This window comes from Giraffa tippelskirchi, chromosome 6, assembly GCF_054371585.1.
Source record: "Giraffa tippelskirchi isolate mGirTip1 chromosome 6, T2T-mGirTip1v1.2.pri, whole genome shotgun sequence".
NCBI lineage: Eukaryota > Metazoa > Chordata > Mammalia > Artiodactyla > Giraffidae > Giraffa > Giraffa tippelskirchi.
In genome coordinates this window covers 18,640,105-18,784,283 of record NC_137280.1, presented here as the reverse complement: position 1 = coordinate 18,784,283, position 144,179 = coordinate 18,640,105, and the positions used below count along the sequence as shown (strand labels likewise).

The 144,179-nt window shown below is 43.6% G+C and overlaps 1 protein-coding gene, 2 long non-coding RNA genes and 1 pseudogene across 35 annotated transcripts in view; 3 read left to right on the top strand and 1 right to left on the bottom strand.

Annotated features, from left to right (window-relative positions):
• The first annotated feature begins 48,609 nt into the window (after positions 1-48,609).
• Positions 48,610-51,059, top strand: LOC145511061 (uncharacterized). The gene is made up of 3 exons (XR_014057474.1): positions 48,610-48,632; positions 49,641-50,224; positions 50,882-51,059. It is a non-coding gene; the product is annotated as an uncharacterized LOC145511061 (long non-coding RNA).
• A 26,476-nt stretch (positions 51,060-77,535) lies between these two features.
• On the bottom strand, positions 77,536-78,232 carry LOC145509440 (large ribosomal subunit protein eL8-like; annotated as a pseudogene).
• Positions 78,233-88,838: 10,606 nt separating this feature from the next.
• AZIN1 (antizyme inhibitor 1) lies at positions 88,839-125,341 on the top strand. 33 transcript variants are annotated; one of them, XM_081503534.1, is made up of 14 exons: positions 93,798-93,968; positions 96,313-96,364; positions 98,167-98,304; positions 105,556-105,703; positions 112,859-113,056; positions 114,464-114,637; positions 115,822-115,994; positions 117,581-117,715; positions 119,285-119,366; positions 119,733-119,807; positions 120,396-120,558; positions 121,919-122,031; positions 122,589-122,803; positions 123,024-125,341. In XM_081503534.1, exons 5-14 carry the CDS (start codon positions 112,955-112,957, stop codon positions 123,133-123,135), a joined length of 1,344 nt encoding a protein of 447 aa, XP_081359660.1. In that variant the 5' UTR covers positions 93,798-93,968; positions 96,313-96,364; positions 98,167-98,304; positions 105,556-105,703; positions 112,859-112,954; the 3' UTR covers positions 123,136-125,341. The 33 variants fall into 33 exon arrangements, 32 of the variants coding, with proteins under 32 accessions (XP_081359662.1, XP_081359655.1, XP_081359638.1 ...); XM_081503520.1 differs by having other exon boundaries at positions 121,916-122,031; XM_081503530.1 differs by having other exon boundaries at positions 93,798-94,014; positions 105,556-105,701.
• Positions 125,342-142,173: 16,832 nt separating this feature from the next.
• The window catches only part of LOC145511056 (uncharacterized), a 16,479-nt gene continuing 14,473 nt past the window's right edge, over positions 142,174-144,179 (top strand). The window contains exon 1 of the long non-coding RNA XR_014057470.1: positions 142,174-142,215. This is a non-coding gene — a long non-coding RNA (uncharacterized LOC145511056). The remainder of the gene's footprint in view (positions 142,216-144,179) is intronic.

Sequence of the window (144,179 nt, the reverse complement as noted above, 5' to 3'; positions counted from 1 at the left end):
GTCAGTTCCAGAGATTTTTATCCTGTGACCTTGATATAGGGCTCCACACCTGTGACCTTGGTATAGGGCTACACAGAAACCAAGAGAACTACGAGCTTCGAAACACAGCTTCCCGTCAGTTGAATTTTTTTTTTTTTTTGCTTTGTTTAGCCCTGTTCATCACTGCTGAATTCTATGATGATGAGGCAGAAGAAGAGGATGAGGATGGAGGACGTGGTGGTAGCTACCATTTAAGTCCATATTTCAGGCCAGGTATTGTTACCGAAAGAGTGGGGAGGAGAGGGGCGGCTGCTTGCCACTCAAAAGCCAATTAAAACAGCCAGGTTGGAGGAAAGGAACGTTTGCTTTATTTCAGATGCTAGCAACTGTGGGTCGGTGGGGGGGGGGGGTGCGTCCAAAGGCCTACTCCCCCTGCCCACCGCCAACAAGCAAGGGGGTGAGAGCTTTTATAGACAGAGTTGGGGGGACAGGGTTACTTGCAGAAACAGCACAATCATCTCTAACAGTCATCTTCAAACTGGTCATCAGTGGTCTAACCAGCATCATCTTGGCTATTTTCGGTGCAGTTAATCTTCAGTTCCAGGATCCATTTGTTCCCATTTATTTGCAGCCAGTTCTTCAAATTGTGGCAGCTCATGTCCAGGGTACAGTCTGGTTGTCAAGTAGTTAACTTCTCCACCTGGTGTTTTGGTATCTGTAAGACAGCTCACAGGATATGGCTCAGAATATTATCTATAGCTCTTGAGAAAGAGCTAATAGTCCTTGACTATGCTTAATGACTACATTATTATTATTTAGTCTCCTCTGACTGTTTTCCTTTGTTTCAGCATTTCACAGTTCTCTGATTAAACTTATTCTTTGAACAGAGTTTTCTACAGCAAAAGGCAGACAGAGGACATGGGAGGTGGGGGTGGGCAAGGACCATAGGGTCCCGCTCTGTTTCTGTACTAAGTTAAGCACCTCCACTGCCCTCACAGGTTTAACAAGACTGGTTTATCCAAAAATGCCTTCCCCACCTGCCTCCCATAGACCTAAAATTTCTACCTTGAAATATCAATTCCTGGCACTTCTCAGGTGGCTCAGAGGTAAAGAATCTACTTGCCAATGCAGGAGATGAGGGTTCAAACCCTGGGTCAGGAAGATCCCCTGGAGAAGGAAATAGCTACCCACTCCAGTATTCTTGCCTGGGAAATTTCATGGTCAGAGGAACCTGGTGGACTACAGTCCATGGGGTGGCAAAGAGTCAGACCATGACTGAGCTACTGATATCATTTCCTACAGCACCACCTACATCAGCAAACAGGCCACAAGTATTACACTGATGATAAGCTTTGCATAAATTGGTTTGTTGTAGATTTTTTTTAAATCACTCAATGGGAAATCTTGGTAAAATACTTAGTTTTGCTTGTAGTGTAAGGGGATCCTCTCTAGGAGAACAGAGACGGATAAAGCAAAGCTATACAGTTCTTCCTCCTAGTTCTTACTTAATTAAATACTTGACATTCACTAAAAATCCATCACTCATAAAAGATACTTTTAAAGTCCCCAGGGTTTGAAACATCAATATAGACTGCAATGTTTGCCCTCAGCACTTATCAGAGAGGCAATCACAAACAAATAATTATAATGGGACACAATTGTTTTAATAGAGGCATGAGAATTATGTATGTAAAGCACTCAGCCCAGATGCTTGGCACAGAGGAGTTCCTTTCTTCTCCCCATTCCTCTGTAGGAGTCAAAGAAAGCTTCACAAAGAAACACACTGTCTCGAAGGATAAATGAGAATTTTCCAGGGAAAAAGTAGGAGACAACAATGACGTGGTGGTTAATGTGTAACAGTTGGCCCTCCAGGAAGGGGGAGAAAGCCCTGATGTGCAGCATTTGCTAATCTCCATGGTGTAAATCCTCCTGCTACAGCAGATTTCAAGGTACCAACATGATGTCACTAAACAGAGTTGGGACTAGGTTGCATGAGCTAGTGAGAGCCAGCTCGGGCCTGAACATCACTGAAGGGGCCAGAAAAAAAGGAACAACGTTTGTAAAGGCATGGAGGGCTGGTGATTAGCTGGCTATTGTCGTGCAGAGGGTGAGACAGTGAAACACAGCAGGATCCCGTGGGGTCTTCCTGGGGACAGACCCCTCCCCCCTTCACCGCCACTCCATTCCTCCCCCATCTCCTTCACTCCTCACCATCTCCTCCACTGCCCCCCATCTCCTCCACTCCCCCCCAACCTCTTGCTTGTAGAAAAGCTTTAGACCCCCAGGCCTTCCCTGAATTCCAAAAAGAAAAATTTAATCAGAGAAGTAAAAAAAAAAAAAAATACAGAAACAAAACCGTCAAGCAAGACAAAATAATAACGGTTTAGCTGTAAAATAGTCAAGGACCTTTAGCTCCTCTTCAAGGGCTGTAGATAATACTCTGAGCTATATCCTTGAGTTGTTCTGCAAATTCTAAAACCCCCACCAGGTGGAAGAAGTTACCCACATGCTGGTCAAGAGTTCAAGACCCCAGACTAGTTGGAACCAGAAGACTGATGACTGAGATTGCTGAAACATCACCCTGTTACTTCACTGTCAACCAGTCGCAGAACTGTGCTCCCGAGCTGATCATACTTCCTGTGACCCCATCCCTCACACTGTCTTCAAAAATCCTCCCAAAAGAGTTCAGGTCTTTTGAGCATGAGCTGCCAGTTTTCCTTGCTTGGCCCTGCAGTAAACCACATACTTTCCTCTCCACGACCCTGATGTCATTAGATTGGTTCTGCTGAGTATCAGTGAGAAGACCCAAGTTTGGTTCAATGAAAATAAGGGCCAGACCTAAAGAAACAGTGGATATATGTATACATATAACTGACTCACTTTGCTGTACACCCGAAACTAACACAATATTGTAAATCAAGTATACTCAAATGAATGTTTTTTAAATATTAGAGATTAAAAAAAAATAAGGACTAGAATATTGATGGAAATGGAGATGCTTGCACAGTTTAAACAGGTAATTTACAAAGAGAAAACGGGTTTAGCCTGTGATGGGAAAGACAGATCATGAAAGAAGAATTTGGAACACAGTTTGAGAGGAGATTGCAATAGCATTGAAATCTTTTGCAATTTTCTCTTTTATATAATTGATCGTGATCTAAACCATCCAGACTCCAGAAGAATGACTCTAGTGCCGCCGGTATGGAGAAATTACTGGAGGACGGGGAGACTGGGAGTAAGGCAACTGGTTAACAAATTTTCAAAATCATCTTGAAACGATATCTAAACTGCCAGTGCTCGGCATCTTTGGGCCACAATGCAGCCATTTCAGTACTGCTTGTGTATATGCTAACTTGAAGGGGCTCTTTAACTCAGATCTCTGGAAAACAACAAAAGGAAATAAAATAATTTAAAAACACTACTAAATGTAAACTATACAATATAGTGCCTAGCTTTATCAAACACAACTGTGTGTAGAGGTTTTTACATATGACTAATTCTTTTATGAATCCCTGTTCTTCCACAGTAGGGAATAGTTGATCTGCTTCTGCTTATATCTTCTTATGGCTAATTCTTTTTTTTTTTAATTTAATGTAATTTTTTTTTTTATGGCTAATTCTTATTGCCTTTTCCTGAGTATCACACTGGTCCTATTAAACTCTCAGATTTGTTCAATATTTGCTTGATGTTCAATTAGACAAGCGCTCACCCCCTTGGACCACAGCAAAGTTTGCTTTCTGCAGCTGCAGCAGCCCTGTTGCTTATTATGCTGAGCCAGGTTTCCTTGGCACTAAGTGCTGGGGCTGAACTCAATACTTACCCTGGAGATGTCACATGTCCTCAGGCTTCCTGGCCCAAGCAACACTCCTGGTCACGTGGCTAGGGAGCTGACTCCTGGAAGGCTCCCTGGTGAGTTCTATTCCCTGGTCAACCGTGGTCCACGAGACGGTCATGTAACTGCAGCCTCTGTGCTTTTGCCACCAGTTATTATGATTGTTTTCAGGGTACAAGTATTTACTCCCATGGGTGGTCCCGTGATGTATAGAGAGGTGTGGGAGCTCTCAGGTGGTCTGTGCTCCCAGTTCAGGGAACCCAGTTTTGATCCTTAGTTGGAGGACTAGATCCCACATGCTGCAAGGCAGATGGAAGATCCCAAGAGCCGCAACTCAGACCCAGCGCAGCCACATAAATAAGAATTATTTTAAGAAGGAAGGTGTGGGTGTGACAGTGTCTGCAGAATCTCATACCAACTCTGTCTCTTGTTTTTCACAAGTTCTTATTTTTTCCTGTTCCTTCTGTATTTGGCGTCAGAACCAAGCATCTGTTACTAGGGCAGGGATGGCATCACCCAGCTCCTTTCAGTCTTATGCCACCAGCAGGTGGGGACAGTAGCAGCGGCAGGATGAGAGGGTGGGTGGAAAAGTCCACTGCTGCTTCTCATTCCTGCTTGACCAAGTCCTCGGAGGCAAGAAGGCAACCTGCTCACTTCCTCCCAAACACGCTGGTATTCATGGAGACCCACGTCTCCAGCCACACTGGTTAAGTGTGTGGGCCCTAGAGTCATACCACCTGATTCAAACCTTGCTTTATCACCTGCCAGCAGGGTGACCTCAGTAGAATTGCCAGATTTAGCACAAACAAACAAATGTGGACTTTCCTGGTAGTCCAGTGGTTAGGAATCCCACCTGCCAATGCAGAGGGCACAGGTTTGATCCCTGGTCTGGGAAGATTCCACGTGCCATGGAGCAACTAAGCCCCTGTCCCACAACTACTGAGCCCACATGCTGCAACTACTGAAGCCCAGGCTCCCTACAGCCTGTGCTCCACAGCCAGGGAAGCCACCGCAATGAGAAACCCAAGTACCCCAACTAAAGAGAGCCCATGTGTGGCAATGAAGACCCGGCGCAGCCAAAAACAAATAAGTAAGGAAATAAAAAATTTTAAAAAAGAACAAATGCAAACAGTACACTTATTTCAATTGGTCAGATAAACAATGAATAACTTTCACTACGAGTGCATGCATGTGTGTGCTCAGTCGTGTCCGACTCTGTGACCCCAAGGATCGTAGCCTACCAGGCTCCTCTGTTCATGGAATTTTCCCGGCAAGTATACTGGAATGGGTTGCCATTTCCTACTCCATTCAGTATATATGTTAACCTATTATTTATTATTTATCAAATTTAACTGTATTTTAGCTGGCAACCCTAGACCTCAGGCATGTAACTTAACTCCTCTGTGCTCAAATTCTCTTACTCAGAACTTGAGAATAATGGAATTGTCCACCAGAAAGTATTGTCTTGAGAATTAAATGAGATAATGTATGTAAAATGTTAGGAATCTTCTTGTTGGCACACACTAATAAATGCTATATGGCTATCATTCAATATATTACAATAGAGTACATGGACTTGGGAGCTGTATATACCAAGTTCAAGGTAATCTTGGGCATGTTATTGAACTTTTCTGTGTCTCAGTCTCATCCTCTATACAGTGTAGATTGTTATGATTTTTACCTTACGCAGTTGAGTAAATAAGGCAATAGATAGCAATCATTTAGCACAATACCCGGCTCATAGCAAATGTAAACAATAGTATTCTCTGTAATAAATAGTCATAAGAACACGCTCCCCCCACCAATCCATGCTGTGCACTATTTCCATACTATTCCAGTGGGCACCGATTTCTCTTCTTCTGAATTTCTTCAGTCCTTGCTGGTTTTACCACCAACAGAACCCTCAACTATATCCTGCCTTGCACTGTTTGTGAACTATTCCATTGTGGATGCCTTATTTCATCATCCAGATCCTGGAGACCTCTTCCATCAGTCACTGTTTGGTTGTTGTCCAGTCTCTCAATCGTGTCCAACTCGTTGCGAACCCATGAGCTGCAGGACATCAGGCTCCTCTGTCCTCCACTACTTCCTGGAGGTTGCTCAAATGCATGTCCATTGAGTCGGTGATGCTAACCATCTCATCCTCTGCCACCCCCTTCTCCTCTTGCCTTAAATTTTTTCCAGTATCAATGTCTTTTCCAATGAGTCAGCTGTTCGAGTCAGGTGGCCAAAGTATTGGAACTTCTCAATACATATTTGTTTGGGGGTTTTGTTTTGTTTTGTTTTTGGCTGCACCATGCAGCATGTGGGATCTTAGTTCACCAAGCAGGGATGGAACCTGTGCTTCCTGCAGCAGAAGCTTGGAGTCTTAACCACTGAAGTGAAGGCCAGGGAAGTCCTCAGGACATATCTGTTGGCTGGTTAAATTCTTAATGCCATCGTCATGGACGTGAGGCCCAAGAGGAAGAGTCAGATCTGCGTAACCAATGACCTACCTCCTTAAATCAACAGGCAGAGATGGGGAGTCCTGTTTAAAATGTCAGTGCACTTTCCCCTGCCTGTGGAACCCTGGAGAAGGATACAGGGCAGAGGGCTGCCATTGTCCTGAACACGCTCAAGCAAGGGGCTGAGGTGCTTGCCTTCTCTGAGTGTCTGTCTAGGTGCCTGGCTCCATCTCTCAAGTCCTGCTAGTGGGGCTTGAGACACGAAGAGGTTCAGCACCTGCTTACGGAATAGATCGCCGCTAGGCATTGGAAACAGCCCTAGACCTTAGCAAAGTACAAAACTAGGAGTGTTTGGTACATCCCAAACAACATAACAACCTCTACATCAGTGATTCTCAACTTTGAATATTGTCATCACCTTGGGGAACTTGAAAAACTACCAAGGTTCTGACTTAGCTGGTCTGGATGGGGCAGGACTGGATGTCTGTAGTTTTAAAAGCTCCCCAAGTGATTCTAACGTGCAGCTGTGGCCAAGAAACTCTGCTTACACTGCTTTACATGGAAACTAATGACCTGACCTGCCAGATAACACGATCTTTGCAAAGTACATAGTACTTCTAAATTGCCTACAGGTTAACACCTAAATTTTTTCCTTTCTGGACAGCAGATAAAACAACTCTAAAATGACTTGATGTTCTTCCAAATTACTGTGTAATTAGTTATCACTGAGCAAACTTCTTGTAAAACCTTGCCAATATCCTATTCCTATATCCCGTTCAGTGAGCAAACTGGGAGCCAGTTTTCCAGTGTGGAGTAAACTCTGGTTTGTGAGAACTGATTACTAAAATCACCTGGTGGCCCACGAAGGCAGGAACAGGGATCACAGAACTACAGGCTGTTAGAGCTGGAGGGAGGATGAGAGATCAGAGCTTCCCAAACTTCAATGTGCACACAAACTACCTGGGGTCTTATTAAAGCCCAGATGCTGACTCAGTGGGTCTGGGAGAGACCTTGGGGTCTGCACTGCCAACAAGCCACCAGCTGGTTCCAGAACCACATTTGATAACAAGACTTGGAGTAAATCTCCCTTACAGGAGATTAAAAAAATCTCCAGTGCCTAAGCCCCACCCCAGAGCTAGTGAACTAGAGTCCTAGGGTTGGGGGGTGAGGCTGAATGTCAGCACTTTTTCAAAGTTCCCCAACTGATCTTTTTATTTCCCTCATTATTTTTTTAGTTTTTAAAAAAATTGATTTATTTATTATAATTGGAGGCTAATTACTTTACAATAATGTGGTGGTTTTTGCCATACATTGACATGAATCAGCCATGGGTGTACATATGTCCCCCATCCCAAACCCCCCTCCTACCTCCCTTATTTCTCTGAATTTTTTTTTTTTTCAATTCTCTGAATTTTTTTAAGTATTTTTAAAAATTGAAGTATAGTTGATTTATAGTGTTATGTTAGTTTCAGGTGTACAGCAAAGTGACGCATTTGTATATGAATATATGCATATATATATCTATATATATATATATACACACATATATAGTTTTTCCAGATTCTTTTACCTTATAGATTATTACAAAATAATGAGTATTATTCCCTCCCCAACTGATCCTGCAGTTAAGGGGAGCAGAATGACAGACTCCAAAATATGCCACTTTGGCATGTGGGTTATTTTGAGCTGACAGCATTCAAGACTCTGCTGGCTCAGGAAAATCTTTTGTCTCTCCATTAACTACCTAAAAGATTCAGACAGGGGTACTGGCTCAGAGAGAGCTATTCCCAGAGATAACTTTTATCTGGAATACCAACCTTGCTGCATGGCAGGCAAACATCTGATTACCAAATATCTGCTCTTATCATTCTGTGAATCTATCCTCCTCCCCTTGAAGTCACAGGCCCCTTTCCCATTCCTTAGCTCAGGATGGCATACAAGACTCAACTGTCCAGCATGTCCTTGGCTGTCATATTGGTGGTTTTTTTTAGCTGTCAGGTCTTAGTTGAGGCTTGCAGGATCTTTCACTGTAGCACTGAGGGTTTCTCAATAATTGTGGTGCTTGGCTCAGTAGTTACACTGGGCAGGCTTAATTGCCCTTCAGCATGTGGGATCTTAGTTCCCCAACCAGGAATCAAACTGGTTCCCCTGCATTGGAAGGTGGTTTCTTAACCACTAGACCACCAGGGAAGTCCCTAGATCTAATATACTTACAAGGGCTCCCCTACATATGCAGTTAAATTTGTTTTTCTCCTATTAATCAATTGTATGCAATTTAATTAATAGACCAGCAAAGAGAACCTAGAGGGGCAGAGGAAAACTTTTCCTCCTGTAAGGCAGCCAAGACTGAGAGCCATCCCTCTGGCAGCTGAGGAAACTAAGGCCCAGAGAGACAAAGGAGTGAAAGAGGCAGCTGAGGGGCCCACCTTTTAAAACCAGCACCCAGGATTCTGACTACAAAAGCCTTCTTCCTCAATTCTATAGAGACAGGAAGTAGATTAGTGGTTTCTAGGGAGCAGAGAGGAGAGAGATGAGGGGTAGCTGCTAAGAGACACAGAGTTTCTTTCCAGAATGATAAAAGTGTTCTAAAGTTATCTAAGTCTATGAGTCTTTTTCTGTGTTGTAATTTCATTTGTATCATTTCTTTTTAGATTCCACATACAAGGGATGCCGTTCAATATTTCTCCTTCTCTGACTTACTTCACTCAGTATGACACTCTAGGTCCATCCATGTTGCTCACAAATGGCACTGTTTCATTCTTTTTAATGGCTGAATAATATTCCATTGTATACATGTACCACATGTTCTTTATCCAGGTAGTAGTGATGGTTGCACAACTCTGTAAATATACTAAATTCCACAGGGTGGTACACTCTAAACAGGTGAATTTTATGGTATGTAAATTATATCTCAATAAAACTATATGAATTTCTTTAACTTGTGCTTCTCAACACTCTATCTTTTTCTTCATCTGATTAAAGATATTCCAAGAAGAGCAGTAGTTGGGGGTGGAGAAGGGGAGGGTGCATGGGTGTGTATACACTTGAATCAACTCCTGATTGGATGCTGGGTAGTGCAGGGATGTTTCCAGATGAGCTTCATTGTCCCTTAAAACCACCTTTCTTCCCACATTCCATTAACCGCCATAGTCTCACGGCTTCCTGGGGTCTCCTTTCTGTATGGGCTTTAGCAGTTGCAGGGTGAAATTTAGGGCTGAGTCATTGCCAACATCCGCTGGATCATCAAAAATGCAAGAGAGTTGCAGAAAAACATCTATTTCTGCTTTATTGACTATGCCAAAGCCTTTGACTGTGTGGATCACAATAAACTGTGGAAAATTCTGAAAGAGATGGGAATACCAGACCATCTGACCTGTCTCTTGAGAAACCTGTATGCAGGTCAGGAAGCAACAGTTAGAACTGGACATGGAACAACAGACTGGTTCCAAACAGGAAAAAGGAGTACGTCAAGGCTGTATATTGTCACCCTGCTTATTTAACTTATATCCAGAGTACATCATGAGAAACGCTGGGCTGGAAGAAATACAAGCTGGAATCAAGATTGCCGGGAGAAATATCAATAACCTCAGATATGCAGATGACACCACCCTTATGGCAGAAAGTGAAGAAGAACTAGAGAGCCTCTTGATGAAAGTGAAAGAGGAGAGTGAAAAAGTTGGCTTAAAGCTCAACGTTCAGAAAACTAAGATCATGGTATCTGGTCCCATCACTTCATGGGAAATAGATGGGGAAACAGTGGAAACAGTGTCAGACTTTATTTTTTTGGGCTCCAGAATCACTGCTGATGGTGATTGCAGCCATGAAATTAAAAGATACTTACTCCTTGGAAGGAAGGTTGTGACCAACCTAGATAGCATATTTAAAAGCAGAGACATTACTTTGCCAACAAAGGTCCATCTAGTCAAGGCTATGGTTTTTCCAGTGGTCATGTATGGATGTGAGAGTTGGACGGTGAAGAAAGCTGAGCACCGAAGAATTGATGCTTTTGAACTGTGGTGTTGGAGAAGACTCTTGAGAGTCCCTTGGACTGCAAGGAGATCCAACCTGTCCATCCTTAAGGAGATCAGTCCTAGGTGTTCATTGGAAGGACTGATGTTGAAGCTGAAACTCCAATACTTTGGCCACCTCGTGCGAAGGGCTGACTCATTGGAAAAGACCCTAATGCTGGGAAGGATTGGGGGCAGGAGGAGAAGGGGACGACAGAGGATGAGATGGTTGAATGGCATCACTGACTTGATGAACATGGGTTTGGGTAAACTCCGGGAGTTGGTGATGGACAGGGAGGCCTGGCGTGCTGCGATTCATGGGGTCACAAAGAGTCGGACACGACTGAGCGACTGAACTAACTGACTGACATTGTTTCAATCACTGCTGTGTGTGTGTGCTTAGTTGCTCAGTCATGTCCAACTCTTCTCGACCCTACAGACTATAACCTGCCAGGCGTCTCTGTCCACAGAATTTTCCAGACAAGAATACTGGAGCCGTTTGCCATTTCCTACTCCAGGGACTCTTTCCGATGGAGGAATTAAACCCATGTCTCCTGCATCCCCTGCATTAGCAGACAGATTCTTTACTACTGAGCCACCAGGGGCCCTTTCAATCACTGTTAGGTCATCTGGATCTCAAAGGCAGATCTACACTTAGAAAAGATTTTTCTCCTATGCATATTAGAGCTGTAACAAAATAATTTCCTTGAAATGACTTTTCATTTCAAAGACAAGGAAAGCGGAATTGACACTTTTTTCCGTAGAAAACATCATTATCATTTTAATACATTTAAGGTTTGTGCATACTTATATTTCAGAAGATTAAGTAGATCTCAATAGTAAATAGATTTAAGGTGATAACTGCTCAGCAATCCTTAGGTAATTAGGCAGACGAAAGTATTTAAAAAGATAAATCCACCAATTTAACAATAAAATAAGGGAAAGAAATTCGGAAATTCCACATTCCTAATCCTCTTCATAGCAAAGGGTGGAGAAGTTAGAAAAGTCTTCATGAAATCTGATAGTGTCTTGTTTCTTAGTATTACCCCCAAAGGGCTTTCAAATGACTCAGGCTATCTGAGATTCCAGAGCATTTCATGCCCTGAAGGACATTCTATTCCTCCTAGTTAATTCCTAATGTTTCACCCTAGCCCATCAGGGAAGCCCTTTTCCCAGTCACAGACTTGGTTCGATTGTTAATCCATGCACAATTTCAAGGCCATGAAGCAACAGAGGACTTCATTATATATACTTCTCAAAAACTTTCTCCAGGGAATGGGAGGGTGAAAGAGGAAAGCTGTAATTATTCTTTCATTGCTTCAGCGAAAATGAGAAGTCTTAATGGATCGATGTGAAGGCAGGTATTCAAAACCATTTGTTTCCTGGGAAAGGGTCAACATTCCTTTCTGCGTTCAGGGTGGATTTTCAGTCTTCGGAGTTTGCTGAAATCTGTGATATAAGCGACATTTGTTCTGTGACATCTTTTTGACCTACCTTTAAGAGAAGGTAGTTTAGGGGCTTCCCTGTCCATTGGTTAGGGCTCTGCACTTCGAATGGAAGGCCTGTGGTTTCGATCCCTGGTCGGGGAACTAAGACCCACATGCTGTGTGGTGCAGCCAGGAAAAAATTTTTATGGTTGCTGGGGTGAAAGGACAGTTAGGGAGTTTGGAATGGTCATATATACACTGCTAATTTAAAATGGATAACCAACAAGAACCTATTGTATAGCACATGAGCTCTGTTCAATGTTATGCAGCATCCTGGATGGGTGCAGGGTTTGGGGGAGAATGGATACATGTGTATATATGGCTGAGTCCCTTTGCTGTTCACCTGAAACTTTCACAACATTGTTAACTGGCTATATTCCAATACAAAATAAAAAGTTCAAAAAAAAAAAAAGGTAGATTAAAAGATACCTAAAAGACACACTGGGCTTCCCAGGTGGCTCAGTGGTAAAGAATCCGTTTGCCTATGCAAGAGACGCGGGTTGGATTTCTGGGTCAGGAAGATCCCTTGGAGAAGGAAATGGCAATCCACTCTAGTATTATTTTTGCCTGGGAAATTCCATGGACAGAGGAACCTTGTGGGTGTCAGTCATATGGAGTCACAAAGAGTCAGGCATGATTTAGCAACTAAACAACAAAAAGACACACTAAAAAGGGTTCCCCACCCCACCCCCCATTTTAAATTTTTTTATTTTGTATGGGGATGTAACTGATGTTGGGCTTCCCAGGTGGCCGCTAGTGGTAAAGAGCCTGCTTGCCAATGCAGGACAATTTAGAGATGCAGGTTTGATCCCTGGTTTGGAAAGATCCCTTGGAGGAGGGTATGGCAACCCACTACAGTATTCTAGCCAGGAGAATCTCATGAACAGAGGAGTCTGGTGGGCTATGGTCCATAGGATCACAAACAGACATGACTAAGGGACTTAGCACAGCACATCACAGCATGGCTGATTAACAAACGATATTGTGATAGTTTTAGGTGAACAGTGAAGGGACTCAGCCATACATATACATGTATCCGTTCTCCCCAAAACTCCCCTCCCATCCAGGCTGCCACATAACACTGAGCAGAGTTCCATGTGCTATGCAGTAGGGCCTCATTGTTATCCATTTTAAACATAGCAGTGTGTACACAGGGAGCTTGGGGTTTTTTCCTTTTCTTCCTGGGAGTTTATCAAAAACACAAAATCTCAGGCCACTCCATAGAACTATTAAATCAGAATTTGCATTTTAAGAAGTTCTCAAGGAAATTTATGTCACATCACAGTTTGATAAGCACCAGTTTTGGTCTACTGTCGTTGAACTTGGCTGCACATTTTAAGCACATAGAAAGTTTTTAAATATCCCAGTCTTTAGAATATTTAATCAGAATCTATCAGACAAGGCATTAGTAATTTCAGTAATTTTTGTCTCCCAAATGATTCCAGTGTGCAGCCAAAGTAGAAACTAATGATCTAGATAAGGTGTCAGCAAACATTTTCTGTGAAGAACCAGATAAACAAATACTTAGGCTTCATGGGCCATACTGTCTCAATCACACCTGTTCTGCCATTGTGACAGGAGAGCATCCAAAGACAATAAAGGAATGAATGAGTGTGGCTGTATGCCAATAAAATTGACACTGGATGCTGAAATTTGAATTTCACCTAATTTCATGTGTCATGAAAAAAAATCTTTTTTAATTATTTCAGCACAGAAAAACCATCCTAAGCTTGAAGGCCCTCTCAAACATGGTGACCGGGTAGGCGTTGATCCTCCTGCCTTGACTTACCTGTCCCTTAACTGGTCACTTTCTTATCAAAGAGGGTGGGAAAAGCCCTGAAGATTTCCACTTTAATTTAGGCTGATGCATATGATTTAGTCAAGTGCCAGCCACCAAATATTGATTAGCTTTTCTCATGCAGGAGCTTGATTAGAGTGCTCCCAACATGACTCTGGGCAAATAAAGAGAACCTAAAGAGAGTCCTCCCACTCAATCCCTCCTCCCACTCAAACCCACTTCCCCTGTAGCTTTGAAGATTTTGGTCAACACATCTCAGTATCAATCTAGACTCCTTGCCTGCAGCACACGACATTGGTTGCTTCAAGGAATTTCAAAGGAGATAGAGAAAGCGAACCCCCTGCCCTGGAAGATTTCGAAAGATAATGGGTGACAAGATGAAGGAAACTGCAGGAAGCTGGACTTATAATCACTTACGCCTGTTAACCTTTTCTTGGTGGCATTTTCATTGTGAATAGGGAACCAGTTACGTGAGCACCTGGTTCTTGACGCTCCACCCAATTAGCAATGCACTTTAATTGGATATTTTCATGCCTGTTTTCTAAAGAAGTGACTCAGAGTTGCATGGCAGTCAAGGGGGAAAAGGGTCATTTAATTTTTCTCCTTTCCTCCAGCCTAAGTGCTGTAGTTTTGTGTGTATGTGTGTGTGCTGTACTATACGAATGATTTAAAGCCGATGTCTATGGATTCCCTTTCCTTTAAGATTTAGGTGTGGCAGGCCCTTGTTCTAGTCCCAGCAAACGCCATCCATCCACTGCCCCCACCACTGAGGGGCGCTACAATCACTTGGCTCCATTCTGTGGGCTGTCTTAGCGGTCTTTCAAAATTTCCTTTTAACTCTTTTCTGATGACTTTAAGAAGGAACTCTCAGTTAGGTCCTAGTTGCCTTTAAGACTTTTCTAATGCTTATTACTCTTCTTTTTAACATAAAACAGCCTTGGGGCTCAGGGTCTCCACCAGTATCCAGCTGAAATTTAATGACATTCTTTTGTGTTTGTTGTGCTAATCTTTACTGTTAGCTGTAACTCTATTCTCCATTTAAAGCAGTGACATATAGTTTTCAAAGTAAATGTATTTTATATGCATAAAATACAGGCAAAGTGGATTAATGGCAACCCACTACATTATTCTTGCCTGGAGAATCCCGTGGACAGAGGAACCTGGTGGTCTACAGTCCACGGGGTCATAAGCAGTCAGACACGACTTAAGTGACTTAGCACACAAAGTGGATTAATGGCACAGATATATTTAAGTTTATAAAATAAGCTAAATTAACTGTTTACGATAGCCAAGACATGGAAGCAATCTAAATGTCCATCAACAGAAGAATGAATAAAGAAGATGTAGTACATATATATGGTAGAATATTACTCAGCCATTAAAAAGAATGAAATAACATTGTTTGCAGCAGCATGGATGGACCTAGAGAGTGTTATACTGAGTGAAGTCGGTCAGACAGGAGAAATACTGTATGACATCCCTTTCATGTGGAATCTAAAAAGAAATGATACAAATGAATGTACTTACAAAATAGAAACAGGCTCAAGACTTCTAGAACCAGCTTATGGTTGCCAGGGGGAAGGATGGGTGGGGGAAGGATAGTTAGAGAGTTTGTGATGGACGTGTACACACTGCTATATTTAACATGGATAACCAGCAAGGACCTACTGTATAGCACATAGAACTCTGCTCAACGTTTCATGGCAGCCTGGATGAGAGGCGAGTTTGAGGGAAAATGGATACATGTGTATGTATGTCTGAGTCCCTTCCCTGTTCACTTGAAACTATCACAACATTGTTAATCAGTTATACCCCAATACAAAATTAATAGTTAAAAAAATAAATAGAATTAAAAACACTATGTCCCACTTAAGAAATGATAATTACATGAGGAGATAGAGGGGTGTGTGTGTGTGTGTGTGTGTGTGAGTTAACTCAAAAGTGGTAATCATATTGCAATATGTAAATATATCAAATCACCATGTACACCCTAAACTTACAAAATGTAAGTTTATATCTCAGTTATATCTAAATTAAAAAAATTAAAATGTTATGTAAATATCCTGTATCCATGCACAGAAGGTACATATCACAAATTGTGACCTGGTATGAGAATAACTGAAATGTGGGGGAATGATCCTTGAGAGGAAGGAGCAGCCAGCTACTACAGCCCAAGGTCAAATAACTGAATGAACCTGGGGGCACAGACAGCCTTTCTAGGAGGTGATGGAAAGAGAGGGCTTCCCAGATGGCCCTAGTGGTAAAGAACCCACCAGAAGAAGACGTAAGAGATGCAAGTTCAATCCCTAGGTCAGGGAGATCCCCTGGAGGAGGGCAAGGCAATCCACTCCAATATTCCTGCCTGGAGAACCCCCATGGACAGAGGAGCCTGGCAGGCTACAGTCCATAGGGTCACAGAGAGCTGGGCATGACTGAATCCACTTAGCATGCATGCACACAATGGGGAGAAGAAGATGCAGAAGGCAGATGTGAGGGGTGACTGGGCAGCCCTCTGAAGGTCAAATCCAATCAGAAGGCCACTGAAATTTAACTCTTTAATCATCCACAAAAAGTGTGAAGTTTTGGGAAATTCCTGGCAGTCCAGTTGTTAGGACTCCGAGCTCTCACTGTTGAGGGCCTGGGTTTGATCCCTGGTTGGGGAACTAAGATCCCACAAGCCACGTAGTGTGGCCAAAAAAAAGTATTAAACTTTTAGGAGCCTCTTCTGGTAATTGCTATTTTTAAAGTGAGAAAAAAATAAAGTAGCAAAGAAAAATATTTTTCAGTTTCTTTTCTAGTCGACAAGAGGAGGACAATATACGTTGGAGGAGTACAGTATTTGTTTGAATGTGGAATTAGAAACAAAACTTGTGAAGTATTTTAATAATGAGTAGTTAACGCATATTAAGGGCTTCCTAGATGGCACTAGTGGTAAAGAACCTGCCTGTCAATGCAGGAGACCTAAGAGACATGGGTTCAATCCCTAGGTCAGGAAGATCCCCTGGTGGAGGGTATGGCAAGCCACTCTAGTATTCTTGCCTGGAGAATCCCATGGACAGAGGAGCCCAGCGGGCTATAGTCCATAGGATTGCAGAGTCAGACATGACTGAAGCAACTTAGCATGAAAGCACATATTAAGAGATTAATAGATGTTGTATTAATTAATAGTTAAATAACATTTGTCAGTTTACAAATAGCTTTTTACATACATTCTCTAAATTTATAATATGTAGGTAGGAATAATTGTTAATCTTCTTTTTTCTCTTTATGACATGTTAAACCATATGTGACCCAGAGAGATCATGTTTGTTTCCCAATATAACACAGGTAAAGCTTGAGTTCAAGTCTTCTGGTTCCAAATGCCACCTTTTATTTTTTTTTTTGCCTGGCTCTGCATGAAAGAAAACATCCACTTTCAAACCCCAGAAAAGTTTAAAAGTGTTTATAGAAGAAGAAGGTACATGTTTTTATCATTTTAACAATCAGTCAGCAAATGTTTCTTGAGGGCTTAATATGCTCCGATTGCTAGGAAGAATATACACGAAGGAGTATGACACACTTTCATAAATACAAGAAAAGTTAAGTGACAGAGAGAGCACTTCTGGGCTGCTGTGAATGGTCTTTGGATTCTGTATCCCAGGTCAGACAGGTGCAGTTTGGCACCATCTGTGGCAGCCGCAGGGCTTGGAGGGAAAAGGACTTTCTTAAATGGGAATTGTGAAGGCTTTTAGAAAGCAACAATGATTCTATCAGAATTTAAAATACATGGATTCTTTCATCTTGAAGGGAGCATTTAAGGTATTGGTAATGTCCTATTTCTTGATTGAGGTATTGGCGACATAGGGGATTCAGACTGCAAAACTTCATCAAGCTATGCAACTTATGTATATAATATTTTAATGTATATTTTTTCTGTATGTAAGTTTTAATAAAACAATAAAAACAGACTGCCTGATACAGTAATCCTTTTCCAAGGAAGTTATTCCAAAGAAATAGGATGTTCGCTGAATCATTTGTTGGGGAAAAATATTGGAAACAATATGAATGTCCATTGATACACAAATTGTAGTACATCTCATGTGAGGAATGGTATTCATTTATTGAAAAGAATGAATTATATTGACTTGGAAAGATTTTCATGTTGGTTGTTGTTGAGTGAGATCTAGAGAGGTGAATATAATTTCATTTAAAAAATACCACAGGACTTCCTTGGTGGTCCAGTAGTTAAGAATCTGCCTGCCATGGGGAGGGAGGTGGGAGGGGGTTCAGGATGGGGAACACATGTAAACCCATGGCTGATTCATGTCAATGTATGGCAAATACCACTACAATATTGTAAAGTAATTAGCCCCCAACTAAAATAAATAAATTAATAATAAAAAAAAAAGAATCTGCCTGCCAATGCAGGGGATACAGGTTCGATCCCTGGTCTGGGAAGATCCCACACGCCTTGGGGAGACTAAACCTGTGTACCACAACTACTGAGTCCACACTCCCTAGAGCCCGTGCTCCACAACAAGAGAGGCCACCACAAAAGAAGCCCACTCACTGCAACTAGAGAAAACCTTCCAGTAACAACAAAGCCCCAGCGCAGAGAAAAAAAAACCCCACACACAAAGGGACTTCCCTGGGGATCCAATGGATAAGACTCTGAGTTCCCAATGCAGGGGGCCAGAGTTTGATCCCTGATCCGGGAACTAGAATCCCACGTGCAGCAGCTATAAATCCCCAATACCCCACGTGGCAACAAGGATTCCACATGCCACAACTAATACCTGCACAGCCAAAATAAATAAGTAAAAATAAATATATAATTTTTAAAAAGTAAACATTTGCCAGTACAAATATATAACTATGTTATATATACATATATATCATATTTTATGAGCACCAAGAAATAAGTGATAACACAAAGACGTTAACATTGATTTGTGGGGAAAGATGAAGGGGATAAACTTGTTTCTTATGTCCAAAATGAAGCATGAAAAGAAATTTTTTCAAAAATGAATCAAGAGTCATAATGGAATTTTTTGAAAATAAATGTTATTTTTTAATGGTTTTAGATTTCAGAAGATTTTCCATATACCTCAGTTCTATTAGTAACATGTTGTACTATTATGCTACATGTGTTACAACTAATCAACCAATATTAAAATATTATTAATTCAAGTCTGTAGCTTACTCAGATTTTCTTAGATTTTACTAAATGACCTGTTTCCTGCTCCAGGTTCCCAACCAGGATAACTGCCATGTCTCCTTAGGCTCCTCTGTGACATGCTCAATAAACATTTGTTGAATGAATGTTGGATGGATGCACAAATGATGGAGGGATGACTGGATGCATGGATGAAGATAGACAAAAATAGATCCAGAATCTGCAGAACTGACTTGTAAAGCCTGGTAACCCTACCAAGTCGCATCCACCCATTAAGATCTGTCCTGAAAAAGCTCCTATACACCTTTGCTATGATGCGCTTCCAAACTCAGTTATTTGTAAAATGTCCCTTATATTAAAAACTTATATTTCTTGTTTCTCCACTGCAAAGTCACATTTGTGTTTTGGTAAAGTATTTACATAATTAGATTCATTGCTGCTTCTGGAGGTTTTAGAGTTACCCCTGCTATTTGCATTTATATTTGAGAAAATTGGGCTTTCCTGGTGGCTCAGATGGTAAATAATCTGCCTGCAATTCAGAAGAACCAGGTTTGATCCCTGGGTCGGGAAGACACTCCCCAGAGAAGGGAATGGCTACCCACTCCAGTATTCTTGTCTGGAGAATCCCATGGACAGAGGAGCATGACGGGCTATAGCCCACATGGTTGCAAAGAATCAGACATGACTGAGCAACTAACACTTACTTGAAAAAACCAGATCCTATGTAATTATACATGGTTTTCTCTATGTCTTGTGATCACATTCCTTGGGGCCAATGGAAGAGGATTAATCCAAACCAAGAGGCGCTCTTAGAGACATTGCCATCTCCTAATGTCGTCCCTAGCACCAGGCCCTGATATAATCTTTTTATTTTTTTTAGGAGAATCCTCATTTGTGAAATACTGGATGAGAAGTAAGACACTTCCTGCCCCTACAGAAGCTGGAAGGTGGACCACGTGACTCAAATCAGATATGCATAGCAGGACTTGTCATCTCCAAGGACTGACATTATTCAATATGGCAGCAGCAGGGTCCAGGGTCCACTGAATGGTGAAAATAGGTTTTGCAGCAGCAACTGAGTATCTCAGATTGTTCCTGTGGCATGTGTTTTCCGCTGCTCGGCTCTCACGGCTGTTCCCTGAAACTGATTCTCTAGCCCTCCGGTTGATTTTGTGAACACAATATTCTTCCAGTAAATAAGTTATCAAGAGCCTGTTTCTTTCTTTCTTTTTTTTTTAAGAGCCTGTTTCTGTAATCAATACTGTGACAGTCTCTCCAAATTCCCTTTCAAGTCTGAAGGATTTCTTTTCCCAGCTGTTGAGCAGGTTGCAGGCGCAGCAATCGGCTGTCAGCCCACCTCAAAATTGCCACAGCTGAAGAGCCTCGTTACCCAAAGTCATATCCTTTTCACTGGGGCATTTGAATCCAGAGATGAGTCAACACAGGGCAGAAAGACCTGGCCCCTCACCCAACTCAAGTCGGATTGCCAGATAAAATAGACAAAGCTCAGATAGCTTCAGATAAACAATGAACATTTTTTTTTCAGTATAAGTATGTTGCAAGTATCGTACGAGCCACACTTATATTAAAAAGTATTCATTGTTTATCTGAAATTCCAGTTTACCTAGCCATCCTCTATTAATTTTTTAAAATATTCATTTATTTATTTGACTGGTCTCAGTGGCGGCACACAGGATCTTCTTTGCATCATGAGGGATCTTTTGTTGTGGCGCACGGGCTCTCCAGTTGTGGCTCCCAGGCTGAGCAGTTGCAGCGCTCAGGGTTAGCTGCTCCGTGACATGTGGGATCTTAGTTCTGGGACCAGGGATTCAACCCATATCCCCTGCATTGCAAGGTAGATTCTTAACCCCTGGACCACCAGGGAAGTCTCCATCCTCTGTTATTGTTATGCGCTAACCATTTGGAATTCCCAGGTAACTCAGTAGTACAGAATCCTCCTGCCAAAGCAGGAGTTGCAGGAGATGTGGGTTCCATCCCTGGGTTGGGACGATCCCCTGGAGGAGGAAATGGCCATTCTCCAGTATTCTTGCCTGGAGAATCCCGTGGACAGAAGAGCCTGCTGGGTTACAGTCCATGGGGTAGTAAAAAGTTGGACATGACTGAGCACACACACATGGCAACACTAAACTCAGGGCAACTCTGAAGGACCATCCCAGTCTCAGGGCACTCTGTGGGACTGGCTGAGGATGACACTGAGTCTGCATTTCAGGCCATCTCCTTCCTCTGGCCCCTCCTGCTTCCATCTTTTCTCTTCCTTAGGTGGGGATCCCAACACCACTCCCCAGTATAGCCGCTGCAAGCTGATCTCTGTCTCAGAGTTCTGCTCCCCAGACAATCCAAGCTGTCAGAGTTTCTCTTCCTTGCAACAGGATGACCAGCTGTCCTGGTCTGCCAAGACTGGGGAAGGACCTGAGATGCAATGATCACCCAACCTGTGGAATTCTAGCAGATAGAACCCTTAATAGCTCAGGTAACCAGGAAGTGTCACTGGTCCTTCCCTTTTGAGGGGCCTAATAGTCTATGGGCCTATGCTTTTACCTTATTGTCTTTGCAAGTGCTCCCATGCCCTGCCAGGACCAAACCTTTGTTCTGAATCCAAGCCTTTCCACCACGGCCCTGAGGTCCTGCCTTCTCCCGAGTGAGATCAGATCCTGTGCTGTTAAACCCCTGAAGCTGTTACTTCCTGACTTAGGCGGTTGTCTGGAAGCCAGACTTTCCTTGTTTTAACTGTAAGATTGGTCTATCCATCTCCCTGTACCGTGCTTAGTCACTCAGTTGTGTCTGACTCTTTGGGACCCCATGGACTGCAGCCCGCCAGGCTCCTCTGTCCATGGGGATTCTCCAGGCAAGAATACTGGATTGGGTTGCCATCCTCTCCTCCAGGGGATTTTCCTGACCCAGGGATCAAACCCAGGTCTCCTGCGTTGCAGGCAGATTCTTTACTGACTGAGCCACCAGGGAAGCCCAACCACCCCTCATCCCACCACTATTACTTGCCTCCAACTACACTTGAGATTCTATTTATTAATAGCTCAGATGTTTTCTCCAGGGCCAGTCTCTTTCTTCCCAGAGCTGATTTTTTCCTCTTTTGGTAACTCATGTTTCTGAAGCTACATGCCTAAACATCCCTCTCTATTGATTGGAAACCTAAGAGCAGGCTGAAAAAGCATACAGACTCATGTTATAATAATATTAATTTTTTCCAATAATAATAATATTAATTTTTTCCAATAATATTAATTGAACATTCTCTATATGCCACATACTGTACCAGAAACTTCATTCATTTACTCATTCAAAAAATGTATCCATTACCGGCTATGTGGCAGGTACTATGCAAATGGCATTAGAGAAATAACAGTGAACAGGAAGATGGGGTTTCCTTCTGCCCTGGTTCCTGTGTGAATTTGCTATGATGGTCACGCCTGCAATTCTCCAGCAGCCTCCTCTTGGGCATCTGGAAGGGGTTAAAAGTGGCTGGGCATTGACCCCACCCCCAATTGTCCTTAGCCAGTGACTGATTGGAGTGAGAATATGAACATACTGCTCATTTGCTTAAGTTGGGGTAAGCTTAGAGGCAAGACCGGCAGTGGAGGGCTCTCCTGTGGGACTAGGTTGAGGCTGGGACTTTTCCTTATTTGAAATTTTGGGGACTTTACCTTATGGAAATCCCATCTTTATTTCCCTTCTTCCTCATCCCTGTTCTGCTTCCCCCACGCCCTTACTTTTTTCCCCTGGGAGCATTTCTTTAATAAATCATTGCACTTGAATCCTCTTCTCAGGATCTATTCCAAGGGAGCGTGATCTAAGATAGCAAGTAAGTAAATCAGTAGTGATAAACTGTGATTAACCTGTGAGGAAAGGAGTCCTGTGATGGAGAAAAATGGAGGGACCTATTCTAGAAAAGGGGACAAGATAGATCACCCAAAGAAGGGACATTTCAGCCAGAAGGAACCGGATACATGAAAACCCAGGGGAAATGTATTTCAGGCAGAGGGAATGGGAAGAACCAAGTTCTCAAGGCTTGAAAGAAATTGGCACTGGGCATGGTCTAGGAATGATCCAAAGGCTAGTGGGGGTAGATACTAAGTCATGCTGAGAATGGGGCACAGGAAGACAAAGGCCAACTCACACAGGGCCTTGAGGCCGAGATAAGGACTTTGGAGTTTACTAAAAAATGAGATGGAGACTGCTGGAGAGTCTTCAGCTTCAGTGTGATACATCTGCTTAACTTTTTTTCCTGCAACTTGTGGGATCTTATTTCCCCAACCAGGGATCAAACCTGTGCTCCCTGTAGTGGAAGGACGGAGTCCTACCCACTGGACTGCCAGGGAACTCCCCTGATAAACATTTTAAAACAATTGCCCTAGCTATCCGGTATAGGTTATAAATGGAAGGATGAGGCAGGAGGCAAACGCCCCCACCCACCCCAGGGTAAAGCAATTGGAGATTCATCCTTTATTGACTGAAACTCCAAGACAAGAATAGCAGGGCAATTAATGCAAGGAGGCTGGCCCCTGCCCAGATCACATATTTCTAGTTCTTGAAGTTGAGAGACCTCCCCAGCCACACATGTGCAGAAAGGTTCCTTGGAGGCCAAAGGGGAGTTATGGCAAGTGATGTTCTACCCAGATGCCTTTTCAGTAAAACCCATCTTGGCTAAGAGATGCCTGCGTACACATGGGAGGATCCTGAGATAGACCAAATAGGGACTGTGAACCAGGCAAACCAAAATGATTGGCCAAAGGAAATCTGGAAAAAACAACCCATAAAAGTAATTCAAACTGCCACGAGGGCGTGACTCAGAGACCCTCCTTCCGAGTCTGCCCATGTGTCTGTTCCCATGTACTGTACTCTCTTCCTCCTAACAAATGCATTACTCACTTCACTACTTTCCGTCTTTGTGGGAAGTCTTTTCCACAAAGTTGAAGGGCCAGGGCCCTTGTCACTAACCAAGTGACAAGGTCTAGTGGCCAGAATCTGGTGGTTTCACCACCTTGACCCACCCTCAATTTCTGGCTGGGAACTCAAACCCTGCTGCACGCCGTTGCAAGCCCAGGCCACCTGAGATCAGCAAAAGCAGACCACAGCAAAAGTCTAATAGTCAAATGAGAGGTGATACCTACTGGAACTAAGGAGGTAGAGGTGGAGGCAAAACTGACAGGGCCTGTTGGTGGTTATTAGCAAGAGGGAAGAAGGAAGAACCACCCCTGATTTCTGGTCTTAGTCACTGAGTGAATGGTGATGTCTTTCATTAAGATAAGATCACTGAGAAAGACAGAGAAGTCCACACATGATCTATTTCTCACAAAAGCCCTTTAACCAATGTGAAAACTGAGGCAGGGAGAAATAGCTGGCTCCTTTCCAGCCAGTACATAGTTGTAGAAGACCAAAACCCTGATCTGAATACTGTCCTTGGCAACTCTGGGCTGTCACAGCAAGTCACAAGAGTCTCATCTGCACAAGAGGCCCTCTGTCCCCAGAGAGATAGACTACAGGAGGGCTCACACTAGATGCCAAGGTTAAAAGAGATGGAGGAGATGAAGCTACTATAACGCTTCAAAAGACTGATCAGGAAACTTACCTCAAAAGGTTTTTTTAACTCCTATTAAAGGTTGTCTGAAAGAGCATAAGACAAAATCAGCTATTCTTTAGGACGGAAGAGTGATGCCTCTTCCCAGCTTCAGGGGAAGCTATGGGGGTGGAGGGGTTGCAGGTGGGCCCAGCTGGGATTCCAGTGGACCATTCCTCAGCCATCAGCTTACCACTACCAGGCTGCTCCTTACCCGCCCAAGCAACCCTTAATCCAGCCATGATCAGCTACCCGCTGCTTTCTGAAGGGAGCAAGCTCCTTCATGCCTTTTTCAAAGGCACTGCTGTTCCCTCTATGCGGGGGCTGGAAACAGGGTTCCTTCCCAATATTATACCTGGGGGCCACACCTCCTTCGCCTCTAGGATTTAGCTCTAAACTTAGCTCCCCTGTGAAGCTGTCTCCACTTCTCCAGGCAGTGTGAGTCACCTCTCTGCGTTCCCACAGTGTGCCGTCGAGGCCTGTGCTATGGATTTAACTATCCCCACTTTGCAGGCAGGGAAAATCTGAGCCTATACAGCAACTGAACAGAGGGGAAATGTGTGGGGCTGGAGGCGAGCACTAGAAAATTCTGTCTCACTTGAGCCACACAGGGAATGAGAGTTTCCAGATGACCCCACCAGGCCTGGCTGGGCGAGGACAGGAGTCCAGGAATGACGACAGTCAAGGTGGGATCAGGGAAGTCCCACTGAAAAGGGTATAACCTGGGTTATTCTACGCTCCTTCTAAACCCTCTTCTTATAGCTGTTCACAAGCTGAAATGATTCCTCGATGTGTCTTTTCTCCGGAACTTCCAAGAGGACTGGGGACGCAAGCACCTGACTTCGTCTGTCTCCCTCAGGAAGACCCTCAGTGTGGCTCTTCACCACAGCACTGTGCAAAGTAAATGAAAGAGAACCAATCCCTGCTTTGTATCTGTGATGGATTCTTACCAACGTTTGCATTAATAGAATCTCCTATTTATGTAGCACCTTACAATTCACAAGCTGCCAAACTCTTTCAGTTGTCACACAAAGTCAAGGTAATTCTGCTGTAAACTCATGTTACACACGAGGAAGTTGAGGCTCCTAGAGGTTGGCTACCCCAACAGGAGGTCACAGAGCCAGGACTAGACCCCAGGTGCCACCAACTCTAAGTCCAGGACTCACCTAAAGAATGACTGACTGATACTCTTCGAGGAAAAGGCTTGCTTCCACTCTTCTAAAAGCCTGAGAAAATCCTAATTGCTGACCTTCAGAACTCAGGAAGACCATTTTGACTGGGGTTTGTGTCCTGGCCAAAAAAACTATTTATTACAGGGCCTTGTGATGACAGCAGCAGTTTGCAACATGCCCTAACCAAACCAGGAAGAGCTCCATCATAGGTCGATAAGTAATCCTGCTTCTATAAAAGAGAGGTGATTCCAAAGAAAATAAACATACAGCAAATTGCTCCTTGTAGTAGAAATGTTCCAGTGTGTGGGTATAATAAGAAGCATTTTATAAGGACAGAGGAGAATGCTGTTGGCAGATAGGAATAAAAGATATTATTAAAAACAACAACAACAACAAAAAAAAACTGAGAAAAAAAATACCAAAGAGCAAAAATCAGCATTGTTAAGTTCAGTTCAGTTCAGTCGCTCAGTCGTGTCCAACTCTTTGCGACCCCATGAACGAACTGCAGCACGCCAGGTGAAACAGGCAAATTTGGCCTTGGAGTACAGAATGAAGCAGGGCAAAGGGTAATAGAGTTTCGCCAAGAGAACGCACTGGTAATAGCAAACACCCTCTTCCAACAACACAAGAGAAGACTCTACACGTGGACATCACCAGATGGTCAACACGGAAATTAGATTGATTATACTCTTTGCAGCCAAAGATGGAGAAGCTCCATACAGTCAGCAAAAACAAGACCGGGAGCAGGCTGTGGCTCAGATCATGAACTGCTTATTGCCAAATTCAGACTTAAATTGAAGAAAGAAGGGAAAATCACTAGTCCATTCAGGTATCACCTAGATCAAATCCCTTATGAGTATACAGTAGAAGTGACAAATAGATTTAAGGGACTAGATCTGATAGACAGAGTGCCTGATGAACTATGGACAGAGGTTCGTGACATTGTACAGGAGACAGGGATCAAGACAATCCCCATGGAAAAGAAATGCACAAAAGCAAAATGGCTGTCTGAGGAGGCCTTACAGATAGCTGGGAAGAGAAGAGAAGCGAAAAGCAAAGGAGAAAAGGAAAGATATTCCCATCTCAATGCAGAGTTCCAAAGAATAGCAAGGAGAGATAAGAAAGCCTTCCTCAGCGATCAATGCAAACAAATAGAGGAAAACAACAGATTGGGAAAGACTAGAGACCTCTTCAAGAAAATTAGAGATACCAAAGGAACATTTCATGCAAAGATAGGCTCGATAAAGGACAGAAATGGTATGGACCTAACAGAAGCAGAAGATATTAAGAAGAGGTGGCAAGAATACACAGAAGAACTGTACAAAAAAGATCTTCATGACCCAGATAATCACTATGGTGTGATCACTCACCTAGAGCCAGACATCCTGGAATGTGAAGTCAAGTGGGCCTTAGAAAGCATCACTACGAATAAAGCTAGTGGAGGTGATGGAATTCCAGTTGAGCTATTTCAAATCCTGAAAGATGATGCTGTGAAAGTGCTGCACTCAATATGCCAGCAAATCTGGAAAACTCAGCAGTGGCCACGGGACTGGAAAAGGTCAGTTTTCGTTCCAATCCCAAAGAAAGGCAATGCCAAAGAATGCTCAAACTACCGCACAATTGCACTCATCTCACACGCATGCTAGTAAAGTAATGCTCAAAATTCTCCAAGCCAGGCTTCAGCAATACGTGAACCATGAACTTCCAGATGTTCAAGCTGGTTTTAGAAAAGGCAGAGGAACCAGAGATCAAATTGCCAACATCTGCTGGATCATCGAAAAAGCAAGAGAGTTCCAGAAAAGCGTCTACTTCTGCTTTATTGACTATGCCAAAGCCTTTGACTGTGTGGATCACAATAAACTGTGGAAAATTCTGAAAGAGATGGTGCCGGAGTCCTGCTCCAGCTGGTCCAGGGGTTCCCTCAGGATGGACAGCATCGGCGATGTGAATGAGAAGACACAGCGAGTCTCGGTGTTTCCAAGTGTCTCCTTCCTTTATTGTTTTTTAAGACAGCTTTTATATCTTTAGTGGTACATAGAAACAAATGTATAGAGTCATATCAAATCAGCTTAATGGGTCAACAATGTTGACCTTTACCGACATCATTTGCATATCTTAGTTCATTTTGTTTACATCATCTTTTGGCCTGGGGGCCTGCCAACATCTTGTGACTCTCCTATGGATAAGGGTTGATCAGTCAGAACACTTTTGTATCAGGCATAGCAGGAAAGAATCCATCAATAGAAAGTTTCAAGGCAAAACCTGTTTTCGGTAATTTACTCTTCGCCTTGAGCTTAACAGAAAAGAATGTGGTCCCATAAAGTCATAGAAGAGCAAGCTGAAGGTCAGCTCTAAGTAAGAATCTTCAGCCAAATCAACAATTGTCTCACTATTTGTATTACAGCTAAACTTCTATTTATATAAATCTTCAACTATTATGCTTTTATTATATAGGCTAAATAGGTTAAGAGTAAAAACATAGCGAGTAAATATAGACTAAGCAACAGTTTCACAAAGCAACATTTCCTATATTTCCCAACAAGCCTTTTTTCCTGCAAAGGGTTTTGTGCCCATAGGGGCTTTTTGTGTGGAGACTCTCAATGCTGTTTTATTATTAAGGAGCAGTCATGCACATTAGCTCCAAAGGCACAGGTACATTTATTAAACAAACCAATATGTTAGCAAAAGGAATTTAGATCAGCATACTCTATATCCCAGATAATTTTATTTAGGGTGCTACCGTTCAGGGGCCTTGTTGACTGAGGTTTCAGACTGATCTATTTCAGAAGAGAATCAGGAAAAGCCTTTTGTCCAAGTCACAGAAGACAAGAAGAGGTCTATTATAGCAAGCGTCAGAAAGAGAGATCTAATTTTTAAGGTGAGTGCTGAGGCAGCCTCTCGAGAATCCCCGAGGCCTGAGAAGCCGTGCTCAAATCAGTCCTCTTTCTCATGACTCTGTCATGGGTGGGATCTCGTGAGCTGGCTCCCAGCAAGATGGGAATACCAGACCATCTGACCTGTCTCTTGAGAAACCTGTATGCAGGTAAGGAAGCAACAGTTAGAACTGGACATGGAACAACAGACTGCTTCCAAATAGGAAAAAGGAGTACATCAAGGCTGTATATTGTCACCCTGCTTATTTAACTTATATGCAGAGTACATCATGAGAAACACTGGGCTGGAAGAAACACAAGCTGGAATCAAGATTGCCAGGAGAAATATCAATAACCTCAGATATGCAGATGACATCACCCTTATGGCAGAAAGTTAAGAAGAACTAAAGAGCCTCTTGATGAAAGTGAAAGAGGAGAGTGAAAAAGTTGGCTTAAAGCTCAACGTTCAGAAAACTAATATCATGGCATCTGGTCCCATCACTCCATGGGAAATAGATGGGGAAACAGTGTCAGACTTTATTTTTGGGGGCGCCAAAATCACTGCTAATGGTGATTGCAGCCATGAAATTAAAAGACGCTTACTCCTTGGAAGGAAGGTTATGGCCAACCTAGATAGCATATTTAAAAGCAGAGACATTACTTTGCCAACAAAAGTCCATCTAGTCAAGGCTATGGGTTTTCCAGTGGTCATGTATGGATGTGAGAGTTGGACGGTGAAGAAAGCTGAGCACCGCAGAATTGATGCTTTTGAACTGTGTTGTTGGAAAATACTCTCGAGAGTCCCTTGGACTGCAAGGAGATCCAATCAATCCATCCTAAAGCAGATCAATCCTGGGTGTTCATTGGAAGGACTGATGTTGAAGCTGAAACTCCAATACTTTGGCCACCTCATGCGAAGAGTTGACTCATTGGAAAAGACCCTAATGCTAGGTAGGATTGGGGGCAGGAGGAGAAGAGGACGACAGAGGATGAGATGGTTGGATGGCATCACTGTCTCGATGGACATGGGTTTGTGTAGACTCCGGGAGTTCATTGGCAAAAAGAAAAAGATGTAGCATTTGGTGCAACAGAAAGGCTTTGCAATGTCAATGATAAACATTTTTTTTTAACAATCTGAAAGTAAAAATGAAAGAAATATGAAGTTCTGAATTGAATCAGTGTATACTGAATCCCACAGAGTGATTGTGCTATGGGAGACATTAATGACAAGAGAGAGAAAAAAGGCCATAATAGCTATATTTATTCAGTTCTTGTTATTAATATACTCCAGGCTGTCCTAGGGCTTTCAAGATATAATCCTATTTAAAAAGAGATAATCCCATTTAAGGTGCACAATGACACTTTAATTGTTTTGCTGATTGTACAGATGAGAAGCTAAGGCACAGACAATTTAGATGCCTTACCCAATGTCACTTAGCTGGTTGATGATGAAGGTAGGATATGAACCTGAGGCTCTTGGGTTGATGCTCTTATCTCTACCACCTATCATCTGGTATAGGTGACCTTTCTTGACAACTCAAGGTTTACAAGGTTAGTATTCAGATTAGCCTATAAAAACAATGAATCTGTCTGCAATGCGGGAGACCTGGGTTCGATTCCTGGGTTGGGAAGATCCCCTGGAGGAGGACATGGCAACCCACTCCAGTATTCTTGCCTAGAGAATCCTCATGGACAGAGGAGCCTGGTGGGCTACAGTCCGTGGGGTCGCAAACAGTTGGACATGACTGAGTGACTAAGCACAGCACATAAAAACAATGAATTCTACAAAGTGATCCTAGCAAATGTGTGTGAGAGAGGAGGTGTAGAGGGTGGAGAGAACTCTCTGGAGTCGGAAGTGATAAAATACAACTTAAACTAGCTGAAGCTAAAAGGGAGATTTTTGGCAGCTGGCTGAGATGTCTCTCAGAATGAAGGATGAGCTAAGCTGTGGAGCTTAGGAAACAGAGTCTCTGAAATTTCAGTTCCTGGAACCAAGGATTTGAAAGGTCTCAGGACTCTCCACCTTTCACCCTGTTTATTTCCTTGGGTTGACATCATTTCTCCTGTTGAAGGAGGGTTCCTTCATGGGGTTTGCATTGGCCTCTGGTAGCCCTGTGATCCCAGTTTATCAACCAACTTCACAAGCAAAGAGGGAAAAACTCTCTTCTTTCCCAGATTCTTTCCCTTTCCCCACCCCCACAGTAAAATATATTCCCAGGGAAGAACTATGATTGGTTCAGCTTGTGCTCAACCCTGGGCCAATTACTGTTGCATAAGGGGCAGGGTTCTATTACTGTCAGCTCCCATTCACTAGGGTCAGATGGGTATTTGGTGGAGCTTATCCCAGAAGCAAGGAGCTCCTATTCTGGAGAGTTAAAACAACAAATGTCCACAAGAAACTGGACTACTGGCAAGAAAATTACAAACATTAGAAGAGATGCAAAAACAGCCAAGATCAAAAAATTTGATAGCAAGGATAAAATACTCAATAAACTTTGAAAACTCTATATAATGAAAACAGGTTTTAGGCATGATGAGTGGATATTTACCTTACAAACTAGAAGGTTTAAAAAGTAATTTAAGAAATTAATTAAGATGTTAGCTCTGAAACCTTTAAATAGTTCTATTATTAACACAGATGCATTCTAGGAAGGTTGACTAATGCAGGGTCATGCTCCTAGTTTGTGCCCACTAAATTATTAATTCATTTTGATGAGAGATTTTGTTAAAAATTATTGTTTGCAGCACTTACATATTTATAACATATATTTTTATCAGAATAATTTGCATATGCAAAGTTATACATAAATGCAACCAATAATTTATTACAGAGTCATTGGGCTTATATTTACTCTTTCATGTATGCATTTATTGATTTATCTGATGGTTACCAATGGAGTGGATTCGTTATTTCACAGACTCTTGGGCATGTCTGGTTTCTGCCCCCAAGATGCTTAGAGTACAGGGGAGAAGACAGAGTGATACATTGTGCCCAGACAGGTGTAGAGAGGACACTAGTGCACTGCCAGGTCTCCCCTTTAAGACTGAGACACTTGCCCCCATGTATAGTGTGTTCATTTTAAAGGCTCACAGATGAGTCCACCCTCAGGAATTGCCCTTGGCTGATGGGAGCTACTTCTTCCAAGGTTATGTCCACCAGAGTTGGGTAGTCTACATGCCATGACTGGTTAATGACTGAGCATTGAGAGGGTACAATGGTCAGCCTCCTTGCCTCCACTGGAGAAGGGCACTGAAGGGTCAGCCCAGCCCTCAGGTCCTGGTGGGATCAGCTGAGGCCTCTGGTGCAATTGCATCACAATTCAACTCCTTCTTTTGCCCAGTCTTTTTTTGCTCACTCCCCTATAGACCTTATTCCTGAGAACTCTCTCCAAAAAACTCTACCTGCAAATCTCCATTTCTGAGTCTATTCCCAGGGAATCTACCTAAAACAAGGTGCAACTTAGAAAACTCCACTCAGAAAAACCAATCATGGTCACAAAGTTTCCAGAGCCTGCTTTCCAGTTAGAAGAACCCAGTCACCTTGGAGCAAGTCTTTATTTGGAGAAGAATCAGCTGGATGGTTTCTCCACACTGTGTAAATGTAAGAAAGAAGGTACCCTTTGCTCTGCAGAAAGAAATTTATATAATATTCTTCTTTAAAAAATATTTTTTTAATTTTGTATTTATTTTGACTGTGCTGGATCTTCGTTGCTAAGCTTGGGCTTTCTCTAGTTGTGGCCAGCGGGTTCCACTCTTTGCTGTGGTGTGTGGGCTTCTCAGTGTGGTTTCTCTTGTTGAGGAGCACAGGCTCTCGGTTGGGCACACAGGCTCAGTAGTTGTGACACATGGGCTCTAAAGCATAGGTTCAGTAGTTGTGACATACGAGCTTAGTCACTCCGCTGCATGTGGAATCATCCCAGACCAGGGATTGAACCCATGTCTCCTGCATTGGCAGGCAGATTCTTATCCACTGTACCATTAGGGAAGTCCTGTGTAGAATATTCTTTGTAGCGTGAGGAAGCCTGACCCTCTCAAGTGTCACAGTGTATAGAGCTGGTCTGCTGTGGAGAAAGAGGATATTTTTGCATAGGAGACAAGGAGCCTCCTGGGAGAAGAAGCACAGAGACTAGGACCCTCTCCTTTGTGAAGTTCAATGCTATTATAACCTCTCTGATAAATGGGATGATCTTTATTGAGGTCTGCTGATGAGAGAGGAGGAAAAGGTCTCAGAGAGGAACTTACCAGGAGCAAAGGGGATTTCCTGGGCAGACTCTCATGTCCCTGCCAGCCTGGTGGGGAGGGTGGGCTTTGAGAGAAGGAGTGAGCACAAGATTGTAAGTTAAAGAGCTATACTTCTATCTGAGGACAACGCTGAAGGAAGGAAGTCATCTTGTCCCAGAGGACTGTGTGGCCAGTGAGGAATATTAACTTGCAAGACTATCATCTCAGTAGTAGACAAACACACACTATTTTACAAAATCAACTTTCACTATCCACCCTGTAGAGTAACAGAATCAGTCGAAGTGGAAAACAGGGATGTACTGGGGCACTGATGAGGTTTTCCAGTTGTATTTCTTGAATGTGGGCGACTGGAGTTCCCAGCAATTGGGGAAGGGAGGCTGTGAGCTATTTACTTAACGCTCAGGAGAGATGTGATTATATTGGTCCTTAATATGGTGAAAGGGGTTGTACAGGTTACAAATAATTCCAAAATGAAGCGAGTTGTACTTTAAGGAGGAATGACTACTGTCAGGGAGAAAGCCTTCCCAGAGGAGGTGAGCCAAGTGGGGTCCTGTAGGCTGAATAAGAGTCCAAAGGTGGATAAGGAGGTGTGGACACTGGTCAGAAGGGCCTTTGAGATTTCCCAGGACAAAGTCACAGAGAAAAGAAGGCACATCGTCTCCTGTAAACAGCCTGCGTGAATCTGGAGCCCAGGAGGCACTGAAGGAGGACCTGTAGGCAGGGTGAGACCATTGGAAGGCCCTAGAATTCAGCATAAGACATTGAAACTTACCCTGGTTGCCAAATCTTGTTGGGAAGAGCTAGAATTCCTGATTTTTATCAGATTTTATCAGATTTTTTAAGTTGGCAGTTATGTAAAAAAAAAAAACATTGCGGGGGCTAAAACAAAACATCCTTAGACAAGGTCACAGGCTTCTAGTTCGTAACTGTAACTTCTGGTAAACCAAAGGGAGCTTTTAGACAGAAAAGTGGAAAGATCAGATTTGCATATTAAAAGTTCACTCTTGGCAGTATGATTAGAGAGAGTAAGATATTTGACAGGAAGACTGGTTAACCCAACAGCAAATATTTTGAGATTTCTATGTGTGGCGAGAGCTGGAATCACAACAGCGGGTTGTGGACCTGAACTCAGTGTAGGAGACAAATCTCATCAACAATCACACAGTGTGTAATTAGGCAGAATTACAAATGCAAAATTACTCCAAGGAAGAAAAGGGGAGGGCGTAAATTGTGGGGAAATATGGAAAAGAGTAGATTAAAGAGATATTTGGAAAGTTTGGCCACAATTTTAGACATGGAAATGAGAGTAAGGGAGTTTCAAGGTTTTACTTGGGTGAGTGAGTAGATGCTGTCTTAGAAAGAAGTATATGAACTTTGTCTCTATTGAGAGTTTGATAAACACAGTAAGCACGGTTTAAATAGGCAGAGCAAAAGAAGGAGAGCTAAGCCCTACTTGTTGGCAAAAAAATTCATTTGAGTTTTTCCAGAACATATTACAGAAAAACCCAAATGAACTTTTAGGCCAACCCAATATATTTTAATTTGTGTCCTGAGGCTTCCAAAAGGTTGTATTTGCTTTTTTCTAAAGATAATACTTGCCCTGTTTACATCAAAAGGCACTTGAATTAGCCTGGATTCTCCAGAGAAACAAAATCAGTAAGAGTATAAAGAGAGAGAGAGATTTAGTTATTACAGAGAATTGGCTCATAAAATCATGGAGGCTGACCAGTGTCCAGGTCTATAGTCAGTAAGCTGAGGACCCAGAAACAGCCGATGGTATATGTCTAGTCCAAAAGCCAGCAGGTTCAAGGCTCAAGAAGAGCTAATATCTCAATTCAAGTCCAAATGCAGGGAAAAAACTCATGTTCATGTCCAAGGCAGTCAGGTTCCCTCTGATTTGAGGGAGAGTCAGTCATTTTTGATCCGTTCAGGCCTTCCTCAGATTAAATGAGGCCCACCCACTTTAGGGAGGGCAGTCTGCTTTACTCACTTTATGGATTCAAATGTTCATTTCATTCAGAAACACCCTCACAGCAGCACCCAAAGTTTGACCAAATATCTGGGCACCCTGTGAGGTAGTCAAGTTGTTATTTAAAAGTAATCACCACAGCATTTTTGAGTATAAAAAGAAATAATTGGTATGAAACTACCTTAGTAGTTCAAGGGTATACAAATATAATGAGGTAAGTAGAGAAAAAAATTCATTGTCTACAATGTGTGTGTTGCATATTCTCTGTTTGCCCCTCTTGCCCTGTGCCTGGCAGGCTGATCTCCACCTACTGCAGTATCTGGACTCCCTTACGCTCTGGTTTCTGGTTGGGAGGTATGGCAGGAGACTGAGAGTAAGTGGAAAGACTGGGCAGGGCGTTTATCCCCCTCTACCTGTTTCTTCCTTGTGGCTTAGCTCCCGCTTGCATCCCCTCATCCTTGACTGCAGCTCTCTCCCTACCCCATCAGGTCTAGGCATTCTAACAGCCTCTCTGGGCTTGAATCTCTGGATGCTTCTCCATCCCTTATTGAGCTCTTACTGCTGCCAAAGATCAGGCATCTAGGAGCCGCACCGATAATGTTAATATTAAATTCATATTTAAGCTCTCAGAGGAAATTCTTGTCCATTCTCTCTCTAATCTCAAATCAACTTCTTGCCATTTGTTTTCTCATTTAACTTCATAATGACAACTTTAATATGAACACGTGTTTGACGCTCCGGAAACTGTCCTAATGTAGAGAGAAGACCTGTAGAAGGAAATGGCAACCCGCTCCAGTATTCTTGCCTGGAGAATTCCCTGGACAGGGAAGCCTGGAGGGCTGTAGTCCACAGGGTTGCATGGAGTCGGACACGACTGAGTGTCTAACACACAGAGAGAGAAGACCGAATCGCCCACTGAAAGGAGGGTATGCTGCTTAGAGATGGAGGGCGTGCTGTTTCTGGATCCGGCTGATATTCACATGTATCAAAGCAACTGAGAACCGTACTCATTTGAGTAATAAAACTTCCTCAAATACTGGGTCACTTCTTACTCGGGGTTAGGGTGAGGGCCCGAGTACAGTGCAGATGGTCATATTCTTGGGCTGCTCCAGCCAGGGCATGTGGTCAGGGTCTCTGCCAGCTTCTTTAGGGCGGTCTCCTCTGGGGCCACGAGGACCACCTTGCACATGCGCTCCTGCACGCCGGAGTGGGAGCTGAGTGCGGACAGCGGCGCGAGGTGTGACACGCCCACGCTGCCAAGGCGTCCACTGGCCAGGGGAACTGAGCCTGCGATAGATCCGTCTGTGACACCAAGTATCACACCGGGAGCTGCCGCTCTGCTCCAGGGGGTGCCGTCTTTTTGCCCTGTTTCTTCCATCTTCACTGTGGGTGCGCTAGTCCATGCCACCATCCTCTCTCTCCTGGGTGACTGCAGTGACCTTTAAACTGGACTTGATGCTCCTTTGCTGGATATTTCTCCTGGTTTCCGGGATTCTCTGGTGGCTCAGACAGTAAAGAATCTGCCTGCAATGCAAGAGACTAGGGTTCGATCCCTGGGTTGGGAAGATCCCCTGGAGAAGAGAAGGGCAACCCACTCCAGCATTCTTGCTTGGAGAATCCCATGGACCGAGCAGCCTGGGGGACTGCAGTCCATGGGGGTCACAAAGAGTTGGGACTGGACGACTAACACTTCTTTCACGTTTTCCAGAATAAGCTCTTCTCTGTAATATGGGTTTGGAATGGTACAAAGGAAATCTCCCCACCTCCCAGCTAAACTGGCTTCCTGCTAGGTTCAGTGTGAGGCATTAAAAGGAGAAAGAAAAGTGGAGGGAAAAGAGAAGAGACTCTTTTCTTGTTTTTCACTTCCTGCTTTTCAAGGTTGCTCCACAGCAGCATATAATTGGCTTCTGCTTCCACAGACTTCAACTGCGCCCAGCACCCCAGCTGCGCCCAGAACCCCCAGCTGCCAGTAGTAGTCATGGCACACTCCCTCACCTGCAGAGCTGTGTCCCTCGGGGAAGTCTCTTCCGTGGAAGCCCCCAGTCAGACAGCACCCCCTCAGAGATCTGAGCAGGACAGTGTTTCCTTCAGGGATGCAAGCGCCAGTCCCCTAGAGCCCTTCTGCCAAGCAACTCTGTACAGGTAACACACCTGTTCTCCAGTCTTAGGAGGTCGGAGCTGCTTCTTGCAATTATTAATCCCTGGATTACTACAGTCTTCTTTTTTTTTTTTCCTTTTTCTTTTCCTTTTCCTCTTTCAACTTTCTAATGCCTGTAAAAGCAATTCTTTATATTAAAGCTCCCATATTTGAAATATCAAGTGTGATTTCTGTTTCTGATTGGTCCCTGACTGACACCCCTTCTAATCCATTTGCCACTTAGCGGTTAGTTATCTTTTGAAAATGGACTTCAGATTGCTTCACACCCGTGCTGTACTAGCTAAGATGCTCGCTTTCAAACCACAGAAACCAGCACTGGCTGACTTTTAACAGAAGGACTCACTGAGAGTGACTGTGGAACTCAGAGCATCCAGAGGAAGACTGAAAAGCAACATATGGAGGAAGTTCCTGAAATGGTTTGTTGAGGATGTGGCCCCTGGTTCCTTTTCATAGGACACTTATGGGCATCCAGGTGCCAGTGGACATTGGTTACCATATGCTGGTCTCTGCTGTCCCTACACACTCATCCCCATGCACTCCTGACTGCAGCACTGTCACCTAAATAATTTCTAACTGACCTTGCATCTTTGAAACATGACCTCATGATTTGGAGCCCCAAGGAGGAGCATGGTTTGGCCTTGTTCTGTGTGCCCCAGGAGAGCAGAGAAAACATGTTCTCTTATCTTTGGCTTCTATAAGCCTTGGAGCTAGGATTCTGCCTCACATTAGTTTTGTGATTCCCCAAAATGAGAAGGGCTTTTGAATGCTGGCTAGCCAGTGACAAATGTCTGCCATACTGCCTAAAACCCTCTTTCCTGGATGGAACTTAGGAATTTAAGAACCCTAAATTCCTCCATCACTTAGAATAAAATCCCCAAACCTAGCTTTCCTGCCTGGCATGACCTGGCCCATCAAACTTTCTGACCTCACCTCATGGCCTCTCTCCCTGGCTTCATGTCCCAGTCCCAGGGAGTTTCTGTCTATCCCTTTCACAGGCCACACTGGTTCCAACCCCCGAGGAATTGCTATTCCCTCAGCCTTCAAGACCTCTTCCTGCTCCTCTCAAGGAACTTCCTTCTCACTTTCAAGTCTCAGCTCAGGTATCTCTTCCTCAATGAAACCTTCCTCTACCGCACACTTCTTTCCTTTGCAGTGCCTGTTTGTACCTGGTATTTTCTTGTGGGTTTATCTGCCTCCCCTCTCCTTGCAGTCAGTTCTGCAATGTCCCAGCACCTGGGAGAGTGGCTGGCTCAGAGCAGGTGCTCGAATGTTGAATGGATAGATGGATGGATCCGTCCATTCAACAGTTGGATTTTTCTAAAAAGCGAAACAGTTTTGTGATGGAAGCAATGGCAAACAGGATTACATGAATGCTTTTTTAAAATAGTTAGCTTTTTGACACTTCTTATGGAAGTTTTACTCAGAATTTAGGGCTCTGAGGTGGGTTCTCAGGGGGCTGTTTTGATCATCTGGAGAAACTGAGGGCCTCCTTTTACTGGCTGTCCGCTAGGAGTCCTCTATTTGTGAATAACAGCAGAAGGTAAGTTTAGGTTAGGAAAACTGCAAAGCTTGCCACATCATACTGAGCATGAAAGAAGCCACATAGTATAACTGTTATACTCTTGGGTGTTAGATAGACCTGAGTTTTACTCCGAAGTCTGATTCCGATTAGCTGTATGTTCGCTGGCTCTTTTTCAGCTGTGTGACCTTGGGCAAGTCATTGACCTTCTCTTTGTTTCAACCCTACATCATAAGGTTGTTGTGAGGATTGAAATGAGTTGATATGTACAAACCACTTAGAAAAGTGTCTGGCATTTTGTTAGCTTTAATAAAGCATAGTATAAGCATAAACTATTATTGAAAAGGCAAAAGGATAGGACACTGAAAGATGAACTCCCCAGGTCAGTAGGTGCCCAATATGCTAATGGAGATCAGTGAAGAAATAACTCCAGAAAGAATGATGGGATGGAGCCAAAGCAAAAACGATACCCAACTGTGGATGTGACTGGTGATAGACGCAAAGTCCGAAGCTGTAAAGAGCAATATTGTGTAGGAACCTGGAACGTTAGGTCCATGAATCAAGGCAAACTGGAAGTGGTCAAACACGAGATGGCAAGAGTGAACGTTGACATTCTAGGAATCAGCGAACTAAGATGGACTGGAATGGGTGAATTTAACTCAGATGACCATTATATCTACTACTGTGGGCAAGAATCCCTTAGAAGAAATGGAGTAGCCATCATGGTCAACAAAAGAGTCCAAAATGCAGTACTTGGATGCAATCTCAAAAACGACAGAATGATCTCTGTTCGTTCCCAAGGCAAACCATTCAATATCACGGTAATCCAAGTCTATGCCCCGACCAGTAACGCCGAAGAAGCTGAAGTTGAACGGTTCTATGAAGACCTACAAGACCTTCTAGAACTAACACCCAAAAAAGATGTCCTTTTCATTATAGGGGACTGGAATGCAAAAGTAGGAAGTCAAGAAACACCTGGCGTAACAGGCAAGTTTGGCCTTGGAGTACAGAATGAAGCAGGGCAAAGGCTAATAGAGTTTTGCCACGAGAACGCACTGGTAATAGCAAACACCCTATTCCAACAACACAAGAGAAGACTACATGTGGACGTCACCAGATGGTCAACACCGAAATCAGATTGATTATATTCTTTGCAGCCAAAGATGGAGAAGTTCTATACAGTCAGCAAAAACAAGACCAGGAGCAGACTGTGGCTCAGATCATGAACTGCTTATTGCCAAATTCAGACTTAAATTGAAGAAAGTAGGGAAAACCACTAGACCATTCAGGTATCACCTAGATCAAATCCCTTATGAGTATACAGTGGAAGTGACAAATAGATTTAAGGGACTAGACCTGATAGAGTGCCTGATGAACTATGGACAGAGGTTCGTGACATTGTACAGCAGACAGGGATCAAGAAAATCCCCATGGAAAAGAAATGCAAAAAAGCAAAATGGCTGTCTGAGGAGGCCTTACAGATAGCTGGGAAGAGAAGAGAAGCGAAAAGCAAAGGAGAAAAGGAAAGATATTCCCATCTCAATGCAGAGTTCCAAAGAATAGCAAGGAGAGATAAGAAAGCCTTCCTCAGTGATCAGTGCAAACAAATAGAGGAAAACAACAGATTGGGAAAGACTAGAGACCTCTTCAAGAAAATTAGAGATACCAAAGGAACATTTCATGCAAAGATAGGCTCGATAAAGGACAGAAATGGTATGGACCTAACAGAAGCAGAAGATATTAAGAAGGGGTGACAAGAATACACAGAAGAACTGTACAAAAAAGATCTTCATGACCCAGATAATCACGATGGTGTGATCACTCACCTAGAGCCAGACATCCTGGAATGTGAAGTCAAGTGGGCCTTAGAAAGCATCACTACGAACAAAGCTAGTGGAGGTGATGGAATTCCAGTTGAGCTATTTCAAATCCTGAAAGATGATACTGTGAAAGTGCTGCACTCGATATGCCAGCAAATCTGGAAAACTCAGCAGTGGCCACAAGACTGGAAAAGGTCAGTTTTTGTTCCAATCCCAAAGAAAGGCAATGCCAAAGAATGCTCAAACTACCGCACAATTGCACTCATCTCACATGCTAGTAAAGTAATGCTCAAAATTCTCCAAGCCAGGCTTCAGCAATACGTGAACCATGAACTTCCAGATGTTCAAGCTGGTTTTAGAAAAGGCAGAGGAACCAGAGATCAGATTGCCAACATCTGCTGGATCATCGAAAAAGCAAGAGAGTTCCAGAAAAGCATCTATTTCTGCTTTATTGACTATGCCAAAGCCTTTGACTGTGTGGATCACAATAAACTGTGGAAAATTCTGAAAGAGATGGGAATACCAGACCATCTGACCTGTCTCTTGAGAAACCTGTATGCAGGTCAGGAAGTAACAGTTAGAACTGGACATGGAACAACAGACTGGTTCCAAATAGGAAAAGGAGTACGTCAAGGCTGTATATTGTCACCCTGCTTATTTAACTTATATGCAGAGTACATCATGAGAAACGCTGGGCTGGAAGAAACACAAGCTGGAATCAAGATTGCCGGGAGAAATATCAATAACCTCAGATATGCAGATGACACCACCCTTATGGCAGAAAGTGAAGAAGAACTAAAGAGCCTCTTGATGAAGGTGAAGGAGGAGAGTGAAAAAATTGGCTTAAAGCTCAACGTTCAGAAAACTAATATCATGGCATCTGGTCTCATCACTCCATGGGAAATAGATGGGGAAACAGTGGAAACAGTGTCAAACTTTATTTTTTTGGGCTCCAGAATCACTGCTGATGGTGACTGCAGCCATGAAATTAAAAGACGCTTACTCCTTGGAAGGAAGGTTATGGCCAACCTAGATAGCATGTTTAAAAGCAGAGACATTACTTTGCCAACAAAAGTCCATCTAGTCAAGGCTATGGTTTTTCCAGTGGTCATGTATGGATGTGAGAGTTGGACGGTGAAGAAAGCTGAGTGCTGCAGAATTGATGCTTTTGAACTGTGGTGTTGGAGAAGACTCTTGAGAGTCCCTTGGACTGCAAGGAGATCCAATCAATCCATCCTAAAAGAGATCAATCCTGGGTGTTCATTGAAAGGTCTGATGTTGAAGCTGAAGCTCCAATACTTTGGCCACCTCATGCAAAGGGTTGACTCATTGGAAAAGACCCTAATGCTGGGTAGGATTGGGGGCGGGAGGAGAAGGGGACAACAGAGGATGAGATGGTTGGATGGCATCACCGACTCGATGGACATGGATTTGGGTAGGCTCCGGGAGTTGGTGATGGACAGAGAGGCCTGGCGTGCTGCGATTCATGGGGTCGCAGAGAGTCGGACATGACTGAGCGACTGAACTGAACTGAACTGATTATTATAGTTAGCATCATGTTTGTCTGTTAAGAGGGATTTGAACAAGACAGGAGTTTATTTATTTTTTATATAAGTCAAAGGCAGGCAGCCCAGCGTGGGTACAGCAGTTCTACAGTCATCAGAGACCGAAGTCCCTTCTTTTTCCATCACCACCTAATACATGCTTTATATCTTCAAATTGCAAAATAGCTACTGAAGCTCCTGTCAACACATCTGCATTTCAGGCTTCAGGAAGGAATGGAGAAGGATCTTATGGCAGAGTCAATACTCTTTAAAGAATCTTCCCAGAAGGGCCACATAGTATTTCCTTTTGCATCTCATGGGCTAGAATGTAGGCACTTGATCACCTAGCTACAAGGGACACTGGAAATGCAGTTTTTCCACCACCCCAAATAAAATTAGTACTGTGTTATTAACGAAAGGGGAAATGGATATTGGACCATGTGCAAACTATTTAACTTCTCCAAATTTTAGTTTTTTCATTTGTGAAATAGGAACAATACTTCATACAACTTCCTGGCCTGGAAGTCTACATGAAATAAAGCATAAAAACTACACATAAAAACTGCACAGTGCCCAACACATACTAAATAAACAAAAATATATCCCTGAATACAAACCAAATGGCACAAAAAGAAGAAAAAAATATCCCTACCCAAAAAAGTACTGATTAACTTCAGAAAGAAACCTATTCTACTTGCAGGTTCCTTCCACCTTTTCGTGGCTTTGGTCATTTTTATCTCAACTGATTCTCAGCTGACAACGATCCAGTTTGAAATATCATTTCACCCTGCGTTACTACAAATAAAGGACTACTGTGTCTGGGTGGTGGGGGGCGGTATCTCAAACTCTTCTAAATCTAACCTCACCCACCATCCAACTTCTGTTCATCCGGGTCCATTGTTCTAGGTCAGTGGATTATGAACCCTGCTGATCCTAAAACTCACTCACTTGTGAAGTTCTGTAAAAATACAGACTCTCATTTCCCACCTCCGGCATCAACCCGAAACACTTCTATATCTTCCTCTCCTGTGTCAAACTGACTCTGGGTATTTTGGACGAAATGACTCAGCCACTTGAATATTTACATAATACAAGCGAATGTATTTTGAAACACAAACATGGATTGAATGTCACTAGGAGCCAGGCACTGTTCTAAGCACTTTGATTGAACTAACTCATTTAGGTACTATCATTCTCCTATATACAGATCAGGAAACAGGCACAGAGAGAATAAATAACTTGCTCAAGGTCACACGGCTAATAAATGGGGAACTGGGGGCTGGGATTCAAGCCCAGGCAGTCTGGCTTCTGAGAACCTGTGCACTTAACCACTTCTCCTCTACCACCCTCCATCTCCCATCGTCAGACAGGTTCACATTATACAGTCATGGCACCCTAATACAAGTTATTTAGAAATCTGAACAGATTTCCTCCCAGCATCTATTAAGAAAATTGCAAGATATTCTTATTCATGATCATTTATCTTCCCAAGCACATTGTGGCACAGATAAGCCTTTATAAAGTATTTCAAGGCAGCCATCAAAAATGGTGTTGAAACTATATTTCTATATGTTTATATGTTCACTATGATGGATACTCTTCACGTGAAGAAATATATCTACACACACATATATACACATACACACTGCATATGTCTATAGAAAGTCTGGGAGAAAACAGAGTTATGGTGTGACAGTTAATTCTGTGTGGTAAAATCACCTTTTCAAAAATTATATACACATACATTTGGCTACCTGGGTCTTAGTTGCAACATGCCAGATCTAGTTGCCTGACCAGGGATTGAATCCAGGCGCCTTGCACTGGGAGTGTGGAGTTTTAGCCACTGGACCACCAGGGAAGTCCCAACATCACCCTTTCTAAATTTATCTGAAATAAGCATTTGAATTTTATTTAGTAGAAAAATTCCTAAAATTTTAAAGTAAAAAATTTTATGTATTTTGAAGAAAAAAACCAATGAAGACATCAACTATATCCCTTTTGTTTTCTGAGCATCTTACAAGCTCTTCATCTCATCGTTCCTGTAAGACCCTTTAGAACGAAATCTGATGGAAGGATAGGGGTATAGGTGTGTTTGCATGGTGGCTGAGCTCTTAATTTCAGTGTCTAGCAGATATGGATTTAAATCCCAGCTGTGAAACTTCCTGGCTGAGACACAGATGTTAAGACAGGTCACCCACGGGCCCAGCCTCACTCGGGCATCTGTGTGAAGGTCCAGGGGCCAAGGCATTTCAGCGAGCTGAGCACATGTATACAGTAGGTGATACAAGGTGGCGAATGCAGCAAGCAAGCAGCTGTCCTCATCAGAACGTAACTCAGAATTGTTAAATGCCAATCGCAAATCCAACATCTTTTCAGCTCATAATAAAGATTGTAAATAAGTTACTAATTTGAGGCTAAGCATCCACTCCTGGGAAGATCTGAGGAAAGGAAAAGGTCAGGCTGCTATCGGGAATTCAGCTGAAGTTGGTTTAAGGTATTGTTTCTAGTTCAACGCATGCATGTTACGTGAACAGCCAGTCCTCTAAGTCTTTGGTCTACCAGCTTCTGAACTTTGTTTTCCAAAACACAGATTTGCATCTGGTCCTACCCTATATCCCTTTCTGATGTCTCTGCGATCAGCTGGTTCCATCTACCCCTGGCTGTGCCCACCTCTCTTGCATCACTCACTGGAGGCTCTTAAGCCCTTGCCTCCTCTACTTCCATCTGGCTGCCTCCCCCGCCTCCAGCACTGCTGACATACTGCCAAATCCAGAGTTCGGCCTTATCTTCCTGGACCTTGCTCCATTAATCATCACTCTCACCATGTCTCCAGGCACTTTCCTTTCAGTCTATAAACATGTCTCAATCTCCGGTAGCCTTAAAAAATAATTTAGAAATGAATAACCGTGGCTTCACGTCACGTCTCTATAAGCAACTGCCCCATTTCTGGAATCCCAGCGTCTGAGTGGCCAGGAGTTTGGATTCTCGAAGACTTCAGCTCCCAGTTCTGCCACTTCTAACTGTATGACCTTTTGCTTAAACTTTCTGTGCCTCAGTTTCCTCCTCTGTAAAGTAAGGCTCTGGATATTATCTCCCTCCAGGTCACTGTGAGAATTAAATGCATTAACACAGAAATTTGTCCTACAGAAGGTGGCCAGTAAACATTAAGGACGATCTGAGTCCTACTTTCTCACCTCCCCTTTGTCCTTCAAGGTACCGGAACCTGGCTCAGGCCCAACCACCCCGAGATCCCGCTCTGTAAATGTCACCAATGACCTGCTACTTGTCAGTGTGTGGCCCTGCTTTGCATGTGATGTTGTTGGTTACTTCATCCTTCCTGCAACTCTCCAAACGTCATCTGCTGCCACTTCCTGCTGCAGATGTTGTCATGCCCTGGTTACAGTGAATGAATAAACACACACGGAGCTAGGGTTTGTTTCTTACCTTCAAGTCTTTGCTCTTGCTGAAACTGGATCGCCGCCACTACCATAGAAGTCACCCCCGCCAGACCTTTAGTGCCCAACTCCGACTTGACCCCTCACCCTCCAGATGCCCCTGTCCCTGCTGCCTTCTCCTGGTTAACTTCCGCTTATCCTTTAAGACTCTGCTAGGACCTCACTTCCCCAGGAATCTCTCCTGAACACCCTTCTTCCACTAAAGCTGAGTTAGGTTCACCTTCCTGGAGCTTACATGACCTTCATGTAGTTCTTACACTGCATTACAATTCTGTCTTCTGTCTACCCCCAAAATGACTATGAGCAATCTGGTACAACTTTCAGAATCATTTCTTATTCTCTGAGTTTCTAACACTTGACACAGTGCCAGACACATAGTAGGAAGTCAGTAAATGTATTATATATGGAATGAAATAATCAATTGATTAATATCAATACTCATCTATATCCTTGAGTTTTAGGTAGTAGGATACAAAACAGCTAGACTGACAGGGAGTTAACGGGGAATGCATAAGGTTTGACAAGGTGTGGTAAGGAAATTGGGGGAAGCAGACAGAGTTTGGCAGGAGTAAGAGGGGTTGTCATGTAGAGAAACATTCAAAATGAAGAGGCCATGCCCTTGGGAAGGCTGACTTCACTAAGCTCTTAAGTACTCTCACAAAATCGCTAGCTAAATGGAAAGCAAAAGAAATTTGAAAACAACACTAAAGTATATACACTTTCCTTCTTGCTTTTTTCCAAAAGAGCACAATTAAAACTCTATTATTAAAAACAAAAAAAAAAACCTTCCAGATATATGCTATTTGTTTTTATACTAGAAAAACAAGAGAGAAAAATTTTGTTTCCAAAACCTTAGAAGAAATTCAGACCATTTTCCACAGGCTGATACATTCCCACAGGCACTGTTTATTATCCACTTGCAGTTTACTCTTTCACCTTCAAGCACTGAACCCAAAGAACATCTGCACTCTTGCTATCATTGCTTTTGCCTCAGACATGAGCAATTATTGAGATTCACCATTCCTGGAACCAGTTATCGCCTCAGAAGAAAGAGGCACTGAGCAGTAGTACCAACAACTAAGTTTTAAAGAATCAGAATCTTCATCTTTCCTTTTAAACAGATAATGCATTCATGCAATTCAAAAAATTGAAGAGTGTACAATAAAAATTTTTGCTTCTGGTTTGTCCTTTAAGACATCTTCTGGTTATACCAAAGAACACATACACATATACACTTTTCTTCCTACTGCCTGCTTTTTGCTCGATGTTACTATACACCCTATCTTGCACCTGGCTTTTTTCACCTAACAGTCAGTACATAAGGAAAATTTCTCACTTTATTTGTACATTATATAGATACTGGAGGAGGAAATGGCAACCCACTCCAGTCTTGCCTGGGAAATTCCATGCACAGAGGAGCCTGGTGGGCTAGAGTCTATGAGGTCACAAAGAGTCAGACGCGACTGAGCAACTAAGCATCTAGATAGATATAGCACAAAATTTATATAACCACTCCCCTACTCATGGATATACAGGCTGCTTCTGATATTTTGAAACTCAAACAGCGCTGTAAGGAATAACCTTTACAGGCATCATTTTGCACATGTGACAAAGTATCTGTAGCAGAAGTTTCTGCAAGTAGTTTAGCTGAGCCAAAGGGTACATTCATTAGTGATTCTGTTAGCTCCTGCCAGTGTTCTTTCCAGGGAGGTGGTTGTACCAGTTCACCCTCCCACCAGCTTCCTTCCATCTCCACCAATGGCCTCAGCTGAATTTTGAGGCTTTGCCAGTTTGGAAGGTGATGAATAGCATCTCAGTGTATTCAAGCTTGCAATTTTCTTATCATGAGTATGGCTGCACTTTTTTTCCCCCAAGTCCTCAGTGCTATTTATACTTTCTTCTCTCTATATAAAATCATGATAACCACAACAGTAATGGTGAACACTGACAGGGGCACTTACACCTCCCAGGGACATTACAGACATCTCATTTATGCCTTTCAACAGTTCTGCATTGGAGGGACTATTATGATCCCAGTTTACAAATGGGGAAACTGAGGCTTAGAGAATGGAAGGGATTTGCCCAGGGTCTCACAGCAGCAAATGGCAAGGCCAGCTTGAATCCAGGCTTCTCTGGCCACAAAGTCCACATTTTTAAACACAAGGCACCTTCACCTGTGACTCAACAAACACAACAGAAGTAGAGGCCCACAAAAAAAAAAAAAAAAAAAAAAAAAAAAAAAAAAAAGAAGTAGAGGCCCTGGGGCACTGACTCTCGGATTATCCCCCAGAGATTCTAAGGACATCGTCCACTGAGGTCCTCTCATTCTCTTGCCTCCTTTTGAGGTTAACGTCTCCTCGGGTTCTTGCTTCCTTTTAAGATGCATTCTCAGGGGCCCACAGAGATTAGACCCTGACTGGAGCCTCCCAGAAGTGCAGCCCTGTGAGAGGAGTGAGTGGGCGACTCAACAGACACTAGCTCACAAATAGCAACCCCAGGCCTATGAGTGAGGAGGAAGTAAAGTTCATTCATTCAGCAAATATTTATTGAACATCTACTAAGCATCCGGAAGTGTTCCACAAACTCGGACACACGACAGTGAACAAGACAAACCAGGTCTGTGTTCTCATGAAACTTACATCAGACAAAAAATAAAGAAGAAACAAAATGATAGTGTTGGGTAGTTAGAATAGGAAAAAGGAGTCCAGAATGGTGGTGGCTAAAAGACAAGGAAGGGAAAAGCCCACAAAAATAGAACAAAGGAAGGGCCAAGGGTCCGAGGAACAGAGTGAGGACCTCAGGTAAATCAAACAGCACTCCTGGCTAGCCTAATTTACATAGGGCAGGCCCAGGAGGAGGAGAAAAAAAAACATATTAAAAAAGGAGCCAAAATTGGGCTGGGGGCCTCTCTTCTCTTCACGTCTTTTGGGTTGGCATGCTTTCACTCCTTGAGAATGTATTTTCCTTTACTTTCTAAATAAAACTGAGCTGTAACATGGAGCTGTAACACTGGTCCATCTGAGGGCTGTAACGCTGGTCCATCCATTGCTTCAAATTTTTGTTGCGATGAGACAGAACCGAGAAAATTACACACTCCGCTGACAATAGTAATAAGGACTATTCTATTAGAGGGTTAAAACTGCGTGCTTTGGTAAAGAGAGGCTGCTTTGGATTGGTGAGTAGGTGAAGGCTTCTCCAAAGGAAGTTACACTGAGAAAATAAGTGATCTGAGGTTCAGGGGAGAGCATCGCAGACACAGGAACAGCCAGTGCAAATGTCCCGTGATGGGAACAAGCTGGTACATCTGCAGACGGGAGAGCCTACAGGCAGGGGGAGGTGGGGCTTGGGCAGAGAGGCTGGACTGGCAGGTGTGATCAGATCTCACTCCAGGGCTCTCTGGATCTGGAAAGAAACCTGGCTTACTGTGTCCAGTGGGAAGCTAAGCTGAGAGAGGTTTAAACTGGTGTGGGGGTAGGGGTGGGGTGTGTGTATGTGTGTGACATAATATGATTTAATTGTTTTTGAAAACAATCACTCTGGCTGCTAGGAGGAGAGAGTAAGTATGGAGAACAGTATGGGAGACCAGTAAGTATGGGAGGCTATGGAGGTGGCTTAGACCAGAGATCACAAAGGCTTAGACCAGAGTAGTACTACTCAAACTTTATTTTTTTAAAAAATGGTTAAGATGGTACATTTATTTTTATTCACTTATTTATTTATTTGGCTACATTATGCAGCTTGCAGGATCTTAGTTTCCAGACCAAGGATTGAACTGCCTGCATTGGAAGGCAAATTCTTAACCACTGGACCACCAGAGAAGTCCCTACTCAAACTTTAGAGGGCATCAGGAATCCTCTGGAGGGCCCAATCCTCAGAGTTTCTGATTCTGGAGAAGACTCCAAGATTTTTTAATTTCTAACAAGCTCCCAGTTGACACTGCTGCTGGTGGTCTGCCAATCACAGTTTGAGTAGCATGAGACTAGACCAGAGATGGAAAAGGTGGACAGATTTCAATACATTTTGGAAACCCAAGTCAACAGGATTTACTGATGGATTGCATCTAGGGGACAAGTGAAAGAGAAGAATCAAGAATGACTTTGGGGTTTTGGTTTAGCGACCAAGGAAATAATTGCAGGCACATACTGAGTAGAAAGTGGAAGGAGGGGCAGATAAGAGGGGGAAACCCCAGAGTTCTGTTTTGGGCGTGTAAAGCATGAGAGGTATTCAAGTGGAAATGCCAGTCACTAGGTGGTGAGTTATGGTGTTGGGGCAAGAGGTCAGGAGTGCGGAGACCTCAGCTTAAAGATGGACTTTAAAGAGATGGGACTGTAAGGGGTGGCCCAGGGAGAGATCAGACTTGGGGAGGAGAAGGAGCATGGGACTTATCCCTGGGCATCCAGCACCTGGCAGTCAGGCAAAGCAGAAGCACCAGTGGGTAAGAAGACAACCCAGACTTAATGTCATTCATGCCATGGGCAGAAAGCCTTTTAGGAAAGATGGAATGGCCAATAATGTGGCTGGGAGCAACATGTGATATGAGAGATCCAAAATCCCAAAGTCATCCTTGATTTTTCTCTTTTACTTGTTCCCCAGATGCAATCCATCAGTAAATCCTCTTGACTCTGCTTCGAAAATATATTGAAATCTGTCCACTTCTTCCGTCTCCAGTCTAGTCCAATGCTACTCCAAGTGTGATTGGCATACCAGCAGAGGGGAGCACCCTCTGGGCAAAGAAAAGAAGAACCCGCAAAAGTGACTAAGGAACTTGATGGACTTCCCTGGTGGTCCGGTGGCTAAGACTCCACACTCCCAATGCAGGGGGCATGGGTTCGATCCCCAGCCAGTGAACTAGATCCCACATACTGCAACTAAGAGTTTGCAATGCTGCCCCAAAGATTGAGGGTCCCATGGGTTGTAACCAAGATCCAGTGCAACCGAATAAATGAATAAACATTTAGGAGGAAAAAAAAGGAACCTGGGAATCTGTAGCTCCTTGTAACCTCAGATGGCCCCATGTAGAGAAGTGAAGAAACCTCAGATCTATTACAGCTCATTCTGCAGCCAGCCTCTTGTCCTGGAGGGCTAGCAGCATTTGAAGAGGGAGAGAAGAGACAGATCAAGTCTCAGGTATTGGGCCTGGAAAGGAGAAGACAGGTAGCAGAGGTCTTGGGATTCAGGTATGATAATAGACGGCATCTCAGATAGTAAGTCTGTGCCATTCTGGAAACTTTCTTCCCTTTCACCTCCCAGAAACGAGCATCCCTTCTCCCATCCAAGAGCAATTCTTCACCTAGTGTTTGTGAGACCTGGGCGGCCTGCTGAAGCTGAGCCCTGGCTCCACTGGCCGTCTCCTCCCTCGTCTGTATTTTGAGGGCTTCCTCTAGCCTGGCTCCTTCCCCTCAGACTACAATAATGCTATTCCAGCCTAAAAGAAAGCTCTGTTCCTCCACCCTTCCTCCCTGCAGCTACTGCTTTCATTGCTTTTACCCCAAACTTCCTACACCAAGGCTCATGCTTCCTCACTTTCTTTCGTGACGGCACCCGGTGGAATTTGGCTTGGGTCCCTGCCACTGTCTCCAAAGCCATGGCCACCTCGTAGTCATCCAACCCAGGGTCTGCTCCTCCAGGTTCTGACCTCAGGCCATCTTCCTGCTGTGTTCACACAATGGCCACACATTCCTTCTGGAAACTCCTGCCTCCTCCTATCAAAGTTATCACCATCCCTACCCATTGCCCCTTCCCGGCTCCCCCAGTGTGGCCTGGTTGGGGTGGGGGGACAAGACTCTCTGGGTTCCATAACTGGTGGTCTTGTCTCCTTCTTTGCCCGCTCCCAGGTGGTCACATCCTTCCCAATCCAGACCCTTCCATGATCGTCTGTGATCTGATGACTGATGACAACTTACGCGGCTATTTCCAGCTGCCCACGTGAGATTTCCATGTACTGCAGGCATGTCAAAGATGTCTAAAACAAAACCTCAACCCACAGTGTGCACTTAATAAATGGATATTCAGTACATGTTTATTGAATGAACTGCTTTCTCCTTGCCCACTCCTGCCTCCTACATGTTAAAGAAAAAGCAATAGGGCTTCCCTCATGGCTCAGTGGTAAAGAATCACCTGTCAATGCAGGAGATACGGGTTTGATCCCTTATCTGGGAAGATCCCACAAAGTGCAGAGCAGCCAGGTCTGTGCACTTCAGCTATTGAACCCCTGTTCTAGAGCCTGAGATCCACAATTACTGAGCCCGCGTGATCTAGCTACTGAAGCCTGAGTGCCCTAGAGCCCGTGCTCCACCACAAGAGAAGCCACCGCAATGAGAGGCCCATGCACCACAACAAAGAGTGGCCCCCACTCACCGCAACTAGAGAAAAGCCCTGGCAGTAACGAAGACCCAACGGAACCAAAAATAAAATAAATAAAATTATTTTTAAAAGTCTCACACATCCTTAAAAAGAAAAGAAAAAGCAATAAACAATAAACAAAGCATAAACATGTCTTTCCCTCCTGTCTGGACTAGAGGAATCACCTCACACCCACCTCTCTCATACATCTAATTGCTCACACAATCTTGTTGATTCTATCTCCCAAATGTTTCTGGAACTGTTCCTCTTTTCTCCTTTCCATTTCTGTGTGTGTGCTTAGTTTCTCAGTCATGTCTAACTCTTTGCAACCCCATTGACTGTAGCCCACCAGGCTCCTCTGTCCATGGGGATTCTCCAGGCAAGAGTACTGAAGTGAGTTCCCATGCCCTCCTCCAGGGGATCTTCCCAGCCCAGGGATCAAACCCAGGTCTCTCCCATTGCAGGTGGATTCTTTTATTGTCTGAGCCAGCAGGGAAGCCCTACTCTGGTGCAATTATCCTTGTCCTAGCTGACTAACAGTAGCCTTACTCAGTGGCTCTCAAAGCTGGTTACACTTTAGAATCACCGGGGAGATTTTTAAAATTCTGACACCCAGCCCCACTCCAGATTAATTTCATCAAAATGTACAGAGGTGAAGCTGGAGCACTGGTATTCCTAAAAAACTCTACAGATGAGGGACTTCCCTGGTGATCCAGTGGCTAGACTCCGAACTCCCAAAGCAGGGGCCTGGCTTTGACCCCTGGTGGGGGAACTAGATCCTATATGTCATAACGAAAATTGAAGATCCCGAGTGTCACAGCTAAGACCCAGTGCAGCCAAATAAACAAAATAAATAAATATTAAGGGAAGAAACAACTCTGCAGATGATTATGACGTGAAGTCAGATTTGAGAACCACAGACCATTTCCTTCTCCAGTATCCAGTATTTCCCTCATGACCCTCCCCCAACAAATCTGGTCTTAACATTCTTCTGCTTTAAAACTTCAGATGACTTCCTATATCTTACAGCATGATTCTTAACTTGGAATCTAGTTTCAAATAATCTGCGAACCCCATTAAATTATACACCAAATATTGTGCCCATGGAGAAGATTGCTCCTGTTCTCAAAGGAGTCTGATTCAAAAAAAGGTAAAGGATTATTAGCCAAGTAGGAGTCAATAGTTATTCAACATTTACTGTGTGCCAGGCAGTGTGCTCAGCACCTTAGATACACTAGCTCATTAACATTCAAAACTAACCCATAAGTATGAGTATTACCCCCATTTTACAGATGATGGTTAAGTCAACAAACCCTTGGAGTCTAGACTTAGATGCAACCAGAGCTACTCTTTACCACCTCCCTGGTTTGCAGGACTAAACCACACCCTTCACTGGAGCAGACAAAGCTTTCTCCACCTGATTGGAGGCAATCCTCCTACCCCCTCCAGGCTCCAACCACCCACACTCTGGCCCATGCCTCTGTTCCCCTTCCAGACTGCGACCACTCCCTGGAATGTCTTCCCTGCACTCCTATGCCAGGCAGAATCCTAGTTACACTTTAGGGCTCAGCACAAATGTCGCCTGTGACTCTCTGAAACCATCTCTCTCTGACACTTTTCCAAAAGGCACTCATTATGGCGCTTTCAGCATCTGATGATGGATAGGGGTGTTCACCTCTCTCCCTGCCAGACAGAGCTCCTTGAGGGAAAGGACTGTCTTGTTGACCTGCGGCTCCCCAGCATCTCACAGTGCCCTGGCCCACGGAAGGGGCTCAATGAACATTTGTTGAAAATAACATAATTTAAGTGTGCTTTCTACTTACTAGGGAGTACCCAGGTTCTAAATACAGAGAGTAGGCCTTTGTCTTGGAAGAATGATGTTTGACAGGTTCTTACCAGGATGTCCCCACTGATCTCATCGGATTATTGTTAAGATTAGATGAAATAATTCTTTAAAAGCACTTTGCATTATTAAACAATGCAAAAAGAAGGCCTGATTATTAGCTAACTCTCTGCTCACGTCCAGTGGCTAATGGACCATTATGAATGTCAGGAAATGCAGATTTAACAGCCACCAGTTACATGCCTTAAAAAAAATGTCTGTCATCGCATTGGCATCTCCTGCTCCGAAACAAACAATGTCCTCATTGCTGTGGCATTCTGCACAGCTGAAATAGCCACACCAGGAATGCTCAATTGAATTTATACTTACTATAAATTAGTTTTATAAAACATGTCTCAAGTGTCTTAAGAGGTTCAAGCAAAATTGCTTTTTACAGGGGTGAGAGAAAAGAGGCATCAGAAATGCAGTTGTACATAGTGGGCTACTATGAAGCTTCCTGCTTTTGGTGGTATCCTACTGAGCCAACCCTAAAATAGAGCATTTGGGAATGAATGAGATAAAAATTAATCTTTTAATGAAAATTATCAAATTATGGCAAATCCTGAAGTGTGAACCTAGGTTTGAAGGTTCTCATACTTTCTAAGCACTCTAAAGGGTTACCCTCGCTTGCCCCACTTGCTAATGTAAAGACTGGGATATTTTATATGTGGGGAGTGATTTCCAAGCTCAGTCCTACAGACTGGTGGCAGAGAAAATTGTTAAACCGATAATCAAATAATATACCAAGCATCACAAACATGTTAGTCATTTGGCAACTCATCAAAGAAAGAAAGACAGAAAGGAGAGAGGAAAAAAAACAACAAAATTTAAAAATTGAAAGTCTACAAGTAAAGGATGAGAGGAAATCTTGCCCGAGTCTGAGAGCCGTAACTGCTGAGCTCACATGCTGCAACTACTGAAGCCCATGCACCTAGACCCTGTGCTCTGCAGCAAGAGAAGCCATCCTAATGAGACCTGAGCACTGCAGAAAAGAGTAGCCCCTCCCTGTTCACCACAACCAGAGAAAGCCCATGCATAGCTACCAAGACCCAGTGCAGCCAAAAAAAATTTTTTTAATGTGAAAAATACAATGACAACAATAATAAAATTACCTCCCTCATAGGGATATAGCAAGTCAATGGATTAGTTGAGTTTCTGACCCGTGATGTGTTACTCAGGCTATGCTGTGTTTAGTCACTCAGTCGTATCCGAATCTTTGCAACCCAATGGACTGTAGCCTATCAGGCTCCTCTGTCCGTGTGGATACTCCAGGCAGGAATACTGGAGAGGGTTGCCATGCCCTCCTCCAGGGGATCTTCCCAACCCAGGGATCGAACCCAGGTCTCCTGCATTGCAGGCAGATTCTTTACCAGCTGAGCTACCATGAAAGCCCGATAAGTACTCATAAGTGTTAGCTATTACGACTAAAGTAAACTTACTGAATGCCGATTATATGCATAGCATAATAGTACCCTCTGGTAGTTTTAAGTTCATTCTCTATATAGCCTTCCTCTTCTCACTGGCATTTGAATATCTTTGTTCAACCACTAAACACTATTATAATTATATTTGGTGTGTATCAGTTGTATCCCTTGAGTTTTGCATGGTGCATTGTTTTAAATAGCTGTCCTGTATAGACTTCAGAATAAGACTTTCATTAGTTAAGATTCAGAAGAAGCTTAAAGATAATCATGAAGAGTGGTGTGTATAGACTCAAGGGAGGGAATTCAGTGATAGGTAGCTTTGAGATTCCATTAAAATTAGGATTTACATTTATAATAGGAAGCTGAGAGGTCACATGGATAAGCTCTATATATTCCGAACTGATTTCATCTCCCAGGCCCTCCCCAAAGTCAATCTTCTTCCTTTATTGTTACAATCCACTTTACGCACCAAAAAGAACTCAGCCCCAAGCACTAAAATCAAAAACCTCTATGTGTCCGCAAGCCCTCGGGGCTGAGCTGCTGCTGGTATGTGGAGTGAAGAGGTGCTCTTCCCAAAGGCTCTTGTGTTTGCAACCTGCAAAGAGCCTTCTGGAAGGAAATAGTGAGACCTAGCGCCTCTCTTCACAAAATAAAAGTTAATGTACTACCCCTGCCGGACTTGGGCTGAGGCTGCCTGGCAGGAAAGAGCAGCTGTGTCACCCGAGGGGCTCAAGGTCAGATGGAGTTCGCTTCTGGAGAGCTGACTCTGGGAGCTGCCCCAGAGCTGGTGCCCTGTGGTCCAGGCACTCGACCCCACAGGCGGGCCCAGGGAAAATGGCTAAGTGCGAATGGAAGAGTTAGTCGCTGAGAGGGTGGGTCCTCTTGCCTGTGGTCACAGGCAAGCATCGCACAGGGCCTCTCCCTCCTCAGCCTGAGGCTGAGCCCCTCCGTGGTGCCTCATTTGCTATTGTGTTCAGGGTCTGGCCTAGACTGTTGTGTCAGCTGCCGTTCATGCCTCAGTTTCTGCAGCAGGTCCAGGGATGGATGGAACCTCCAGAGAAGATGAGGCCTCCCCTGATGGAACCTTCTGCTTGGGGTCCTTATACCTTTAGTCACTGCCTTTAGTCCTTATACCTTTAGTCTTTAGAGAAGGGCTTATCAGTAGACATAATGATAACCAGGACTGATTGCCTAAGACTCAGTGAGCTCCTCTGGGGTTTGGTAAGCATATTCTAAGAAGGACACCCAAGAAGGAAAGGAAAGGAGGAAGGGAAGAATGTATCGTCGTATTTGCTTGAATATGTATTTTTAAATATCTCTAGAAGGATACATAAGAAATCAGAAAGAGTGATCGCTGGGACTTCCCTGGCAGTCCAGTTGTTAAGACTCTGTGCTTCCACTGCAAGGGACTCGGGTTCCATTCCTGGTTGGGGAACTAAGATCCTGTATACTGAGGGGTGTGGCCAAAAAATTAAAATGAAAAAATAGAAACAGTTACCCTTTGCAGGTGGAGATGGAAATTGAGGACTTCTCAGGTGGCACTAGCAGTAAAGAACCTGCCTGCCAATGCAGGAGACGTTAAAAGACACAGGTTTGATCCCTGGGCCAGGAAGATCCCCTGAAGAATGAAATGGCTACCCACTCCAGTATTCATGCCTGGAGAATCCCCATGGACAGAGGAGTTTGGCTGGCCACAGTCCATGAGGTCTCCTGATATGAAGAGCCAACTCACGGAAAAGACCCTGATGATGGGAAAGATTGAAGGCAGGAGGAGAAAGGGACAACAGAGGATGAGATGGTTGGATGGCATCACCAACTCAATGGATATGAGTTTGAGTAAACTGCAGGAGTTGGTGATGGACAAGGAGGCCTGGTGTGCTGCAGTCCATGGGGTCGCAAAGAGTCAGACACGACTGAGTGACTGAACTGAACACAGGAAGGCTGATCAAGGATGCCTAGAGAAGAGGAAGGAGTCATGGTGAAGACACAGACCCCATTCCCAGTGCGAGTCTGGGGTTCCCACAGCATCGTCAGTGGAAGGGGGCATGGGAGGACCAGCTGCCTGCCAGCTCTGCAGAACCGAAAAGAAATCTGATCTCCTTTTGGACCTCAAGCTTGTAAGGGAGTTCAGTTGTTATCTTGTGCCTGCTGCCTCTGAAATGGCCATTGGATCTGGGCTTTCTTCATCTCTCACCTTGGGTACTCTGACCACCTTCCAAGTGGCTTCTCCGTGCCAAGGTTCTAATCCCTCCATCGGTCCACCAGTCTTTAAATTTCTTTGTGGAAATGAAAACCTGATTGTGCCCATCCAGGAGGGTCCCCAAGGATATAGTGTCCTTCCTCGATTTCCCCTGGAGCCCGTGGTAACACCTCAATTCTTTCTAAGTCCTTGGGGGATCTTGTCACTCTGCCACTCACCCTGCTCCACCCACACCTGGCTGCTTGTGGATTTCTGGATGGCCCATCCTGCCATGTTCTGTGGCTTTCCATATGCTGCCCTTTCCCCCCGAAGTCCCACTTCCTGTTTAGTTACCCTGGAAAACTGCATTCTTTCATCAGGATCTGATGGAAATGTCATCTTGTCTCTGTGACCCATGACCGCTCCTCTTTTTGGCCCTAATCCTGACCTCACTCACTCCACGACACTTTGAACACATGCTTATTCACATTTACTTTATTAGTATTGTTTTTACATTTTTATAAGATTCTTAGCCTCAGGAGAGCAAGAGGTATGCCTTATTCATCTTTGTATTTTCAGTGTACAGAAGATACTTGGGTTATATATGGATGAGGGTTTTGTTCCGAATTAAACCCTCAGGATTGGCCACAGAGAAGAACTGCTAAGGTACCCTGAGGTTAAGCTTGCCTTCCAGAATTCTGTAAACTTGGCTCTGTCCCTGTCTAAATAATGATGAAGTTTAAACACTGCAGTTGGCTCTGTCCCTGACTAAACAATGATTGGAGCTTAAACTCTAGCTAAATAAATCCTTAGCTCACTTTTTTTTTTTTTTAATGCTTAAGTACTTGAAGGAGATGTGGCCTTATACCAAGGAAAGAAGGGACAGAGTGGTTTTGTGTGCTGTGTGAATGCACTGGAAGTCAGGACACGTCTCATTCCTTAGTAACAGCGCAGTGATACTGTAGCAATAGGTAAGGTCCAATGGCAACCGTGTGTGGATAGATTCATTTTGGGGGAACTCCAAGGAGTAACCAGTAGTGTTTCCAGTTCCAGCTTGGAAAGCCAAGTGCGATTTTCACATGGTACTCCTCTCTGAAGGGTAGTTATGGTGACTGTCAATGGAATTATGAACTGCTGAGATGAAACCCCACAGAGCTCTTTATAGCATAGTTTTTGTGATTTTTTAAAATAGTAATAAAACACACATAACAAAATTGATCATTTTAACCATTTAAAAGATATAGTTCAATGGTATTAAGTTCATTTACAATGTTGTTTAACCACTATTTTCAGAACTTATTCATCATCCCATACAGAAACTTTGTCTTCATTAAACTTTTCATTCACCTCCCCCTCCAGCTTCTGATAACCTACTTTCTAACTCTATGAACTGGCCAATGCTATGCACCTCATGGGTTTCCCAGGTGGCACAGTGGTAAAGAATCTGCCTGCTAATTCAGGAGATGTGGGTTAGATCCCTGGGCTGGAAATATCCCCTGGAGAAGGAAATGGCAATGTGCTCCAGTATTCTTGCCTGGGAAATCCCAAGGACAGAGGGACGTGGCAGGCTACAGTCCACGTGGTTGCAGAGAGTCAGATATGACTTAGTGACTAAACAACAACAACAACATACATAATACAGGTATAATCATATAGTATTTGTTCTTTTGTGTTTGGCTTATTTCACTTACCATAATGTTTTCAATATTCATACATTTTGCAGCATGTATCAGAACTTCATTCCTTTTTATGAATAATATTCCACTGTATGGATATACTACAATTTGTTCAACTGCTCATGCATTGATAGACATTTGGGTTGTTTCTACCTTTTAGCTGTTGTGACAAATGCTGCTATAAACAATGGCATACAAGTATTTTGAGTCTTTGTTGTTAATTCTTTAGGGTATATACCTAGAAGTGCAATTGACGTACCGTATGATAATTCTACGTTTACCTTTTGAGGATCTGCCAAACTATTTTCCAAAGCAGCTACACCAGTTTACATTCCCAGAAACAACACTCATGGTTTCTTTATACCCTTGCCAACATCTGCTATTTTCCCTTTTTTTTGGTAATACCCATCCTGATGAGTTTGGTAGTTTTGATTTGCATTTCCCTCAAGACTAATGACGTTGGGCATCTTTTCATGTGTTCATTGGCCCTTTGCATATCTTCTCTGAAGATATACTTACTTACATCCTTTGCTCATTTTTTAAACAGGTGTTTATTTTTCTCTTGTTGACCTATAGGAGTTCTTATACATTCTGGGTATTAATCTGTTTCAGATATATGATTTGCAAATACCTCTGGAAAACGTTAAGATTTTATCTAAAAGAAAGTAGTAATGTTATACTTACCAGCCAAAGTGGTGATGCCCAGGCTTTCCAATGCTAAAATGAAAGCTATGTCACCAGCTGGGAGAGGCGCTTCCCTCCTGGCAGCACCTCGGAAGTGGGGGCAAGCGACCAATAGTAACAGGTGGCAAGAACGAGAGCCCAGCAAGGTCAGGCTGGGAGGGTAAGGATGACCAGAGTGGGAGTCTTGTTTCAGAAACTCAGAGGTTCAAGGGAAAGACCTGGTTTCCCCCTTCCTGTGCCCCCTGCCACCATGGATGTTGACTAGAAAAGTCTCTTCTGAACCCTCCTCCCAGAGCCTACTCAGAAACATCACTTACAGAACTTGCCACCTGGAGGGAGAACTCTCCCACCCCAACTTCTCACCTCCTGATCCTGTTCCCCAGTCAGGAGTCATGCAGTTATTTTAGGCCAAGCTTTCTTTTCACTTTGTTTCTGGGGCCTCATTCATCCGAGGCTGACAATGGAGCTGGTGACAAGATAGCTGAAAGTCCCCATCTCCCCTAAAAAAGAGCTGCAGTTAAGAACAAGGGCTCAGGTGTTCATTGTAGTGCCATGATTGGAGCTCAGTTTTTGAAGACAATGATGGTGTTTGAATCCTGAATCCTCTGTTTATCAGGCCTGTGATCTTAAGAAATCACATCTCCGTGCCTTGTTTTTTTCATATACCAAAGTGGGATAATAATAGGATCCACATCAGAAGGCCAAGGTGAGGATTAAATGACAAAGTTCCTGGAATGTGCTTAGACCAGGGATGGCACGTTGTGAGGGCTTAATAAGCATTAGCTATTATTATCCTCACTCGCTCCAAGGTTCCTGTTAAGCTTTGGAATTGGTATGTTCCTGGGAGTGACCCTAGATGTTGTTCCGCCTGTGAATTTCTGCTCTGCACGTTTCCCAGATGACTGACTGCATTTCCTACTAATAGGAGGTGATGCTACTGAGGGTGTACAGCCCTGGATGACATCAGAAACTGAGTCAATGTTCCCAGGCACACATCGAAAGAAGAGGGTGTCCCAGGGAAGGTGAATCACTCAGCCCTACCCTCTTCAGAGCATTGACAGTGTCATGTGGTCTTTTCCTTGACCACCTACGATAGCATCATGTTCACCTGGGAACCTGGTATCATTTCAGTGTTCTAGCCCAAAGTCAGTTATGGTAGCAGCAACCCAACCACGGATAGGTCTGGCACGCCCAGGAAGAGATGCTTGAAAGCATACCCTGATTCAGTCCAGAATCACCATGGCAGCACAGCTAAGAGTGTGGGTACTAAGCTTAGGCAGCCTAGAGTTCTATTCAGGCTCTGCTATTCATCAGTTGTATAACATAGACAAATAGCTTAACCTCTCTGGACCCCAGATGTTATCATCTATAAAATGGAGATCAGGGTATTACCCAACTCACATTCTTTTATGAGGATAAAGAGAGTCAATATGTGTATAGGACCTAGAACTGATGTATAGTAAGTGATCTCTTAAAAATGTATGAAATGGGCTTCCCTGGTGGCCCAGTGGTTAAGAATCTGCCTGCTAATGCAGGGGACACAGGTTCGATCCCTACTCTGGGAAGATTCCACATGCCGTGGAGCAACTAAGCCTGTGTACCACAACTACTGAAGCCCGCACACCCTAGAGCCCATGCTCTGCAACAAGAGAAGACACTGCGCTAAGACCATGAGAAGACCATGCACTGCATCTAGGAAAGTCCACACACAGCGACAAAGGCCCAGCTCAGCCAAAAATAAATAAATAAAATTCTAAAAAGTACACTTAATGCTCTGAATTCATCAACCATTAACCACACAGTAATGGGAAAGAAATGCAACTATCAAAGAGAGACAGATGGAGAGGGTCACCCCCTATCCACCAGGCAGCATGTCTGGCTGTGTGGCGAGAGAGAAGATAGCGAGGTGCCACGCCTCGGGGAAGGCACTCAGCAGAGTGGGTGCCCACACTATTACGGGGAGACACCTGAACAGTGGGGTGCGGGGAGCTAGCTGAGGTTCGGAAGGAAATAGAAGCCCCACTGAGGCTCTATAGGGGTTAGGTATTAGAAGGTACATAGGACAGGGGCATTCATTCCATTCAAAACATCTTGGAAGAAGATCAGCTTATATTTGTACATGACTGAAGCAACATCAACTTCATTGTTTGTTTCCACCAGCCTTTAGCTGGGAGATTGTTGTTGTTTAGTCATTAAGTCAGAGCATGTTGGCATTTCCTTCTCCAGGGGATCTTCCCCACCCAGGGATCAAATCTGTATCTCCTGCGTTGACATGTGAGTTCTCTACCACTGAGCCACCAGGCAAGCTCAGAGGTGGGAGATTACATTAACACAAATTCCCTGGCTCTCTACACCTCTGCAGCTTCTGCACTGGATTAGCAGAAGGCAGTGGCCGAGGCTGCTGCCTTCTACCCTCCTTATCAGGCACGTGTGGTCTTTGCACCTCCCCTCAGTGTTCCAGCAACACTTATACTCGGCCCTGTGGTTTTCAGGTACAGAACTGCCACTTCTCAGGTCTCAGACCCCTTCTGGCTTTGACACGTTGGCAATGATTGCCTTCCTGGATCAGCTGCCATTTCCTGGCACCCACTCTCGTTAAATTTATCGGCCTTCAGCAGCAGTGCAACCTGATGCTGAAAAGCGCGGGGCTTGCAAATCAGATGAGAGTTCAAATTTGCTTTCAGTTCCCAGGGGCCGTGTGAGTTTAGGCAAATGACTCCATCTCTCAGAGTCTTGTTGTTCAGTTGCTTAATCGTGTTCAACAGTTTGCAACCCCATGGACTGCAGCACGTCAGGCTTCCCTGTCCTTCACCATCTCCTGGAGCTTGCTCAAACTCATGTCCATTGAGTCAGTGATGCCATCCAACCATCATCCTCTGTCGTCCCCTTCTCCTCCTGCCCCCAATCTTTCCCAGCATCAGGGTCTTTTCCAATGAGTCAGCTCTTTGCATCAGGTGGCCAAGATATTGGAGCTTCAGCTTCTGCATCAGTCCTTCCATGAACACCCAGGACTGATCTCCTTTAAGATGGACTGGTTGGATCTCCTTGCAGTCCAAGGGACTCTCAAGAGTGTTCTCCAACACCACAGTTCAAGAATCAATTCTTTTGCACTCAGCTTTCTTTATAGTCCAACTCTCACATCCATACATGACTACTGGAAAAACCATAGCTTTGACTAGACAGAGGACTTCAGAGCCTTTAACAAAAGGCTCTGTTTCCCTGTCAACAAAATGGGAATCGCCTGCACCTTCCAGCACTGAGGTGAGGATTGCAAGAAATAAAGGAGAAGTGTTCAGTGCATACTTGGCAGAGTGAGGGCTAGATAAAATTCGAGCTATTATTAGCTGGCCCTGCCCGGCACATCTAGGCCCTGCAGCTGCTCTTTTGAGTCCCCACCCCTGTTCCCTCATTTCTCCCAGGCACCAGGTTTCAGGATTAGCGTTAATTACTAACGTGTTGACATCTGGGTGGGGCACAGGTATGTTTAAAATTGCAGACCGGTTTGTGACAAACTATTTCAGCAGTGCAGATTGTGGGGCACCACTGCCCCAAGGAACCAATTGCTGCTGTTTGGGGAGGTAATTTGAGTTGGGGCCAGTGTGGAGACATGGTGGCGAGGTCCCAAATGCTGGGCTCTGTGGTTGGCATGGGGGAGTGCACTGACCTGGGCAAGAACTCTAAGGGAACCCACCCACAGGAAGGGGGGATTCTGCTCCCTCTCTATTCTCTATGTTCCAGTTGGGTAACTTTCGAGGGTTGGGGACAGCTGACCCAGAAGCAGGAGGTACTAGGATTTGCGTTTTTGTGGTGGTTTTTTTTTTTTTTGCACCAGGGAAACCAGACTTTAAACGACTGTTGTACCTACTCTTGCAAAACAAAACAAAAACCACCACCACTGTGACTGAGACAAACCCAGGTGTCTTGGACCCACCCTGAGCACAGTGTCGACCTCTGAAGGTGTCACGGGCCACCCTGACATGGGGTGCTGATGTTGGGTGACCTCTGACAGGACTGGAATGAGCTCTACTTGTCTTCCAGGCAGAAACAAAAGAAAAGAGAGTTTGAGTCCTCTAGCTCAAAGGAAAACAGTCTTTTATCTCGTTGAGGTCAGCCTCCTCCCTTCTTGCCTAGCACAAAAGAGTCAAAGGTGCCCAGGGTTATCTCTCAGCCAAAGACAGCTTTTCTTTGCCAAAAGCGAGCTTTCAGAACTGGGCACTCTTGGCTAGTTACAAGTGAACCAGATCATTCTTCCCGGAATCCCCTGGGGGCCAGTACCCTTGGGGCCTAAGAGCCCCCAGAACTCCTTCCCACCAGGAAGCATGGAGCTCCAGCCCCCAGTTTCACGAAAGTTGGTGTAACGTGGCTGCCGTGTGCATTACATCGCACTTCCTGTGTGGGATCCAAACTGGAGCCTTCTGTTGAAAGGAAGGGGGGCAGAGGAAAAGGAAAGTGGGAAACTAAGAAAAAGCAAAGTTCCCTGTGGCATTTCTAAGTGGGGCTGTAATTATACACACAGATGTATTATCTCCTCTAAAAACAAAGCCTGTAACTTTATTATTATTATTATTATTATTATTATTATTATTATTATTTTGGCTTGAGATTGACCTTCCTCCCAAAAATCTCCTAAGACAATCCTTAGTTTTGGTTTCCTCTCTTTCCCTCATCTGTCCTTAGTGTCTTCTGTTTTGCTCCCATCCACGGACGCTTTTGGAGGCCGGCAAATCAGCCCTACTAGGCAATAGCAGGGCTCGGGTGGGGAAGTGAACACGGCTGAACAGACAAGCCTTGTCCCAGTTTCAAATCTCACACAGTATTCCCTGGTGGCTCAGTGGTAAAGAATCAATCCTTGGGTCGGGAAGATCCCCTGGAGAAGGAAATGGCAACCCACTCCAGTATTCTTACCTGGAGAATTTCCTGCACAGAGAAACCCCCTACAGCCCATAGGGTCATGGAGTAGGACACGACTGAGCAACTAAACAATAATTCTAACAGTTGATGCCTCTGTCTGGGAATAGCAAGAGAAGTAGTGAGCCACTGGCTTGTGAGTCTTTTCACGGCTTTAGTGCTCAAGCCTGCCAGCTCCCTGCAGGTCTCTTGGGGTGATTTCAGTAGCAGCCCACTTGACCTAGGCCTCTCTGCTCTGTCCCTGCTACAGGGGTCCAGCCATGCCTTGACTGACTAGAGTGCTGACATCAGGACACAAGCAGTTATAACACTATGGATAAGCCTGAGTACAGTATACAAAGGCCCTGGGCTGGCAGCTGCCTAATGACCAGGCAACACGCAGCTGAGCCCAAGAGACCTGGAAAAGGGACAGTAAAAAGAATCCAGAGTCTCCCCACCCACAAGTGTGAAATGAAATTCATATTTCATGGCAAGACAAGAAAAATCTAAACCTACAAATTCTACTCTGGGGGAATTCCTTAGCAGTCCCATGGTGAGAACTCCATGCTTCCACTGGAGGGAACACAGGTTCAATCTCTGGTAGGAGAATTAAGGTCCTACAAGTCATGTGGCGTGGCAAAAAATAAAAATAAAAAACCTTCTCTGCACATAGTGTATCTGCATTAGGCATCAACCAGACACCCCTCCAGCCCCAACCCCACCCTGAATCACAGCCAATTAGCAGCAATACCTGCTTAGCCATAAAGAGCAACATTCTCTGAGCATCAATAACTCCTTAGAGATAACATTCTTTCCTGAGCTTGTAAAGGGTCACATGACCCACCACGATGATGCTTGGATATGGATTAAAGTAAACCGTCAATAATACATCATTTGATGTACAGCCCTCTGTCTCAGAAAACTTATGTGTCTTGGCTTTACAACAGTTCTTGGAGATTTCTGAGATACTCTTCTCAACTTGTAATCCTCAAATTTGGCTCAAATAGAATTTTCCATTCCTTTCTTAGATTGACTGATTAATTTTTCATCAACATGTACCTTCTTTAGGAGGTGGACTACAAAGTAGAAATTTCTTCTCATAGAGGGCCTGGGCTGTATCTGAGAGCTTCCTACCCCAAGGGGAGACTCCAGAATCCCCTTGGCCTGCAGGGAAGCAAGATCTAGAATTTCCCTGGGGCTTCTCCTGGGTCACTCAGTGTGTCTCAGCTTCAGCTTTGGAGGAGAGAATGGTGTGAAACCCCTCCCCTGCTTCCATGTATCTGCTCCCACCCAAGAAGGAGAAAGCTTTCCTTCTCTAACCTATGGGACCCCTGGACACAGGTGGCTTTAATTTATCTCTTCTTTTTCTGTGAGTATTAGGAGCCATGACATAACCAAACCAGGAAGTTTGTTGCTATTGCTCTGGAGACTTTTTTTTACAGTTAAACAAAGGCAAACAAAGACGACTCATTGGAAAAGACCCTGATGCTGGGAAAGATTGAGGGCAGGAGGAGAAGCAGGTGACAGAGGATGAGATGACTGGATGGCATCACCAACTCAATGGACAGGAGCTTGAGCAAACTCAGGGAGACAGTGAAGGGCAGGGAAGCCTGGCGAGCTGCAGTCCATGGGGTCGCAAAGAGTCAGACACGACTTAGCGACCGAACAGCAACAATAAGGGCATAGAAGAACTTCTCCAAACTTCTTGTTCAGAGGACCAAACTTGAACTTCAATTCTTGAAGGAGTCTTGGAATATTGTTCAGGTGGGCACAGAATCCCCACTTATCCTACAGGGTTTTTGAACTTTGCTGCCTGGCCCCTCCACACATGCCAAATAGACAATGTGTCCCAATCCAAGAAACTGAAAGGCTCATGAAGCTCAATCAAAAAATTATTTGAAAAAAAAATTATCTGAGGGGCTTCCCTGGTGGTCCAGTGGTTAAGAATCCACCTTGCAATGCAGGAGACACCAGTCCGATCCCTGGCTTGGGAAGACCCCATATGCTGAGAAGCAACTCAGCTTGTGGGCCACAACTACTGAAGCCCACACGCTCTAGAGACCCTGCTCCACAACAAGAGAAGCCACCGTAATGAGAAGCCTGTGCACTGCAACTAGAGAATAGCCCCCTCTCGCCACAATTAGAGAGAGCCGCTGCACAGCAATGAAGACCCAGCACAGCCATAAATAAATAACCATTATCAGAGAAGAAACAGAAAGAGTAACAAGACTTCAGAGGGCCATGATGAATCACATCAACAGCAGTTCACATTGTTTTCCCTGCAGGCACTGTGCCCACGCTACTAACGGATTATCCCAAATTGACTATCACCACACCCTGTTTAGTCCATTTTACAATTCATGAATCAGAGACAGGGTAAGATAATGGCCCAAGGTGAAGTTCTACAGTCACTCTGCTGCTGCTGCTGCTGCTAAGTCACTCCAGTCGTGTCCGACTCTGTGAGACCCCATAGACGGCAGCCCACTAGTCTCGCCGTCCCTGGGATTCTCCAGGTAAGAACTCTGGAGTGGGTTGCCATTTCCTTCTCCAATGCATGAAAGTGAAAAGGGAAAGTGAAGTCGCTCAGTCATGTCCGACTCTTAGCGATCCCATGGACTGCAGCCTACCAGGCTCCTCTGTCCATGAGAGTTTCCAGGCAAGAAAACTGAGTGGGTTGCCATTGCCTTCTCCGCTATAGTCACTCAGCCAGGTTCAAATCCTGACTCCATCAGTACCTGGCAGTGTGGACCTTAGGCAAACTACCTAACTATCCCCTGCCTCTGTCTACTCATCTGTTGTTGTTCAGTTGCTCAGTCGTGTCCAACTCTTTGTGACCCCATCAACTGCAGCATGCCAAGCTTTCCTGTCCATCACCAGCTCCCGGAGCTTGTTCAAACTCATGTCCATTGAGTTGGTGATGCCATCCAACCATCTCATCCTCTGTCTTCCCCTTCTCCTCCTGCCTTCAATCTTTCCCAGCATCAGGGCCTTTTCCAATGAGTCAATTCTTCGCATCAAGTGGCCAAAGTATTAGAGCTTCAGCTTCAGTGTCAGTCCTTCCAGTGAATACTCAGGATTGATTTCCTTTAGGATTGACTGGTTTGATCTCCTCATGTAGATGGGGGTTTAATAATATTAGTGCCCGGAGTTGCTTTGAAGAGAGAGAGACACAAAATGGTTAGGGCAGTGGTTGCACACAGTTAATAATGCTTTTATCATTGCCACCTTATTGGCCCAGCTGGCAAGCCAGAATTAGGCCCAAGTTATCCAGCCACCAAGGCCTCTGGCTCCAGACTGTGCGGGTAAATTTGAGAAAGCAAGAAGCCAGGGCCTCCCAACAAAGCCCTGACATAGCCTGACTTCTCCAGCTGCGGGTGGCTCAAGCTGGTCCAGGTCTCCCCTCTCACATGGAGGTGGAGCCAAAGTTCAGACACCCTCTGGCTCGTCCAGCTGGACTGAACCTCAAACTTGCAGACAAAACCTGCAAGTGTCCATCTTTTCCTGCAGCCGCCAGCCAGCTTGTGACGTAAAACCCTGCTCCAAGAACGGATTCTGGGAGGCCATTGCTGTACCTTTCAGCCTGGTGTCCTGCCAAGCCCTGTGCTTGAGGCGGCCTCATTCTCCGGCTCTGGCCTCTCGGGCACCACTCTTTTCCATGAACAATTCAATGAGTTCTTTCTTCAGCCCAGCCATGCATCAGTGAGGCCTGACATGGGCTTGGCTCACCACCTCCAGTCAGTGGGATTGCTGGACTCCAGACACCAGTAGGGGTGGCCCCCTCCCTCCTGGGGACTGCTCTTTCCTGGGTATTCCCTGGGCTGGTACCCTCACCCTGGTAACTCCCCAGGGACTTCTGTGATTGTTGTTAAAGCAACCACTCCTCCCCCTCCTCCACCCCCATATCTCATTGTCAGGCTGGGCTTCCTTGATCTCAGAGGAAATAGACCTAGAGTTCAAGCTCATGTTGCTGCTTCATGGAGAGGCTCAAAGGACACCTAGGAAAACCTAGCCTTTCGAGGTGGTTGTGAAGCTTGGCAATATTTATGTAGCCTGGTTAGCACATGGCCAGCAAATTATAGACACGCATTAAATAACCTAGATCAGGGTCCCCAGCTCAAGGCCATGGACAAGTCTGGTCCATGGCCTGTTAGGAGTCAGGCTGCACAGCAGGAGGTGAGTGGTAGACAAGCTTCTTACATATCACAATGTGATAATAATAAAATTAAAGTGCACAATGAATGTAATGTGCTTGAATCATCTTGAAACCACCCCCCCTACTCCATCCATGAAAATATTACCTTCCACCAAAATGATCCTTGGTGCCAAAAAGGCTGGGGACCACTGAACTAGGATGCTATTGTTATTATCTGCCGTGCAATCAAGCTAAAAGCAGTTCCACTAAAGCAGAACAGGAAGACTACAACTGCACCTCCCAGAATGTTGCCCTCTGACTGTGATGAACTTTTCCTTCTCTAGGCTGCTTATGAAGTTCATTGCCAACTGGGTTCCCCGACAGGGACTTCTTGGCATGGGAGAGGAAACACATAAGTGATTTGTTCCATAACTTGCTTAGGGTCATCCTTTCTTAGAGAATAAGGCAAATAAATTGAATGGGTGGGTGGAGTTGGGGGGAAGCGCTAGGTGTTTGGGAAGGGCATGTAACATTGTTGGTTGCAGAAAGTAAGGGTGAGAAGGGGAGAGGGCAGAGGAAATGTGAAAAATGGGAAGGGCACGTTCATCTACTTTGCAGTATGGTACAGGACCAAACTGACAGCCCCATTCCCTCTTCCATCCTCAGGAAGTCCTATGAGATGGGATATTATTATCCCATTTTCACTTGAGAACAATGAGGGGAGTGGTTGGATAACTTCCCTAAGGTTCAAGAGCTGTCAAGAAGCACTGAGCACTGAGCTTCACTCCAGGTCAGCCTCAGCCAGAGCTTTCACGCATTTTTCCCAGATTGCTGCCTTTGCCATAGTGGTCCTGGGGTAGGGAAAGCAAGAAAGATCTGGAAATGAGGTAGCCTGATTTCCATTTTGACTTCCCTGGTGGCTCAGATGGTAAAGCGTCTGCCTCCAATGCAGGAGACCTGGGTTCAATCCCTGAGTGGGGAAGATCTCCTGGAGAAGGAAATGGCAACCCACTCCAGTATTCTTGCCTGGAAAATCCCACGGACGGAGGAGCCTGGTAGGCTACAGTCCAAGGGGTTGCAAACAGTCAGATTTCCATTTCCTGACCCAAGCTACAAGAGGTGGGAAAGCACTTTCCTCATCCCAGCACAGGGCCTGGCTATCATCGGCTCCCAGCAAACACTGAACAGGGCCAATGAGAACTGAGTTCAGGTAAGCTCCAGCCAGGCCCTGGCAGTACAGCAGACAAACACCCATACCAGAAGTACTATTTCATCTTTTCTAAACGCTCTTCATTTGCTTCTTCCATAGGGATTTTGAATCAGGAGCCTAGAGGATATTGTAATTATATAGTTTGTTTGGGAACCATTACTTTTCATTTATTTATTTAAAGAGACAAAATAAGAGTTCCTATGAGATGCCTATAAAAATAAATTGGACATAAATAATGTACAGTCACTAAGTCGTATATAATTTACAACTCATGCTTAATGATTTTTCTTTCATTCTAATATTCTTAGAATTTATACTTACATTTGGGGGCTAGAAAAGATCTTGACATTTTTATGATCAAAAGCCCCATTTTTCAGATGGGAAAGTTAAGACCCAATGTCATGTATCTTGTCTAAGGCCAGGCTCCATGGTGCAACAGAGCTGGTTAGAAGGCCAGGGCACTTCCTATAGGTTACAATTTTTCAAATTGTGGAAAATAAGCCACTAGCAGGTAGTAAAATTAATTTTATGTTACAACCAACTTTTTTTATTTTTAAGATATTTTTAATAGAAATTTAAAATTTCATCTTTTAGAGCAGTTTTAGGTTAACAAAAATTTCACAGAAATGACATTTGTTAATTGACAAACTGATACTGATACACAATTATTAACTAAAATCCATTGCTTACCTTAGGGTTCACTGTGTTATCCTATGGGTTTGGACAAATGCACAAATGTCATGTGTCCATCATTACCATATCATACAGCATAGTCTCACTGCCCTAAAACTGTCCTGTGCTCCACCTGTTCATCCCTTCCCCATTCCTCCTGGACCTCTATTTCAATTTTTTACGCACAAGATAGAAGAGAATAAAAAAGAAATCATAGTGCATACCTCATAGTATGGATATTGGTTCATGAAATTTTAGCTATTTGTAAATACATATGTATTTGGGTTAAAATATAAAATATATTTCATATTATGGATTGAAGAGAGAACACAAAGCTTGATGAACATGGCTCTAAACTATCTTTTACTTACTATTCTAGGGAATAAATCCAGAAAATGAATATACAGATGAAACATTTCATATATGAAACCAAAACAAGAAAAACATATAACCAAGAGACATTAAGAAAATAAACAAGCATACAAAAATGCTCTGAAGAATGAGTACCAAGAGGTCAGAAAGTTGCTGTTTTTCTCCAAATCAGTTCTGATTTTAGTTTTTTCATTGGGACTGCAAATCATTCAGATTTGAAGACTTTAAGGCTTCCCTGGTGGCTCAGACCATTAAGAATCTGCCTGCAATGCAGGAGACCTGGGTTCAATCCCTGGGTCAGGAAGATCCCCTGGAGAAGAGAATGTCCACCCACTCCAGTATTCTTGCCTGAAGAATCCCATGGACAGAGGAGCCTGGCAGGCTACAGTCCATGAGGTTGCAAAGAGTCAGACACAACTGAGTGACTATTACTATCACTTTTTAAGGACCTCAGAGGATAAGATATGGTCAAGCGTGGAGGGGTGGGAGAGGGGGTAGAAGCAAGTGCTGCATCCTTGCAAATTGGTTCTGTTCAAAGTTTCCAAAAATGTTAGCTCTGGATGGTGATCAACAGGGAAAATTTTCTTTTCTGGAGGGTTTTTGAGGTTTGTTTGGCTCTGCAGCTTCACAGTTCTTACGTTTTCATCAGAAACATCACGGAACAGGGACTCTGTTGTATTTAACTTCATGTCATGCCAGGTGTCTGAAGAGTTCTAAAAAATTTGAATTTATGTGTGAGCTAAGAGTCCTCTATTTTTAAAAATCTCCTTCCCATGTATATCAGTGCTTCATCTGTCCGGGAGAAGTGTGGAATCTAGAGATACCAGGGTGCCTAAGAGAAAATCCTGATTTCAAACTTGGAATTGCATGGGCTTGTAATGTGGCCTGCAGGTTTGAATCCCAGGTTCTACTACTGATCTCTATGTGAGCCCGAAGAGGAATTCTCTCCTAGTATGCTTACAAGTGATATATAAAAATTCCATATTAAGTGATGCTAAGATTATATTAAGAGCTGCTCTTTCTATGAGTAATGTGCTGGGCTAAGCCTTTCGCATATGCCTCTAATCCCATCAAGAATCCTATGACACAGAAAGTATTGTACTCATTTAACAGTTGAATAAATCTAATCTCAGAAAGCTTAAGGAGCAAGCCTAACACCACCCAGAAAGATAACGCTTAAGGAAGATTGGAACCCATGCCAGAAAGAGCCTGGGCCTATTCTGGGTGTCCTCAGGGCCTAACACACAGCTTGGTAAGCCATACATGCTCAGTAGATGTTTCCTGAAAGAATGGCTGATGGATGTACAAAGGCTCAGCAAAGATTTTGGGATGGGTAAGACACTACTACTGGTACTGCAATAATAATATAATATTTATACAATATAATAACATAATATACTACTACTAATTTTACTTCTCAGATATGCAGATGACACCACCCTTATGGCAGAAAGTGAAGAAGAACTAAAGAGCCTCTTGATGAAAGTGAAAGAAGAGAGTGAAAAAGTTGACTTAAAGCTCAACATTCAGAAAACTAAGAACATGGCATCCGGTCCTATCACTTCATGGCAAATAGATGGGGAAACAGTGGAAACAGTGGCTGACTTTATTTTTCTGGGCTCCAAAATCACTGCAGATGGTGATTGCAGCCATGAAATTAAAAGACGCTACTCCTTGGAAGGAAAGTTATGACCAACCTAGACAGCATATTAAAAAGCAGAGACATTACTTTGCCAACAAAGGTCCGTCTAGTCAAGGCTATGGTTTTTCCAGTGATCATGTATGGATGTGAGAGCTGGACTATAAAGAAAGCTGAGCGCCGCAGAATTGATGCTTTTGAACTGTGGTGTTGGAGAAGACTCTTGAGAGTCCCTTGGACTGCAAGGAGATCCAACCAATCCATCCTAAAGGAGATCAGTCCTGGGTGTTCATTGGAAGGACTGATATTGAAGCTGAAACTCCAATACTTTGGCCACCTCATGCAAAGAGCTGACTCATTGGAAAAGACCGTGATGCTGGGAAAGATTGAGGGCAGGAGGAGAAGGGGACAACAGAGGATGAGATGGCTGGATGGCATCACCGACTCGATGGACATGGGTTTGGGTGGACTCTGGGAGTTGGTGATGGACAGGGAGGCCTGGCATGCTGTGGTTCATGGGGTCGCAAAGAGTCAGACACGACTGAGCGACTGAACTGAACTACTTCTATAGCTGTCATTCATTGAACACGTTTGTGACAGACACTATGTTAAAGGCTAATATATGCAGAATGTTCATAAAGGAATTAACATGGTATATGTCAGTGTTATTAACATTGTTACACATCACTTTAAAGGGAGTTATCATTAAAGCTGCTGCTGCTAAGTCACTTCAGTCGTGTCTGACTCTGTGCAACCCCATAGACAGCAGCCCACCAGGCTCCCCTGTCCCTGGGATTCTCCAGACCAAGAGTACTGGAGCGGGTTGCCATTTCCTTCTCCAATGCGTGAAAGTGAAGTTGCTCAGTCATGTCCGACTCCTAGCGACCCCATGGACTGCAGCCTACCAGGCTCCTCCGTCCATGGGATTTTCCAGGCAAGAGTACTAGAGTAGGTTGCCATTGCCTTCTCTGCATCATTATAGCAAAAGAGCAGAAAGTTAGGATCTCTTTCAATCCACACACTTGGTGTTTCTTTGGAGCCATATTGAACAGGTGCCACCACGGGTCAGCCCTTTCAGCAGTGAATCAACTCCAAACTGGTTTCTCCTTCCCTCTCTTTTTCAGGTGGGTGCAGTTACAACACGCTGTGTTGGTTAATTCCTGTATTACATAAGGAGCCCTTGGTGTGCTTGTTGGTGTGAGGGAGGGAGGGGGTTGCCTTTTTTCTGCTCGTGCCTCGTTTGCATAACGTGCTCTTCTCTTTGAGGCTGAATTGAGAAAGAAGCCATGTGGTCTGGTGGCGGCAGCTGGAAGGAGAGGGTGATGACTCAGCAGGGCTCTGAGTGGAACAGTGCAGGCAGCTCTGAGGAGCATCATGGTCGGCTTCCCATTAGCCACATGGGGGCTGAGAGAGCTCTGAGCAGAACCAGCCTGACAGGAAGCCCTGGAGGAGAGGATGGAGAGCAAGAAACTTGTCTGTGGTGAAACATGGTCAGGCTGTATCAGTGGCCTTGGGGATCCTGTGAGGAAGTTCTGGGGAACAGGACCATGTGGCATCATCCTAATATTGAAAGTTCTCTGTGACCCGTAATAGCATATTTTTAAAGTGGGAAAGTACCAGGTATTGTTCATGGGTCCAGGTAAGGTCTGAAGCCTATAGCCTTGAAATTAAACTTCCAAATGGTAAGGAATCCTTCATGAAGCACATGCCACAGGTAGGAATATTACACATATTTTTAGAAATAGAGCACTTCATCACAACCATAAGTCTTCAATCTAGTGGCCCAACTATTGAACTCAATATCAATATACTTTGAAAGGGGACTCATAAAAGTAGAATATGAGTGAGTGAAGCCGCTCAGTCGTGTCCGACTCTTGGTGACCCCGTGGACTGTAGCCTATCACACTCCTCTCCCCATGGAATTCTCCAGGCAAGAGTACTGGAGTGGGTTGCCGTTTCCTTCGCCAGAGGATCTTCCCGACCCAGGGATCAAACCTGGGTCCTCCCGCATTGTAGGCAGATGCTTTACTGTCTGAGCCAGCAGGGAAGTCCTAGAATATGAAGTCACTGTTGCTTCTAATGACTTCAAAGTTTTTCATCAAGTATTCTCATGGAAGAGATTTAGAATGTATTCATCCATTCAATCTTCAATTTATTATCCTTTAAAAAAATATCTGTATTCTCTGAGGTAAAGTTGACAGTGACCTGAGTAGATAGAGATCTTGGGAAAGTCTGTAAAATATGAATAAAAATTCCTTGTCTGTATTCTAAGAACTTTAAAAAAATTCACGTTAGAGAATGTATGGAAAGTTTTCGATAAGTGGTAAAACGCGATATGAAATTATTACATTTTACCTATTAAAGAAACTGAGACATGGAGTGAGCAAAAATTTTGCCCAAAGTCATAATTAGCTTGAAAAGAGGGTCAAAGATAGATATAAATTCAGGTGACTGGACACATTACAGGCTGGGGTTAGGTTCAGCAAAACAATTTCCTTTTTGTAGCCAGGATGTGGGTGACTGTAAGAAGCATTAGTCCAACTGAGGTAAAAAAACGGTACTTACTAAGAGTATACAGGCTTTCCTGGTGGCTCAGATGGTAAGGAATTGCCTGGAGACCTAGGCAACCTGGGTTCAATCCCTGGGTTGGGAAGATCCCTTGGAGAAGGGAATGGCAACCCACTCCAGCAGAATGCTGGAGAATGCCTAGAGAATTCCATGGACAGAGGAGCCTGGCGGGCTATGGTCCACAGGGTCACAAAGAGTTGAACATGATTGAATGACTAACACCTTCACTTCACCACTTCACTAAGAGTACACAGAGATCTCACAGGATCCAAGGACAGAAAGCAAAGTGTTGCTCGGCTTCATTCAAATTGGCCAGAGAACTGAGGAGCCCTGAGAAACAGGGTAGCTCTTCCCTATGTCTCTTTGTCTCTGCTTCTGCACCAGCTTTCACCTTTCCTCCATTTTGCCTTCCTTCCTCTGCTCCTTCACCCTGTGAGAGGCGTGGCCTGGCTGTTCACCCTGGACTTACACCATGGCCACTAAGCTCCTGGACCCAGCCTCAACTGAAAACACACACGAAGTTCTTCAGGGAGAAAAGGACTAGCCTGGCTCTTCTGAGAGAGAGCCTGGGCCACACAAACCATTTCAGAGCAAATGACTGGGTTTGTTTCTGCTGGTTCTGGTGTGTGCCACCCCTGGTCACTTCCCCACCCCCATCACCTCCACCTCCCTAGAAGTCACATTATCTTATGTTATCTTATGCAGCTCTATCATCCAGAGAGCTGTGGGTGGCAAGGGTGCTAAATTGCCCGGCTGGATGTTATCACATAAAGAGAGGAACTATTTATAGGGAGACTGTACTTGGGATGATTTTATGATGTATTTTGGTTATGAAATATAAGACCAAAATTGCCTGGTCAAAAAAAAAAAAATCATTTCAAGGGAATTCCCTGGCAGTCCAGTGGTTAGGAACCCACGCTTTCACTGCCGAGGGCCTGGGTTCAGTCCCTGGATAGAGAACCAAGATTCCGCAAGTCACATGGCGCAGTCAAAAAAGCAACAAAACAATTTATCTTAATATCGTTTTGGGCTCCGAAGATAGATGTGTATGTCCATAAGATATGGCCACAAATAACTGTAATACAAGACAGTCTATGAAAGCTTCTTTAAAAACTTTTAAGAAACTTACAAAATTACATGGAAGCATAAAAAAGGATTGTAGGGGTTAATAACAGCCTTCCTCAAGGTGCCCTACTTTGGCATGTGAATTATTTTGCACTAAAGGCAATGGAGACCTTGTAGGCTCAAGAGAAACTACTGCCCCTCCCTTAACTACCTAGAAGAATTAAAATTGGGGATTTTTCCCAGAAAGAGTTATTACCAGAGATAAATTTTATCTAAGTGGCCCTATCTATATGGTGGAGTAGACATCTAATTCCCAGCCATCTACTCTTCTTATCCTTGGAATCTCCCTCCTCTCCTTGGAAGTTCCTATCCCATTCCTCAGCTCCTTTATGCCTCATTCTGCGTTTCTTGTCTCAACCTTTCATTGATGTGGGGTTTCCATGTGTACAGATTAAGATATTATTTTCTCTTGTTCTCCTGTCTTATGTCAATCTCATTCTTAGACCAGCCAGAAGAACCTAGAAGGGTAGAGTTAAGCTTTTGTTCCTCCCTGACAGTTTTATATCTCCTGGGGGAGCCAGGGGGTTCCCAGGTGAAGAATCTTCCCAGCGGTAAGGAATCTGCCTGCCAATGCAGGAGATGCAAGAGATATGGATTCAGTCCTGGAGCCGGGAAGATCCCCTGGAGGAGGAAATGGCAACCCACTCCAGTATTCTTGCCTGGAGAATTAAACAGAGTATTCTCTCCTTCATTCAATTAAAAATAATTAACATATTAAAATTTTTCTGTGGGACAAGACTATACACCAAACCCATGGGAAAAAATGTTTAAGACTAGCCAAATCTCATGAAATTTACAGTCTCTCTGTGTGTGCATATAATATAGCTTATATATGCCTTTCTCTACATACAGATTTAATTAATTTAATTAACTAATTGAATTTTGGTTGTGCCATGAGGCTTGCTGGATCTTAGTTCTCTGACCAGGGATTGAACCAGGGACCTGGCAGTGAAAGTGCCAAGTTCCAACCACACCACCAGGAAAGTCCTTCTATATATTTTATAACATACACACACACACACACACACACACACACATACACACATACAGAATAGTATATAACAGGAGAGTTAAACATTTATATTTTAATTATCTTTTAGCTCACAAAAACAGTATGACAACATTTTTCTTTTAAAATATTATCTGTTAATTCTGGATATGAATCCTTTATTAGATATATAATTTGCAAACATTTCCTACCATTCTCTGAGTTAACTTTTATTCTGTTGATAGTGTCCTTTGATGCACAAAAATTTTTAATTTTCAATAAGTCCAATTTGTCTGGTTTCTTTTTTTTTTTGCCTGTTTTTTTGATGTCATATCCAAGAAACCACTGTCAAATCCATTGCCATGAAGATTTTTCCTAGTTTTTCTTCAAGTTTTTTTTTTTTTCAGTTTTAAATTTTACATTCAGGTCTTTGATCCATTTGACTAATTTTTGTTTGTTTGTTTTGACTGAATGAGAATTTTTATTACTTTTATGTAGCCTTTTCCAGCTTGGCAATGGGCTTCTCTGGTGGCTCAGTGGTAAAGTATCCTCCTGCAATACAGGAGAAGCAGGTTTGATCCCTGGGTTGGGAAGATCCCCTGGAGAAAGAAATGGCAACCCACTCCAGTATCTTTGCCTGGAGAATCCCGTGGATAGAGAAGCCTGGTGGGCTACAGTCCCTGGGGTTGGAAAAGAGTTGGATGTGACTTAGTGACAAAACAACACAATGTCCACTGACTTTGGACCAAGGAAGTTGCCTCCCCAGTGATGGCAGATCTCATCATATCTGTCATTATAATTGGTCTGATGGCTTCCACCAGGTTAGCCAGAGTGCTCTTGTCTTCCAAGTTGACCTGTATAAAGGCAACAGTGCAGGTCTTCCTGTGGACCACACATCCCAGCCTGTCCTTCCCCTTGATGATACAGTAGGGAACCCCCATATTTCAACACAGGGCAGGCAGGAAACCCACCAGTTCAATGGGATCCACATCATGGGCAACCACCACCAGCTGAGCCTTCTTGCTCTCCTCCAAGGTGGGGACAGTATCAACGCCTGCTCAAAAGATAGGTGGCTCTTAGTGGGGACGTCCCCTTGGCCTGCAGCTTTTGTCTCAGCTCAGGCCAGCAACTCTGCTTCCTGTCTTACTTCATCTCTGGTCTGCACTTGTGGGCCAGCTTAAGTAGCTGTCTGGCGGTCCAAGACCTGGCTGAACCAGTTAATCACGGGAGGTGCTCGCAGCCACTTATATAAGGTACTACATGCCGCTGCAGCGGGGCCACTTTATGAAGCGGGTGAGGACCTTTTAGGGCTGGATGTCCAGTCCACTTTCTCAGCCTCCTGATTCTTCAAGACAGCAGGGGCCTGGTCTATCTTTTGCCCCTCAGCCTTCTTTCCCCTCGGCATCTTGAATGGCTAGTGGAGAGCCCTTGAGCTAATTTTTGTCTATGGAGTAAAGTAAGGTCCAACTGCATTCTTTTGCATGTAGATATACAGTTTTCTTAGCACCATTTGTTAAAGAGACTGTCCTTTTCTCATTGAATGGTCTTGGCACCTTTGTTAAAAATCATTCTTTCTGGGCTCTCTATTCTCTTCCACTGGTCTATATGTCTGTCCTATGCCAGTACCACATTGTTTTGATTACTGCAACTTTGTAGTTAAGTGTTGAAATCCGGAAGTGTGAGTCCTTCAATTTTGTTCTTTTTCAAGGTGTTTTTTTTTTTTTTGTGGCTATTCTCTTGAGATGCCATATGAATTTTAGGATGGATTTTTCTATTTCTGTCAAAAAAAAAAGAAGTCATTGAGACTGATAGCAATTACATTTGAATCTGCAGATTGCTTTGGGTAGTATTTACACAGCATTTTGAATGCACTAAATGTCACGGAATTTATACTTTAAAATGGTTAATTATATCCTATGTGAATTTGAGCTCAATTAAAAAAAAAAAAAGATTGGGCAATTATATCTGAAGAGCAGGTATGTGTGTGGCATGAGGCAGCTGGAAGGTAAAGGAGGTTGTGATCAGAGGGAGGAATGTTCGGACTAAAGACCCCAATACCATATAGTTTCAGGCTGGTGAGGGCCCCTGGAGCTGAGCAGTAAAAATGGCTAAGGTGATCCAAAGCTTTATCTACAAACACATTGACTTCACAAGGCGATTCAAGGTGGCAACTTCAGGAGATTTCCTGGTGGCTCAGTGGTAAAGAAACCAGCTGCCAATACAGGAGACATGGGTTCCATCCCTCATCTGGAAAGACTGCATGTGCTGCAGAGCAACTTAAGCCTGTGTGCCACAACTATTGAGCCTGTGCTCTAGAGCCCTCAACTACTGAGCCCATGTGCCACAAGTACGGAAGCCCTCGCTCCCTGGAGCCTGTGCTCCACAAGAGAAGGCATCACAACAAGAAGCGAAAGAGTAGCCCCCATTCACCCACGCAGCAACGAAGACCCAGCACAACCAAAAAAAAAAGACTGCAACTTCAGAAGGATACACGCCCAGCTAGGGATAGTGGTCATCACAGGAGTGGGGTAAGGACAGATGGTATTATAGGGGAATTTTATTATGTCAATGGTATCTTTTTAAAGAGAAAGAATACTGAAAGCTTTTTGAAAAGCTATGATACAGGAACTTTAATTCAGGAAAAGAGGACAATGACCTAAGTCCCTTTAAAAAAAAAAAATCATCGTGGGAGTGGCAGGAAGGTGTTACATGATACATGGGTAGGGTGTGGGCAGGCCAGCTGGTTTCATCTCTTATTTCTTTTCAGAGTAATGGTCTGGCAGTAATAGAGAGCCAGGAAATTCCGCCTCCCAACCCAGAAGTAAGTGAGGCTTGGTAAACACCTCCCCATTCAAGACTGAGGCAAGGGAGGCTATGTTCTTATAAGATATAAGTTCTTATAAGGGTTCAGTCAAGACAGGAATGGGAGGCAGACTGGGGATGTGGAAGGATTTGTTCACCATGAAGTGGGGGTTCCAGAGAAAACAGAAAAGTGTGAGAAGGAAAGGAGCAGCTTGAGAATAAGTATAGGAAGGCACCAGGCAGCCTGGGGACCAGTGCACAGGATAAGATGGGTGACGGGAGGCATTAACATTTTGGCACTTATGTGGTATGGGGATAGCATAGTTCAATGAGGAATAGTGGCTTTAAGGCCCAGCAAGACCTGTAATGTTAAGTTTAGTAACAGTGAAACATGTCTCCTGGGATCCAAACAGGATATTGGACTTCAGCTGGGACAGTAGAATCTGGGTAGACAATAAAACAACAGTACAAAGTCCCAGAGGCAGACACCAGAGTGGATAACTCTTGAGTGCCCACGAGCAAACCAGACAGACTGAAGCTGCAGGTTTGCATGGAGGATTAGACACTGGCTGTCAAGGGTGGGGCTAGATTCTGGAGAAATTTATAAGCCAGCAGAGGAGTCAAGACATGATTGGTAAGAAACAAAGGTTCGTTACAAGTTTTTACCAGTGGAAGGACATGAAAACAGCATCTAAGGAAGATTAGTACATCAAATGGGCTTCCCAGATGGCACAGTGGTAAGGAATCCACCTGCCAATGCAGGGGGTGCAAGAGACGTGGGTTCGATCCTTGGGTTGGAAAGATTCCCCGGTGTAGGAAATGGCAACCCACTCTAGTATTCTTGCCTGGAAAATCCCATGAACGGAGGATCCTGGTGGGCTTCACTCCATGGGGTCACAAAGAGTCAGACACGACTGAGCACTCACTCACTCAATATAAGAAATATCTATACTAAGTGGGTTGGGGCAGGAAAAATTAGATTTGCCACAGATTTTGCAACTATCTAAATATGTGGTATAGAATTGGACTAGGGAAGAGAAAAAAATGATAATTTCAAAATAAAGAGGAACAGAACTCATTTTATATATGGGAGAAATAAAGAAAAGAAGGAATTGAAAGTTTTCAAGCATGGGCAGGGGAGACATGAAAGAGGAGGATCAGTTTAGTGGGATGGAATGGACGGTGATGAATTTAGTGTGGGAACTAGATTCATTTGAATCTTACAGCTAAGTGAGACTTTGCAGTTAGCCATGTGGAACTACTAAGTTTCATGTTTTACAGATACGGAAATCTTGAGTTTGAGATAACAGAGGACATCCTGGAAAAGGTGTCCTAGAGCAGTTGACCGTTCATAGCTGCATTTTTGACAGATCAAAACTAGTGACAACAATGTTGGAGTCATAGGCATAGACCTGTCAAATAATTCTGTAGGAATGAATAAATTATCCAAGGGAGAGGACAGAAAGTGGGAAGAGAAGAGGAGACTAAAGACATAGGGAAGACAGCAGAGAATTGAATCAAGAAGTAGAAGAGAGACAGGAATTTTGGCTTTGTTATTTGTTAGCTATAGGAACTTGACAATTTATTGACCTCTGGGTCTCAGACTGTAGTCATATCAAGGCTTGACAGAAGGGGGTTGGGAGAGCTGGGGAATCTTCTTCCAAGATCACTCACATGGCCTCTGGTCCCTAGCTGTTGGCTGGGACAACATTATCTTACTATGTAGGCCTCTCCATAAGGTCACTTACAACATGGCAGCTAGCTTGTCTCTGAAAGTAAGTGAATGAGAGATGGTCCTGGTCTCTTATAACTGAATCTCAGAGCTAACATCTCATCACTTTTGCCAAATTCTATTCATAGAAACAAGTTAAGGGGGAAGGGTAATATAAGGGTGTGAATACTAGGAGGCAGGATTAGTGGAGGCCATTTTAGTGACTGCCTGCCATAATATCTAACAGTTATAATCTTAGACTGTTTTCTACTATTGTAGCTGGTTCACCTAAACTGGCCATTTGATAAATATTGAATCCACTGAGGTAGGCACAGGCACAGGTGGGGCACAAAGAAGGCAATTTTGCCTAAAAGGAAAAGTCACAGAAATTTTCACAGGAGAAATTATGCTTGCACTAATTCTTAAAGGGTAAGCAGGAGTTCATCTGGTGATAGTTGGACCAAAAAAGAAGGCTGAATGCCAAAGAATGGATGGTTTCGAAGTATGGTCCTAGAGAAGACTCTTGAGAGTCCCTTGGACAGCAAGATCAAACCAGTCAATCCTAAAGGAAATCAACCCTGAATATTCATTGGAAGGACTGTTGCTGAAGCAACACTGACCAACTAAAAAACTTGCCTGCAGTAGTTCAGAAATTTTCTTAAGGTTACAATTAATATGCTCTTAGGAAAAACACAAAGGCTATCTTCCCATTTTCAATGCTATTACTCTATTACAATAAAACCGAAATTCTAGTTTTGTTTTTCATTGTTGACTTTACTAATTCTGTGAGCTTTGGAGGCCCTCAAGGTTGACACATTCTAGTACCTTCTTGCTTTCTTCACCTATCTATACATTTCAGTATTCTGTATATGTGGCTGACTGTCAAGTAAGCTGGTTTGGCAGTTTCCCAAAGTGGCAAAAATGACAGAACACCAAGGAGCTTTTCCGAGGGCTTCTCTCCTCATGACCAGAGCTGTCACTGTTGGTTCTTCCCTGCAAGTCTGGAGTACTCTTTGGGGCTGTCTGATCACCCAGGCTTTGGTCCAATCCAATCTGACTCCCCAGACCTAAGCAACCAGAGGGCAGAACAAGCAGTGATCAGAGGCCCTAAGTAATGTCAGCTCATCATATTTGAAGAATATTGATTTTGCTTTTTAAGACCATTGTTCTCTAACAACTAAAAGGCTTGGTTCATCATTTTGCTGTGCTATTAGCCACCAAATGTTGGATCCCAGTGTTTGATAGTCATATAACCCTGCTGCCAGCGGGTACAGTGCCTGGGAAGTAAGAGGCAGGCCACAACACAGACCCTCTGTGTTAAGTCATCTCCCACTCAAGGGTTGGCAGCTGGAAATTTGATTTAGGAATCAATGGTGCTGTTAAGCACCATTGTTTTTGTGCATAAAGAACAATGACTGACTTTTTTTTTTTTTAAAGCATTCTTAATGTTATACTATTATAGTAACTCTCATTTTCCATTCTTTCACTTTCTTTGAAAAGCGAACACTCTTTTCTTGGTAATTGGGCACACAAGTTAAAAAACACATCCCAGTTTTTCTTGGACAGCTTATCTCTACTTTTGACTACCATTTAAAATTAAACAAAATAAAACAAACAAACAAAAAAACCCCACTATTCAGTTCTCTCAAATTAGGCATTTTCTTTTCTTCCTCCTCTATTGTAGACTACTGATTTTCTTGGAAAAGAGAAGGAATCAATAATGGCTAATCACAGATAAAATGCATCCTAATTTTAGTACAAATAAATAAGGCATTATAAAGAAATAGAACTTCTTTATATGTTCCTATGTAACCGTCATATTTAAAGGTAAAGTAATGCTAAATTTTGCTGGTTTTTAAAAAATAATATTTAATGAGTAGTAATGAGTATGTTCACTTGTACTTTGTGATTAAGTAAAGAAAGTGTTTAAGAGGTTCTTCTTCTCCAATATCCTCCCAGGGCAGAATTCCATCTGTATCTCTGAGCTCGTCCAGTCGCAAGACAGCCTTTTGCTCCGTGAGACAACCTAGGGCACTGCCAGTTACTACGTTGTTAGAAAGTAATCAGAGGTCTATGTTCAAGGCACTGTGCTGAGTGTTCCATCAGATTAAAGAAAAAAGAATAAAATGCTTGCCATAAAGAAGCTTAATACCTTGTTGGCAAAGTTCAGAAAATAATTAAAATAACATAAGATAAGAATCTAAAGGGGCCATAGAAAGGCACAAACCAAACCTCTTGGAAACTCAAGGCTAGGAATGAGGTAGAACATAGCCAAGGGAACCCACTGGACCTAGTTCTGCTGTCTGGACTGACACTGTGGCTTCTTGTCCATGTGCAGAGGTGACATATTTATAGATGAGTCAAGGAGGCCGTGTAGCTGGGCAGCCTGAAGCTGGGTCTAGGGCATTAGGCATCTTTGGATGTGAAGCTGGATCGTTTCTTTTTCAGCTGGGTCACCTTGAGCAAGTTACATAACCTCACTATACTTTCAGTGTTTGTTAATTTTTAATATTTAGTTATTTATTTAATCTATGTCGGGTCTCAGTTGCAGCACGTGGGACTTTTGTTGCGGCCCGTTGTTCTCTCTAGTTGCAGCCTGGGGGCTTGGTTTCCCCTCCCAATGTGGGATCTTAGTTCCCTGACCAGGGATGGAACCTGCATTCCCTGCATCGCAAGGTGTGTTCTTAACCACCGGACTACCAGGGAAGTCCCTGTACTTCAGTTTTTTAATTTGTAAAATGGGCATAGTAAGACCTACCTGACAAACTTATTGAAGAATTAAATGATAATATAAGGGACTTTAGAATAGTGCCTGGCACCCGGTGTATAAAAAAAATCATAGCTTTTTGCTTTTATGTTTTTCCAATTTCCCTCTGATTTTTCCCCCATTTTTTTTTAAACTATATGTGAATATTAAATTTAATGCCTATACAATGCCTGGCTCAGAACAGATTTATAGAAAATGCTAGGTTAATTCCATGGGGACTGTTAATAACAGAATATCATAAAATGGACGAGCAATAGAACTTTACTTCTCACAGTGCTGAAGGTTGGAAGTCTCAGATCAGGGTGCCAACATGGTTGGCTGATGGCTCTGCTTCAGGGGGCAGACTTCTTGTATCCTCACTTGGCACAAGAGACTTGGGGTCTCTCTGGAGTTTCCCCCCAAATTATCTCTAACATTTTTATCACTCCTATTAATATGTTGTTTTCTAGACCTTCTCATCTTTATGGCTGTGCTGTGCTGTGCTGTGTCGCTTCCGTCGTGTCTGACTCTTTGCGACCCTATGGACTGCAGCCCGCCAGACTCCTCTGTCCATGGGGTTCTCCAGGCAAGAATACTGGAGTGGGTTGCCATGCCCTCCTCCAGGGGATCTTCCCGACCCAGGGATTGAACCGGCATCTCTGATGTCTCCTGCATTGGCAGGTGGGTTTTTTACCACTAGCAGCACCTAGGAAGCCTCCGTCTTTATAGTTATCCTCCAAACTATCTAGTTTTCATTGTCCTGTATAATGTGCTACCTAGAACTTTACAACAGTAAAACTTTCCCTTCCCAAATTTACTATTTTCTGACCAAAACAGTAAACCAAACTGTTACCTTCCTTCTGACCTGTAATTTGTCGATGCATTAATTTACTGAATGTCCCAAATTATTGTATTTAAGTGTTTTTGGTTTGGGGTTTGTTTTTAGCAATTCCACACGTGCTTTATTGGTTCATGGCAAGCTGTGGTCAACTATCTTTTCTAGGTAGTATCTCTTTTTCTTTTTTTAGGTAGTATTTAGATAATGAACAATCAGGTCTCTCCTGTCTTGTACTTATGCAATTGATTTTTGGACTATAAATGAAGATCTTTTCTTTTCATTCTTTTGTGTAGGCCAGGATTCTTGGTTGCAAGTAAGAGAAAACTAGTTGGAACTAACTTAGGTAAGAAAAACAAACGTTTCTGTTGGTATAGCTGAAGAGCAAGAAAAATGGCACAACTAGAATGTTGACTATTCCTTTTTCAAGATGAGCAGTAGCCTCATTTTCTCACATTGCTTTCTCTGGGGACCCTTGTGCCAGAAGCTCCTGGTTCATATTGTCATGAGATGACAACAGAAGAAATGATTCCCTCATCCACTTCTCCTTTTTCCAACCAAGGTCTGAATCAAATATGTACCAATTGTTATTGAGCTGCCTCTACAACCAAGATAGGGTGAGAAGCTGTCAACCTGTAAACCAGTTACTGCGTCCCAGTAAGTCAGAGGGTTGAAAAGATATCAGTGCTCAGCAGAGCTCAGGGTATGGCAGGGAAGACGTTCTCCCAAAGGAATGAGGAATACATCTTCTGTAAGCAATGGAGGTGGTGTAACAGGAGGGAAGAGGGCAGGGCACAACTTTCGAAAGAATGACATAGCCCAAGGACACAACATAAACTGATTAGAATCTAATGGGAAGATGATGGCAGACAAGACTAGACCTTGATCCTCAATCAGCAAGTGAAATGACACATCCAGAGGTGCCATGACAGGTCCAAGGCATTGTTAGAAGACCAAGGAGTGGGTGGTGGCCAAAATCCTGGAAATCTCCACCCCTTCCCAAAAATAGTTGGAATAATCCTCCCAGTCATTAGCATCTGAAATTACCCAGCCTATAAAAACTAACCATGCCACATTTTGCCCTCTACGATGGCCCACACTGTCTGGAGTGTGCTTCCCTCTGAATCTAAATAAATCCACTTCTTATCTATCACTTTGTCTCTCACTGAATTCTTTCTGTGATGAGACATCAACAACCTGAGCTTCAACAGGTCCTGAAACCAGGTACTGTGGATTTTGGCTGGATTTGAGTGCCAGCCACATGGGTTCAAGTCCCAGCCACGTGGGTTCAAGTCCCAAGCAAAGTTTTGGTTGGGTTTGTGTCCCAAGCAAGGTTTTGTCTGGGTTTGAGTCCCAGCCATCTGGGTTCAAGTCCCAGCACATGGCTTCAAGTCCCAGTCTGTGGTAAATAGTTTCAGTAGGGCTTCCCTGGTGGCCCAGTGGTTAGGACCCTGTGGGCACAAAGGCATGGCTTCTAACCCTGGTCAGGGAACTAAGATCCTGCAAGCCATTCAGTGCAGCCAAAAGATAAAAAAATAAAAGCAGTGGCTTAAAATTAGAAGAAAGAAAGATGAAAGAAGGTTTTCAAATTACTACTAGCAACAATGAAGGTTGTTACAGATGGTTGAATGATACAAAAATATTAGTTATTTTTGTGAAATCAAACCATTTATGTTTCTTCTCCCTATTTTAGTAAAGAAGCAACTAATCTTTTTTTGTCTTTATGGCATGAGTTTTTCTCCTTATATTAATATTAGGTAGAGTGAATTTAAATAGCTATAGATGTTTATCACAGAACTTGCAAAACTTCAAATTAAATGACAAAGGAACAAAATGTAGCCTGCAGTTACCACCATTAACAATCATTTAGATGCTTATGTGGCAGCACCTAGGCTATTTATTTAAAAAAATAGAGCATATCATAATTCAAATTGGACAAAAATAGATTTCAGAGCTCCTATTTTCTATGACTTGAACCAAAAAGTTTAGGATATCTGCCAGGCAGTTGTTTTGAGACAGAGAGATACAAGCCTATCTTGCTATGTATTACCCAACAAACAAAACACTTATCAGGTAACGCCTGACAGCAAAGTGAAAAATGAGATTAATTTTCCAAGGATTTCCTAACTCCCAAAGATTAGAGGAAGATATAAGGGAGCAAACTCATGTGTCAGCCCATTGATTATTCTAGTCATGTGTGTTACATTTAATTTGTAAAACTGGATTACTGCTTTGCCCTTTAATATGGGTTCCAAAACAGTCCTCTTAAATTAACAGTGAATAGTTTGTTATTTCTCAGAGTAATAAAAGATGTTAGTGTACAGCTTATGACTTTTTTATCTTAGAAACCACCCAGAATCACTTGGGAGATACACTGACCTGTATCTAATGACATACATAGCCACTGACATGAAAATAGAAAGAAATTTTTTTCCCTTAAACTGGGTTTGTGTCAGGACTCTATCATCCTTTGCTTGCCAGGCTTACCACTGTATATTTCAAATTATCCTGTGGACAAAGATATGCATGTGTATGCTAAGTCGCTTCAGTCCTGTCCAACTCTTTGTGACTCTCTGAACTGTAGCCCACCAGGCTCCTGTGTCCATGGGATTCTCCAGGCAAGAAGACTGGGGTGGGTTGCCATGCCCTCCTCCAGGGGATCCTCCCGACCCAGGGATGGAACCTGTGGCTCCTGCACTGCAGGCGAATTCTTTACTTCTGAGCCACTGGAGAAACTCAAAGGACAAAGACATGGATGATATCAAAGATACCAGTGCTGGAAGGCAGGATGCCTGTTTTGGGATGCCACAAAACCCTACTGACCTGATCCCTAAATTTTTTAAGAAAACAAAAACATGACAATAAAGTCTCCTTCCAAATTAAGTGATTCTTCATTTGAGGTGAAAATCAACCTAGGTAAAGGAATTACAACTCTTAAGAGATTATTAACAACAGATGCTTAGCAAATAAAGGATAGCATATATCAATTCTATTTGAGGAGAGAATGGTATGTAATCTGAACTCTGTCTTCCCAAAGTAATTTACAAAGCAAGTAAATGATTAATTACTCATTTTTCAGTTCAGTTCAGTCAGTTCAGTCGCTCAGTCGTGTCCAACTCTTTAAGACCCCATGGACTGCAGCACACTAGGCTTCCCTGTCCATCATCAACTCCCAGAGCTTGCTTAAACTCATGTCCATCGAGTCGGTGATGCCATCCAACCATCTCATCCTCTGTCTTCCCCTTGTCCTCCCACCTTCAATCTTTCCCAGCATCAGGGTATTTTCCAATGAGTCAGCTCTTTGCATGAGGTGGCCAAAGTATTGGAGTTTCAGCTTCAACATCAGTCCTTCCAATGAACACCCAGGACTGATCTTCTTTAGGATGGACTGGTTTGATCTCCCTGCAGTCCAAGGAACTCTGAAGAGTCTTCTCCAACACCACAGTTCAAAAGCATCAATTCTTCAGTGCTCAGCTTTCTTTATAGTCCAACTCTCACATCCATACATGACTACTGGAAAAACCATAGCTTTGACTATTGGACCTTTGTTGGCAAAGTAATGCCTCTGCTTTTTAATATGCTGTCTAGGTTGGTCATAGCTTTTCTTCCAAGGAGCAAGCATCTTTTAATTTCATGGCTGCAGTCACTATCTGCAGTGATTTTGGAGTTTTACTAGTTTATAAAAGACATAGTGCCAGATTCTTGATAAGCAAGTTGCTTTTATGAAAGATTATCAGTGTACAAAAAGATGTGATAGACAACTGAAAAAGTGTGAATGTTTTAACTATTCAAAACCTATATATTTTGGTTTTCTATAAAATAAAGTGTACTCTAAGAATGTATCTTAGCAGTTGGTGATGAAAGCTCAGCTTCTCTGTACACTGGTGCCGAATCAAATCTCAGAGACAGAGTTTTGGGTGAAGCAGAAAAGTTAGCTTTATTGCTTTGCCAGGCAAAGAGGGACACAGCGGGCTCATGCCCTCCAAACTAGGTGTCCCAACTTGGGGAAAATAGTGACAAGTTTTATAGCAATTGTTCAAAGAGGGTATGATCAGCTTGTGGACATTCTTCTGATGAGTTGGCAGTGAACTAACTAGGAGTCGGCATCATCCACCTTCAAGTCCAACAGGTCTGGGGTTTACATGCTTTGGGGCAGCCAATCATCACTGATCGGTAACTTCTCCCTCCTGGAAGGGGTTTCAGTATCTACAAAATAGCTCAAAGATATTGCTGTGTATATCCATTGATAGGTTTCCCTTGTGGCTCAGCTGGTAAAGAATCCACCTGCAATGTGAGGGTTGATCCCTGGGAGATCCCATGGAGGAGGGAAAGGCTACCCACTCCAGTATTCTGGCCTAGAGAATTCCATGGACTGTATAGTCCATGGGGTTTCGAAGAGTCAGACACAACAGTGACTTTCACTCACTCATATCCATTGATGGGAAAACAAGACCTTGCCCCAAGGCTACCCTTGACTGTTTCTCCCTGGTCTTGCATCCCCTCCCTTCCTTAATTAACAACAGCTTGAATCTGCCCACTGCACACTACGGTAAGGTTGTGGAGGCTAAATGAAGGCTGTTTTCCATAATCAAAGAAATGAGGAACACAGAAAGGCTCTGTGCCCAGGTGCTCCACAGGGCATGGTATCACGTGGTATCACAATAAAAATTCTTATTAAGCTCTTTTCAAACATTCTTGTTAAATTATGATTTTCACTCTCAATTACCATTGGACTGTTTGTCACATTTATATATGTGACTACAAGATATTCTATAATAGGCTGGTAATTTTAGGGTTACACATTGTTTTTTGAGTGACTTGTCTTTATCAACGATCTAATTCATTCAGTCTTTTACATCTATTGGCACAAAAGCAAACAAGTTTGAATCAATAAATCAGGACGATCTAAGTGTGAATGGTATTATTTTAAGGTTCTCTATTTAATAATAATACTTTCTCTGGCACTACCTGTGATTTGTGTATGAGTAACCTGACTTGGCAAAAAACCCCAAACCTCAAACCCGAAACACAATTAAACATGCTGTTCTCATGAGACAGCTATCATTCTGTTAAAGTTACCTACTATGCTGTCTAGTTCATTGCAGTACAGTTTTTAAGGCTCTGTTGTATGCAATAAAAGCTAGTATGATTTAGATTTGAATACACAAATACTAATTGTGAGAGTACAGTTTGAATAATAAAGTTGTTGAGTTGCTTCACTGTATAAACAATGATGGAGTAGGGTCTAGTCCAGTTGAAAGAGTGGACATCTGCTGACTTCATCTCAGCTTCTCTTCACTCAAACCTCTGCCATGTGTCTGTACCTCTCACTCCACTGAAATTATTCAGTTAAAGGTCATGCATAACTTCTTTTCAGGCCCTTATCATTCTCCTAGTGGATCCTTATAATAGCTTTCCAAGTGTTCACCCTGCCACAAATATATAGTCCTTTTTCTTCTCACCCTTACACTCTCCCCTTTTCTAAAATTCAACTCACTCTTATGATTGAAACATTATTTTTGGCTAAGAATCCAAACTTAACATGAGTTTGGAGTTTACCGATGACATGCCATTTTCCCAAATCAGAAGAATCCCTTTCAGGAATATGACATTCCGATCATTCATTCCTTCTTGGAACACCCTCTATGAATGGCTTGACCTCGCACTATTGTGATTCTTCTCCTACTCTTTGGGCTGGTCCTCCTTCTCTCCTTTCTGGCATTTCTCTAAGTCCTGTGCTTGGATCCCTTTTCCTTTAGACCTTAACATTTTCTTAATTACCATGTCTATAGGAGAGGGTTCCAAATTTACAGGCAAAAGGGCTCCTGATCTCTGTGTTTTCAGGGCCCTTTGGACCATTTTTACATGAATATCCTATCGACAGCTTGGACTATGCTCAAGGAAGGCTCATAGTCCTTCCCCCTCAAACTGGGACATTCTATTTCTCTCTCCATTTGTGATTCCAGAATTCTCCCTGTTGATTAGTTTCATATCCCCAAATCATTTGATAACTTCTCCTCTCCCTTAACATTCAAAATTATTCCTACTCTTTCTATGCCTTCATCTATGCCTTCCTCTCCTCTATCCCAAATTTCCTGCTTCTCTTAACTATGTAACAGTCGCCTTCATGGTTTCCTCTCTTCCAAACTTTCTATTTTCAATCCCACTGATGCTAGAGAAATCTTTTAAAAATATCTTTGAGTATATCATGTCCCCTATTAAATGGTTCCGAAATGAAGTCCAAGCTATGATCCCTACGTTTCACCTCACCTTCCTTTTCAATCTCATTTGCAACCGTACCTATGTTGGAGCCAGAAAGCTAGTTCACAGTTCTTTGAACTGGCCCATTTCTGTGCCTTCTCTTACGTAGTTTCCTTGCCTGGAATATCTGCTCTCAAAGTCACTTATTTCCCATGTCTGGAGTGTCTGCTCTCAAAATCTATCTCTACCTTTCCCCAGTAGCCTTTCTCTCACTGAGCTGCGGTTATTTCCCCCTTCCACTAGATTCCACACAGCATTTTATCTGTTTACAACAACTACTTAGTTATTTGGTGTAGTTGTCTTCTTTTCCCTGCTAGACTGTTATCAAGATTTCAAGTGTATTCATTTCTAGCCTTCCTCCCTCCAGCAGGGGGTCTAGTAAAGTGCTGTGCTTGTAAATGTTCTGAAACGAAAAGAATTTTTAAGGAATGAAAGAGAAGACCAAGAGACAGCACAGTGAAATATGGAAATATGAAGTCAGGAACAGAGTCCACAGCCCCTGGTTTTGACCTAATACTTTCACCTCAGAGCTTATATTCAGCACTGCTACCTTCCTACCCAGGAAAGCTCTCTCTTCCTTTCATATCTGATTTGTAGCAACCACAGTGCTACAAAGTAAATAGATGGTTGGGAAATGCCAGTGGAAAAAAGTCTCAGTCTTTATCGCAAAGATTTTGGAGTATGTGTCAATATATATTTCATTTGTGCCGTTGCGTCTGAGTTGCACGGGAGGACTCAGGGTTTCTGATGGGGAGCGCGAAGACATTTTAAAAACATGAGAATAAACCAAAAGCCATGTAGGTCGTCCTAGGTTCCCCAGTAAAAATAAGTTTGCTCTGGAGTAGTAAAATTAAAATGACCGCGCAATGAGACGTAGGAAATTAAAGTACTGTGCCCTTGTAACGTCGGTAATACTCTCTCCAATACAGGTACTTCATGAATAAGGACCGGGTCGGCCGGCCTCAACCCTTCTAAAAAGACATAAAAGCCACACTGCTTAAAAAAAAAAAAAAAAAAAAAAAAAACCTACTGCACCACACTGCAAAGTGCGAACACTGGGGACATGCCCACGCGGTCACGAGCCCCTGCAACCACCCGAACACTGTGCCGAGCTGTTCTGGCCCTTAGGAACGCGCTTCCAAAAAAAAAGGAGCGCCGCATCCGGCTGGGGCTGGAGCTTCACCCCGGGAGGGTAGTCCACAGGCGTAGCCTACAGAGCCCGCACAAAGCGGAGAGCTCTCGAGGAGGTGGGGGGGCGGGAAGCTCCGGGGGTGGCCCCCCTCTTTCACCCTCTTCCAGGAGGAGCAGGTTCCAGGCAGTGCAGGCGTCGTGCCAGTTTAGGGCCCGGACCGCGCTCGGCGCCGCGGCCGCGGGGCCCAACTCCCAAAGCGCCCTGGCCCGCCTCGGGCGTGAGCGCAGGCGCCCGGGCGTCGGGGGCGCGGGCGACGCCGCGCTCGGTCCCGGCCACCTCCCTTCTCCCCCGCCCGCCCACGTCCGTGCAGCGGGCCCTCCACCGTCCGGGGAAGCAGCGGAGGGCGGGAAGTGGCCGGGGGACTGGGGGCCCAGGCACCTGCACCGCGGGGTCGCCCCGCCCCGCCCCCTTCGGATCGCCCCGCGCCAGCCCCCTTTCTCTTCCGCCCGCTTCCCTCCTCTCCGCGCCGCGGCCCCGCGCCGTCCGGCTCGCGCGGTGGCCCGGCCGGCTGTGACGTCACCAAGCCCCGCCCCTCGATATAAAGCCTGGCGTCGCCGGCACCGCCTTCCCACACTCGCTGGCTCTTTGCTGGGTTGCCGTGTGTTTCCTTTTTTTCTTTTTTTTTTTCTCCGCCTTGTCTGCCTCTTCTCATCCTTTCTCGGTCTCCGGCTCTGCGGTGTGACGAGGCCGAATCCTCTCCGCAACCCAGCCCTCTCAGGCCTTTCTTCTTCCTCTGCCCGCGCCGTTGTTCCATTTCTCTCCCTCGGCCGCCGCCGCCGCTGCTGCACAGCTGGTGTCGGTGCCGCGGTTTTCCCCCCACGTCGTCCCCGCAGCCTATGGCCCAGGCCGCCTTGGGTATTTCTGCTCAAGGTAACCACATCCCTCTTTAAAAATTCCGCCGAAAAAGAGAAGACGCTTTACCCGACTCTTTGGGCCGTTATCTCACGTGAGTAGTGACCCGAGGGGCGCGGGCGGGGCCGGGGCGCGGGGCGCCGGGGGGTGGGTCGGCCTCGGGGAGCTGTCGGCCGCCTCAGGCTGGGCCCCGCCGACCGGCCGGCGTTCCCCCGCAGCGTCCCCGCGGCTGGCCACCTCGAACATGGCGGCTGGCGGCGTGTGTGGCGGCGGCGGCCGGTGGCTCGGCGGCGGCGCGGCGGGCTGGGGTGGCTGGCGCGCATCGGGTGGCCGCCGAGCCGAGCCCGGAGCGGCCGCGGCTGGGGCGAGGGGGCGTGTTCGTGTGCGTGTGTGTGTGTGGACTGGGGGGCGCGTTCGGGGGTCTCGCCGCCGCGGGGCTTGGCGTCGCCTCCCAGCGGCAGGCGGCCCCCACCCCGCTCCCGTGGTGCATTGCTGTTTCCGGGGAGGGGGCCGGGCTGCAGCCCCGAGGGGCCCTGGTGCCGCCGCCCGGCCCCGAGCGGCGCCGCGCCGCGCCTTCGTCTCGGGATCCCGGGCGGGCGGCGCGGCCGGCTGCAACCGCCGCGGCCTTAGGTTATGAATGGAGCGGGGCGGGCCCGGCGCCGGCCTCCTGTGACAGCTGCCGGGGGAGGACGGGTGCCTGAGGGTGCGGAGAGCGCGGCCCTCCCCTCTCTGCCGGAGGAAAGTTGACGCCGCCAAGGGGCCCGGCGGCGGGGAAGCCCCGGTGTCAGGTAGCGAGCGAGAGGCCTTTGGCCCCTTCTGGAAGCCTCCGGGCTGTCGCCCCGCCCCCTGCGGCGCTGGCGATTGGGCCGAGTCGCCTTCGCTCACCCCGGGCCGCCTCCTGGAGCCCAAGGATTAGTCACCATGGCTTCATTTTCCCGTCCGCGCCACGATTCCTGGGCCGAGAGGAGAGCTGTAGGCTTGGGTGGCTTATCAAGTACTATTTTGGCAGTTAACGGTAATGTTTCAGTACTTCCCTGGTGGCTCAGACGGGTAAAGAATCTGCCTTGCAATGCAGGGAACCCAGGTTCGATCCCTGGGTCGGGAAGATCCCCTGGAGAAGGAAATGGCAGCCCACTCCAGTATTCTTGCCTGGAGAATCCCCATGGACAGAGGAGCCTGGAGGGCTACAGTCCATGGGGTCGCACAGAGTCGGACACGACTGAGCGACTAACAATTTGCACCAACGGTGGGGTTTTAACAACCTTACCCAGTGTATATCCTAAACGTCTGTTTCTTAGGCTAAGCTACTGGTTCGGCAACCTGAAAAAGGTCGGGCACACTGTTAACAGCCCCATGATGTTTCAGCAGATTTAACTGGATTTTTGTGGTTGCATCGTGGACACATTAAGATATTTTGTATCCTGTCGTGTTTCCACCCTTGAGCCTCCTGCTTGTGGATGAGAACCTGAAGGCTCAAGGGAGAGAGTCGATATGTAATGAGGAAAGGTGGTTGTAGATGAGCCTGGCAGAAATATGGCGAATGACTATAGGGCAGACCCCTAACAACCCTTTGATTTCTTTTACAAATATAGGATAGTGCAGATACTGGTTATGAAGGCAAATAAGCCCTGAAGAGTTAGTGGGAAAGATATAGGCTCCTGATGGTCATAGGTGATAATGGAAGGTACCGTAATCAAGTAATCAGTGCCGTCCCGCTTGCCGCTTAGGTTTATAAAACTTGCACATTTTCAAACATATACAGGGAGTGAAAGAATTGTACCCTCACCTGGGTTCAGTAACCGATTAACATTTTGTTTTACTTGTAATTGCTCTATCCATTCATCAATCTTTATTCTGTGTATTTCAAAGTAAGTTGGAGACACCAGAACACTTGACCCCTCCAACTTCAGTATGCACATATCATTAGTCTAACACTGTTTAAGTATTTCTTAAAAATTGGGTACAATTTCTGTTCTGTGAAGTCACTCAGTCGTGTCCGACTCTTGGCGACCCCATGGACTGTAGCCTACCGGGCTCCTCCATCCATGGGATTTTCCAGGCAAGAATACTGGGTACAATTTACATAACAGCAGAATGCAGACGTCTTGGATATACCATTTGACGAGTTTTGACAAAAATACAGTTGTGTAATACAAACCTTTCTCAAAGATGAGAAGAGTGTTTTCAAGCCCAGAAACTTCTCTTTTGCCCCTTTAAGCTCTATCTCTTATTACCCACAAAGGCAGTCACTGTTCTTTTTGTTAACCATAGATTAGTTATTATGGAAGTCTATTCTAGAACTTCCATATAAATGAAACTATATGTATTGTGTAAAAGGCTTCTTTAACTCAGAATGTTTTTGATACTCATCCATGATGCACTCACCAGTAAATTGTTCCTTTTAACTGCTGAATAGTAGTCCATTATATGAATACCTTACTTGACTCTTTTTTTCTTTAAACAACTTTATTTTCGAATAATTTTAGATTTGTGGAAAAGTTACAAAGATAATACAGAGTTATTACTTCATACTTCTCACCTAGTTTATCTTATAAGAGATGGTACATTTGTCAAAATTAAGAAACTGACTTTGATACATTACTACCACCTAAACTCCAGATTTTCTTTGGATTTCACCAGTTTTTAATGTCCTTTCTGTCTAGGGACCAATCTAAGGTGCCACATTGCATTTAGTTGTCAGCAGTCTAGAGAACTGCTGCTGCTGCTGCTGCTGCTGCTGCTGCTGCTAAGTCGCTTCAGTCGTGTCCGACTCTGTGCGACCCCATAGACGGCAGCCCATCAGGCTCCGCCGTCCCTGGGATTCTCCAGGCAAGAATACTGGAGTGGATTGCCATTTCCTTCTCCAGTGCATGAAAGGGAAAAGTGAAAGTGAAGTCGCTCAGTCGTTTCCGACTCTTATCGACCCCATGGACTGTAGCCTACCAGGCTCCTCCATCCATGGGATTTTCCAGGCAAGAGTACTGGAGTGGGGTGCCATTGCCTTCTCCGGTCTAGAGAACTACCAGCCAGATATCCAATAAAATGTCCCCCATTTGGATTTGTTTGATAATTTTTCTCATTATTAGGCTGAGGTTTTGGAAAGAATACCGAAGTCATTGGTGGTAAAGGCAGTGTAAGGTGAGAAATACTGATTAACTTTGGGGTACTAAGCTTCTGGGTAGTTACTGTCAATGTGATGGGAGGTTTTTGGTGTTCTTGGTGTTTTGGTGTTTTTATTGGTCAGCTGCTGACTCAGTTAACTCTAGTTCTCCCTGTGCTATTTGCCAAGATAGTGTAGCAAGGGACATTCTCTTCAAACAATTAAGGGATTTGATTGCAGTGTTGCACATGCTCCAACTGATATAAAGACCGCTCTAAATGAGAAAAATTTAGCATTCCCTGTATCTTCTCCCCCACCTCGTATTTTTATTTAACCTCCTCTTATGGTTAATCTTGATGGTACAAATGAACATTCTGTTTATCCTGGAAGTAAATGACTCTGTACCCCCTTTATTTATATTAAAATGTGACTTTTGAAGTTCAGAGCCTTCATTTCCTACTAGTATCTTTTCTGTTAGGTGGAAATGTTTTAGAGATACTATTGAAGAACATTCATGAATGTCTGAAGTTTAATATCATTAACATTTTACAGCACTGCTCTTCAGTTGCACTGAACAACAAAATAGCTACTGATATATGGGGGAGGGGATATCTCAGCTAGGATAATTATCCTATTCCCAAGAATAGTTGAGAATAAACTCTTTCTCTTGTCTCCAGTGGGGATGGCTTTTAATTTACTTAAATTACGTTGGTTTGGGGAGAATTGGAACCTTTGTTTTGGAGTATTCAGTTGGAATCTAATGAGATGTTAATAGTCACTGTTGCATGTTGGTATGGATTCTTTTCTAATTATCCAGTAAGTGTCATTGAGTATGTGATCAAGATACCCCTAGTAGATTGAAAGAACATTTTACTTCCCGCAAAGGTGCCTCTATCCTGGTTGAGATATGAGATATGCTGAACATGTTTCTAGAGTGCTTCTGAAATCTTGGATTCTTATGATTCCTACATGTCATCATTTTTCTGGTTTCCTTCTTACCCCCATCTTCTAGCAAATACTGTCAGTTTGTATTACTTTAAAATAGCAATCACTGAAGTACAAATAGAAGTGTAGGTGTAGTTGTTTAGGTTAGAGGTGTTAAGTCTGTTCAGTCAAATCTTAATAGGTAAAAACCATTTCTGAAACTTATTTAGCATTTTGTAGAGTGCCAAGCATGTTTACATTCATATGTTGCTCCTAGTGATAGTAAAGTGACTTACATGTAGATAGGTTAGGAATGAGCAGGTAAACCTCTGTTACTTCTCAGGTATGTAAGGCAGGTCTCAAAAGTTATTTCACATGTATACATAGTATATTAGCTAAGTCACAAAAAATGTTTTTCTTTTTGATATGTAGTAGAATTTTATACTTAAGCAAAGAAAAACTTGGAATTTGGAGAGTAAAGGAAAGGTTCTGGGTAGTTTCAGATTATTAGATACACACATAAAATCTTGCATACATGTTAGGTTAATGAGAGCACTTGTACATTTAAAATTTTTAAGCCACCTAGAAATTTGGGTTTGGAGTAAGTAAAAGCAAAAATGAAATTGGGTGAAGCCTGGAAACTGAGTGAGGTAGATAGAGCAGCTTGGTAAGGTGACCATGACCTCAAATTCTGTCAGTTTTGTATTCTAGCAGCTTGGAAATGCTTACTATATAAAAATAGTATTTGATACTGTGATAAACCTTTTGAAAACATCATTTTGTGTAATGTGCTTTAATGAAACACTTCAAACTGAAACTTCTTCCTGAACTTAATCTTTACCTCAACTTAAGCTTCTTGAAGCAGAACCTAGCATTTTTTAACATATGACTTATATATTTTTATTTTCTTCTTTAGGGCGAACTTTCTGACCAAGTATACAACTACCCAGAGGGCCTAGGAGAAGTGCTGTATAGAGAACAGTTCGACTTCAACGCTGAGCCACCTTGGGAACCTAGCTGATGATAGGGGGGTTCCATCTCCTAACTTGTCCATGTAAGTATTTTCACATCTGTGCAGAGGGTGAGGGAGGGTCTTGTAAAATAGAAGTAAAGGAGGGTTCTTGCTCAGTCTTTTCAAAACTCTAAATGGTATTTACTACTTACTCCCTCCCCCACTATTTTTGGGCCATACATTGCAGCTTGCACCATATCTGTTCCCCTGACAAGGGGTTGAACCCAGGCCATGCCAGTGAGAAAGCCTGGAATCGTAACCATTTAGGCCACCAAGGAACTTCCCTACTTACCCATATAGTTGATTCAGTTGTGCACATTATTACTGTATTTAAGTACATACTGCAGGCTGAATTTCAGTAACTCTTATTAGTCCAGATTTTAATGTAAGTTGGAGAGATGGTTTTTTATTTTTTTTTATTAAATGTAGGTGGTAACTTACCACACCATTCAACCATTTAATTTGGTAGATTCAAGTATTTGGGCTTAAGTCAGGAAAAAAAAGTTTATTAAATAGAGTAGTAAAAAAATTCTACTCTCCATTCCACTAACCAGAACACTATCCTAGAGCATCGCATTTAAGAGGTGAATCTTAGTTCTTGTTTTCTGGTTATGAGCATCTTGCCAGATACAATGTGATTTCTAGAGTTTATATTGTTTTTCACAAAATGACTGTATAATACTCACCTGGTGGAAAAACTGGTTGTTTTCAAAGGTCTTACTGAGAGATGATGATGCATGCTTAGCTCCCAACATACTGCCTTCCCAAGAGATTTTTAAGGATAGTTTTTGACTTTGCTTACTCGATTTTCTGTGTGTGGATTTAACTTTGAACTAAACCTCTGTGCAGAATGCAGTTTCATAGTAAAGTGTTTGAATTTGTGCTGCTAAATTTGTGTGGCTCATTAAAATTGTTTTATTATTTGTAGATTTTTTTAGCTGTTGAAATTTGGGTTTGGGTGTTGAGATTTGGGTGTTTTTAAGTGGGCTAGAGTACCTGGAGGGAGTAACATAAGAAAATTTCAAGAAAGAGATCTAATTGGATAGAGCATGTTAAAGGAAACCTTTTCAACCCATTTACTGTTAACCTCCAATTACAATTTTAGATTTTTTTTTTTTTTGAAGTTTTAAAGAGATAGAAAAATGATTTCTGAAAAGTTCTACTGACTTAAAATCCACACTGGGGGGTTTCCCATAGTGGTCTTCTCCTAGTTGTGTGAATTTGAGCGAATTGCTTATTTTTTAAATCACAGCTGAGACGAACTGGAACCTTTAACCCTAAATAGGTTGATTTCTCTCTTTTTATTTTAATCATGCTTTGTTAATGCAATGTCTTTGGAATATTAGCATAACCTAGAATAGAACTGCAGACACTGGATTCCACCCAGACCTGAATCAGAAATATGCATTTTAACCAAGTGGCTTGTATGCATATTAAAAAGAAGTCTAGTTGTCACCAATTCAGTGCCAAGCCAGTTAGTTCTTACATTTTATTAGTCATCTATTCTACTTCCAACGTATCTGATGTTTTCTCCTAAGTTGGCTTGGAGATTTAAAACTTTTCTGGGTGGGGTGTAGTTGATTCCATAGTCAGAAGTAGATTCTAAGGTGGAAATTTCATAGCAAGCTTCTTGTTTTAAGCAAGACTGTATTAAAGGATGACTTCTTTTATTTCAAGTCTCTTTAATGAAAACTTAACTGCATTATATGTCATATTTGTAGTGATATTTCCTCTTAGACTTGAGAAACCAATGTCAGTGAGCTCATACATTGATAAATGATTCTGCCAGCTTAAGGAAAAGTCTGTAGGGTAATTAATACTGTAGAACTCAGAAAATCTATAATTTCCTCCCCTCTTGTGTGTGGAGGTATTGTGTTTGTAGGCACAGATAGAAAATGCTAACTATTCATTCTGCAGGTTTTAGCAGCCAGAGTGACTGACTGATTTATTCTACCCAGGTACAATATATATTATGTTAAGTCAAACTTTCAGTTCATGGTACTTTGCTACAGCCACAATGTCTTATTCATACAATTCTAAAATCAAAAGATTAAAAAAAAAAATTATAGCTTCCTTGATATGACCTAACCTGATTTGAGAACAAAAAGTTGACCTGAATCTGAGCTGAATTTGAAGCTATTTTTATTTTGACTTATCCCATTTAGTGCTAATATTCCTGAATTTTGCTGCAGAAATATTCTGATAAGCATGTTGACTCATAGCCTCATGGAGACTGTTAAATAATATATTAAACGTATATAGACTAAATTGCTATTCTAGAATCTGAGAAATTTTGAAGTCAGAAAGCTATTTACCCCCAAAGATTTCTTGACTAGAATTAGTAAAGATGGCAAGAGAAATTTCACATTCCAGAAATGTCCTTAGATGTCAGTAGCAGTTTGTGGTACTAGACATTGAAATCCTGAGATTTTTCCTGTGGAGCAACAATACTATTTGAAAAATTTTAAGTCATTCAAAAGACTTAACACACTGGCCTTCATGGAAAATAGTTGGCACATAGCACTGCAAAATATATAGTTAAATAAGTTCTATTTGAACCACATTATACTCCCAATATTCCAATAGGATTTCCGTGCAGGTGGTCTAAGCTCTAGGATTGACTTTTAGAGTTAGGTTTTCAAATCAGGTAATCATCTGAACTTTTAGATAGTCATTAAGTATCTAGAAACTTTATAAATTGCTTACATAGTAAGGTTTTTTCTTTTGAATACATGTGTGGTGTTATGTGTGAGCACTGTAAAGATATCTTAATGAATGCTTAACCAATATCTCTGATTAATGAAGGGCTCAAATTATAGAAAAACTTTTGCTTGCCTTTTAAATTTCTTAGACTCTATGCTGCAGTAGTTTTTTCAGTGGGCTAGATTTTTCAAGTTATTTAGCTAGAGCTCCAATTATGATTAATAGATAAGCCCAATGCAAAAATTCTAAAGACTATTTCAGAAAACCAAATTCTCCTAACCAGCTGCTTTTATTAGCAGATCTAATGATAAAGTCAGATTAATTATTAGTATATTTCTTTAATGTTTGTTCCTATTGATAAGAATGGAAAAGGGATTCGATTAATTGATTTATCTAAATGGAGTCTTAAAATTTTAAATATTCATATTCTCTCTCCTGTTTGTTAATATCTACATGCTTTAAAAGGGGCTGCCTTACCTAGGTTGAAATCATTTTAATTAAGGACATAAAATGCTCTTTATGAATTTACTGTGTGGAGCTATTCCTTTGTGTTTTACTCTTGTCAGTAGGAAGGGCAGGTTTTGGGCTCTTTATGGAGAATAGTTAGGGCAATTTAAAGATTCTGTGATGCAAGTAGATTCAGAATTTTTATTAATGATTGTTGATAGGCATTGATCACAGTGATGAATAAAGCTATCATTGAAACACACTAGTTTAGGGACTAGTTTTTAAAGTATGTGTGTCCCCTTGGCATGCAAAGAGCAGTATTCAGTGGTGCCTCATTGCCTGTGTAAAGTAGCGCCAAACAAAAAAAAGCATTCTGTATAAGCCTAATGGGAATAATAGCCTGTTACTGGATAAAACAGGGTTTGGGGGACATGGTACTCTTTCTTTAGGCAAATTAAGACTTTCCTGGGAGGGCCAAATAGAGTAGCAGGCAGTGTAGATCGTTCTTAAAGGGAAATAAAATGGTTCTTGCATTTATTACAGAAGATAGTTGAGCTGAGAAAATTTAAGTTACTACCAATCTGTGTATTCCATTACATTTTCTTTAGTCTTAATTTCAGAGTTTTTGAGTTTGGGGTTCTTTGCCCTGAAAAAAAGCATTTTGAGATACTTAACTCTTCTGATTAGGAGTAAGTAAGATATTATGTAAACTGTGTCTTATAAACTATAAAATCTAGGTAAATTGTAGGCTGCTTTTAGGCTGGCCAGTTGTTCAGACCAGCATAAGGAGGCTGTTGCAAGTGAAATGCTCTCACCTACTAGAAAACACAGATCCTTTTGTCCTTCACCTCTATTCCAGGGTCATCTATGCACACTTAATTAAGCAGTTTGTCACAAGCTAACTGAAACAGCGATTTGGCCATCCTTTTTTCTAATCCAGTGAATAATGTGAAGAACATTTTGGCATGAATAGAAAATACTTGTACAGCATGCTAAATTGCAAAGGATTAGGCTGATGATGTTCGGTCTGCCCAAACCATACCCAGCCACCTCAAGGTCTTCATTGCCTGTATCTGAGTGACTTGTAGCAGGAGCCAAGATGATAAACTCTTTTGGAATGCTCTGCTCTAAACTTTTCCCACCTTTATTATCTTATGTAAGCATGCATTTCATTTCTCTAGGATTTACTTGGTGTGGAGTTTCGACTTTTTTTTCCTTTACAGTCTAGTTTTGTAAACTTGTGAATTGAATTCAGTTCAGATGCTCGATGCATTTGAGTGCTTGGAAACTATATATGACTAATGGCTATTGTTTTGGACAGTGACAGAACAATTATCACAGAAAGTTCTGTTGGGCAACATCACTCTAGGATAATTTTACCATGAATGTGAGTAGTATTAGTTGTATTAATCTTAAAATATCTATTAATAAGAATCATAGGAATTACACACTCTCATCTTTCTCCTTAGATTTGTCTAGTAGAGGGTTTTCAGTCTTATATTCTGTTGAAGAATTCTTCCATTGCCCAGCATGTTCTTCAAATCAAACTCCCTGCTGTCTTCATGTGCTTATCAGACTGAAATTAATATTAGGCTTACATTAAATAAATGACTACGGGTTATTTTTGATCTGTTTCTTTTTTGGCTACACTTTTCTTGTGAGATCTTCATTCCCTAACCAGGGATCAAACCCATGGCCTCTGCAGTAGAAACAGAGTCTTAAACACTGGACTGCCAGGAAATTCCCTATCTCTTGTTTTTTATTACAAAGATCCTTCAGTGCCCAGTTTGTAAAGAGCTGCTAAATCATTATAGTCTCATCTTACCTCATCAACTGGGTTCAGTATGATTGCCATGTAATATTTGACATGACCAAAAGCAGGATGGGATGTCCTAGTATGTTCAACATGGCTACTAATAGCAAACTAAAACTCAAAGTGAGATTTGCTATCCTAAGTTCTGGAAGAGCTCCTATAGGTCAATAAGAAAAAGCGAAGAAAAAAAAAAAGACCACCACACACACACACAATAGGAAAATGAACAAAAGGCTTAAATAGTTTTTGTCTAACAGACTAGCAGTTTCACTCCCAGGTATGTGGCCCTAGACTGCAGCACCTAGACTGATGCTCCCTAAACTGCCAGTGAGGAGACTCTTGTGGCAGAATGTCAGGTAGCACACTACTTGGCTATTAATTTGTGGACAAGCTAGTTTAAAGACCACATTAAAAAAAAAAAATTATTTATTTTGTTGTGCTGAATCTTAGTTGTGGCAGGCAGGATCTTTCAGTTGCAGCCTGTGGGATCTAGTTCCCTGACCAAGGATTGACCTTGGACGCCCTGCATTGGGAGCACAGAGTCTTAACCACTGGATCACCAGGGAAGTCCTGTGGACCATAATTTGAGTAATGTACTCTTTGGGTACATAAATAATAGCAAGAGATTATACGGTGTTTATAAACAATATAGCCCATAGGTCCTGTTGTACATCTATAAAGAACAGTGCACAGCAGTAACGGACTCCAGTCCAGTCTGTAAAGGAACTGAAACTTAAAGTTGAGCAAAAGAAGTTATAGTAGGAAAACAACAGTGATTCTATCCATGGTTCAAAACCAATAAAGCCAGTGTTTTAAGGGCATATAGGGGAATAAAAAGATTAAATAACAGGGGAATGATGATTAGAAAAGTCTGAACATGTTTATTCTAGAGGGGATGAGGGGCAGCAGCCACAAGTACCCCGTGACGCTGTGCGGGGGCTTCTGAGATCTTCAGCCCTCCTCACCTGGTGTGGAGTGCAGTGACTGTAATGTACACGAGCTTTGTATAATAGAAGTAAGCTTTACTGTTGGTGAGGTGACAGTGAGATCTGCCCTTGGGTACTCAAAACAGTAGTTCAGCAGTGCATTTGTTTAAATGTCGTTTCCCTGTGCTGTGCCAGGAAAACTAGAAAGCTTGGAATTAACATGATTATGTATTTGGTGCTGTTCACATTGCCTTACAATAGTTATCTGCAGTGTTACTACATTTTAATTACCATAAAGATTTACATAGTTTACCTCTGTGTAGGTACATGCTTGCTCTAGAAAAAAATTTAGTCTTCACATCAAATAGTCAAGACACTATTTTTGTTAAGGGAGCCTAATCTTGTCAATAATCACTTGCAATAGTGTATTGCTGTGAATTTCCTTTCTCATTAAGATGTATTTTAGAATTTAATATGTAGCATTTTGCATTGAGCAGCCTTTACCTGAGCATTTCAAACTTAGCCTGTTGGGCTCATTTCCTTTAGGATTTGTGTGCCACCTCCCCCTTTATATATTTCGTGTTCATTCTTGTTTTTGGTTTTTTTTTGTTTTTTTTTTTTTTTTAAGTAATTCTTCAGCAGTCAGCTCAGTGTTCTTACTCTAAAGTTTTTTCCAACCTTATCACCTGAAAAAGAAACTAAAGGGTATTTATTGCCATTACTGGCTCTCCTCTTACTGTCAATGAAAGCAACCCCTGTCTTGATTATCCTAAGTACCAAAGTAGGCTATCACTTTTTTTTTAATCCATCACTTATTTTTGACCCAGCATGGAAAATTTTTATATGGTCTCATGATAACACAAATTTATTGGCACATCTTACCTACCAGTTCCGGTATGTGGCTTCCTGGAGGTCTGCTCCAGACCTCATGTTTTTAGTGCCAATGTCATCCTTCTGCTCTTGTGACCAGTTATTTCTAAAGGTATTCTGTGTGGTAAGTAACATTTTTTGGTGGGATGTAGAAGGCAAAGGTGACTTTTGACAGCTTTTTTTTTTTTTGGCATGAAAGATCTTACTTTCCTGACTAGGGTTGGAACCTACACTCCCTGCAGTCTCAACCAGTGGACCACCAGGGAAGTGTCCTGCATTTGGTCTAGTTTTAAAGCTGTGAACTGAGTGCTAAGTCATCAAATGCCTATGCAAAAATAATAAAAAAGGTAGAAATAGCCTTAGGCTTCTCCAGGATAATAGTAGTAGTGTAAATTTCAAAATATCTTAACATTCTCATTTTTAACGAGTAAAACTCCTTTTAGAAAACTGGTGATGTGTTAAGGTTGGGTTTCCTGCTTAGATGTCTGTGAAACAGTACTCTCAACTTTTCAGCTCTCCCTGTTCTACTTCCAGGGAGGTCTTCACTTCAGAAATCCGAGACTCATATTCATCCAGCTTGGTGTCAAGTGGGCTGTTGCTGCCAGAATTATCTTGTGATTATTTGAGAGATGTATCAGTTTCTTCTGAAGTACAATCAACTGTAGAAGCCTTTGTAGCAGGTGTGTAACAAAGCAAGTGCCCAGCTGCTGCAGACACTCCTCTTGGAGCTTCCCTCTCGATGACATGAGGACTCACAACCTCATGAAGGCTCCAGGGAGCAGTGTGGTTCTTGGGAGCCTTTTCTTTCCTTGGCATCTCTTCCTAAAAAATGTATTATCAAAAAATACCAATATGAAGGTGTAAATAAGGACTGTTAAACACTTTTTTCTTCCCAGCTATGATGTCCAAGAGGAAATTACTTATTATAAATGTAGTATTGTGATTGCAGCAGTTGTATTTAGTGTAAAATAAGCTGAGCTTTCTTTCACCATATATTAAGATGTTTGTGAAAATAGCTTAAAGGCTCTTGTGAGTAGAGAGCACATTCTAGGGTCTGTTGATAACAATAAATTTAGGAGCTTCTATTAAAAATGGATTTGCTCTTAAGTTATAAAGCATATTAAGGAGAACCCAAGATTTAAATGGAGTAGATTTCCTTAAGTTTAATGTGAAAATAAATCAATGTCCAGCAACACTAGGCTGTAGTATATAGTGGTCTATAACATGCTGAAATGAGTAAATCAGTCCTATTTCTGATTTTTACACCATTTTTGAAAATGGCACAGTGTGTTGGGTTGGATCAAGGTGAGGGAGTTTGGCATCACTTGGGTTTGAGTCTGCTGCTTTTTTTTTGGCCTTGCACCTGGCTTGCAGGATCAAACCTAGGTACCTTGCAGTGGAAGCACAGAGTCCTAACCACTGGGTTTCCAGGAAAGTCCTTAAGTCTGCATTCTTAACAGAGAGATTCCTGAAAATTCTGTTTTGTGGATTAACTTGGCAGATCTGGCATAGAATATAAACTCTGCTCACCCCCAACACATCCACACTTATTTTCATTCTAACTCCCTAGAACATGCTGTGTGTCAGATTTTTGGTTTAATGTTATCACCAAGTAACTATATGCCTCTTGAAAATATTTCAGTCAAATATTTCTTTACTTCAGTGTCGTGTAAAGCAGAAATGTAGAACATAAGCTTTTTTGCAGCAGTGAACTTTAAACTATTTTTGCTTAGATGTGAAGAAAATTGCAAGCGTAGACTTCTGAGGGTATGATTATGAACTGCTTTTAGGACTGCTTCAGTGAGGTTGGGCGTAGGAAAGAGTCAAGATCAGCCTACACTTATCCACCTACTTAAGCCTTTTCAGTTGTTGGAAATACTGGGCTTCCAAGTGAATGTTTCATTTGAGCACAGGGTTTGTTGGCTTAAAATTTGTTAGAAACTCTCTTCCCTGAAGGTTTTTGTGTTTTGTGGATTCTTTTGAGGAAACAGTTTTTTCTGGACATAGCTTTTAGTTTTTAACTGACTTTTGCTTTTTACGTGTGGATTACTTGTATATATCAAGGTTTTGGCTCCTTTTAAGATGTGAAAGATGGACTTTTTTTTCCAACACACTTCAGGGCATTCCTTGCTGTTGCCACCACAACCTTTAAGTTTCAAAACTCCCATTCTTAGAATCAGTTGTCCTTGGTCCATCTGTTCTCAGCACCTACTGTGGGCCAGGAATCTCAAGACCTTCCTAGGGAGCTGCTGCTGCTGCTGAGTCACTTCAGTCACGTCTGATTCTGTGCGACCCCATAGACGGCTGCCCACCAGGCTCCGCCGTCCCTGGGATTCTCCAGGCAAGAACACTGGAGTGGGTTGCCATCTCCTTCTCCAGTGTATGAAAGTGAAAAGTGAGAGTGAAGTCGCTCAGTCGTGTCCGGACTCTTCGTGACCCCATGGACTGCAGTCCACCAGGCTCCTCCGTCCATGGGATTTTCCAGGGGAGAGTACTGGAATGGGTTGCCATTCCCTTCTCCATCCTAGGGAGCATCTGAAAAGATAAACCAAGATAGAGCTCCACATGTACCATCTTTTAAGGATAGATGTTATTAGATTGGTTTTCAGTTCAGTTAAGTTCAGTTGCTCAGTTGTGTCCGACTCTTTGCGACGCCAGGCCTCCCTGTCCATCACGAACTCTCGGAGTCTACCCACACCCATGTCCATCGAGTCAGTGATGCCATCCAACCATCTCATCCTCTGTCGTCCCCTTCTCCTGTCCCCAACCCTACCCAGCATTAGAGTCTTTACCAATGAGTCAACTCTTCGAAAGAGGTGGCCAAAGTATTGGAGTTTCAGCTTCAACATCAGTCCTTCCAATGAACACCCAGGATTGATCTCCTTTAGGATGGATTGATTGGATCTCCTTGCAGTCCAAGGGACTCTCAAGAGTCTTCTCCAACACCACAGTTCAAAAGCATCAATTCTGGGGCGCTCAGCTTTCTTCACCGTCCTACTCTCACGTCCATACATGACCATTGGAAAAACCATAGCCTTGACTAGACGGACTTTTGCTGGCAAAGTAATGTCTCTGCTTTTAAATATGCTATCTAGGTTGGCCATACCTTCCTTCCAAGGAGTAAACGTCTTTTAATTTCATGGCTGCAATCACCATCAGCAGTGATTCTGGAGCCCCCCAAAATAAAGTCTGACACTGTTTCCCCATCTGTTTCCCATGAAGTGATGGGACCAGATACCATGATCTTAGTTTTCTGAGTGTTGAGCTTTAAGCCAACTTTTTTACTCTCCTCTTTCACTTTCATCAAGAGGCTCTTTAGTTCTTCTTCACTTTCTGCCATAAGGGTGGTGTCATCTGCATAGCTGAGGTTATTGATATTTCTCCCAGCAATCTTTTTTTTTTTTTTTTATAAATTTATTTATTTTAGTTGGGGGCTAATTACTTTACAATATTGTAATAGTTTTTGCCATACATTGACATGAATCAGCCATGGGTTTACATGTGTTCCCCTTCCTGGACCCCCCACCCACCTCCCTCCCCATCCCATCCCTCTGGGTCATCCCACTGCCCCGGCCCTGAGCCCTTGTCTCATGCATCGAACATGGAATGGTGTTCTGTTTCACATATGATAATATACATGTTTCAGTGCTATTCTCCCAGAACGTCCCACCCTCACCTTCTCCCTCAGAGTCCATAAAATTGTTCTATGCATCTGTGTCTCTTATTCTGTCTTGCATATAGGGTTATCGTTGCCATCTTTCAAATTCCATATATATGCATTAGTATACTGTATTGTTGTTTTTCTTTCTGGCTTACTTCACTCTGTATAATGGGCTCCAGTTTCATCCATCTCAGTAGAACCGATTCAAATGTATTTATTTTAATGGCTGAGTAATATTCCATTGTGTATATGTACCACAGCTTCCTTATCCATTCGTCTGATGATGGACATCTAGGTTGCTTCCATGTCCTTCTCCCAGCAATCTTGATTCCAGCTTGTGCTTCATCCAGCCCAGCGTTTCTCATGATGTACTCTGCGTAGAAGTTAAATAAGCAGGGTGACAATATACAGCCTTGACGTACTCCTTTTCCTATTTGGAACCTGTCTGTTGTTCCATGTCCAGTTCTAACTGTTGCTTCCTGATCTGCATACAGGTTTTTCAAGAGGCAGGTCAGATGGCCTGGTGTTCCCATCTCTTTCAGAATTTTCCACAGTTTATTATGATCCACACAGTCAAAGGCTTTGGCATAGTCAATAAAGCAGAAATAGATGTTTTTCTGGAACTCTCTTGCTTTTTCGATGATCCATCGGATGTTGGCAATTTGATCTCTGGTTCCTCTGCCTTTTCTAAAACCAGCTTTAACATCTGGAAGTTTTAATCAACTATTACTGCAGTGCTCAGTATAATTAAGAAAGTACAAAATACTATGTTGACACCTGTTTTAGTGGTTTCAAGTGTGTTAGTCCCCGAATCCTTTTTGTCAGTCCTGCCAATGTAGCAAATTTTATTTTTCTGTCACACTCCTTTTGTGAGTCAGATTGGAATTGGTAAACAACCCTATGGTTACTCCAGAAGTGAGAGCTCTATTTCAGTGATGGGAATAAAGCCACTCTACATGCACTCTTAAATCTTTCCTTTAGAGCAAGGCATACTTGAACATTTTTATTCATATTGATAGTACATTTATTTGTCAGCTGTTTTAGTTTGACCTTTACAATTAATATTTAAAATTATTTCACTTCTACAAGAGTCTGTACTGATAGCAGATAAATGTTTGCCTGAGGTGGACAAAAGGACATGAAGAATTATGATAGTGATGGTTATTCTGGTGTATGCATTAATCAGAATGAGGGTGTACATTATTGCATATAAACTATTGATAAGATTAAAAAAGGAAAAAAGAATTTTAGGGTTTACCTGAGAATTAGGCAAGAGATATAGAAGGAACAAGGTTGTTATGTAGAAACTAGTCTTAAGGTTTGAAGACTGGAAGAAGGCATGATAGGATGTTTTGGTACCATATGTGAATAAAGTGTAGAGTTTATTAACAACTATGGGAGTTCATATGTCTGAGAAATGGCTAATTGATTTGGGGATGTCGTTGTCTCTATCAAAGAGCCTGAGAGTTGTGTTGGATTTATTATACTTGGCAAAGATTGCATTTTTTATAGATTAAAGGTTTGTGGCAACCTTGTTTTCTGCAATCTGTTGGTGCCATTTTCCCAAGAGCATTATATTTTTTAGTTAAGGTATGTACATTGTTTGGGGTTTTGGTGGAGTTTGTTGTTGTTTTTTTTATACACTTGATAGACTACAGGATAGTATAAACGGAACTACTATATGAAGGGGGAAACCAAAAAATTTATGTGACTCGCTTTAATGAGATACTCACTTTATTATAGTGGCAAAAAAATCCTTAGGAGAACCCTGGTTCAATCCCTGGGTTGGGAAGATCCCCTGGAGAAGGGAATGGCTACCCACTCCAGTATTCTGGCCTGGAGAATCCCATGGATTGTATAGTCAGTCAGTCCCTGGGGTCGCACAGAGTTGGACACTACTGAGCAACTTTCACTCACATAACCATAACCTTACTTAATCTACAAAAATTTGTGAAGAATGTGGGCAATCAGCAGATAAGACTGGGATGAATGGAGCTGATGTTTTTGTGACCATTTAGGATCATAATGTCAGAGGAAAATTAGCCTTCCCATAAACCCTGTTTAATCACTCAGTCATGTCCGACTCTTTGCGACCCCATGGACTGCAGCACGCCAGGCCTCCCTGTCTATCACCAACTCCCCGAGTTTACTCAGACTCATGTCCATTGAGTCAGTGATGCCATCCAACCATCTCTAGCTGAAGGAAATTGAGGTTCTTCTTGTCCTGACTTTAAAAACTAGAACTTTACATTTGGTAGCAGTTCCCTGTGATGGTCCATAATTGATAACTCAAGCTTCCCAGGTAAATACTGCATAGAGAGTAGAAACTACTTAGGAATCTGATGAGCTGAAATACCAGGCTAAAGATCTTAATTAAGTATTTTTCATTATTAATGGGATAAATGATCTTTTTGAACGTATAACCTTTATCATTCTGTTTGCATTAGTGCTGTTGAATATCCCCCTAAAATTGATGTTCTGATTGGTCTTACATTGCTTAAAATAAACATGTATCCTCAAGCCTAAATGTCTACTTTCTGGGCACAGATTTAAATCATTTCTGGTATGATAATCTTAAGATTTTCTCAGTAAACTGAATGTAGTTGACTCCTTGGAAATAGAGCTGTTACTGTTTTTAAAATATTGTATTTCATGAAATTGACTAATGCTGTGGCTTATTGACGAATTGTTTTGGTGCAACCAAAAAGCTGATACTTTTGAGAACCATTGAAATGGAGTATATTTTTAGGACAAGGGCCTCCACTTGAGGTGAACTCTAGCATAGAGCAGGGGGAGGGGAAGAAAAAGGGAGTAATCAAAGAGGCAGGAAAAGCTGTGTATGTTTCCAGAATCTAGTCTAAGTCCATTAAAATTAATGTGGCACCCAGAAATCAGTCCCAGACAAGGAGTGAGAGCATCTGTCTCGAGAACTGGTTGTTTATAGCCTTTATATTAAAAGAAATCTTTGCCTAAAGTAACCTTGTATGTATGTGTTAGTAACTCAATCGTGTCTGATTCTTTGCAACCCCATGGACTATAGCCTACCAGGCTCTTCTGCCCGTGGAATTCTCCAGGCAAGAATACTGGAGTGGGTTGCCATTTCCTTCTCGAGGGGATAAGGACCAGTAAATTCAGCAAAGAAGATAAACTTAGGTATGGGCTGCTCCAGAGGACAGTGGGTGACTTGGAGAAAGAGGGAAACTTGATTTGATTGGGGAAGAGTTGCATTCAGTATGATGCCTTTTTAAAAATCAGAGTTCTTAGTAAATAAATGTTTATGATGTATATATAGGTCCCTAACATATACCTAGTTTCAAATTACAGTGACATTCTTGCATTTCTGGCATTTAGCTCTTTCAAGGCAGCACTTAAACAACTGATTGTGGTTTTTTGTGTTTTTTTTTTTGCAACAGTTTTTTGAAGTAGTTGACCATGGATTGCACAGCTATTAAATGACAAAGCCAGGACTAGGTTTTCTGACTTATGGTCCAGAAACATTTTCACCAAATAAGCTTACCTCAAAGAGATTTAACTGTTAACCTGATTGAACTAGTTCTGTGGTAGCTTGTGGTGTGGGATCCAGATAGTCTGTATCAGAGCTACAGATGTCCTCCTGAAGTCAGCCTCCACTTTCACCCATTCCTGTTGCTTACACATCACCTACTCTAGAATTTTACTTAGAAGACGTTTATCTGCAGTTACCTGGTATCACACTGGTTACGTGACTGGCAGTGTGTTGAAGTTCGGACTATTTTGATTGCTTAGCTGCAGACGTTTATTTCACTAGCTTTCTTTACTTAAAATGAGTGAAGTTGTTTGTGTTATATGGGAGAACCACAAAACAAGATGAATAAAACAGACTGGCTCTGCAGCTCTATGTAAATAAGGTGATGATGTTGATTTGTAACATATTCTGCATATGTTTCATCTACCTTCTCAAGAAATTGTCATATTAAGCTTGTCTTTTTATGTATAAATTCACATTTGCTTTAAAATGGGCGCTAAGGAAAGGATATTGGTGATCTAGTGTTTCTGAAAATGGTACATGATTACACAGATTCTTCACTAAATTAGGTACCTCTTATTAGCACACTTCAACTGACAGCTCATATAACAAAAATATTAAGTTTAACTAATGAAATAATACATACTTTGAAATAACTTCTATTTTGACAGTTTGTTGCATATTCTAAGGACCCAGACGTAAGGCTTTGTGGCCCGTCTCTTGTTTTTCCTGGTTTATGACTTTCGGCTTTGTGGAATACGGCTGAGATGAAAGGATTTATTGACGATGCAAACTACTCCGTTGGCCTGTTGGATGAAGGAACAAACCTTGGAAATGTTATTGATAACTATGTTTATGAACATACCCTGGTAAGTGTGTCATATGGGATTTCTTAAAATACAGTGTTTATACTAATTTCTGAAATACGAAGCATCATTACTGCTACTTAAGATAATTTTTGTTTTATACTTACTGATACAGTAATTTTTGTTTATTGCCTTACTGAAAGAATTTGTTTTTGTTGGAGCTAATTTCCTATATTCTCCAAATTTGAAGAAGTATTTTCAGGTTAGTGATGTTCAGTAATAGGATACCCAAAAAGCTTTCTCTTGACCTGTACAGATATGATTAAGTCTTCTCTCACACCAGCACAATCCTGCTGCTCTCTTCTGTCATCAGAATTCTTTTTTGGGGGTTGCGGAAGAATGACACTTATTCTGTAGCCAAGTCACTCCACGGTGAATTCTCTCACGTCACTAGTCTCAGTCACTTCTACAACACTTCCTGGGTCAGAACATTAAGGGTGGCAGCCTGTCTTTGGTCAGTATATTCTAATAATGTTTATCTTCAAATAATGGGGATTATAGAAAACAGGAATATTTTTATGACTTTTCAAACAATATATGAATGTTGTATGTTTTAAATAAAGATTATTTTGTCTGCCATCTAACATTGGGTAATTTATTCTCTGGATGAGATGTGTAGTCATCTCTCTACCCCTAGGGTAGCTCCAGCTTCAGAATCAATCACGATCTTTTCCCAGATGTGTAATTAAAATCAGTTTACTTTTTCTTTCTTTCTTCCTACGGCTTGTGGGATCTGAGTTCCCTGACCCAGGGAGTGGACCCACGCCCCGGCAGCAAAAACTGAGTCCTAACCACTGGACTTGGATTTATCTGGCATTTAGTGTACTTCTGTATTTTTAAATTTAGTTTTGTCACCTCTACAAATACTACCAACTTACCTCCTTAAAAATGGATTTCTTTTGTTCCCTTGTTTTATTGTCTTTAACTGCAGTTCACATTGGGGATATAGCTTTTTGTTTAGCATTCCTCATTCTACTCACCTTTTTAGGGAATTAGATCCTGTACTGTTAAAGTAGGTTTAAACAATTAAGGAATGCATGGAATGATATAAGTAATCTCCTTCCCTTCCACTCATGAGCAATAAAATTGGAGCAGTTCTGAAGTAGAAAGTCACTCTCATTGACACTATTTTTTAATTTTTTTAATCTAAGAGAATATTTTCTATGTCAGCATAGCACAGCAAACAGTCAAGTTTAAAAAGAAACAAGCCTTATACTTACCTGGCAGGGGAGATACCTTGATCAAGAAGGTGGTTTTCCCAGGGCGAGGCTAAGAAAAAAAAAAAGCCTTAAATGTGGTGGTATGTAAATATTTATCTTGGCTCATTTGTGAAGGAAACGAGTTCTTTCCTACTTAACAATACTCTGTTTTCAGTAGTTCTTATGTTTCTTTTTTCCATGACTATAATAGACAGGGAAAAATGCATTTTTTGTGGGAGATCTTGGAAAGATTGTGAAGAAGCACAGTCAATGGCAGAACATAGTGGCTCAGATAAAGCCATTCTACACCGTGAAGTGCAACTCCACTCCAGCTGTGCTTGAGATTTTGGCAGCTCTTGGAACTGGATTTGCTTGTTCTAGTAAAGTAAGTCATTTTCATTACTTTGTTATTGAACTGCAACATTTTAAAATTGACTAATGTTTGGTGGGGCTTCCCTGTTGGCTCAGTGGCAAAGAAATCCACCTGCCAATGCAGGAGACTCGGGTTTGATCCCTGGGTTGGAAAGATACCCTGGAGAAAAAAATGGCAACCTGTTCCAGTATTCTTGTCTGGGAAATTCCATGGACAGAGAAGCCTGTTGCAAAGAGTCAGACATGACTTAGCAACTGAAATCAGCATTTGGTGACCAATAGCAGTAGGAGAACAATTGCAAGGAAGTTTGACCTACGGATGCATTTTTTAACTCATTTAAGTTTGCCATTTAATACTGGAAATTTACAGACTTTCAAGTATACCAATGAAAGGAACATTACGGTGAGATGAGACTTTATAAGCTTTCTTTATTTTTAATCAGAAACTTTTATTTGTTCCTCATTCTTAGCCTGGAGCTAGTTTGGTCAGGTTACTTCTGATGACAGCAAGATAATATCCTAAACTGGGAGATTTCTCTGATGGTAATGACAGGCATACCTCAGAGATGCTGTGGATTGAGTTCCAGACCACTGCAGTAGAGCAAGTCACGTGAATTTTTTTATTTCTCAGTTCGTATAAAAGTTATGTTTATACTATGTTGTGGTCTATTAAGTATACAGTAGCATTATTTCTGACTTCACTTTCACTTTTCCCTTTCATGCACTGGAGAAGGAAATGGCAATCCACTCCAGTATTCTTGCCTGGAGAATCCCAGGGACGGCGGAGCCTGATGGGCTGCCATCTATGGGGTCGCACAGAGTCGGACACGACTGAAGCGACTTAGCAGCAGCAGCAGCATTATGTCTAAAATATAATGTACATACCTCAAAAAAGAATGCTGTTGAAAAAAATGGTGCCAACAGACTTGCTCAACACAGGGTTGCCACAAATCTTCAATTTAAAAAATGGAATTATCTGCAGAGCACAATAAAATGAGATATGCCTGTATACCTTTTAAAAGGTTTTTAACAGAGTATAATACAGCAAGCATTACGAGAATATGAATTGTGATGTACGTAATCCTAAGTTAACCTTACATAATTTGAATTTAACCAGAAAATAAAGGTATATGGCAGTGATTGAAAAGTAATAGAAAGCTTGCCTTTTAGATGACACTGTCTAAAATCTGTTTTTAGACTGAAATGGCTTTAGTGCAAGAATTGGGTGTATCTCCAGAAAACATCATTTACATAAGTCCTTGCAAGCAAGTGTCTCAGATAAAGTATGCAGCAAAAGTTGGAGTTAATATCATGACATGTGACAATGAAGTTGAATTGAAGAAAATTGCACGTAACCACCCAAATGCCAAGTAAGTGTAAAATTAGGTACAAGGGAATATTTTTTTACCTAAGATTTGGGGTTGTGTTTAGTCTGGGAAGCAGAGGGGGGCATTTATATAGAGCAGTGGTATATGTTGTAATTATTGTAACTTACTACACGGAAAATACTACTACCATTTTTATTGGCTACTTCTGATCCTTCATGGACAACTAGGATGAGATAAGGGCATTTGGGGATATAATTTGTGTATAATCTTTAATTCAAGGAAGAAAATCTGGTTGGTAGAATGATCAAATTAAAGTTATGGCTATATTTTCACAGTTATATTAACCATTCTAGTTATTTGTCATATTGGGAACAGAATGTGTTTTGCTCAGCTCTTTTCCTTCTAGCTAAGGGTTTAATCTGCCCTTAGCCTTGGTTTCTTAGATGGTTGTCCTTTGTGTCAGTGTCTTAGGAACCTAGTCCTTAAGTCCCTTCTCTTCAAACAGGAAGTATAATGTTTTTACTTGTACCCTACATGGGTCCCAATATTTATTTTCTAACTAAAAACTTTACTGCTTAAAAACACCAGGACTTCCCTGGTGGTTCAGTGGTTAAGACTGAGCTCCCAATGCAGGGGGCATGGGTTCAATCCCTGGTCGGGGAGTATCCCACCTACCACACAGTGCAACCAAAAAATAAATAAATAAAATAAAAGTTCGCCATGCTTTAAATAAAAAACAGAAATTTTAAGGCAAAATAAATACTACCATGAACTGGTATATCAAGAGGATTTTATATAGAATATGCTAAAAGTATATTTACAAAATATACAAAATTTTCTTCTTAATAAGTTATTGTGTGGTATATGTTTCCAAAAATGTGTATCATGTCCATATTTTCCTTATATTGATAATTTTCTTACTGACTTTAATGGTGTTCTTTGAAAGGTATCCTGTAGGTAGAATAATTTTGCTTTTACAAATAGCAGTTTTGCATAATTGTTTTTTTAAGTGATCTGTGGTTGCTCAGAGATTGCCTGACAGTCTTGATCACTTTGTCATGGTTGTCATGGTTTGGAAGGAAATACCAAATAGATTTGAATCAGTAGTCTAAAAGGCTGCTGTTAAGATACGTTAAAAAAATTTTTTTATCTTGTTAGATCTATGTGATTAATTGGAGGAATGGTTCTGAATAAATGGTAGAAGGTTCGCTAGCTAGAACTTTTTTAGGAAATTTGAAGCATTTAAAGCCCTGATAGTTTTTACTGAAAGACAGTAATGGCATTGCTATTCAATTTAGTCTTTCTAGGTGGGTTTATAGACTGATGAACTTCATTTGAAAGTAATGTCGTCTTTCATTACAGAGCCCAACCGACTCTTGCTGCTACAACAGAGTCTTAACTTCCTGCATTTTCCAAATTCCCATCCTTGTAAGCTTCATGCTTTAGTCCCTAATTGCTAGTTTTTTCTCTATACAGGATTGTTTTTCATTAGGTTCACTTGATTCATCCGACGCTGGATTATGGAGCACTGACAACATTATCAACACACTTCCTACAATCTTCAGGCTTCACATGTGCTGATGATGATGTAAACCAACTCTGCCCCAATCATCTTCCCCTTCTCTTAGGGTCTTACTACATATTGCAACAGAAGATAGTATTGGAGGTGAAGAGGGTAACATGAAGTTTGGCACTTCCCTGAAGAACTGTAGGCATCTTTTGGAATGTGCTAAGGAACTTGGTGTCCAAATTATTGGAGTTAAGTGAGTAGTTGTTTTAAATTTCATTTTGTGGTGATAATCTTAGTCTTTCTGTTTACCAATTTAGGTTTTCTTTTGTATAAACTCTAATAGATTAAATTTCTGATTTACTATACATAGTTTTCTTAGTTTAGGAAAATAAATGTTTATCCTTTATACTATTTTGTACTTGTATGGACCTCACCTTCACCTACTAAAGAGAAAAAACAGTAAATAACAGTTCGCTTAGTGATTTAAATCACTTCTTTTTAAATTGAATGGAAGGATTTACTAGAATTCTGATGAATACCAAAATGGTTGTTGGACACATCATTTCAATTTTTCTTTTTCCCATCCCAAGACTTTTTATTTTCTCCTTTTTAATCCCTCAGGGGCATGTCAAAAAAAAATCAGTGGACTATTTTATCCTCTCAGTTTTTATATATGAGGAAACTAAGACTGAGAGTTGATGATTTGATCATAGTTTCCGAACCATGATCTGAATCAGATTTGGAGCAGTGACTGCCAGATTTTAAAATTGTTCATAAAGAGGCATAAAGAATCACCACTGTTAAACTTAATTCTACCTTAGTTGACAATATTGACAGTATTTGAGAGTTTTCATATTTCAGTTAATTTTATTGTTAACACACAGGAAAACTGATTTGAGGTGTATTCTGTGAATTTTAACATTGTTGTAACCACTGCCACAATTGATACAGAAAGGACCATACTTTAATTAAATTTTAAAATTTAATTTTTGGTCTTGCAGCGTGGCTTGCCAAATCTTAGTTTCCTGACAGGGTTCGAACACAGGCCCCCTGTAGTGGAAGAGCAGAGTCCTAGCCACTGGACCACCAGGGAATCCTCTCAAATTTAAATAGTCTGAATCTTTGATAAGTATCACTATTAATGAGCAATATAAACAATTATCAGTATTGCTTAACTGAATTAATGTTCACTTGTATTTATTTCTCAATAGATACTTTTTTAAAAAAAGATTTGTGTTTGGCTACACTGGGTCTTCATTGCTGCAAGCCGGCCTTCTCTAATTCTGGAGAGCGGAGGTTACTCTGGCTTCTCTTGTTGTGGAGCACAAGAGATGCTTGGGCTTTAGTAGTTGCAGCTCAAGGGCTTAGTTGCTCTGGAATGTGGGATCTTCCCAGACCAGGGATCAAGCCTGTGTCCCCTGCGTTGGCAAGTGGACCACCAGGGAAGTCCCACAATAGATTTTTATATTTTCAGGTAAAATTGTGCATTCAAAATTGAAGATTTTGTCACCCAGTTTTATTGGGAGATTGTTACTTTTAACAAAGTAACAATTTATTGCTACTTTACCATATAAAAAGGGTGTCCCTATCTGATAGCTGTGAAGTATAACTGATAACTTATTATTTAAAAAATTATTAACCAAACACTGCCTTTTCTAAAAGGCTGGTATTGTAACTTGGGTAATTAGAGGTTCATGTTTCTAATGCTTTAAATATTGAGTAAAGTTAATGTGAATACTTTTTTGTGTGAATATGGTGAATTAGAAAGGAAGGGCCTCTAAAATTTGCTGCGGCTTCAAATTTATTACTCGATGTCTTTCAGATTTCATGTTTCAAGTGCTTGCAAAGAATCTCAAGTATATGTACATGCTCTATCTGATGCGCGATGTGTATTTGACATGGCTGTAAGTTTTTCCCTTAAATTATTTTGATATTTAAGCCAAGATGTTATTTAAGACAAATATTCAGCTTTTTTTCCTACTTCTAAAGTATTCTGATCGTACTTATTTATGACATGCACATTTAAAAAAATGGGTGTAGAGAGATGCAATAGTTACTTACTTGTGTATGTCTAAAGACAGTACAGACAATAGCAGGAAAATATAATGAAATAATCTGCTTCTGTTAGTAGAAAGCAAGAAATTTACTAAAGATCAGAACAGAGATTATTTACCTCCCTTAGAGGATTTTTGTGTGTGTGTGATGTCCCTGTATGCATTGCGATTTGGAAAAGTGTTTAAAGATTTTTTTTTCCCCTCCTGCATCTCTAGGGAGAATTTGGCTTCGCAATGAACATGTTAGACATTGGTGGAGGCTTCACAGGAACTGAATTTCAATTGGAAGAGGTAAACATTGTTCAGTGGATGGACATACTAGACTAATCTCATTCTTGTCTACTTAAATGGTAGATTTGTAGACTAGAGTTTTTATAGCGGCAACTAAAGCTGTAACATTGTGTAAAATTTGTAAGAAAATGAATAGGTAATAGAAGACCTTGGAAAAGTTTAAACTCTGTAGCATAATTTTATCATGGAAAGTTTGTGTTTTCAGTGCTTGATGACAACGGATTAATTCATTCATCACTTACAGAGCTTGAACTGTTTTATTCAGATACACATCAGTTCTCATCTAACTCCGGTATAGAAACTGATTTGAAATTTTGCTCCTTCATCACTAGTGATTGAATATAGAAACAATGACTTTTCAATCACCAGGAGCCATTTGCCACTGGAATTAAAACTTTTTAAATTAATGCCATTCTGATAGTTAGAAAATCAACTTTGATGACTTGAAAGCCTGCTTTATTTCTAAGCTTCATAGTCTGTAATTCAGCTATTTAATTTTCCTAAAAAATTGAATAGCTGTCAATCTCTTAATGTTGTGAATTATCTAATCCAGTATTAAAACCATAATGTGGGTTTTAAAATCCATAGGTTAATCATGTTATCAGCCCTTTGTTGGATGTTTACTTTCCTGAAGGATCTGGCATCAAGATAATTTCTGAACCTGGAAGCTACTTTGTGTCTTCTGCATTTACACTTGCAGTTAATATTGTTGCAAAGAAAGTTGTTGAAAGTGACAAGTTTTCCTCTGGAGGTAAGTTACAAAGTTTATAGTTTCCTGTTAGTAAACAATTCCAGTTAGTTTGAAGATGAGTTCATCAGATACTATCACATGTAAATATAATTTTGGACATTTGATGGGTTATGACGTTATGGGTGTTCTTCATCCATCTGTAGGGAGGAGCTAGGGAGCTTTTCAAAATGCCATAGCTAACGTCCCATTCCACCAGACTCTTCTTGAAGCTGATGTTTAGATAGCCTTATGTTAGATAAACTTTCCCAGGTGAGTGATTCCCTTTAAGAACCAGTACAATCTCATCCCTATCAAAATAAAATAATTTTCATATCTTTGTTTTTGTTTAATTTTGATTATTTTTCCAGCATAGATTAGTTTGGACTGCCCTTGAACTTCTTATAAGTGGGATCATGTATATTCTTCTGTTTAAGACAGCTCAGTATAATATTTGATAGAGCATTTCATTTTATATTTATTTATTGCCAATTAATATTCCACTCGGAGAAGGAAATGGCAACCCACTCCAGTACTCTTGCTGGGAAACTCCCATGGACGGAGGAGCCTGGTAGGCTGCAGTCCATGGGGTCGCTAAGGGTCGGACATGACTGAGCAACTTCAGTTTCACTTTTCACTTTCATGCATTGGAGAAGGAAATGGCAACCCACTCCAGTGTTCTTGCCTGGAGAATCCCGGGGACGGGGGAGCCTGGTGGGCTACCGTCTATGGGGTCGCACAGAGTCGGACATGACTGAAGCGACTTAGCAGCAGCAGCAGCAATATTCCACTGTTTGAATGCATATACTTTTTTTCCAGTCTCCTGCCATGAATGTTTGGTTGTTTCCAGTTTTTGGCTATTAAGGGTAGAACTACTATTACTGCATTATTACACAGTACAACAAGTATTGTGGACATTTTTTGTAGGTGAATGATGTAAGAATAGAATTGCTGAGTCAGAGAGTAGGTGTTCACGAAGATTTCAAAATGGTGTTGCTATTTTACTCCTCTGCTGGCAATGTATATATGCAAGTTCTGATTGCTCCCACCTTTGCTAATTTTTTTTTGGTCAGTGTTAAATTTTATCCACTCAGTAGGTGTGTGTTGTGGTATCTCAGTGTAGTTTTAATTTGCATTTACCTGGTAAATAATGATGTAAGCAGTTTTTTTTAAAATGTGTTCATTGGTTATCCTCCTTGGTGAAGTGTGTTCAGTATTTTAAGTTAACAGTTTTAAGTTATGTCAGTATATATCACTGTTTATATTTTGAAAAATGTGAAACCTATGAGTCAATTCTATAAATACTAATTCAGACTTTGATATGCCTTTTAGCTGTTTTACTGTAAGTTCATCTTTACTTTTCCTGTTTTTTTTTCCCCAGTAGGAAAGACCGGAAGTGATGAACCAGCCTTCATGTATTATATGAATGATGGTGTTTATGGTTCTTTTGCAAGTAAACTGTCTGAGGACTTAAATACCATTCCAGAGGTTCATAAGGCAAGTTTTCTTACAAACTTGCTTATTTGACAGCTTCTGAATGGAGCTGTTATTTTTAGAATGCATCCTAGTTTAAAAATTATATTTATTTTTGGATGTGCTGGGTCTTCATTGTTGCACAGGCTTTTCTCTAGTTGTAGCAACCAGGAGCTCGCAGGCTCTAGAGCACAGTTGTGGTGCACGGACTTAGTTGCTCTGTGGCACATGGGGTCTTCCCAGATCAGGGATTGAACCCGTGTCTCCTGCATTGGCACGTGATATTCTTGACCACTGAGTCACCAGGGAAGCCCTCATCCCAATTTCAAAGAAATATTTTAGTATGGGGGAAGGTTGCCCCTTTTTTGAGGGTTTGTATTTCTCTGAGTCCTGTTAAGTCCTTTGTTCTCTAAGTTGCTGACTTAGATGGAGTTAAGGAGGAGTATCACTGCCCCTGGCTCTAGGCCTTTCTTTAGGGGCACATCTGATTTGAAATGGTGAAAAAATGTCCTTATCCACCTTCAAGTTCATCGCCTGCCTGAGTTAAAAGCTTAACAAAAAAATACTTTTTTGTCCTACAGAAATACAAGGCAGATGAGCCTCTGTTTACAAGCAGCCTTTGGGGTCCATCCTGTGATGAGCTTGATCAAATTGTGGAAAACTGTCTTCTTCCTGAGCTGAATGTGGGAGATTGGCTTATCTTTGATAACATGGGAGCAGATTCTGTCCATGAACCATCTGCTTTCAATGATTTTCAGAGGCCAGCTATTTATTACATGATGTCATACAGTGATTGGTAAGATGGATTTTTATTTTTTTAAAGCAGATTGGATATTTGAGGTGACAGGGTTTGCTAGTTTTAATTCTATAATAAATGCACAACTTAATAACAGAATGATCTTTTAAGTGTAATTGGAAGACCAGTTATTTTATAGTTCTTCTCATTGTCCATTTGTTATGTGGTTGTGTGGTCTTTGTGCTTAAAATTCAAATGTCTTGATTTTTTTTTTCCTTAGGTATGAGATGCAAGATGCTGGAATTACTTCAGACACAATGATGAAGAACTTCTTCTTTGTGCCTTCTTGCATTCAGCTGAGCCAAGAAGACAACTTTTCCACTGAAGCTTAAGCAGGCATTAACGCTTCTGTAGATCTGAAGTTGCAGGTTAATAAGCTTGTCTGGTCTACATTCCAGTGTGGAAAAAATTTGAACAATCTTATTCTGTTAATTCTCTTGGAAACAAAAACTACTAGTACTAGCTATTCGGGACCAGACAAAATCAGCTCTATAATTCACTGGGGGTAATTGGGAGATTAAGATAATGTATCCAGATTTAAACCTACCAGTTTGCCCTACCCCTTAAGCGTTTAAAATAAAATATGCAACAAAATGGATGACTTAGTGGAGATGGAAGCCCATTAATTGGGTTCCCCATTAAACCGTTTACATACAAGTACACAGTTTTTATACTAAGGATTCGTGTTAAAAAGTCTTGTAAAGTTAATGTCTTTCACCCAGATATATCAAATGTCAGTGGAAGACCAGTGTGACTTCATTAGATACGTTTAGTGTATTTAGAATGTGTAAATTTGTGCTTTGAACTGTAGTTTAATAAATGTAAAATTGCATCATAGTATTTGTTGTATTTGACCTAATGTAACCCTTGTATGATTGCAATAAAATTTTGTGTAGATTTTACTGTTTTTTCAGGCTAAAATTTTGGGAAAGGGGCTAGCTAGCAAAGGTAGTTTTGAAATAGATGTGTATCTGGGCTGTTTCGAAGGTTATTTTCCTTTATAGTCCATTTAAGTTTAGTTTGGCTTAGTGCATTTTTCAGTTATTTAATTAGTAATTTAAGTAAAATGTTTGGTAAATCATTGTGAAGTTCAGATTCATTATGGAGAGTTGATGTGCAGTAAGCATGATGTTTAACAATTTTAACACCAAAAATGTTAATCCTGCATAAACCAGTTGTAATAATTAATAGGTGTTTCTGTATAGATAGAATGCATAGAGTACCTTAGTAAATCTTTGAATCACAAATCTTTTGGCTGAAATGGAAGATTCTATTAAATACTTTGAATAAACTTCGGGGAGGGAAATGCAGAAAACTCTGCTGCGCACTAAATCTTAAGAAGGGCTACATCTATATCCAGAAACCTGATGCTCCTTTGCACGGAATATTATTTAAATTCAGAGTTGTGAGGGGGATGGGGTGAAGCACACCTATTTTCAATTTCTAGATTGCAGTGATTTCAAACTTAGGGTTTGTTTTGTTGCTCACTTTCCTGTTATTTCCCATTTGTTCAGCAACTTAGTGTAATTAGTTTTCATTCTTTTCATACTAAAATTTTATGGTGATTGGGGAAGTGAGTTAGAGTCACTAACCTGACAGTTGTTGCCAGGAATTTGCGTTGCTCATGGCTAGTATATTAGTAATCCTAGATCTCAGAATCACAATAGTAATAAAGTAAACAACAGGGGTCATTTTTTCCTAACTTATTCTATGTTCAGATGTGGAATTTCTGTCTCCCAAGAGGAAATGTGACTTCACTTTGGTGCCAATGGACAGAAAATTCTGCGTTTGCTACATAGGAGAAGTTTGGAATGCACTTAATAGCTGGTTTTTACACCTTGATTTCAAGGTGAAAAGAAATTGATCATGAATCTAATAAATTTCAATCTCTTAAACCAGTAGGTGCTTAATATTTTTGATTTGATTAATTCCCATTTGAATTTTATGGGTTCTATTAATTGAAAAAGGACTCCAGTCCATTGTCATCTAATTACCCTTGGAATTTTCCAAGGTACAATGTAGGGTTTTATGCAAAATTCCAAGCTACCATGCAACTTTTTTTAACTAATGAGAAGGAGGAATTGTTCCTAACCTTCTTTACATGTTGTGCTTTTTGGTTCAGAAATGCCAAATCTTTTAAGAGATGGTACAACTTTCAGTCTTTGGCTTGACTATACAACTTTGAGCTTCATGGCATGTCAATTTTGCCATATTTAAAGGAGAGCTATTCTGTGTATAACAGCTCAGAGTTGCAAGTACCACATGTGAACGATATGGTAACTTTAAAAAATGTTTGTGCTGTATTTGAAGACTGTTTGCCATAAATCTAAAGTTTTATCTTAATGTATTTCAATTTGGTATGCTAAAAAATGCTGAATTAATGTAACAATCTTTTTTTAAAAAAAAAATCAATATTGTAAGTTCGGGATTTAACTGAAAATATAAAACCCAAATGATTTCTATATAGTAAATTGAACTGTAAAGGTAACTTGTGTGTGATTCTGAATACACAGATAAAATGTTTTTAATTCCTCCTTATGTTTTAGTTTTGCTTTGGCTTCTGTTGTGAAAGAGTTGAAATTTTACTTATCAGCTTTGTGTTCGTTGACTTGCAAGCATTCTTTCAGAATCTTACTTTATTACATAGTAACATTGAATCCAATAAAATGATTCTGGGTATTACATATGGAATACTGAAGACTTTGATAAAATCAATATATATATGTGGTCATAAAGATTTTTCTAGGGTCACATTTTCTAGACACAGTAATTCACCAGCTTCCTAACAGTTTTTAGACTTAAATAGTTCTGTATAAATTAAGCTAGATATTCCTTATAAGTAAGATGGGCACTGATATCAGTGAATGCAAATTTAGATTTAAAAAGTCACACCAGTCCTCTTTTTGTCCATTTCTGGGGAGTTACTCTCAATTTCCTCATGATAGTTAACAGCTTGACCAATAATATAGTGAAGAATACTTGCTTAATTGGCTCGGAAGAGTGAAAGAAAAAATTTCTTAGTAGTTTTCCATATTCAAGTTGTGAATAAATCCTGCAAATACTTCAATCCCTGCCTCATCCATCCTGAAGCAGGAATAGAAGTATGGTGTACAGTGTTTTCACTTGCAGGCTTCTGTGGGAACAGACCTGGTTTACGGTTAACAAAGCACAACCAGTTGTAGTCTCACTTTTGCTGGAGGCTGATCTCTACCTACTTAAAGGAATAAGCTCCCAGCTTTTGTATGTTGCTTGGAGCAGGTAAGCACCACCTGACTCCTTAATTCCTTGACCTGTATGGCTTCAGTTTCAAAAGCAGTTCCATTTTAATGATCTTTCAAATCCCAGTTCTCCCATACTACTGCTCATGGCTGTCAAAACCCTTTGCAGCTGATGGCTTAGTGAGAAATTTAGCACTGGGTCAATTATGGGAAATTGGAAAGTTAATCCACAGTCGACTAACAGATGAAGGGATGATGCATTGGCAATAGAAAAGGAGTTACATAAGCGTGCAAGAGAAGATCCTCTGGTGAACTAGCAGGATTTAATTCTGATTAAATTTAGTCCCAGATTCTAGTTAAAGCTTTCATAAATGATGGTGCCAGACTTCATCCTGTGTGCCTGTGCCTACAACTCTGTCACCACTCAGTTTTTAGCAACAGTATGCAGAGGAAGGGGGGACACAAAATTGAGCTAAAATTTAGAAATTTTTTAATTCTGTGGATTTCACTGATTTCCTCTCATCTATTTTCTGTTTCTTAAATTACTTTCTGTGAGATTTTCTCAGTTCCATATTCCAAGTCTATTTTTTTAACCTCTGAAATTTTTACAAGCTAATGGCCTCCAAGAAAGTTTTTCGTAAGTTCCCTTCCAACCCAGTCCTAGATAGGTAGTCTCTTTGTCTCTGTTTTTGGATTGGACTGTATGTTTTCGTCATTAGAGGCATTCTTCAGATGTGTAGTAACCCTTCTGAGTGGGGACTAAAAAGCTAATAGCAAGCTCTGAGAGCATGAGTGTGGCTTGTCAACTGAATGTGCTGTGTCCTAGTGGAGCTGTTGGGAAACCTCTTACGTCACCCTGAAATTCTGCCCATTCTCAGTGAATACTTGTCATATGCCCTGCTGGAGGAGTAATGAGCCATCTGCTAGCATTCTAGAAGACAAGTGGGGTTGAAGGGGTTGGGTTTCTGTATTTAGTGTGCAGTAGGGAACTACCCCTGCCTTCAACAGTGCTCTGTGTCCGTTATTCCAGAGGCATAGTTGCCCTCTTGAGACAAGGAATCTCCAGTCTTGAATGAGCGGGCTCTTCTTGCCCAGCTGTGCAGCGCAGGAAAAAGGATTTGGGAATTGAATGCTTAGACTTGCAGACTACCATTTTGCTCCTAGCTTCAGATGGATCTGCTGCCAGTTTCTCTGCAACGTTTTGGAATTGGAGTTTTTGGTTTTTTGTCTCCCCACCCCCTGCCACCTCCCGCCCTGCCCCTGGTTTGGGATTTCATTTCCTGCAGCTGCTAATCTGTGCACTTTACAACTTCATATTATGTCTCCATCCTTGTTTTTGCCTTAGTTCAGGAAGAAACAGATGTTTGAAGTACACTATTGTAAACATGTCTCTCAATATATTCTATGTGCATGCTGCTGCTGCTAAGTCGCTTCAGTCGTGTCTGACTCTGCGACCCCATGGACTGCAGCCTACCAGGCTCTTCTGTCCATGGGATTTTCCAGGCAAGAGTACTGGAGTGGGGTGCCATTGCCTTCTCCACTGGTCCCATCACTTCATGGCAAATAGATGGGAAAACAATGGAAACGGTGACAGTATTTTCTTGGGCTCCAAAATTACTGCAGATGGTGACTGCAGCCATGAAATTAAGATGCTTGCTTCTTGGAAGAAAAGCTATGACAAACCTATACAGCATATTAAAAAGCAGAGACATTACTTTGCAGGCAAAGGTCCATCTAGTCAAAGCTGTGGTTTTTCCAGTAATCATGTATGGATGTGAGAGTTGGACCATAAAGCTGAGCGCTAAAGAATTGATGCTTTTGAACTGTGGTGTTGGAGAAGACTCTTGAGAGTCCCTTGGACTGCAAGGAGATCCAACCAGTCCATCCTAAAGGAGATCAGTCCTGGATATTCACTGGAAAGACTGATGCTGAAGCTGAAGCTCCAACACTTTGACCACATCATTCGAAGAACTGACTCATTTGACAAGACCCTGATGCTGGGAAAGATTGAAGGTGGGAAGAGAAGGGGATGACAGAGGATGAGATGGTTGGATGGCACCACTGACTCGATGGACATGAGTTTGAGTAAGCTATGAGAGTTGGTAATGGACAGGGAGGCCTGGCATACTGCAGTCCATGGGGTCGCAAAGAGTCGAACACGACTGAGCAACTGAACTGAACTGAACCACCAGTTGATGGGTGGATGTAGCTTGTTACACCCTTGGTGAACTGAGGTAGCCAGTCCATATATTAGGAGTATTTTGCATATTTGTATATAAAGAACCACGAAGTTCATGTTACCTTAACGTTGATCCCCAGTGAACCAGTCACCCTGGAACAAGCAGTTTCAAAACTGACTTCCTGCACACTGTTGGGAATAGGTTTGAAGAGTGTATCAATAATAAAGGATTACACTTGCGTCTTCACTATTGCAAGCCCACTCAAATGACAGCAGTTTGATGGCAAGTAAGCAAAAACACAGGTCACAGTGGAATTAAAAGCCTACCTAAGCCATTTAGTCAAGGGCCAGCATCTCTGCAGCCTCATGATACTTCTATGTGACACACAAATAAGGAGTTCAAAGGGTCCTAGAAATATTTTCATTTAATTTATTTAACATTTGCAGAAATGGAGACCCAGATAGGTTAAGGAATGTGCCCCCAAATTTTACAGCGAGGATGTATCAGAGCAGGGATTTGAACCTAAGACTGGGTAAACCCGTGTCATTGTCTTAGGTTGGGTTCCCTGGACACAGATGGAGACAGAGCCACTTGCAGGTTGATTGGAAGTGCTCCGAGGAGATGAGAAGCAGGAGTGGGCCGAGGGAGAGGGCAGTCCGTCCTGTAGTTCCATAGCTGATCTTATGTGGGGTTCTGGAGCTGGGATAGCCCTTCAGAACTGGACCAAATGGAGAACTGGGGGCTGAGACCTGATATCACAGTATTAGCCAGTCATTATTGGCTACAAGCTGCACCTTGGGGAGAGACGGAAGCTTGGGCAAGCAGTTCCCCTCAGAGGTGAACAAAGTCGTGAGCCAGTTCCCAGTGAAGAATGCAGCCCTCAGCCTTCAGCAGGCTGGTAGCTGGGGGATGGGTCCACCGGCCCTTCAGAGCTTCTTGGCAGTTTCTACTATACTCAGTCATAAGAATAAAACAATTATATTATGTTCAGTGTTTTTTTAAGAAGGTCAGAACCGCAAATTCTGCTAAGTTGTGTATCAGGGACTTCCCTGGTGGGCCCATGGTTAAGACTCCAGGCTTCCATTGCAGGGGGCTGGGTTCGATCCCTGGTCAGGGAACTAAGATCCCACATTGCTGTGTGGTGCAGCCAAAAAATAAGTGTATCTGTTTACTAGGGCTGCTGTAACAAAGGACCACAAACTAGGGGGGTTTAACCAACAGAAATTTATTGTCTCACGGTTCTGGAAGTCCCAGATCAAGGTAGTTCCTTCTGACGGCTGTGAGGAAAGAAAGGGTCTCTTCTAAGCCTCTCTCCTTGGCGTGTAGACTGCCGTCTTCGTGTGGACATGAACTTCTCCTTGTATGTATGGGTCTGTCTCCACACTTCCCTTTTTTATAGGGACACAAGGCATACTGGATTAGGGTACTCCCTAATGACTTCAGATGAAATTTCATCATGTCTGTAATGACCCTATTTCCAAAGAAGTTCACATCCCTTGGTCCTGAGGATTAGGCCTTCAACATGGGAATTTAGGGGAACACAACCTACAACAACAGATATGCATTGTAGCTATTTGGAACCAGGCACTAGCTTGACCCTTGACCCCTGGCTTGACTGCCCCGTGGGGGGCCCCCCACCCACCCACCCCATACCCCTACAGTAGCCACCGCTTCCTCCTGCCCCCTCCCTTTCCTTACTTAGCACATTTTCAAACTTTCCCACTTTCTTTACCTTCCCTTTTCTCTACAAGGTTAAGGGATTTGGGTATTCTTTTTTCCACCCTATTATTATAAAATTCTTATAAACTAAAAAAAAATTCTGACCAAAAAACCACCTGAAAACTCTCCAGCAGAAACCACTGCTTTTACTCTTTTGCGGCACTGCCTTCTAGGTACCTGTGTTCATTTCAAATTCCCAGTCCTCTTCTCCTTCTGGGAAAAGTTTGACCATCTTGGACACTGCCCAGCATTTTACTTCTGCCACTTCCCATCATCTTGAACTTTTTAGCTCGAACAGTACAGAGAACAGGCCTCAGGCCCTGCAGGCGCACCATGACTCTGGAGGGGAACATCTGGGGAGACTGTCTGAGGTCGGTTCACCCCTCAGGTGAGACTTCCGGGGCACTTGCAGTGCCTAGAAAGGGTAGATTCAAAGGGATGTGGAGACTTTGCCACCCTCCAGATGGTTCTCTTGGGGAGGTGAGTCTGAGGTCAGGCCTGGCTCAGAGGACAACTGGAGGTGTGAGAGCATGTCCAAGAAGTAGCTTCTTCAACCCGAATGAGCCTCTTCCCCCTTTTATTTAACGGCCCCATCAGGTGGCACGTGGGATCTTAGTTCCCTGACCAGGGATCAAACCCGTGCCCCACACAGCATGACCCAGAAAATCCGCAGCACCAAACTACCTCAAGGTTGTGGCAGGGCCCAGAAGCAGCCAGAGACCTGAATCTGGAGCCTTGCCTCCTCTCTTTGACCTGGACTATTTCATGTTTTCTACTAGTGGATCTACTACCAGCATCTCCCCCTTGAGCCATCATCCTTACGGCTGCAGAGTGAGTTTCTGAAACTGATCTGATTAAATCCCTCGTCTGCTTTAGAGTCGCCTCCACAGTCCCGTCTGGACCTGTGCTTTCTAGGCCCTGGTCAGCCTTCAAACAGAAGGTGCTATCTTGCCACACATCCAGTGAGATCCCACAGCGCTTCTCAGCGTGGCTCCTTCACACCATGCCCAGGAGTGAGTTCAGCTTTATCATTCATTCGTTCATTTGCTTGTTCATTCTCCAACAAGTACGTTTTGATATTTCGAGGCCAGGAACTATTCTAGCATTAGGGTGGCAGTAAACAAAATTCCCCCAAACCCTAGCCCAGGTGGCACTTTCAATCCAGGAGGCATCCTAGAGCCTTTCAACTCACATCTGAATTCTGAGAGTGAGGCCAGTCCCCACATGATCTTCAGGCCTGCTACAGTAAGTGGTCTGACCCTCCAGGGCACCCCATATTCCTCATCCAGCATGCTGGGCTGGGCAGAAGTCCACAATTGTGTAATATTCACACAACCCCAACTGCACACTAAGCAACCGCAGGTGGTTAAGTGCTGCACAGCTCCCCAACTCTCCGCTGCTTCCTCCTCCAGCCTGTGACCTTGAAACAGAGCTTCTTTTCTGCTTGCTGGCCTTGGATACTGCCTGACTCAGAGTTCATGAAGCCGCAGTCAAGCCTAGTGGTTAAGAACATGGATTTGAGGCATTCTTTGTGTGACCCTGGACGAGTTATTTGACCTCTCTGATCCTCAGTTACCTCTTCTATGTGTTGATGTAAAACAAATTGCACTCAAACTCTGAGCTTCATGTCTTCACCTATGAAAAATAGATTATAAGATTCAGTGAGCTTTTACCTTTAAAGTAAAAGACGCTTGCTCCTTGGAAGGAAAGTTATGACCAACCTAGATAGCATACTAAAAAGCAGAGACATTACTGCTTTTGGTCCATCTAGTCAAGGCTATGGTTTTTCCAGTGGTCATGTATGGATGTGAGAGTCAGACTATAAAGAAAGCTGAGCGCCGAAGAATTGATGCTTTTGAACTGTGGTGCTGGAGAAGACTCTTGAGAGTCCCTTGGACTGCAAGGAGATCCAACCAGTCCATCCTAAAGGAAATCAGTCCTGAATATTCATTGGAAGGACTGATGTTGAAGCTGAAACTCCAATATTTGGCCGCCTGATTCGAAGAGCTGACTCATTGGAAAAGACCCTGATGCTGGGAAGGATTGGGGGCAGAAGGAGAAGGGGATGACAGAGAATGAGATGGGTGGATGGCATCACCGACTCAATGGACATGAGTGTGAGTAAACTCCGGGAGTTGGTGATGGACAGGGAAGCCTGGCGTGCTGCAATTCATGGGGTCGCAAAGAGTCAGACACGACTGAGCGACTAAACTGAACTGAACTGAGCTTTTACCTTTAAAGTACTTAGAAAAGTGCTCAGCATGTGGTAAAGTTTAAGCATGTGTTTGCCATTGTGTCTCCTGGGTTCCTGCTTGTTGAATCTCCCTGGGGCTCATAATCCTCTCACTCCTGATGACTCCTGGATAAGATGTTTTGGTAATGGAGACTGCATGGAATTACTGATGACTCCACCTTCTTCCAAAAATTCTTTGAAATATCCTTCATATAAAATAGAAACTAGAGGGACTTCCCTGGCAGTCCAGTGGTTAAGAATCCACCTGTCAATGCAGGGGACACAGGTTTGATCCCTGATCGGGGAAGATTTCGCGTGCCACAGGGCAACTGAGTCTATGTGCCACAGCTACTGAGCCCACGCTCTGGAGCCCGTCTCTGCAATGAGAAGCCTGTGCACTACAACTAGAGAGTAGCCCCCTCTTGCTGCAACTAGATAAAGCCCATGCACAGCAATGAAGACCCCATGCAGCCAAAAAAATAAGCGATAATATGGCAAAAAAAACTGGGAAACAACTTTAAATAAATAAACAGCTTTAGATAAAGCAGAGGTAAGGTTAATCCAAAAGTGATCACCACTTTTGGTCCTGCTAAGGTTTGATCCCACTTTGTCAGCCAGCGTTAAAAGGGAAACACTTTAAATTCAAATTTTAGAACTGTTTAACAAAATTCAAAGCAGCCATAGGATATGCGCGAGGCTTTCTTTCCACAGTGTAGAGCACAACGCCAGGGGCCATTAAGCCCCAAATATTTTTTTCTAGCAAGGGCCAAGGTGCAGGTGGCCGGCCTTCCCTGTTAGTGGGAACCGAGCAGGCATCTCACACAGCTGCCACTCAAGGAGGGCTCAGGGGTTGGGCGGCAATGGCTGCTCTTCCCACTAGATGGCGCTCGTGGATCATCATTGCTCGCAGCGCCTCGACGTTGCAGCAAGCAATTGTTTTTCCGTTTTCTTAGCCAATTTCACGTTATTAAATTCATCTGTTCTATCATGTCTCTGAACGTCACACAAGCCTCCGCCTCTCTGTCCTTTGCACTGTTAAAGTGGGTTTTGAGGTTGGAGGGGTGGGAGCCAGGAGGAAGAGAGGATTCTTCCTCACTTTCCCTCCCCTCCTCCATACACCCACCCTCATTAGCATGAGCTTTTGCCACCGCAAATCCCAAACAAAGTACAGGTTTGCAGTTACCATGACAACTGCTGGAGCTGTGCCCACTAACAAGTTACCATGACAACTCTTAGACCAAGGGGGAACCCTTGTTCCTGGGCATAAGACAATACAATCAAAGGCTGGAACATGTGGATGCTCAAGAAATGTGGTTCTTAACATTTTGAATGCGGCTTTTTCCTTCAAGTTGGGGTGTCAGGCCAACCAATGACATACCTATGTCACACAAAGCCAAGTTTACTTAGTCTGATGCATCCAAGAAACCCACACACCAGGCAAGCCATTGGAGCCTCTCGGTCTTTGAGGTCAGGGTGGGCTTTTTGTAGGACCAAGTGGTTGAGGTCAGCTGGAAAAACAGGGAATGATTAGGGCTGGTGGGTTAGGCGATAAGGTACTGTTGATTGGTCCAAGTTCAAAAAAGGAATCTATTTTTCTTTGGTGAACATTCCCTGTGTGGCTATGGCTTTGCTAGATCCATGGGTCAGTTGTTAGGACTTAAAGTTAAGGTCTTGAAGGCAGTCAGTTCGCTGGTTTCTCAGTCTGCCATCTTCCAGTAGCGCTTGAGGACATGGGTGTATCTTTTTCATATTCCCAGAGTGTGGCACATACCAGAAGCTCTTTGAAGGGTGGGTGAAGGAACTCACAAACACCCCCCTCTTTTTTGTGCTTCCAGTTCTTCCTCCTGGGCTTGTCCCATGATGGGTGAGCAGACACGGAAGTGGATTCATGGAACACATGAATTTACTGAAGCACTTTCTTTATGCCAGGCACTGGGCTAGGTGCTGAGAACACCATGATGGGCAAACTAAACAGGACTGTGTCCTGACAGAATCAACAAATACACATAAGACTACACAAAAGAGCCTCAGCTTTGAGGGAGCAGCACTGATGCTAAAGAGCATATGATGGGGAACGTGGCTTGGTCAGATGTCCTGGTGAAATGATAGTTGCACTGAGATGTGAACAAAGAGTGAACCTACCTCTTTACATAGGTAAAGAGATGGAGGGAAAATGTTCCAGACAAGGGGAATGGCAAGTACAAAAGTCCAGGAGATGGAAATTCATGGTCTAAGGAAGAAGGCCAGTTTCCCTGGAGGGCAGAGACTCAGAGCACAAGCATGGTGCAGGACAGGGCCAGCCCAAGCAGGGCTCTTCAGGCCTTTTTATGGATTTCTATTTTTATCCTAAGAAATAGGGAGGTGGCATTACTGTTTTTATAGCTAGGGGTGGGGTGTGTTTTAGAGACATCAAATGATTTGGCATAAATCCTAAGTGAAGCTATGAATCTTGAAGCTGCTCCTGATGGTCCTTGGGGTGTGTGTGAAGTAATTGACTTTGTATTTCAAAGGGATCTGCCTGGCTTCATTCTGGAGAAAGGACCCGAGGCAGGGCAAGAATTGACAGTGGCAGCTTGACGAGGCTCTGGCATTGGAACCAGATGGCGGTGGTGCAGTGGAGGGCTGTTTCAGAGGTAGCTGGCCACGGAGCTGGATAAGGATGGGGGAGATGGAGGAGGCACATGTCTCTTGAGTCTTCAGCTTGTGTGACTGGATGATGGGCTTGCTCACTGACACGTGGATCCCCAGAGAAGAGGACCAGGTTTTTTTTTTTTTTTTTTTTTTTTAATGGCCTGAAGCCATGATCTGCACAGAAGTTGCACACAATGTTGAGGTTTAAAAAGGAACCACTGGAGGACCAGGTTTTGAGGGGAGGTTTGTGAGTGAGGTCTTGGACATGTGGCATTTGCGGCGACTCTGGGGTGGGGATAACAGTAGGAGGCTAGGTCTTCAGTCTGGAGCTCAGAGAGAGGCCCAGCCCAGAGGCTGCATATGGGTCTGCATACGTGGTAACAGCACAACCAACAACTGTTAACTGATGAATGTCTTGGTTCCCATGCCCTTCTGGGGACATTACTGTTGTGACCTTTTGGTCATAGTAGTGCTTTAGGCAGGTAAATCCCCAGGTGGGGTCCACTGGGACGAGTGTGGCCCTGGAAGTGAACCCAGGAAGAAACAAAGGCACCCACACAAGTGGTGACATCCGTTGGTTTGAAGGTGGCAGCTCGGAGAAGCAGGTGTGATCACACCCAAAAGTCTAACCCAACCATCTTACCCTTCCACATAGCGCCCCATGTTCACTCACATCACATCAGCTGGCATCTCAATTACCTGCGGTTACTGAGCACCCAGGGCTTCCCAGGTGGCACTAGTGGTAAAGATCCTGCCTGCCAGTGCAGGAGACATAAGAGATGTGGGTTTGATCCCTGGGTTGGGAAGATCCCCAGGAGGAGGGCACGGCAACCCATGCAAGTATTCTTGCCTGGAGAATCCCATGGACAGAGGTGCTGGTTGATCTACAGTCCATGGCGTGACAAGGAGTCGGATATGACTGCAGTGACTGAGCGCGCGCGTATGTGCGCGCGCGCGCGCGCGCACACACACACACACACACACACTGAGCATGCAGTGTGTAAGAGACAAATGAGAAAACACAAGCTCACAGCAGAGACTCACTCACATCTTCAGACCCTTGTGTCCAAGATTTTAGTGCAGTCTCTTCAAATTCAAAATGTTCTGGAAACTCAAGTTTTTTGTTTACTTTAGTGTCAACTCATTTGGCCTCATAACCTGACAGAAGGGACGTGAAGGTGTTTACAGTCTTTATTTACCCTTTTTGCTGTAGGAATGTGGTGTGTTTGATCACAGGGTGTTGCTCCAGAGCCCACAGCTAGTGGTGGTGGTGGTGGGGTTACCTTATACGTATTCTGTGAAAAGTCTAAATTCCAAACACATTCCTTCAGATTCTAGAAGAGGGCTAGCGGACCATTTTATTATCAGTCTTTTGCTACTCAGGGGAGCATACAAGAAAACGTAAGCATGCTAAACATGATGATCCTGGAAGTGTGAAAAACATAATCCCATGTTGGTAGAATCAACAATTGGTTTTTGAGCACCCGGGACACAGCTAAACAATTTCCTAGACACTGAGGAGGGTACAGGGAACAACACAAGGTGGCAAAAACGGTATTTTCAAAATTCTGTAAAGGATGCGCACACAGATGAGCAGATAGGAAGCTCTGAAAGGGCAGACAGTAAAATTGTAACAGTGTTTCTTGATACAGGCGTTATGAGTAATTTTTTTTTTCTTCTCCACGTTTCCAAATTTTCCTCCAGTGCTCAGGACTCGTTTTTGAATTAGTTTTTTTTTTTTTTTTTAAGAGAATCAGTTCAGTTCAGTTCAGTCGCTCAGTCGTGTTAGACTCTTTGCAACCCCATGGACTGCACAGCACGCCAGGCCTCCCTGTCCATCACCAACTCCAGGAGTTTATTCAGACTCATGTCCATTGAGTCGGTCATGCCATTCAACCATCTCATCCTCTGTCGTCCCCTTCTCTTCCTGCCCCCAATCCTTCCCAGAATCGGGGTCTTTTCAAATGAGTCAGCTCTTCGCATCAGGTGGCCAAAGTATTGGAGTTTCAGCTTCAGCTTCAGTCCTTCCAGTGAATATCAGGGCTGATTTCCTTTAGGATGGACTGGTTGGAAGACTCTCAAGAGTCTTCTTCAACACCACAGTTCAAAAGCATCAATTCTTCGGCGCTCAGCTTTCTTTATAGTCCATTCTTTTTAAGAGAATGGTGATTTTTACTTAACCAGTAACATCGATGAACTAGACCAGATCCGTCTTCCGCCTCCGCAGTCGCGCCTTAGCTGTAGATTCGGGCAGGAGGCTCGGTGCAGTTCTGAAGCTGCAGCAGCAGAGGGCGCCGCGCCCGCGGAGCTCCGGGCGGGGCCGCAGTCGCGCTTTCCTCCCCAGCAACACCGGCCCGCGCGCCGCACGGGAGGCGCGGCCTCCCGGCTTCCCCCGCCGGGCCTCTCCCTCGCCCCGCCTCCCGCCCCGGCCGGGCGGCGGCCTTGCCGCGGCGACCTCGCCCGCGCCTCGCCCCCAGGGCCGGGCCAGGCTCCTGGCAAGACCCGCCCGCGCCGCACGGGAGGGCGGAGGGGCCCCCCTCCGCCCCCGGCGCCGCCCTTCCCCTGCCCCCGCCCCTCCGCGGGGTCGGCCAGGCCGCGGGCTGACTCGTACTTTGGAGCCGGATAGGGAGACGTGACCGCCGAGACCCAGGCTGCGCCGGGAACAGGCGCGGGGGCGGGAGGGGGAGGCCGGGTTTCTGGCACCTGGCGGCTGGGGCGGGGAGCCGCCAAGCCCTCCCCGCGCGCCGGGTTCCCAGGGGAGGGGGAAGGGACGTGCGCTCCTCCCGGCGCCCGGGCCCCCGCCCTGCGCCTCGGCGCGTGTGCCGCCTCCGTTCCCGCGGCTTGTGTGCCCCGCCGCGCCCCGGGCCGCCCAGCCGCGGGGAGTCTGGCTTGGGAGGGCGGCCAGGTCACCAGTCAGGTCTGCCGTAGGTGGTCAGGCCACCCTCAGGGACCGGGGAAGGACTTTATGCCGTCAGATCCCAGCCAGCATCGGATCCCAGCCTCGGCCCTGCTCGGTTCCTTGTCTGTAAAATGGGGAAAGTCGGTATCCACCTCCCAGTAGGCTCGCATCGAGGCCAGTCAGCACTGGTTTGGTTCAGTTCAGTTGCTCAGTCGTGTCCGACTCTTTGCGACCCCATGAATTGCAGCACGCCAGGCCTCTCTGTCCATCACCAACTCCCGGAGTCTACCCAAATCCATGTCCATCGAGTCGGTGATGCCATCCAACCATCTCATCCTCTGTCGTCCCCTTCTCCTTCCGCCCCCAATCCTACCCAGCATTAGGGTCTTTTCCAATGAGTCAACCCTTCGCACGAGGTGGCCAAAGTATTGGAGTTTCAGCTTTAACATCAGACCTTCCAATGAACACCCAGGATTGATCTCTTTTAGGATGGATTGCTTGGATCTCCTTGCAGTCCAAGGGACTCTCAAGAGTCTTCTCCAACACCACAGTTCAAAAGCATCAATTCTTCGGTGCTCAGCTTTCTTCACCGTCCAACTCTCACATCCATACATGACCACTGGAAAAACCATAGCCTTGACTAGACGGACTTTTGTTGGCAAAGTAATGTCTCTGCTTTTAAATATGCTATCTAGGTTGGCCATAACCTTCCTTCCAAGGAGTAAGCGTCTTTTAATTTCATGGCTGCAATCACCATCAGCAGTGATTCTGGAGCCCCAAAAAATAAAGTCTGACACTGTTTCCCCATCTATTTCCCATGGAGTGATGGGACCAGATGCCATGATCTTAGTTTTCTGAACGTTGAGCTTTAAGCCAACCTTTTCACTCTCCTCCTTCACCTTCATCAAGAGGCTCTTTAGTTCTTCTTCACTTTCTGCCATAAGGGTGGTGTCATCCGCATATCTGAGGTTATTGATATTTCTCCCGGCAATCTTGATTCCAGCTTGTGTTTCTTCCAGCCCAGCGTTTCTCATGATGTACTCTGCATATAAGTTAAATAAGAGGGTAACAATATACAGCCTTGACATACTTTTCCTATTTGGAACCAGTCTGTTGTTCCATGTCCAGTTCTAACTGTTGCTTCCTGACCTGCATACAGGTTTCTCAAGAGACAGGTCGGATGGTCTGGTATTCCCATCTCTTTCAGAATGGTTACCCTTCATAGTTTTCGTCTCAGTGATGAGGATTCAAAGGCTGAAGAGTGCATTTCAATGACCCACTTTCTCCTTGGGTTAAATGCCTCCCCTCTAGATTTTTAAGTGTGGCTTTTCTAGGACTCTGATTGCAAGCAAGGCTTGATATGAAAATCTCAAAAATCCCAGGATCTTAGAATCAAATGGCGGGGAGGGCTTGCCCCACTACATTTAACTGCTGGTCTTTAAGATTCCAGTCTCAGCTCTCTGCCACTTGCTGTCTGTGGCTGCTTCACCAAGTTTTTGAGTATCACTCGGCCTCAGTTTTCTCAGCTGTCAAATGGGAACACGACACTGCTTGGTGGTAACAGGGTCGAGTACTCAGGATTAATCTCCCACTTTCACAGACTCTCATGCGTTCTATTGGCAAAGTTGCCCTTTGTCAGGAAAGTCTTCCTGGAGCTGTAGATCCTCCCCAGACTCAAGGCTATATATCTGCTTCTCAGTCCTGGCAGAGGACCGTTGGTCACCCCCTTGTTAATCGATGTCATTTCCCTTGGAGGAGATGGGCCACTGCCAAGCTCCTCAACCTGACCTTCCTTTACCCCTAACCTTAGCTATGGTTTCAGGGTCCTCCCCCAATCCTGGGGAGGTGGGGGTAGACAGATGCTGAGAAAGCTGAGAGGCCCAGATAGGGAAATTTTCCCTCAATGTGTGAGTTCCTAGCAAAACAGGAAAAGAATGCTTACTGAAAACTAACCCCATGCTGGGGTGATTTATCCCAAGGCTCTGAAGAACCTTGGAGGCGGGAATCATTACCTCCTTTTTGCCCATAAGAAAGCAGAGGACCTGTTGCCCGGCAATCCCAGTCTGTCCTTAGCTGGATCCTCCTCCACCTCTAAGGACCAGTGAGTGTTACAGGAGGTGGTGCCACGTCCACCTAGGGCCCCTTCCAGCTGCTATGTGGCGTTGTCAACGGGAAATGGCTACAGTTCCTATCACTGCTTGGTCCTCCCACTGGTGAGGTTGGTTCCTCAGTGGTTATCACTGGCTTGAAAGGCCAGTTGGCTCTTGGGAAACAAACAGAAGCCTCACCCTCCCTTCCTGTTGGAAACTTTGGCCTCAGCTGCAAAGTGGATGCTTGGGAAACACATTTCAACTCCAGCCTTGGGGAGTCCAACTGCTCCTGGACATCTTAGTCAGGGTGGCTCTTGGCTTGTTGGACTTGGGAAGTCTGCAGGCCTGGGGGCCCCTGCTCTGAGTCTGGACCTTCTCAATGGTGACCATCTCCATCAGTGTTTCTCACCCCTGGCTCCCCAGTAAAAGAATGCTGATGCCTGGGCCACACCTCAGACCAGTGAAATCACCTGGCGGGAAGGGAGCCCATGCTTCAACATTTGTGTGTTCTAAAGCACCCCCAGGTAATTTCAGTGTGCTGTCAGGGTTGAGAAATCCTGAGAGAAATCAATACAGAATGATCAAAGAACAGAATAGGAAAAGTATTTGAAATCTGAACAAAGGAGGATTTGCATTAGAGACCAGCTAATAAAAGCCATCCACGGCAGGAAGGCTCCTGCAGCTGTGGCTGAAAAATTCTTGGAAAGAATCCATCCGTCTGGGAACTGGCATGACTCGGTGCCCCGGGGGGCAGAGGGTGGGACCCTGCGGCTCCAGGTCCCCTCTGGGCCACTGGGCCTGCTTCTCAGATCCACCTCTGTGCTGCCAGGCCCCTATGCTCTGTGAGCCTCTGTTCTTCCAGTCCAACTGGATTGCTTGCCGTTCCCAGAACTCGCCCGCTGTCTCCCCCTCCAGGTTTTGGTTCCAGGCATTTGTTTCCGTCTGGAATGTCCTTTCCCCCATCTGTTCAAATCATTCCTCTTCAAGGTCCCTGCCCTCACGCCAGCTCCACAAGGAAGCCTCCCCTGGGGGCTTCTGTAAGCGCCTGTTCCCCACCCCCACCCCGCCCGCCCCCAGCCCCACTTCCCGGTCCGTCACAGCCAGGGTGTGCCCAGAGTCGTCTCCGGGGCCAGGCTGTGGATGCAGGAAGGGCGGGGGCTGTCAGCACAGGGACCCTCTGTGGCTGCTTCCTGCCCCGCCTGTCCCTGGGGGTGGGGGCGCCTTGCCTGGAGGGGCTGCACGCGTTTCCTGAATGCGACAGAAGTTGTCCCTGTTCCCAGGCAGGGTGGACAGTCACACAGACCAACCCTCTCCGCTCAGGCCCCTTGCTGCTAGTTCCGTGGCCCGGCCGCTCTATTTCCTGAGTGCCAGGGGGGCCTTGTGGTTAGCCGGCAGCGACAGGAAAGAGCCGAGGCCAGGCCTTGACCCAGCACGTGGTGTCCCCGGCACCGGAGCGGCTTCCTCGGGGGAGGGGCGGGTCGAAAGAGCGGGGCGGGGGACGAGGGCGTGGAGGCCTGCATGCTGGTGTGGTCTCTTCCCACAGACACCCCCCCCACCCACGAAGTCTTAAAGAGGGTGGGGGGTGGAACCCCGCCACTTCGGGGGGCCGTCGGGGGCCAGCGCTGGTGCCACGGAACCGCCTGCTCTTGGAGCCCCCTGCCCCGCCCCGGGGTCCCGCGCTGCACGGCCAGATCGCGGAAGGGGAGGGGGTCCCGGAGGCGGCCCGCTCAGTGCCGGCGGCGGGGGTCTTGTTCCTTCCTGCGGTCGCCCGCCGCCGGCTCGCGCCGCAGGTGACCCCGGCGGCTTGCTAGTGGTCCCCGTTCCCCTCGGCCGCGCCCCACCACCGCCAGCGCCCCTCCTGCCGCAGACGCCTCCTTGGGGTTTTCCGGCTCCGAGCGCCTCAGATGACCTCGCCGGCCGCCGGCCCGGGCCGCTCCCTCCGCCCGCGCCCCCGCGCTCCCCGCCTCCCGCCTCCCGGGCCGCGCGGCAGGGCTTTCTGATGAGTCAGCGGGAGCCCGGGAGCCTCCAGCCGCGCCGGGGCATCTGCTCCGTGACGCACCGTGACTCACGGGCGCCCGGGCAGCCGCAGTCCCCGAGCGCGCAGCGCCGAGTCGGGACGCCAAGGGCAGGCCCCTCACCCCTACCGTCACCCGGCCCCGGCCGGACCCCGCTCCGCGCCCCGCGCCGGGCAGCGGGCTCCTCCCGCCCCCAGCGCCCTCCCCACCCCATCCCCGGCTCCCGCCCGCCTGCGGCGCTCTCCTCCCCGCGCCCCTCCGCTCCTGGCCACAGTCCAAGCTGACATCAGACGCTGGCCGCCCGGCCACCCTCTGAGTCAACAGTTTCCAAAGCCGAGCCCGCTGCCAGGGGCGGGGAGAAAGCGCTGCCTCCGGGGGAGGCGGAGGGGCGGGGGCCGGCCGGGTCGGCTGCCGCGGGAGAACGGAGGTGGGTGGGGACCAGCGGAGCTTTTTTTTACAAGAAGTCACAAGGGGAGGGGGGCGGGGGGGGCGGTTAGGAGGAACAGAGAGGGTGAAAACCGCCCTGCAGAGCAGCCGGGGCGGAGAGGAAACCTGCGCCCAGAGCCACGTGCTGGAGCCGGCGCGGGGTGGGCGGCTCGCGGAGGCGGGGGGGAGGGAGAGGCCGTTGCTGGGAAAGGCCCCAGGCCACGTTTCTGGGGGAGGAGAAGGCCGGGGGTGGACACGCTCGGTCCCAGGCCAGCCGGGGACCTTCGTGTCTGAAGAAGGCGGCCCAAGATCCCTCTGATGGGAGCAGCTCTGGCCGAGCCTCGGAAGGCCGGCCCTGCCTGCTCAGGGATGGCCTTGCAGAAATGCCCTGGCCTAACCTAGTTGCCTCGTCTGACCGCGGTGGGATGGAGTTGGGGCTGAAGGGTCTTCCATCTCACCCCGCCCCTGCCCGCCACCACCTCAAAGAGGATATCTGTCCAGGGGTCGAAGAATTTGAGAGGCTGAGTAAACGGTGGTGGGTGGCCGTCCAGTGAAGGTGAGGGGAGTAGTAGGAACAAGAAAGGAAGCACAAAAAGGAAGGAGAATCTTAAGAACCTGCCAAGGACGTAACCGCAGTCCTTGGAAAGGTGAGTTTCCTGTTACCTGAGGTACTAGGCCAAAATCCTGAGGAGAGAAAATGGATTAGCTGCAGGAAGGAAGGTGGAGTCTGGGCTTTGTTTTGCTCTAGGTAAGAGGCTGGAGTCTCTGAAGGTGATGGTCTGCCACTGTCGGGGTTTAGCAACCGCTTTGAGAGGCTGGTTCTAGGATGTGAAAGTGAAAGTCGCTCAGTGGTGTCCCACTCTTTTCGACCCCATGGACTATACAGTTCGTGGAATTCTCCAGGCCAGAATACTAGAGTGGGGAGCTGTTCCCTTCTCCAGGGGATCTTGCCAATCCAGGGATCGAACCCAGGTCTCCCGCATGGCAGGTGGATTCTTCACCAGCTGAGCCACAAGGGTTCTAGGTTGCTCAAGGACAAAAGACCTTTTAAAGAGCACCTGCCTGCACCTAGAAGTTCCCTGACCCTTTGCCCTGCCCTTGTCAGACAGGAAGAAATGGAGAGGAGCCAGGAAGACAGAAAGGCAGTAGACCTCCACAGGCGCCTGGGTTTCCTCCCCTCCCAGTCCATCTCACCTCACCCCACCCTACAGAACTGCCGTGGGTGGGGGGCTTCCAGCTGGAATTCATTCTCAATCTCTTTCCGGGCTTTGATTTGCCCTTCTTTCCAAAGCCACTGCTCAGCAAGTGATGCCAGCCCCGGGAGGGGGTGTCCGGGTCTCATCTTGCAGGCAGAAGGAGCACAACAGCTGGGTGCCCAGAACCCATCCGGATCTGTGCAAAGCTGTTTGTCAGTGCGGCCTCCTAGGACCACGTGAGCTGCCTCTCGCCCCGTGTGACCCTCGTTCAGACCCAGGCAGAGCAGAGCTCCCGGCCCCCTTCCCCTCGTGCACAGCCTTCTCCCAAGTGTGCAGGAGGGTGGCTCATTCCTGCCGGGTCAAAACAGCATTGAGCCAGACTCCTGGGAAGCTCCGTCCTCCAGACCTCTGTAGAAGAGGTAAAAATGACAGCTCTTGGGAAACCAGGGGGTCTCATTTGCTGAGGTGGGACAAGACGCAGAGCCCTGTGACATCCAAGAGCAGACAGAGTGGCTGGGGATCCTCATGGGTGCTCTTAGTTAGGAGCAGAAGGTCCTGGGCCCTGGGTGGTTGCCCTTCGGGGGAAGTTGGTGGGCTGGACCAACGGGGGTTTATCCTGGGAGCTGAGGCCAGGTGCAGCAGGGGGCTCTGGCCGGATACTGAAGCCACAAACTCTGCAACCCCCAACTTCCACTTTTTTTTTTTCTTCTTCGTGCTGAGAACACCCTTGGTAGGGCCTGCCTCCTCCACTGTTTCAGAGTCTGCTTTC

Bases quoted from the DNA above. Each gene is read 5' to 3' on its own strand.
- AZIN1 (XM_081503503.1), top strand. From the start codon at position 112,955: ATGAAAGGATTTATTGACGATGCAAACTACTCCGTTGGCCTGTTGGAT. The intron at 115,995-117,580 runs GTAAGTGTAAAA...CCCTTCTCTTAG, and splicing joins CGTAACCACCCAAATGCCAA to GGTCTTACTACATATTGCAA. The intron at 117,716-119,284 runs GTGAGTAGTTGT...GATGTCTTTCAG, and splicing joins GTCCAAATTATTGGAGTTAA to ATTTCATGTTTCAAGTGCTT.